The 130,457-nt window shown below is 61.0% G+C and overlaps 13 protein-coding genes and 1 long non-coding RNA gene across 23 annotated transcripts; 7 read left to right on the top strand and 7 right to left on the bottom strand.

The window, feature by feature from the left end:
- Positions 1–5,461: 5,461 nt before the first annotated feature.
- On the bottom strand, positions 5,462–7,207 carry LOC116270089. The gene is made up of 2 exons (XR_004178046.1): positions 6,946–7,207; positions 5,462–6,442 (listed from the first exon to the last, which is right to left on the bottom strand). It is a non-coding gene; the product is annotated as an uncharacterized LOC116270089 (long non-coding RNA).
- Positions 7,208–9,353: 2,146 nt separating this feature from the next.
- On the bottom strand, positions 9,354–13,694 carry FBXW5 (F-box and WD repeat domain containing 5). The gene is made up of 9 exons (XM_021927032.2): positions 13,551–13,694; positions 12,848–13,063; positions 12,313–12,470; positions 11,740–11,914; positions 11,490–11,638; positions 10,975–11,395; positions 10,459–10,606; positions 10,173–10,385; positions 9,354–10,094 (listed from the first exon to the last, which is right to left on the bottom strand). Exons 2-9 carry the CDS (start codon positions 13,038–13,040, stop codon positions 9,851–9,853), a joined length of 1,701 nt encoding a protein of 566 aa, XP_021782724.2. The 5' UTR covers positions 13,041–13,063; positions 13,551–13,694; the 3' UTR covers positions 9,354–9,850.
- A 148-nt stretch (positions 13,695–13,842) lies between these two features.
- Positions 13,843–17,480, top strand: C8G (complement C8 gamma chain). Of its 2 annotated transcripts, XR_004178045.1 has the most exons (8): positions 13,843–14,437; positions 14,704–14,840; positions 14,993–15,063; positions 15,149–15,256; positions 15,527–15,628; positions 15,713–15,751; positions 15,830–16,008; positions 16,857–17,480. XR_004178045.1 is itself a non-coding variant. In XM_003911055.5 (7 exons), exons 1-7 carry the CDS (start codon positions 14,300–14,302, stop codon positions 15,841–15,843), a joined length of 609 nt encoding a protein of 202 aa, XP_003911104.2. In that variant the 5' UTR covers positions 13,843–14,299; the 3' UTR covers positions 15,844–16,039. The 2 variants fall into 2 exon arrangements, 1 of the variants encoding a protein (XP_003911104.2); XM_003911055.5 differs by lacking the exon at positions 16,857–17,480 and having other exon boundaries at positions 15,830–16,039.
- A 3,317-nt stretch (positions 17,481–20,797) lies between these two features.
- On the top strand, positions 20,798–25,644 carry LCN12 (lipocalin 12). Of its 3 annotated transcripts, XM_031654734.1 has the most exons (9): positions 20,798–20,850; positions 21,419–21,580; positions 21,781–21,911; positions 22,364–22,500; positions 22,909–22,988; positions 23,057–23,173; positions 23,363–23,464; positions 23,787–23,889; positions 24,421–25,644. In XM_031654734.1, exons 3-9 carry the CDS (start codon positions 21,798–21,800, stop codon positions 24,617–24,619), a joined length of 852 nt encoding a protein of 283 aa, XP_031510594.1. In that variant the 5' UTR covers positions 20,798–20,850; positions 21,419–21,580; positions 21,781–21,797; the 3' UTR covers positions 24,620–25,644. The 3 variants fall into 3 exon arrangements, with proteins under 3 accessions (XP_031510594.1, XP_031510595.1, XP_031510596.1); XM_031654735.1 differs by lacking the exon at positions 23,787–23,889 and having other exon boundaries at positions 24,421–24,547; XM_031654736.1 differs by lacking the exons at positions 23,363–23,464; positions 23,787–23,889 and having other exon boundaries at positions 24,421–24,547.
- Positions 25,645–44,933: 19,289 nt separating this feature from the next.
- On the top strand, positions 44,934–49,045 carry PTGDS (prostaglandin D2 synthase). Of its 2 annotated transcripts, XM_009187800.2 has the most exons (7): positions 44,934–45,191; positions 46,257–46,396; positions 46,487–46,563; positions 47,225–47,341; positions 47,457–47,558; positions 48,107–48,129; positions 48,876–49,045. In XM_009187800.2, exons 1-6 carry the CDS (start codon positions 45,078–45,080, stop codon positions 48,127–48,129), a joined length of 573 nt encoding a protein of 190 aa, XP_009186064.1. In that variant the 5' UTR covers positions 44,934–45,077; the 3' UTR covers positions 48,876–49,045. The 2 variants fall into 2 exon arrangements, 1 of the variants encoding a protein (XP_009186064.1); XR_638036.2 differs by having other exon boundaries at positions 47,225–47,558.
- Positions 49,046–49,454: 409 nt separating this feature from the next.
- On the top strand, positions 49,455–53,698 carry LOC108580400 (lipocalin-like 1 protein). 2 transcript variants are annotated; one of them, XM_021927018.2, is made up of 4 exons: positions 49,455–50,344; positions 50,883–51,022; positions 51,827–51,899; positions 52,389–53,698. In XM_021927018.2, exons 1-3 carry the CDS (start codon positions 50,228–50,230, stop codon positions 51,897–51,899), a joined length of 330 nt encoding a protein of 109 aa, XP_021782710.1. In that variant the 5' UTR covers positions 49,455–50,227; the 3' UTR covers positions 52,389–53,698. The 2 variants fall into 2 exon arrangements, with proteins under 2 accessions (XP_021782710.1, XP_017804944.1); XM_017949455.3 differs by having other exon boundaries at positions 52,047–53,043.
- On the top strand, positions 51,959–53,043 carry LOC101014841 (lipocalin-like 1 protein). The gene is given in 2 exon segments (XM_017949454.2): positions 51,959–52,213; positions 52,215–53,043. Coding segments are annotated over 2 exon segments (381 nt in total). The 5' UTR covers positions 51,959–51,982; the 3' UTR covers positions 52,365–53,043.
- Positions 53,699–59,177: 5,479 nt separating the features above from the next.
- On the top strand, positions 59,178–61,411 carry PAXX (PAXX non-homologous end joining factor). 3 transcript variants are annotated; one of them, XM_017949453.3, is made up of 7 exons: positions 59,178–59,360; positions 59,439–59,499; positions 59,735–59,784; positions 59,862–60,052; positions 60,152–60,220; positions 60,387–60,471; positions 60,577–61,411. In XM_017949453.3, the coding sequence occupies exons 1-7, from the start codon at positions 59,242–59,244 to the stop codon at positions 60,881–60,883; spliced, it is 882 nt and encodes a 293-aa protein (XP_017804942.2). In that variant the 5' UTR covers positions 59,178–59,241; the 3' UTR covers positions 60,884–61,411. The 3 variants fall into 3 exon arrangements, 2 of the variants coding, with proteins under 2 accessions (XP_017804942.2, XP_003911097.1); XM_003911048.5 differs by having other exon boundaries at positions 59,189–59,360; positions 60,573–60,791; XR_638035.4 differs by having other exon boundaries at positions 59,220–59,360; positions 59,439–59,503; positions 60,573–60,792.
- A 33-nt stretch (positions 61,412–61,444) lies between these two features.
- On the bottom strand, positions 61,445–63,612 carry CLIC3 (chloride intracellular channel 3). Its single transcript, XM_003911047.4, has 6 exons — positions 63,326–63,612; positions 62,452–62,561; positions 62,246–62,371; positions 61,990–62,096; positions 61,735–61,910; positions 61,445–61,649 (listed from the first exon to the last, which is right to left on the bottom strand). The coding sequence occupies exons 1-6, from the start codon at positions 63,356–63,358 to the stop codon at positions 61,491–61,493; spliced, it is 711 nt and encodes a 236-aa protein (XP_003911096.1). The 5' UTR covers positions 63,359–63,612; the 3' UTR covers positions 61,445–61,490.
- Positions 63,613–75,342: 11,730 nt separating this feature from the next.
- Positions 75,343–97,827, bottom strand: ABCA2 (ATP binding cassette subfamily A member 2). Its single transcript, XM_031654733.1, has 49 exons — positions 96,837–97,827; positions 92,226–92,329; positions 91,906–91,908; positions 90,887–90,998; positions 90,648–90,811; positions 90,298–90,425; positions 89,916–90,026; positions 89,445–89,663; positions 88,752–89,119; positions 88,394–88,553; positions 87,245–87,373; positions 86,968–87,135; positions 86,788–86,884; positions 86,251–86,424; positions 86,046–86,148; positions 85,861–85,975; positions 85,575–85,765; positions 85,269–85,419; positions 84,993–85,197; positions 84,648–84,812; positions 84,365–84,545; positions 84,034–84,246; positions 83,747–83,943; positions 83,486–83,668; positions 82,985–83,178; positions 82,745–82,865; positions 82,234–82,470; positions 81,898–82,104; positions 81,529–81,631; positions 81,122–81,438; positions 80,833–81,046; positions 80,606–80,711; positions 80,392–80,503; positions 80,235–80,295; positions 79,979–80,153; positions 79,768–79,883; positions 79,541–79,688; positions 79,344–79,467; positions 79,138–79,264; positions 78,835–78,929; positions 78,336–78,525; positions 78,126–78,267; positions 77,912–78,046; positions 77,683–77,786; positions 77,512–77,604; positions 77,081–77,183; positions 76,861–76,998; positions 76,523–76,729; positions 75,343–76,072 (listed from the first exon to the last, which is right to left on the bottom strand). The coding sequence occupies exons 1-49, from the start codon at positions 96,968–96,970 to the stop codon at positions 76,037–76,039; spliced, it is 7,380 nt and encodes a 2,459-aa protein (XP_031510593.1). The 5' UTR covers positions 96,971–97,827; the 3' UTR covers positions 75,343–76,036.
- A 100-nt stretch (positions 97,828–97,927) lies between these two features.
- On the bottom strand, positions 97,928–100,807 carry FUT7 (fucosyltransferase 7). Of its 2 annotated transcripts, none has more exons than XM_017949452.3 (2): positions 99,951–100,068; positions 97,928–99,645 (listed from the first exon to the last, which is right to left on the bottom strand). In XM_017949452.3, exons 1-2 carry the CDS (start codon positions 99,954–99,956, stop codon positions 98,794–98,796), a joined length of 858 nt encoding a protein of 285 aa, XP_017804941.1. In that variant the 5' UTR covers positions 99,957–100,068; the 3' UTR covers positions 97,928–98,793. The 2 variants fall into 2 exon arrangements, with proteins under 2 accessions (XP_017804941.1, XP_003911094.1); XM_003911045.4 differs by having other exon boundaries at positions 98,259–99,809; positions 99,951–100,807.
- A 164-nt stretch (positions 100,808–100,971) lies between these two features.
- On the top strand, positions 100,972–104,603 carry C13H9orf139 (chromosome 13 C9orf139 homolog). The gene is given in 5 exon segments (XM_003911044.5): positions 100,972–101,167; positions 102,646–102,729; positions 102,731–102,804; positions 102,806–103,022; positions 103,025–104,603. Coding segments are annotated over 5 exon segments (591 nt in total). The 5' UTR covers positions 100,972–100,999; the 3' UTR covers positions 103,073–104,603.
- A 3,395-nt stretch (positions 104,604–107,998) lies between these two features.
- NPDC1 (neural proliferation, differentiation and control 1) lies at positions 107,999–114,771 on the bottom strand. Of its 2 annotated transcripts, XM_003911043.4 has the most exons (9): positions 113,987–114,771; positions 111,102–111,248; positions 109,540–109,665; positions 109,292–109,462; positions 109,150–109,216; positions 108,993–109,077; positions 108,828–108,907; positions 108,506–108,602; positions 107,999–108,399 (listed from the first exon to the last, which is right to left on the bottom strand). In XM_003911043.4, exons 1-9 carry the CDS (start codon positions 114,096–114,098, stop codon positions 108,307–108,309), a joined length of 978 nt encoding a protein of 325 aa, XP_003911092.1. In that variant the 5' UTR covers positions 114,099–114,771; the 3' UTR covers positions 107,999–108,306. The 2 variants fall into 2 exon arrangements, with proteins under 2 accessions (XP_003911092.1, XP_009186057.1); XM_009187793.4 differs by lacking the exon at positions 113,987–114,771 and having other exon boundaries at positions 111,102–113,939.
- Positions 114,772–116,502: 1,731 nt separating this feature from the next.
- On the bottom strand, positions 116,503–122,187 carry ENTPD2 (ectonucleoside triphosphate diphosphohydrolase 2). Its single transcript, XM_003911041.3, has 9 exons — positions 121,998–122,187; positions 120,379–120,496; positions 119,645–119,795; positions 119,346–119,505; positions 119,037–119,264; positions 118,419–118,673; positions 118,220–118,339; positions 117,314–117,448; positions 116,503–117,231 (listed from the first exon to the last, which is right to left on the bottom strand). Exons 1-9 carry the CDS (start codon positions 122,112–122,114, stop codon positions 117,028–117,030), a joined length of 1,488 nt encoding a protein of 495 aa, XP_003911090.1. The 5' UTR covers positions 122,115–122,187; the 3' UTR covers positions 116,503–117,027.
- Positions 122,188–130,457: the final 8,270 nt, after the last annotated feature.

Here is a 130,457-nt window from a genome sequence, read left to right as displayed (position 1 = left end):
GCAGAGAGCCCACACTAGGGCAATATGTGGTAGGGCCTTGGGGATAAGGCCACCCCTGAGACCCCAGAACTGGAGAGCCAGCCTGAGAGAGCTGTAGGCACGAGACGCCAACCTGAGAGCTGTGTGCGGGCTGAGCCCAGCAATGCTATAGGGATGAGGTTCCCAAGAGCCTGAGGACCCAGCCGCACCCTATGGCGTGCAGAAGGCAGGATTTGGAGTCAAATTTAAGATGGTTCTCAAGCCTTAGGATTTAGTAGTATTCTCCCTGTTGGATTTTGGACATGCTGGAGGCCTGTTATTCCTTTCCTCTTTACAGTGTATCCCTTTGGAATGGAAATGTCTGTTCTACGCTTGCCCTACCATTGTATTTTGGAAGCATGTAACTTGTTTAATTTCACAGGCTCACGGTAGAGGGAAAGTTGCCTCGGGATGAATCATGCCTTGAGTCTCACCCATGTTTGATTTAGATGAGACTCTGGGCTTTGGACTTTTGAATGGGGCCATTGGGATGGAATGAGTATATTTTGTATATGAAAGGAACGTGAATTGGTGTGAGGCAGGGATGGAATGCTATGGTTTGAATGTTTGTATCTCCCAAACTCATGTTAATATTTAATTGTCATTGTAACAGTGGTAAGAGGTGGGATCCTTTTTTTTTTTTGAGGCGGGTCACCGGCTCTATCATGAGCTGGAGTGCAGTGGCCAGATCTCAGCTCTGCAAGCTCACTCCCAGGTTCACGCCATTCTCCTGCCTCAGCCTCCCGCGGTAGCTGGGACTACAGGCCCGCCACCTCACCCGGCTAGATTTTGTATTTTTTAGTAGAGGCCGGGGTTTCACCGTGTTAGCCAGGATGGTCTCGATCTCCTGACCTAAGTGATCTGCCACGTCGGCCTCCCAAAGTGCTGGGATTACAGGTTTGAGCCACCGCGCCCGGCCAAGGTGGGATCCTTAAAGGGTGATTAGGTCAAAGGGAGGATAGGCTGGAATTGGTGCTGGTTTAATAAGGTGAGCTTGGCCCTCTCTTGCCCTTCCACTTTCCACAGTGACACAGAAGGATAAGCACCAGGCGCTGTCTGCCTCTGGAACTGGCCAATAAATTTCTGTTCCTTATAAATTATCTGGTCTCAGGTATTCTGTTATAGCAGCAAAAACAGACTAAGAGAACACGATTTGTGCCCACCCTCCAATTTCCTGTGTTGAAACATAATCCCCAATGTGATGGTACTTGGAGGCGGGACTTTGGGAGTTGATTAGGTCATGAGGGTGCCGCACTTGGGGATGGGATTAGTGCCCTTAAAAAGAGGCTCCAGCCCGGCACGGTGGCTGACGCCTGTAATCCCAGCACTTAAGGAGGCTGAGGCAGGCGGATCACTTCAGCCTAGGAGTTTAAAACCAGCCTGGACAACATGGCAAATCCCATCTCTACAAAAAATTTAAGAATGGCCAGGCAGTCAGCTCAAGCCTGTAATCCCAGCACTTTGGGAAAGGCAGGCATGGCCGGATCACAAAGGTCAGGAGGTCGAGACCATCCTGGCTAGCTGGTGAAACCCGTCTCTACTAAAAAGTAATACAAAAACCTAGCTGGTAGTGTGACCTGCCAGTCCCAGCTACTTGGGAGCTGAGGTGGGAGAATGGCGTAAGCCGGGGAGGCAGGCTTGCAGTGAGCTGAGATCCGGCCACTGGCTCAGTCTGGGCTGTTCTTCGAACTCTGTCTCAAACAAAATAAAGTATCTGGGTGTGGTGATGCATGCTTGTGATCCCAGCTACTTGAGAGGCTGAGGTGGGAGGATCACTTGAGCCTGAAGGTCGAGGCTGCAGTAAGTTATGACGGTATCAGTGACTCAAGCCTGGACAACAGAGTGAGAACCTGTCTTTAAAAAAAATAAAAAAGGTCCAGTGGTGAAATACACACCTGTAATCCCAGCACTTTGGGAGGCTGAGGTGGGTGTCAGGATCCACCTGAAAGGGTCAGAGTTGAGAGACCAGTCTGGCCAGCATGGTGGCTCCCGTCTCTACTAAAATACAAAAATTAGCTGGGCGTGGTGGTGCCTGTAGTCCCAGCCTTTCGGGGAGAACTGAGGCAAAGGTGCTGGTACCTGGGGGCTGAGGAGGTTGCAGTGAGCCCAGATCCAAGCCATTTACTCCAGCCTGGGCATCAGAGCTAAATTTGGTCTCAAAAAAACAAAACAGCCCTGGAGAATTCCCTTGCCCCTTCCACCATGTTAGGTGACAGCAAAAAGGTGGCCATTTATGAACCAGAAGACAAGCCCTCACCAGACACCCAATCTGTAGCACCTTGATGTTGGACTTCCCAGCCTGTGGAACAGTGAGAAGTGTCTGTTGTTTATCAGCCACACGGCTAATGGAGTTCTGTCACAGCAGCCTGCACGGCCTGAGAAGCAGGGCTGTACTGGCCTCACGCAGGAGGAAATTGGAAGTGTTGAGATTTGTTTTATGATCCACGCTGTGATCTATTTTGGTGGATTTTTCATGTGCACTTGAAAATAATGTGTATTTTGCTGCTGTTGAGTGGAATGTTCTGTACATACTGATTCAATTCAAGTTTGCTGATTAGTTTCGCAGGTCGAATTGTATTCCTCCAAAAATATGTTGCAATCCTAACCCTTATTTAGGGTTATGCAGAATGTGGCCTTATTTGGAAATGGGATCTTTACAAAGGTAATAAAGTTAAAATGTGTCATTAAGGCGGACCCCAATTCAGTATAACTGGTGTTATAGAAGGGCAATTTTGGCCGGGCACCGTGGCTCACATCTGTAATCCCAGCACTTTGGGAAACCGAGGTGGGAGGATCACTTGAGCCCAGGAGTTTGAAACCTGCCTGGGTCACACAGTGGGACCCTGTCTTGAAAAAAAACACAAAAATTCACAAAAGGGGGAAATTGGGACAGACACGCATAGAGGGAAGAGGATGTGAGGATCAGAGAAGACACCATGTGAATCCAGGAGGCTGGAGGGATATGTCCACAAGCCAGGGAGCACCGAGAGAGGCTAGGGTCACGGGAGGACCTTCCCTAGAGGGAGCATGGCCTGCCCACACCTTGATCCCTGACTTCCGGCCTCCAGAACCATGTGTGAAAGCATCATTTTCTATTGCCACTCGTTCGTGGGACTGTGTTACAGCAACCTTGGGAAGCCAACACAATGGTGGCCTTCAGTTCTACATTTTTGCTGAGTTTCTTTTCCCCTTCCCTCTTCCCTAGGCCTTTTTTTTTTTTTTTTTTTTTTTTTGAGACAGAGTCTCCCTCAGTCGCCCAGGCTGGAGGGCAGTGGCGGGATCTTGGCTCACTGCAAGCTCCGCCTCCTGGGGTTCACGCCATTCTCCTGCCTCAGCCTCCTGAGTAGCTGGGACTACAGGCGCCTGCCACTACACCCAACCAAATTTTTTCTGTATTTAGTAGAGACAGGGTTTCACCGTGTTAACCAGGATGGTCTCGATCTCCTGACCTGGTGATCCGCCCGTCTCAGCCTTCCAAAGTGCTGGGATTACAGGCGTGAGCCACCGCGCCTGGCCTTTTTTGTATTTTTAGTAGAAACCAGATTTCACCATGTTGGCCAGACTGGTCTCGAACTCCTGACCTCGGGTGATCTGCCCACCTCAGCCTCCCAAAATGTTAGGATTACAGGCGTGAGCCACCGCACCCGGCCTTTTTCCTTCTCTTTTTATAGATACCTAATCTTGGTATGAATGGTCCTTTTAACATCTTCTATTTTTTTGCTGAGGCTTTCATATTTTTACATCCACTGCAAACTGTGATTGCTTGCTCTAGCATATTTACAGTCGCTACTTTAAAGTTCTTGTCAGATAATTTCAACGTCTGTGTCTGTGTGACTTCCTCCCAAGCCTGGCGCTTGGTCGGTGGGGACCATGCGGGTTCCACTTGCATGTCGAGAAGTGTTCGTTTTTGTTTGGGGCCCACCTACCCGGGGCCGTGGTGTGATGTTCATCTGCAATGATTGTAAGGTGTTCAGATTTTGTAAAATCCAAAATGTCATGAAAACTTTTTTAAAGAGCGCAATCCTCAGCCAGGCACGGTGGCTCAGCCTGGAATCCCAGCACTTTGGGAGGCCGAGGCGGGTGGATCACGAGGTCAGGAAGTTGAGACCATCCTGGCTAACACAGTGAAATCCAGTCTCTACTAGAAATATAAAAAATTGGCCGGGCGCGGTGGCTCACGCCTGTAATCCCAGCACTTTGGGAGGCCGAGATGGGTGGATCACGAGGTCAGGAGATCGAGACCATCCTGGCTAACACAGTGAAACCCCGTCTCTACTAAAAATATAAAAATTAGCCAGGCGCGGTGGCGGGCACCTGTAGTCCCAGCCACACGGAAGGCTGAGGCAGGAGAATGGTGTAAACCCGGGAGGCGGAGCTTGCAGTGAGCTGAGATCCGGCCACTGCACTCCAGCCTGGGCAATAGAGCGAGACTCTGTCTCAAAAAAAAAAAAAAAAAAAAAAAAAAAGCACAATCCTCAAAAGTCAGGTGGACTAAAGCATTCTGGAAAGCAGCTGGTAAAGTGCTCACAGCAGATCATTTGAGTTTGAAAAATGTAGAAATGAACCTGTCAAATGCCAGCGAGAACCGTGGAATAAAACCACTGATATAACGAAGAGCATTGAAGATCAAACAGAAACACCAAAGCCAAATTTATAATGAACAGATTCAAGAAAAAGAGCTACAGAAATTTCAGGACATCAGAGAAGTCAAGCAAAGGGGCACATGTTATCCGAGCCCCTCCTGCAGGCAGAGGAAATCGTCAGGAGGAGGAAACCCACAGCAGCATCAGCAGGATGCGTACACGGAACGTGCTTCCTACAGATCTCACCGGAGCCATTCAGACTTAGAACTGCTCAATTATTGGTTTATGTATTATATAAGGTCAAATGACAGGCGATTAAAAGTATCTCTGTCAGCCAGGTGCGGCGGCTCACGCCTGTAATCCCAGCACTTTGGGAGGCTGAGGCGGGCAGATCACAAGGTCAGGAGATGGAGACCATCCTGGCTAACACAGTGAAACCACGTCTCTACTAAAAATACAAAAAATTAGCCGGGCGTGGTGGCAGGTGCCTGTAGTCCCAGCCTCGGGAGGCTGGGCAGAATGGCGTGAACCGGGAGGTGAGCTTGCAGTGAGCAAGATCGAACCACTGCACTCCCAGCCTGGAAGCGTGAAACAAGACTCAAATCTCAAAACCCAAAACAACAACAACAAAACTGTCTCTACATTTGCTGTCTGCAAAACACAGGAGGTTATGGATATTAGATTGCATCTCGATGTTAAACCTTCACTAATGTACTTGAGGAAATCACAAAGATTCTGTAAATACAGAAGTGAATTGCAGACATAGTATGGTTGTGTCATGTGGATAATGGCAGGCACTAGGCGGCATTTATGTAGTAACTAATGACAAAAAGTCATGGCTAGTGGCATATAAAATACTCTGCGGTAAAATATTTCCTTTATTAATGTTATAGAAGGGGGACATAACAAGGAACGAACACTCGGAGTGACAACTAGCCTCAAAGACTCTCTTTCATGTTGGTTTCCGCATCTCCTGTTTGGGGTTATTAGCATCTTAGAAGAACACAATGGCTTCGTCTGATGAAGCCTAATTGGCTGGTCTGTTCTGAGCTGGTCTGACGGTTCTGATAGGCAGGTGTGGATGTTGGGTTCAGAGCTGAATCATCTTTGTCTGAACTGGCACTAGACTCTACAATTTCTGCCTTAGCGAACACTCAGTTCTAACTTGTGATTTCTGGTGGAACAAGCTTTATTTTTCTAGCCTAGCAATGATCTTGAAGCAGAGGAACCCCAGTGCCTTTTAACAATTGTGTTGGCCGGGTGTGGTGGCTCACGCCTGTAATCCCAGCGCTTTGGGAGGCCGAGGCTGGAAGACCGCTTGAACCCAGGAGTTTGAGACCAGCCTGGGCAACATAGTGAGACCTCATTTCTACAAAAATTAAAAAGTAATAAAAATTTGTTGTGTGATTTTTTTTAAAAAAGCTACTAATTGTTTTTGGGAAATAGAATTTATGGGTCTTTTCCTTTGCACATTGAATTTTTTATTTTTATTTTTTTTAGAGAGAGGGTCTCCATCACCCAGGCTGGAGTGCAGTGGCCTCCCAGGGGACTAGGGTTACAGGTGTGAGCTGCTGCGCCCAGCTGCAAGGTGAAATGTTACGGTTCTTCGTGTGTCAGGTGGTTTTGGGTTATATTCTAGACATTTTGAATATGACTTTATGAGATCTGGGTTGTGTTTGACTCCCGTGGGAAATGTCGAAGTCTTTGGTTAGCACGCACTTGGTCCTGTGAGGGTGGGACGCACACTGCTCCTGCTCACCTGGACTCCTGTCTTCAGAGCTGCTGGTCTTTGGTCTGGGGCCCGAGGCTGGTCCACAGTTCCCCAAGTCCGTGGTGTGACCCTTAGACCCACGTGTCTGCGTGTGAGTAAGCCCGGCACCCACAGCCGCCCCATGCGTGAGCCTGGCACCCACAGCCACCCCACGCGTGAGCCTGGCACCCACAGCCACCTCATGTGGGTGCTTCCCAAGCTCCCCACGCTGGATCTGGCTGCTGGGCTCCCTCACTGTCCATTCAGACAGTTGTGGCTCTAGTCACCCCCATGTGACGTGCCCTTGACTGGGCCAAGTTGGCGTCTATATGGCAGGAGCGCAGGGGAGGAAAAAGCTAACGGGGCTGGTCCCACCCTCAATGCAGCAGCACCGAGCCATGAGGGACTTTCTGGCCCCCGAGTTTGGCTCTGATGGGTTCCTGTTGCCACCACTCCCACTGCCATCAGGGTCACAAAAGAACAGAGAAGAGAGTAAACCCAGGGCATTGCCTCACTGACCCTGCCCATCAGCGTCGGTTCCTTTCCCTGGCCCTTAGGGCTGCTCTGGGCTTTCTGCCTGGCCCCAGCACTCACCTGCAGTGTTCCGGCTGCGTGGAGTTCAGGTCATGGACATAATAAGGTCAAGCACCAGTTCTGCGAAACTTGGGATCGTGCTGCTGCTCCCTGACCCGGCTCTCCGGCTCTCCGGCAGCTGCTCCAGGCCACGTGTACGAGTTTCATCACTGCAGTTTCACAGGGCTCACTCTGTCGCCCAGGCTGGGGTGCAGTGGCGCAATCTCAGCTCATTCCCGGGTTCAATCAATTCTCTTGCCTCAGTCCTCTGAGTAGCTGGGATTAGAGGCGTGTGCCACCACGCTCGGCTAATTGTTTTTTTTATTTTAGTACAGAAGGGGTTTCACCATGTTGGCCAGTCTGGTCTTAAACTCCTGACCTCAAGTGATCCGCCCACCTCGGCCTCCCAAAGTGCTGGGATTACAGGCGTGAGCCACCAGGCCCGGCCTGACCTCAGCATGTATTTTCTGAGGACTTCTGTTCTTTTGGCAATTCAGTCACTTTCTCTTTAAACACTGGGTCTTCACCCCCACCCTGTAGATGGGGTGGGGGCATGCATGCCGCTCAATTCCCCTCCCAGGGCGCTGTTTCTTTCATCTCTGTGTCATCTTCTGCTGCCTGGTCCTCACAAGTCTGTCCGGTCCAGTGCTTTCCACATATCAAGCCTTTTATTTTTATTTATTTTTATTTTTTGAGACAGAGTCTCTCTCTGTCCCCAGGCTGGAGTACAGTGGCCATCTTGGCTCACCGCAGCTCCACCTCCTGGGTTCAAACCATTCTCCTGCACCGGCCTCACAGGTTGCTGGGACTTCTGAAGCCGCCACCACGCCTGGCCAATTTTTTTAAAAATTTTTTTTTAATAGCGGTGGCGATTGGCTCAACCTGTAATCCCAACGCTTTGGGAGGCCGAGATGAAGCGGATCATGAGGTCAGGAGGGTCGAGACCAGCCTGGCTAACGGTGAAACCCGTCTCTACTAAAATACATAAAAACTAGCGGTACGTGGCCTGTAGTCTAGCTACTGGGAGGCAGAGGCAGGAGAATGGCAAACCGAGGCCGAGGCTTGCAGTGAGCTGAGATCCGGCCACTGCACTCCAGCCTGGAGCAGCAGAGCCAGACTCCGTCTCAAAAAAAAAAAATTTAATAGAGGCGGGGTTTCACCATGTTAAGCCAGGATGGTCTCGATCTCGACCCCGGCTGATCCACCGCCTCGGCCTCCCAAAGTGCTGGGATTACAGGCGTGAGCCACCGCGCCCAGCCTCACATATCAAGCTTTTGGTGCAGTCACTCACCGTGTCATTTCCAGTGTCTAACTGGCTCCCTTTTTATTTTGAAATGTCCACGTCCTCTTGATTTCTGTCCCTGCTTTTGTTGTATGGTGCATAGAGGTGTTTTTGTCAGTCTCCCTGAATGTGAACATAGCTAAATCCTTTTCGGGAAATTGCTCCATTCTCTGGAGCCTGCCCGTGGAGCGTTTCCATTTGCAGAATCTGTCGGCTCTTTTCTGAGGGTCTCAGTCTCAGCGCAGCTCATCTTGTCAGGGGGTCTTTGGTGTGTCTTCCTTCCTGTCCTTGTTCTCGCCCACATTGGGGGTCTTATTATGAACTGCAGAGGTCCCCAGGGCTTCCCAGCTGGAGACCAGGAGTTAGCGGGACAGAGGCCCCATCCCTCTGGGTGGCGCGGCCTGCGTTGGTGGTGCCATCCCTGACCCCGTCGGTGCTGGGGCTTGGCCCCAGGGTCTCTACCAACCCCTGCAGCCCATGTGGCTCCGGGAATCATCACCTCGATACTCACTCGTCTCCTCTGCGTCCTTTCTCTGTACGGGGTTGCCTGCTGCCATGTGTGGAGCCACAGGCTCCGTGTGCTTCCTGTAACGGGCAGCGGACCCGAATGCCAGGCTCTCCTCCTGCCGTCTTGTCACCACCATCACCCTGGGCCCCCTGAGCTCCGGTGCAGCTCTGACAAAGCCTGCAACGTCCAGCTGGAGCTGCACCTCTGCTGCCACTTGTGGGCCCCTGGTCCCTTCTTCCCCGGCATGAACTCTGAGGAGCTCTGCCCAATACCCTCCCTGCCCCCAGCAGCCGAGGCACTCCCTCAAGGACAGGACTGACTGTGGAGGCCGCCCTGGCACTGGGAGCGACGCGGCCTACTGACCCTGGAATCAGACAGCAGGCCCTGCATGCTGCCAGCCCCGGCAGATGTGCCAGGCATCTCCCTGGATGTCACAGAGGGGGGACAGGGCAGTGTGACAAAGTCTGGCACCAGCACATGACCTCAGACGCACGTCACCTGTCAGCAGTGACTGCAACAACCACTCCACTGGGGCCACTATGCCAGCGGTGACGTCACCCGTCAGCAGTGACGAGATCCACTCCACTGTGCCAGCGGTACCCAGCCTCCCTCCCTGCAGACAGAGACTGGACAACAACGTGCTGTTGCCAACTGTTTATTCAGGGCCCTGAACGGGTGGTGCGTGGACATGCAGCACACTCGGGCCCACAGCAGCGTGACCGGCCGCTCCCAAGCCCCGGGCGCACAACCACAGCCAGGCTGCCAGAGCCAGCAGCCCCTACCACCGCCACTGTCCAGGGCCCTGCAGGACCAGCCGAGGGTGCCCCAGGCTGAGGCCAGCTGGGGCGGGTGAACCCCTAGCCTGGAGATGAGCGAGGAGTGGCACCCCCAGTATCCTGTGCACCCCAAGCTGGCCAGGAGGCCAAGGGGACCTTGGGTTCCAACCTCACTGGCCACCCTGTGCCAAGCATCACAGCTGCGTGAGCAGGTTTGCGTGTGAGAGCGTGGCAGGGCCTGGCTGTCCCCTTCCTAAGGCGTAACTGCTACAAGCGTCTCCACCTCTCCCGCTCGGGAAAGAACCACAGAGCCTGGGTGGCGTCGAGGGGTCCCAGCGGCTCCAGTGCACCCAGCACCCCTCAGCGCCTCTGGCTGGCAAGCCAGGAAAAGAAGGCGCGAGGCCGCGGACGACGTGCCTGGAAGACGCGCACGGTGCGTGGGGAGCGCCAGGCTTTGATGGTGGCATCGTCGCTGGCCGTGAGCAGCAGCTCCTGCTCCTGGGGACTGAAGGCCACTGAGTTGACCACGTCCTCGTGCCGCAGCTTGGCCAGGCAGATGTTGTAGTGGCGGTCCCAGATGTAGCCGTGCCGGTCCTCGGCCCCGCTGCAGAACAGCGCCTGGATGAGCCGGTCGCCCGCCTGCTGCGCCCACGCCCGCCCTGCACCACGCTGCGCCCTGCACCTGGCCACGAAGTCCCTGCTGACGTCCAGGAAGATGAAAAAGCACTCGTCGTTGGGCGTGTAGGCGCGGTGCGCACGCAGAGCCCGCCTCACCTCCCGCATGGTCTTGAGGTCGAACACCAGCAGGTCAATCTCCTCCGCGATGGGTGGTGGCTGCATGGGGTCAGCCACCACCGCACCACTGGGCCAGGCGCGGCTGTTCACATACAGGTACCTGGGCGAGGGGCACTGTGCTAGGTATGGGCCGCCTGCGGGCACCCCGCCTGGGACACTGGCAAGAGGCCCACCTGTTGTCGGGCGACAGGCCCATGCCAATGATGTGCCCATGCACGTCTATGACGTGGTCCAGCGCGTCGAAGAAGGCGTCAGAGCCCCGGCCCTCGCCCAGCACGGGCCCCGCCGTTGTCATCTGGTGTGGCAGGATCTGCTTGATGCCTGCAGGGAGGGCTGCAGTGAGGGTCCCTGCCCAGTGCCCCAGGGACGTCACTCCAGGGCAGCCCCCTACCCCAACGGTATCTCTGGGGCTGTGGGCACCGCAGAAGTCCGCAGGCACTGCCTGCTCCGGGGGCCCCAGACCTGAATCAGGCCCCTCAGCTGCTCGCTGGCAGGCGGGCCTGCCTGTTTGTTTTCACCGCTCATCCCGCAGGCCCCAGACAAGGCCAGGTCTGGGCTTGTGACCTCGAAGTGAGTGAATGATCCCAGCTGTGCCTGCGGACTTGCTTGCCATCTGCCCCCCAGGACCCCTGCCCGGCCTCCCCCAAGCTGCTAGGACCGAGGCGGGCAGCATGGCGGCAGGGGTGTACCGATCTGGTGTGGGGAGTAGGTGAGGCAGCCAGTGGTGAAGATGAGGTACTTGCTCATGGCGCCTGTGGCACTGCGCTCAGGGGGCTTGGTGTGGCCCTGGGCCAGCAGCTCCGCCACCTTGGTCTCTAGCACGCGCTCCGACGGCTGTGGCTGCGCCCGCCCCTCCAGCACGCGGTCCAGAAAGTGCCGCAAGCCCTCCTTGGCATGGGCGGGGGCCGGGCCAGCCACCTCCTCCTCGTTGTCTCCGCCCAGGTCAAAGATGCGGCAGGGGGACGTGGCCGGGTCGCCGGCTTCCAGCAGGAGGTCAGGGCTGTCGAAGCGGCTGCAGTCGGCCACCATCACCGTGCGGATGGTGCTGGCGTTGAGGTTCTGGATCTTGAACAGCCGCTTCACCACATTGACGTTCTCTGACTCCACGTCCTGAGGGCGGGGGCACACGCCAGGTGGGCGCCAGGCCCTGGGGATGGCAACCCTGCCCCCAGCCCAGCCCTGTCCCGCCCCGCCCCACCCGCACCTGGAAGGCGTTGTTGAGCCACAGCACCGAGCAGGAGGTGATGTCTCCGATGCGGTGCAGGTTCCCCGAGATGAGGCTGGTCTCGGTAAGCCAACAGCCAAACACGTCGTAGGGCTTGTTCCGCACGCGGGACAGCAGCGCGAAGGAGTCTGTGGGGAGGCCAGGGCTGGACAGGCTGTCGGCGTGGGGCGGGGGCGGGGGGCGGGGGGCGCGGGGCAGGACCCACCCGGTACCCGGCACCTGTGCTCACCTAGGCTGATGACAGCGATCTCACCGGATGAGGAGTTGTGCGGCCCCAGGAACACCCCCGAGGCCAGCAGCAGCGAGTCGTCCTTGTTGAACTGGGAGAACTGGGTGTAGCTCCAGTTGTAGGGCCGCATGTCCGCGCTGTGCAGCAGCGAGATGGTCAGGTCGTTGCTCCAGATCTGCATGGCGGGGGTGGCCATGGTGATCGCCTGGCCAGGTCGCGGGGCAGGGGCCTGCTACCACAGCGCCATGAGGCCCCAGCTCTGCCAGCCCTGCTCAGAGGCCACCAGGGGGCAGGGACCCCTTGAAGCCACTGTCATCCACTCTGGGGGCGTCGGTATAGAGCGTAGGAGCCTGACCCTGGAGCAGGCGGCTTTGTGTGGGACTCTCTCCTCAGCACTCCGGGCCACCCTGCACCGCTCCTGATCCTCTGTGGTCCCTCTGCTGGATGCAGGGAGGCTGCTGTGTCACCTCTGGCCTGACCCTTCCTTCCCGCCTGGTTGGAACACCTGGGTCCTGGGACCCCCGTGCTTCGGGGCAGCTGGGTGGGATGTGCAGGACACCTGGCCATCCTCACCTTCACAGTGCAGTCCTTGGAGCAGGACGCGAACTGGTACCCCGAATGGGAGAAGCTGAGGTGCAGGACCTGGTCCGTGTGTTCCCGCAGCGTCTGCACCTCCACGCAGGGCACCGTGTCATACAGCCGCTGGAACTCCTCGTACCAGGACGTGGCCGCTGCGGGTGGGCAGTGTCAGTCCTGGGCCCAGGCCTTCCTCCTCGAAGTCAAGGTCAGAGTGTGGCCCCAGCAGTCCTGGCAGGCCCCGTGGTGCCCCTGGAACCCACTACCCATGGCATAGGCCTTGGCTGGGGGATACAACCCTGCAGTTCACAGAGACACCTGTACCCCCCACCCCCCAAGTGACCCAATGAACCCTCTGGCCCCCATGCTCTGAGGGGGGCCTGGGCTGTGTCCGACAGACCTCGATCAGGGTGAGGGTGTGAGGATGGACACTCGGGGCCGTGGGACAGGCCCCCAGCCAGGCTGACCCCCAAACGCAGGAACCCGGGGCCCTGGCTGCAGAACGTGGGCAGGGGCCCCGCACGCCACTGACCTGGGTGTCGGGGCACATCGCGGGCCACCTGGTAGTAGCGGTAGAACTGCTCCCTCCACAGGAACTCGTCCCGCGACACGGCCTGCCATTGGCGGCACACCAGCCCCGCGGCCAGCACGTCGGCCGGGCCCAGGCTCAGGAAGATCTGGTAGACGAGGCTGTCGGGGAGCAGGGGCGTGCCGCCCTCGTCCATCGTGACATTCTGCCCAGGCGGCCCTGAAACCCACCAACGGCTGCCCTCAGCCCAGGCCCGAGAAGGGAGGCCGAGAGCGGGCGCCCGGTTCCTCCCGCCCCAACCGTCCCGCCGGGAGTTCCACGGGGCTGGGTGTCTGCAGGGGACGCCCGGGCACCGCCGTCCAACCAAGGACCCGGCAGCTCCGGGCGGGCCGGGCCGTCCCCGCTCCGCCGCGCCATCCCCCGGCCTCCTGCGGCCGGCAGCGGGCGCCCCTCAGCCCGCCGGGGCCCGGACCGCCGCTCGCGAGGCACGGGGACACCGGGCGCCGTCCGGGGACGGGCTTCCGCCGAGGGGAGGCTCGGGGCGGCCGGGCAGTGGCCTCCGCCCTGCGGCCCTGGAGAAGCCCTGCCCGGCGGGCTCGGGGCGGCCGGCGGGGACGCGCGCACGGGCGGCCTCGGGGCTTCTGCAGTCGCCCAGGGCGGGCGGGGCCGACGAGGCGGGACCCCCGAGGGCCGCAGGCGCACTCACCACGGCCGCCTCCGCCCGCTGCGCCGCCCCCGCCCCGCGCGGCCCGGACCCGCTTCCGCCGCCGCAGCCGCTCGGACGACCGCCCCCGCCCACCGGGGAACCCGCCAGGCCCGACGCCACGAGCCCCGAGGCATCGATGGCCGAGGAAGGCAGAGAGCGCGGCAGCCCGCGTCCGCCCCTCGTGCGCCTGCGCCTCGGGCCTCGGCGGCCCGGCCGGCTTTTCTTCGTGCGCCTGCGCGCACTCGGGCGCGCTGGGAACAGCGCCCCTTGTGGCCAACGAGCGGCGGTCGTGGGCGGGGCTGCGGGCGACACTGAAAGACCCCTGGTTCGGGACCCGCCTCCGGCGCTCCCTGTTTCCGGGCCCTGAGCAAGTGGCTTCATGAACCCCGTGACGTTGGTCATGGAGCTAAAACCACTGGGTGATGGTTTAAGGAAGATAATGTGCAAAGGGCTAAGGACTGTCAGTGGAAATCAAGGGTGCAGGGGAAATGGATAAACAACCAGAGGTCAACTCGGACTTTGTACATAGGACATGGTGCCAGGGCCCTGCCGGGAAGTGCAGATCGAAGCTGGGCTCACGAGAAAGCTGGGGGTGGGATGTGGGGCTGGCCCAGGGCTGGGGTTAGGGAGGCAAGGGATGGACATGGACTTCCTGGGCCGGGCTCTGTGACTGCACAGTAGACTCTGTCCTGGGACTTGGTGGTGCTACCCTTGGCCTCCCACAGTCCTGCCACCCTGCCGCCGCCACCATGCTGCCCCCTGGGACTGCGATCCTCTTGATTCTGCTTCTGACAGCTGGCTCGCTGGGCCAGAGGCCTCAGAGGCCACCCCGGCCCCCATCCGCCATCAGCACAATCCAGCCCAAGGCCAATTTTGATGCTCAGCAGGTAGAAGTTGTGTGTGGTAGAGGGAGGAACGTGAAGTTGTAGGAGGCGGTAGAGGGAAGTCAGGTAGAAGTTGTGTGTGCGTGGGGGGAGAGGGTGAAGTTGTAGGGGGCAGAGGGAGGCAGGTAGAAGTTGTTGGTGGGGAGAGGGAAGCAGGGGAAGTTATGGGGGGTGTAGAGGGAGGCAGGTGAAGTTGTTTTGGGGGTAGAGGGAGGCAGGTGAGGGGCCCTCCCACAGTGCCCTCGAGTCCTCCCATGGCCTGCCCCCAGTTTGCAGGGACCTGGCTCCTTGTGGCTGTGGGCTCTGCCTGCCGTTTCCTGCAGGAGCAGGGCCACCGGGCCGAGGCCACCACACTGCACGTGGCTCCCCAGGGCACAGCCATGGCTGTCAGCACCTTCCGAAAGCTGTGAGTCCCAGAGCAGCCCTGCACCCCAACCCTCCTCTCAGCCCCCGGACTTCAGCCCTGCCCTGGCCCCTGACCCCACCCCGACTGTGGCCTGGACTAGGGTTCCTGGTTGGGGTCCCCCAGCCTGCGGTGCCTCCTCCCTGCCCCCCCAGGGATGGGATCTGCTGGCAGGTGCGCCAGCTGTATGGAGACACAGGGGTCCTCGGCCGCTTCCTGCTTCAAGGTGAGGCAGGGACCGCAGGGCATGTGGGTGGGTGGTGACGCAGCCGCCGTGGCTCTCTGACGTGGCTGCCGTGGCTCTGCCCCAGCCCGAGGCGCCCGAGGGGCTGTGCATGTGGTTGTCGCCGAGACTGACTACCAAAATTTCGCTGTCCTGTACCTGGAGCGGGCGGGGCAGCTGTCAGTGAAGCTCTACGGTATGTGGGGGCCGGCCTCTTTGACCAGGCAGGCAGGCGCTCACGCTCTGCACACTCACTGGGCCATCCGGGGGGGCTGGTTGAGCCCAGGGGGACACACGCTTCCTCTCTCCCATCCTGACCCTCCTGCTAAGCAGGGGCCCAGGGAGGAGTAGTGACAGACAGGCCTGGTGTGGGAGGAGGGAGAGGGCCCCGAGGGGGCAGGGGACACACAGACCCCATTCCACACCGCCTGGTGCCGGGACCCCAGGAGCCCTGTCTGCCCCGCAGCCCGCTCACTCCCTGTGAGCGACTCGGTCCTGAGTGGGTTTGAGCAGCGGGTCCGGGAGGCCCACCTGACTGAGGACCAGATCTTCTACTTCCCGAAGTATGGTGAGTGTCCCCAGCAGGTCCCCGGCTCAGCCACCCCTACTCTCTGGGCTGATGTCCAGCCTGACCCCTGCCTTGGGCCCCCAGGCTTCTGCGAGGCTGCAGACCAGTTCCACGTCCTGGATGGTGAGTGCACAGCAGGGCAAGCATGGCGGCACAGTGAGGGGGGCCACTGCCACCGGCTGAGTCTTGTCTCTGCTGCAGAAGTGAGGCGGTGAGGCTGGCGCGCAGCTCCAGTGCTGAGAAGTCAGTGCCCTGAGAGATGCCCCTCCGGTGGGATGCCTGCCGCCCATCCTCCGTGAGCCCCCAGCCTCAGATCAGGGCCCTGCCACCTGGGGCGGGGGATATTCTGCCGGCTGCCCCAGAGGACAGTGGGTGGAGAGGTACCTTCTTATTAAATGTCTCAGACCCCTCCCTGACTCTTTTCTGTCCACTCTGGACCAGTGCCAGTACCACCAAGGCCCTCTCCACCCCCGCCCCACCTCTTTAAAAGCCTGGGGCTCCCTGTTGGCTGGAGCCCACACAGTGGGCACTGGGCCGATTTCAGAGGCTCTTGGGATTTGGGGAGGCGAGATCCTCTCTGGCACACGCCCACCTTGTGCCCTGCTGGGATCTGGGGGCGTCCAACCTCACTCCAAGGCTGCTCTTGGCTGGGCCCTTGTCCTGCAGCCCCCGGGCTGCTCCTCCGCCCCCGTGGGAGGCCAGCTGTCTCCCATCACTGCCCATTTTGACCTCTTCTGAGCCGAGCTGGCACCAGCTGGCCCGTGTCGGTGGCAGCAGTTGGTGCTGTCCACCCACAGCCACTGCAATCTCTGCACACCTCATCCACTCCCATGTCCCCCCTGAAAGCAGGAAGCAGAGCAGAATGTGGAGGTGGGCAAACTCTGCCCTCAGGGCAGCCCCTGGGCTAGGGCCAGAGTCAGGAACCAAGCAAGGCTTGGCCACACTGGGCCTGGACCTGGCCGCTGAGCTGCTCCTCTCAGGCCCTGCCTGCGGCCCCTGGCATTTGTTTGATAAACATTTCTGAAGGCCCACTGTGTGCCAGGCCCTGGGGCCACCAGGTGGGCTGGTCCCTCCCCCTAGGAACTCAAAGTCCAGGGGTCAGCCACCAATCGGCCACAGTGGGCAGGGGTGGGAGGAGAAGGCACCTTGGAGTTGGTCCCAACGCACATGGCCTGGGTGGGGGCAGGGAGGAGCCAGCAGCTGCTCCAACGGGGTCTCCATCCCACAGGCGGGGCTCAACCTGTTTACTCAGCTGCTTGACCCCAGGAGGGCAGGCAAGTCAGGTGGTGGGAAGGGGAGGCAGGGGCCCTGACTGCTGGGACCTGGGAAGGAGAAGGGCCCAGGAGGTCACACCCTTGCATTGCCTGCCCCTACTCCAGCCCCATGTCCCAGGGACCCACGAGATAGAGAGCAGGGCACAGCAGAAGGGCTCACGGTTCAGAGCTGGCAATGCTGGGAAGACTCTAGGCCTGAGCCCCAGGATTGCCTCCTCCATGCCTGGCCCCACATCCCCCAAACAGAAAGTGAGGGTCTCATCTGGGGGCAGGAAGAGTCGGGTAGCTGGCTGCGGTCACGAGCTTCAGGGAGGGCTGAATGTCCGAGGGGTGGCGCCAGAGAGCTACCCGATGACCTCGGTGCTGTGGTTGGTGGCAGAGTGGCCCAGCCTGACCCTTCAGGTTTCTGACTGCAGGGCTGGGTGGGTTCCCGCACTGAGTGAAGGGCGTGGCCACTTGGCTGTGTATCCTGGGACCAGCGTATGAGGAGCGCAAGGATTACAAGGCATTTCATTTTCACAGAAGTGTTTAATGAGCTCTAGTTGAATTTCAAACACTACATAAAATCAAAATCACGATAGTTCTGTGAAAATCATTGTTCTTTAAAATAGTTTGCATAATTTGGCTGGGCAGCTCATGCCTATAATCCCAACATTTTGGGAGGCTGAGGCGGGTGGATCACTTGAGGCCAGGAGTTCAAGACCAGCCTGGCCAACATGGTGAAACCTCATCTCTACTAAAAATACAAAAATTAGCTGGTCATGGTGGCAGGCACCTGTAATCCCAGCTACTCCGGAGGCCGAAGCAGGAGAATTGCTTGAACCTGGGAGGCAGAGGTTGTGGTGACCCGGGATCATGCCACTGCCTCCAGCCTGGGTGACAGCAAGACTCCGTCTCCAAAAAGCTAACTAACTAACTAAATAATAATAAATAATATGGAAAGGGCCAAGCGTGGTGGCTCACGCCTGTAATTCTAGCACTTTGGGAGGCCGAGGCGGGCAGATCACTTGAGGTCAGGAATTTGAAACCAGCCTGGCCAACATGGTGAAATCCTCTCTCTACTAAAAATACAAAATTAGCCACAGTCATGGTGTCAAAGCCTGTAATCCCAGCTACTCAGGAGGCTCCAGGCAGGAGAATCACTCTTGAACTGGGGAGACAGAGGCTGCAGTACTCCAAGATCGGACCATTGCACTCCAGCCTGCGGATACAGCGCATCCGTCTCAATTCTATTTAAACAACAAATTTAAATAAACAAACAGCAAAAAAACTATGTGATACTGGCTGGGCACAGTGGCTCACACTTTTTCTTTTCTTTCTTTTTAAGACAGAGTCTTGCTCTGTCGCCCCAGGCTGGAGTGCAGTGGTGTGGATCTCCTACCACTGCAAGCTCTGCCTCCCAGGTTCACGCCATTCTGCTGCTTCACTCCGAGTAGCTGGGACTACAGGTGCTCACACCATGCCCGCTACACATTTTGTACTTTTATTAGAGACAGGGTTTCACCCGCAGGCCAGATGGTCTCGACCTCCTGACCTTGTGATCCACCCGCTCTGGCCTCCTCCCAAAGTTCTGGGATTACAGGCTGGAGCCACTGCACTGGCCAAAAAAAACTACATATGCAAAGTGGCTAGCACAGTGGCTCACACCTTTAATCTCAGCACTTTGAGAGGCTGAGGCAGGAGGATCGCTTGAGGCCAGGAGTTCAAGATCTGACTGGGCAACATAGTGAGACCTCATCTCTATTTTTTAAAAAAGCTTTTTAATCTGTAGAAACTAACATTTAATTGTTAGCAGTCTTGCCCAAGACCTGCAGGGTCAGTAGTCCAGGACTGTCCTGGGTGCCCCCCGCCTTGCCTGGATGTGAAAGTGCTGTGTAGGGCCCCGGGCGCCCCTGGTCCCACAGGCAGGGCCGACAGTCGGGTGCCATGCCCGTCCTCCCTGCCCACGCAGGTGCTCAAGAGGGACAGGTGGCCAGGACTCCTCCATGTGGGGACGAGGCACCCTCTTCCCTTCCCTGCCATGCGCCAACCACCCCTGCCTCCCCACCCCCACCCCCAAGGGGCCTCCCAGCGCCCAGGACCATGTCTGGGAAAAGGTCTCTTTGCCTGGGGAGTGGGAAGAGAGAGGGGAGGGTGAGCAGAGGATAGGCCGGGAGTTTTCCGGGAACGGAGGAACACGCAGTGGAGGGGACGTCTGTCCTTGTTGCTGTGGGGGGAGGCAGAGATGAAGGCGATGGGTTGCGGGGAGTGCCGGGGAGAGAAGCAGAGAGAAGAGAGGACCTGATGGGAGGGCTTAGTGGGAGAGGCCCCAGGGACCGGTCCCCACGGTGGGCTGGGGGTCCAGGGTGCTGAGTGGAAGCAGCGGTTTGCCTCCCGCCTCTCAAGGACGCCCTGCAGAAGGTGCGGCTGCTCCTCCCCGTGGCACGCAAGCTCCCGGGCACCGCCTCCCGCCTCGGCCTCCCAAAGCGCTAGGCTCACTGGCGTGTGCCGCCGCGCCCGGCCCTCCCACCCCAGGCGGTGTGGAAGGCCGAGGTCAGAGCCAGGACTCCCCCGGGCGCCCGGCAGGTTCCCGAAGGCCCGCGTCCTGCAGGGCCTGTTCCGGCGCCGCCGGCCCAGCCGGGCAAAGGCACCTGCAGGGCCCTGATTGGGCGGCGAAGGTCACCTGCCCACCATCCACCAATCACGTTAGACGGGAGGAGCGGCACCTGTGACTGCCCCGCGGTGGGAGAGGGGAGGCACCCCGAACCCATTGTCGTGGTCTGGAGGCTCCTGCTGGGGACGTGGGGGGCACCGAGGTTAACGGCAGCAGCCAGTGACTACCTGGAGGCACACACAGACCCCCAGGGTGGCAGGAGTGGGTCTGGGAGAGGGGGCATGGGGCCTGAGGCGCTGCTTGGAGCCCAGGGACGCCCCTCTGTGTCGAGGACTGCGCCCACCCGACCTCTGCTGCTCAGTCTCCGTGGGGCTCGGGCCCAGTTTTCCTCCCGCAGGGCCCTGCATGGGCGGGGTCAGTGGCGGGGGCTGTGATCCCAGATCTCCCCAGTGCCCTGCGATAAGACGGCTCCGGGAGGGGTGCCTGCTGAGCATCTCCCCAGTGCCCTGCGATAAGACGGTTCCGGGAGGGGTGCCTGCTGAGCTAAGAGCAGGACCCTGGGGCGGCTGGCAGCTGCTCCTAGGCTGGCTTGGGTCAGGGGGATGGTGGAGAGTCGAAGGCTCCTCTCGGGAGCTCAGGGGAATGAACAGATTATTTCCAACTTTTCTTTTCCTGGGCCAGCCTCCTGAAACGCTAGCATTGTGCTGGTAAGACAAGGCACAGCAAGCTGCCCTTCTATGTGGGCAGTGAGGCCTGGGACGGAGCCCAGTCCTGGAGTCCTGAAGTCCTGGAGGCCGGGTTCTGTGAGTGGCCAGGCTAGGGCTGCCACCCAGGGCAGGTTGTCGAGGCCCAGTACATCTCCTGGGATGAGCCCAAGTCCCTTGTAAGCAAGGCTGGGTGAGGGGAAGAGGTGGCCAGGACAGGGAATCTGGGGTGGGAGGGGGCGGCCAGGACAGGGACCTGGGGGGAGGAGGTGGCCCGGGCAGGGGCTCACAGGCCAGGCACACTGTGAGTGGGAGGCCCTTGGCTCACCCTTGTTGACCCCGTAACATGGAGCCCAGCACCCAGAGCCTTCAGCTACCTGTGTGGATGGGAGGAGAGTCAGGAAGGGGACTCCACTCCCTAGCCCCGTCGTCCAAGGAGTGCCAGGGCAGCTAGAAGCCCCAAACCTGTCAATGCCCTCCCTGCCAGCCCTCTTTTTACATTTTATGTTTACATTTTTAGAGATGAGATCTCACTCTGTTGCCCAGGCTGGAGTCCGGTGGCACATCATAGCTCACTAGCTTACTGCAGGCTCAAACTCCTGGGCTCAAGCAATCCTCCCACCTCAGCCTCTCAAGTAGCTGGGAGCACAGGTGTGCACCACCACCCCCCGCTAATTTTTAAATTTTTTTGTAGAGATGGAGTCTCGCTGTGTTGCGCAGGGTGATGTCAAACTCCTGGGCTCCAGCAATCCTCCCACCTTGGCCTCCCAAAGTGCTGGGATTATAGGCATGAGCCTCTGCGCCTGGCCTACCAACCCTTTCTTTCATGCAGGGCCAGCATGGGTTGCCCACTCCCGTTAGTGGGGCTTCCCAGCCCTGCCCCTCTCTCTGGGCAGAGACTGCCTTTGAAATGCCCCCAGCCATCCTCACCAGGGTGCCTGGGTGCTCTGCAGGCCCCAGCCTCCCTACTTGCCTGCTCGGGGCACCTCCACCCCGACCTCATGGCCACAGGGCCCCTCGCTGGTCCTGTTCTTGCGCCAGGGCCACGGCCCACGCTGTGGTTCAGGCATGTGCAGAGCCAGGCGGGGTGGGGCGGGGGGGGCGGCTGGCAGGCCCGGGCCCTGCAGGGGGAATGCCCAGGTTTGGCCACAGCTGGGCCCTGTCCCTTATGGCTGCGGCAGGTCATGCTCTCTGCCTGAGATGAAACATTCTGTGACAGGGTGGAAAGCTGAGGAAGGCTGCGTGAGGCCTCTGAACGCCCAGCATGGAGCACTCGGAAGGGGGCTGAAGGGGTGCAGGGCCTCAGGAATGAGAAGATGAGGTGGAAGGTGGACCTGGGGGCCCCTCCTACCCCGCCTGGCTGGAACCCAAGAGACCGTAGGTGGGTGGGTGGTACCTGAGGAAAGCCCGCACCACACAGCCCACCCCAAGCCTGCCCTGGGCACCACCTCTCCTGCCAGTCCTGATGAGGGAGGCAGAGAGGCACACCCCCTTGGGAGGGGCACCTGCTGGGTACTTGCATGAAGAGGGGGGTCTCTGGGTCACCTGCCCATGGCCACTTCCTTCTTGCTGTCCCCGTAGGCCCAACAGCTGCCAGGATGAGGCTGCCATGTGGCTTGTGGCTATGGCTTTCCTTGCTGAAAGTCCTGCAGGGCCAGACCCCAAGACCCCCGACACTCCCGCCCCCGATGCAGAGCTTCCAAGGAAACCAGGTACAGGGGTTTTGAGGGAAGGAGAAGCAGCCGGCTGGGTCTGAGTGCAGGGAGAGACTGGTGGCTGAGCGGGCCTGGGGATGCTGCCCAGAGAGTCAGGACCAGCCCTGCTTCCTGGAGGGCCCGGGCAGGCCCCCGACCTCCAGCAGAGGAGGGCCCAGCGCAGACCTTCCTGGCACCAATTCCCTACCGTCACCCCCGCCCATTGCTCCCTCTGTGCGTGAGGGGAAACTGAGGCTTAGGAAGGCCGCACAGCCACTAGCCAGGGTCACCATGTCCCTGCCAGACCCAGGGTAGGCTCCGGTTCTTGCCAGTGTCCCTGGCGCCAGCCCAGCCGGGAGCACTGCTCTGTGAGGGGTCCAGAAGCTGCCAGAGAAGGCAGGAGGGGGCTCCTGACCTTGCCCACCGCCACCCCTGCCTCCCACTGCCCCTGCCCAACGCCACCCCTGCAGTTCCAGGGGGAATGGTTTGTCCTGGGCCTGGCGGGCAACAGCTTCAGGCCGGAGCACAGGGCGCTGCTGAACCCTTTCACCGCAACTTTCGAGCTAAGTGACGATGGCCGCTTTGAGGTGTGGAATGCCATGACTCGGTGAGTGGCTCCCTGATGTTCCAAGCAGGTGAGGAGGATCCTGGGCCTGGGTCTCAGTCGCCAGAGGCTCAGTGCGCCATGGGCCCTGTCCCAGCACGGGCAGCGTCATGACTCTGGCTGCCAATGACCAAATCCAGCTGGGAAGTATACAAAGAAGTGTGGGCACTGGGTGCGCTGGCTCACGCCTGTAATCCCAGCACTTCGGGAGGCAGAGGCAGAAGGATCACTTAACTCAGGAGTTTGAGACCAGCCTGAGCAACATAGTGGGACACTATCTCCACTCATGAGGCTTGGCCACTCCCACCATGGGTCCCTCTGAATGAGCGGCTGAAATCTCCTGGGGGGCCCACCTTGGCATGGAACTGCCAGCTTCCGGAGTCTTCCGCCTCCACCCGTCCCCTCCCACAGAGGCCAGCACTGTGACACGTGGTCTTATGTGCTGATACCGGCAGCCCAGCCTGGGCAGTTCACGGTGGACCACGGTGTGGGTAAGCCGGTCACAGGAGGGAGGGACGGGGTGCTGACCCACAGGGATGTGACGTCTGTGCCCCCTCAGGGCCTGGGGCAGACAGAGAGGAGACCCGGGTGGTGAACAGTGACTACACCCAGTTCGCCCTGATGCTGTCCCGGAGACACACGAGCAAGCTGGCCATCCTCAGGATCAGCCTGCTGAGTGAGCCCCCCACCCCGCCCTGGGCCCGTGTGTGGCCCTGGAGGCACCTCCTTCTGGGCTTCGGGTCAGACCCTGCCTCCCCACCCCGCCTGGAGTGACTTGGGGGCACAGATAGTTCAATCTCCCACCTACCCAGCCCCCAACCCCCTGCCAAGTGCCCAGACCCACGCTGGGCTCCCTGGGCTGCAGGCAGGAACTGGTTGCTGCCTCCCGGGACACTGGACCAGTTTTTCTGCCTGAGCAGAGCTCAGGGCCTCTCGGATGACAACATTGTCTTCCCAGATGTGACCGGTAACGTGGCTCGCCTGCGGGCATGCTGGGCATTAGGCATGGGGCCTGCAGGAGTGAGTTTGGTTGACCCTAGAGGGGCTGGACTCAGTGTCTGCCCAGGGAGCTCAGTCCCAGCCTGCACTCAGGGGTCTCAAGGCTCCTGGGTCCCTGCCCTCAACCCAGCAGGCTCTGGAGCCACCTCTTCCTACCCTGGCCCCTGTCCCGGGCCAGCCCTGCCCCGATCTCCCTGTCCTGGGCCGCCTCCTCCCGCCCCGGATCCCTGTCCTGGGCCACCTTCTCCCTTCACCCATCCCTGCTCACAAGGAGCTTGGACTCATCCCAGGAGGCGCCCTGGACCTCAGCAGCCTGCCCTGGGTGGCAGCCCCAGCCTGGCCACTCAGAGAACCCCAGCCCTCAAGGCCTGACTCTTCCTGTGGGAGGGCGAGGTCAGCCTGAGCCCCTCCTCTTCCTGGAGGGGTGCCCACCATGCCCTTCTGATTCCTGCCTCTGCTCCTTTACATGTACATAACTACATGCACACATACTCACGAGCACACATGTACACACTAGCACATGCTTCCACGTGTGAACACCTTCTTATGCACATGCCACTCACACTTGCACACATGCTGCCTACCCATGCACAGTCACACGTGCTGGTCTGCACACACCTGTACGCACCTGCACGCTCGTTATGCCAGGCCTTCTGGGTCTGCAGTGAGTCTGGGCATGGGGACAGACAGGGCCAGGTGAGGGGCTTCCTGAGGACCTGGGACTGTTGGCAGGGCAGCCGCTGTGGGTCACATCTTCTGCCCCTTCTCAGCCTCCCTCACCACCCCCTTCCCCTAGACCTGATGCTGGTCCCCTTTCTCCCTCCTGCTCCTCACCCAAAGCCACTTGCCCCTCCTTTGTGCCCTCCCTTGCTTCCTCCTGGGCTCTGTCCCCTGCTCCCATCCCGACTCCATCTCCCCCACCAGACTGGTCACCCCATGCCAGCGTCTGTTGAAGGATGAAGTAGCTTCTGCCCAGCCCGGACCTGCCTCACAGCTGCGCGAGCTCTGCCCTCCTCCACTCTCAGACCTGAATAAATGCACCATGCCCAGAGTCCCAGAGTGTGACCACTGTGACCTTGGGGTGGGCAAGGAGACAGAAGCAAGGAGACAGCTGACCCTGTAGGGCTGCAACAGCTCCTTCTCTGGGCACACTACAGCCCCCCAGCTGGCTCTCTGGCCAGTGTGTGTGCGTGTGTCAGTGAGGGCGTGCACATGTGTGTTCATGCGTGAGTCTTTGCCCATGGTTGCAGGTTGTACAAGGTCGTTTCCAGGCCAAGGCCCCTCCATCCCTGCCCCTTGGCCCTCGGCTATGGGAGTTCATAGGTGCTTCTCCACCTGCACCCTGGTCAGCACTCGGGGCTGCCGTGCCAGATGCAGCCCCGGGAATGCTCAGACCCCGAGCTGTCCTAGGCAGCAGCCACTCTGTCAGGGAAGCTGGCCTGGAGCTACCAGGGCCCAAGAACAGGAGGAGGCCCTGGTGCAGATGCCCCAGACCTGGGAGAGAGGATGCAGCAACAAGCAGCCTCAGGCTGGAGCCTGCTGGGCACAGAGACACAAAGGATTTGAGGCCTCAACCCAGACGCCCACTCCCAGCCTGAGCCCCCCAACCCTGACTGTACACCCCTACAAGATGGCTACATTCGGATGCCCACCCCCACCGGCCAGCCAGAGCAACCCACTTCTCAGCCCTCTGATGTCTGTGTCCATCTCAGCCCCCACTGTCCTCTGGGCAGGGAGAGCAGGACACTGCCCAGGGCAGCTATGGACCCTAGTGGTCTCTGGCCTTGCTAGAGAGCAAAGAGCATCCAGAGACCCTCAACTTGGAGCCTAACCTTCACCCACCAGGAGCACCCGCTGCCCAGGAGCATGGCCCTGCTTAGAATCCTTCTACCATCATGCGCACCTCCTGCTGGGCAAGCTGTACAGGATCCAGGCAGATTCTGGAATTGGAAGATGGACAGAGATAGCAGACAGACTGGACTCCCTCCCTGCCCTGATGACCCCAACAAGATGGACCCCCATAATCAACTCAAACGACACCAGCTGTGGTGCTTACTGCAGCCACAATTCAACCTTTTCTTTGTGTCTGACTCCCCAACACACAACCCTCACAAGGGCAGGGACAGGCCTGCTTTGTCCATCACTTCTACATGCCACATCCAACATGTATGCCTGAAAGATGGTGCCGGCCGAACGAATTTTGACGGACGGATGGCTGACGACAAAGCAAGTGGACGGACGACAGGACGAGCCTAACAAACGGACAAACTGGAATGACGGGTGACGGGCGTGAACGGACCTGACGGCAGACGGTCGGGACGACGGACGGGCGGACAGACGGGCAGACAGACGGACGGACGGCTGGGATACAGGGGGTGACGGGATGGTCGGATGATGGGTGGATGGGATGGACGGGATGCTCAGGGATGACGGGTGGGTGAATGGATGGATGGTTGAATGATGGGTGGGTGGATGGATGGATGGCTGGATGATAGTTGGGTGGATGGATGGTAGATTAGTGGATAAATAAGGAATGGGGTGGTGGATGGATGGATGGATGGTGGACAAATGGATGATGGATGGTTGGATGATGGGTGGACGGACGGACGGACGGTCAGATTACCGCAGGCGGGCGGACGGACGGTCAGAACGGCGGGCAGGCGGACGGACGGACGTGCCTGAGACGACGGGCAGACGGACGGGACGGATGGTCAGACGGCCGGATACCGGGGCGGGCGGGCGGACGGATGGTCAATGGCGGGAACAGAAAGGTGAAACGGACGGATGCTCAGGACGACGCGGTGACGGACGGTGGACGCATTGGATGATGGGTGGGTGAATGGATGGGTAGATTAGTGGATAAATGGATGGATGAGGGGTGGGTGGATGGATGGGTCGATGGTTGGGTGATGGATAGGTGGATAGATGGCTAGATGGATGGATAGATGGTTGGATAATGGTTGCTGGATGGATGGATGGGTAGGTGGTGGATGGATGGAAGGATGGATGGTGGATGGATGGACTCGGGACTCTGACGCAAGCAGGCGGGCGGACTCTGGACGGTCGGGCGACGGGCGGACGGACGGACGGATCGGTCAGATCAAGTGGGCGGGGCGGACGGACGGTCGGACGACGGACGGACGACTTGGTCAGCATACCGCGGGCGGGCGGACGGGATTGGCCGGACGACGGGCAGGCGGGCGGACGGACGGTCAAGACGCTGACGGACGGACGGACGGTCGGATTACCGGGCGGGTGGGCGGACGGACGCAATGGACGGACGCAATGGACGGACGGTCAGGCCACTGGGCGGGTGGAATGGATGGACGGATGGGCAGGTGGACGGATGGCCGGATGGGTGGTGGATAAATGGACACGGTGGTGGTGGATGGATGGAAGGGGTGGATGGACGATGGTGGATGGACGAATGGACGGATGGGTGGATGGAATGGATGGATGGGATTTGACGGTCGGGACCACGCAAGGCAGACGGACGGGATTAGGTCAGACACGGCGGCAGGCGGCGGACGGACGGTCAGTGACGGGCGGCGGACGGACGGACGGCTGGACGACGGGCAGGCAGACGGACGGATTAAAGCCGGGCGGATGGGCAGGTGGTGGACGGATGGACGGACGGGTGGATGGATGGATAGCTGGACGGATGGTGGTGGATGGACGTGGTGGATGGATGGATGAATGGATGGTGGACGGATGGATAGCCAGTGGATGGTGGTGGATGGACGTGGCCGGATGGATGGATGGTGGTGGATGGATGGATGGATGGATGGAATGGAATGGATGGTGGAAATGGATGGATGGATGGATGGGTGGGTGGATAAATGGATGGATGGAGGGGTGGGTGGATGGATGGGTTGATGGTTGCGTGATGGATAGGTGGATAGAAGGGTAGATGGATGGATGGATGGTTGGATAATGGGTGGGTGGATGGATGGATGGATGGATGATGGGTAGGTGGGTGGATGGATGGTAGATTAGTGGATAAATGGATGGGGGGTGGATGGATGGATAGTTGGATGGACGATGATTTTTTGCTCTTTTTTTCTTGTGCTCTGGATGAGGAGGCTGAGGTTGAAAGCAGCAGTTTGGTTGTGTCTGGATTGGGAGACATTCTATACTGTGTGGTCATGAGGACACAAGCCTGGGTGTCAGAAATCCTGGACCATGGCCTGGCATGTATTAGATTTAACCCTGGGAAGGTTGAGAGTGAAGGTGGCTGTCTTTTGGCAGAAAGGGCTTGTTGGGTGTTCCTTCCTGAATATGTCAAGGAAGGGTCCCTCCACCCTGGAGTGGGGGTCAGACACAAGGTCCCCCAGAGCAATGGCCTCACTCTCTACTCTCTTACTCCTTCTCCTCATCACTCCTCCTGCTGGGCCACGGTGTCCCCATGGGTGAGACTCACTCTGCAGGACCAGGACCTGTGCCTTCACCAGCCCAGGGCCTGGGCCATGCCCTCACCCGATGCCTGGCTGCAGTAGGGGATGGCTCCTCTGTGGGGTCCAGGCACAGGACCCAGGTCAAAAGGGAGGAGTGGCCTAGAGAGGCTCAGCTTGAGAAGAGAGCCCTACCCTGCCCCTGACAACCTAAGACAGACTCTGGAGGCCACCTTCTCCCTCTTGGCCTGGCACAGCCTTTGCCGGTGGGAATCCTTTTCAGTCCCTCTGCACAGATGGGGAAACTGTGAGGTTCAGGAAGGCTGGCTGGTCTCTTGGCAGGGTCACCCTGCCCCTGCCAGCTTCCCTTCCCCAAGGCAGGGAACATAACCCCGGCTGCAAGATCATGACCACCATATGCAGGTGGGAGCCACTGCCTTCCTGGCACCCAGCTACACCCTCCGGTGGTGGCCAGCTCCCTGGACAAAGGCATAAGCAGAGAATAAGACTCCTCAACAGTACCCTCCTCCTCCCTGGTGGTGTCTCTGCAAAGCCCAACACACTCCCCTTCCCTCCACATCAACTCCTGGCTGGGGAGACAGGAGATGCTGCCTAGGCCTGTGTTCCTTCCCAGCTTCTATGGGGAGGGTGGACTTCAGGCCTGGCTGGATCCAGGGCCCCAGCCACCCCCTTCTGCTTCACTGGCCCTGGCCGGAGTAGCTGTGTAGTCCCACTGGCCACTTGTCTCCCACCTGGGTTGCAGGATGGTCTCTCTCCCAGAAGTCTTCAATCCTGGATGGAGGCTGTGTCCCCCCATCAGTAGTCAGGGAGCCCCTCCACACAGCCCTCCCTCTGTCTTGGACTCCAGCTACCACAACCCCCCTCATCCCATCATTCCTGGGGTGACACAACTCTCTCTGGCCCTGGTGGTAGCCCCTGTGTGAACCTCCTCCCCTCAAGTCCCCCAGGGGCACCAGCACTTCCTGGCTGAAAGCCCTTTCCCGATGTCTGCATGAGGGGACGGGGCTGGGAGCAGGTGGTGTGGAGCCGAGGCCAGGCAGGTGATCCAGGAATGTCTGCCGGCATGTGAGCCCAGAGGCCTGGGGCTGGACACAGACCAGAGAGGGAGTCTGCCTGCCCACCTGTCTGCTTGCTGGAGTCAAGTCAGGCTGACCCAGTGGAGTGGGGTGTCCTGCTGGCCCCTACCCCCATGTCCCAAGCACAGCAGCCCAGGCCCCTGTGGGTGGCCAGATTGAATCTCTTTATCCTGGCCTGAGTGGAGCCGCTCCCAGGTCACCATCTGGGCCGGCTGGGCCTGGGAACAGCCTGTGCCTGCCCCTCCCACAGAACAGGGTCAGTGGGGTTGGGAGCAGGTAAGTTCTGGTGGGTGAAGGGGCTGGACCCAGGGCTGGCTTCCGTCCCTCCAGTGGTCACCACCACCTCCCAGATCAGGCCCTGCGGTGGCAGAGGGGGCCTTTCCCTGAAGGCCAACTGTGGTCCCTCTCAGCCTTGTCCAGGGCCCGCCACAGCCACTCAGAGCCTGTGCCTGCAATGGTGACTACAGGAGCCTGTGATGGTGACAGTGACCACAGACAGGCCACCCAGGGCTCGGGCTGGGTATGGTGGGCTCTGGTGGGAAGCAGCTCCCGTACGGCTCATGGTGGGGAGGGTCCCCTCTGGTCCTCACTCCGTGATACCCCTTCCCAGAGCTCATGTCCCCTTGGGGCACTCTACCCATGGGACACCTGCCCTGGGCTGCCCCACGGGACAAGCGCTCCACCCATGCCCACTCAGACACTGAGAGGCGGCCCAGGAGGGGCTGCGCGGGTGGGAATTGAACTTTCGGGTCTGGGCCAGGCTGTCCACAGGCCCAGGAGGGGAACCGGGCCCAGCTCCTCTTCACACTGTTCAGACCTGGGGCGACCAGGGGCTCCTGGGTATCCACCCCAGCGCCCCAGACCAGGAAAGTGAGGCAAAGGTGGTGGAAGACCTGCCAGAGCCACCCAGCACCTGGGCCTATGCTGCTTTCCTGGGGTCAGGCTACAGAGCCCCTGGGCAGAGAGGGAAGCACAGGGTCCCCTTAGTGCTGCTCTGTCTTTTTGGGTCCCGGGCCCGCTCCTGTGCAGACCTTCATCTGAGGGCTGTGGCGTGTGGTGGGGAGGCGGACACAGCTGTGCCCTGACCTCAAGAGTGGCCTGACCTGGGTGCAGGGCTGGGTCTGCCTCAGAAAACAGACACAAAGGCCACACACTATGTGATTCCATTTACAAAGTTCTAGAACAGGCCAAGCTCCTCGCCAGTGACAGAAATCAGGTCTGCAGCTGCTGCGTCCGGGGTGGGGACGCTGTGGGGTGGGGTAGAATGTTCTGTGGCCGGGGTGAGGATGCTGCCGGCAGCTGTGGGAGTGGAATGTTGGAATGTTCCGTGTTGGGGATCACAGCGCTGCCTGCAGCTGGCAGGAGGTGGAGGGGGTCTGGAATGTTCCACGTCGGGATCAGGTTTTGGTCACGTGGGTGTTCATCGAGGTGTGCGACTCAGGTGCCCATGTTGCTGTGAGACGGCTCCCACGGTGGGACGTGGTGATGGTATGCTGGATGCCTCCACGTGCACCTCTTGCTGTGTGTGGGTGAAACTCCTCCTGTTGAGTGCTGGGCTCCCGGGTCAGGGTCTGGGGGTGCAGCACACATTCATGTTCGCATTCTCAGAACATTCACTGACCCCCTCCCACCAGGCAGAACCCACCCTCCCTGCCTTCATGTCTGCAGGGCCTGGCACAGAGCAGGAGGCCGCTGGGCACTGACTGTGGAGCTCAGAGCTGTGTTGGTGGACCAGGCATCGCGTGAGGCCACAGATGGTGGATGTGGGTCTGCCCTGCCTGGCCCACTCCTCCTCCACACTGCCCTTCACAGCGCATGACTACACAGCCAGGGCCCTGAGCCCTGCAGGAGGAGTTGAGGGGTATACACCAGGACTGGAAGACCTGGCGCTGCTGCACAGAGATGAGGGGGGAGGCCAGGCTCCTCAGGAACTCGAGTAGAAGCCCCACCCACCAGGGCCTGCAGGAACAGGGCTGCGAGGGGACCTTCGTGCAGGCGCTGCTGGGAATGGGACCTGGAGCCTTGACTGAAAGGGGCGGGGGCTCCTGCTGGCCCCCTGAGCCCAGGGCCGCCCAGCTCAGCCGGGCCCAGCACTCCCTGTCCTTCAGGCCCTGCCCGATCCAGTCTCTTTATCTTGGCCGAGAGCAGCGCCCTCGCGGCCACCATCTGGGCCTGCTGGGCCGGGACCAGCTGCCTGCGGGTTTCCAGCACTGCCTCTGCTTGTTTTCTGTAGGAGGAAGAAGGAGGGTTGGGGGCAGAGTCATCCAGGGACTGAGTGGGCGGCATGGGGGGCCAGACCTGTGGTGCAGGGCTGAGCTGGAGACACCCTCAGACCGTAGGCCCTGCTAGCTTTCTCGCGATCCCCAGGAAGCACGATTTCCCAGTAACCCCCTGGCGTGAGAAACTTGGCCCCGGCTCGCCGATTCCCCGATACCCACCCCACGCGTCCCATACATACAAGGGGGGGGACTCAGGGCTCCCGGCAGGACGGCCCACAGGGTCAGGGCAGACACCAGGGCCCCCACACAGGGGGACCGGTGGGCCGAGGGACCCCTCTCTAATCCTGGAGTGTGGGGAGGATCCAGCCTCCCAGTCCCCAGGGCTTCGTGTGTGTTGGAGGCCCCGCTGCCGGAAAGAGGGTGCTATGTGAACGTGTCCTCAGATTTCATGTGCTGACGCTTCATCCCCAAATCCACTTTTTTTTTGTTTGTAAGACAAGGTCTTGCTCTGTTGCCCAGGCTGGAGTGCAGTGGCACAACCTCTGCTCACTGCAGCCTCGACCTCCCTGGCTCAAGCAGTCCTCCCACTTCAGCCTCTCAAGTAGCTGGGATCAAAGGTCCGCCACCACGTCTGGCTAATTTTTAAGTTTTTTGTAGGGACGGGGTTTCTCCATGTTGGCCAGGTTGGTCTCGAACTCCTGGGCTCAAGCGATCCTCCTGCCTCTGCCTCCCAAAGTGCTAGGATTACAGGCGTGAACCACCTTGCTCGGGTCTCAGATCCACATGTTGGTTGGAGGTGGGGCCTCTGGGAGGTGATTAGGGTTAGATGAGGTCCTCAGGGTTGGGCCCATGGTGGACTTGATGGCTTTATGAGAAGACAGAGACCTCAGCTGGCAGCTCTCGCCCTCCGCTACACTGCAACTCGGCCCCTCAACCTTGGACTTCTCAGCCTCCTGAACTGTAAGAAATAAATTTATTTTCTTTGTACATTTCCAATGTCAGGTATTCAGTTATAGCCACAGAAAACTGACTAAGATGAACGGGGTGAAGTTTAGGGGGGGCCTTGTGCAGGGGCAGCCCAGGATCCTCAGAGCCAACCCCAGGCAGCTCAGCCCACCCCAGGGGCTCTCCTGAGGTGGGCCATCGGGGGTCCACCTCCCAACCTCCCAGTGTCCTCTTGGCAAACCAGAAATAGGAGTGGGCTGGGGCCGTGGGATCTCAAACAGGGAGTGGCTGTGGGTACAGTCACCATGGTGAGGGAGCAGCTGCTGCCCAGGATGTATCAGGGAGGCTGAAACATGGTCTCCATCTCCGTGTGCAGGGCTTGCCTAGGCGTACACATGCCAGGCAGGCACCCACACACAGACACATGTGAACTCACAGAGGCACACACGTGTGCACACAGGCATACACAGGCACACGTGTGTACACATACAGTTAAAGGCACACACATGCACACATGTACACACATGCACAGGCATGCACACACACACAGGCACACCCATGCACGCACACACGTGCACAGGTACACACATGCACACAGGCACACGTGCACAGGCACGCACAGGCACATACGTGCACGCACACACGCATGCACACAGGGCCTTCGCTCTGTGACACAGTCTCCCTTGTTTCTTCTGAGACATCTCCCCAGGGATGTGGACGTGGGCTCTGTTGGACAGGAATGCTGCTAGAAAGCTATTTTGTTTTGCAGGAAATTGTCTTATTTCTTACGTTTGTGTGGATTAACTGGGATTGGGTTTTTTTCCACCCAGCCAGCAATTGTGCACTTCAGTGGTGATCAGAGCGAGTCCCTGGCCCTGTCCCCACGGGGACTCTGCCCTGGGAGGGGATTCAGGGTTGTAGGGATCCTCAGGCCGGACCTCGAGTTGGCTGGGAGGGTGCCGATGAGCATCTTGCCCCGTCCCTGCCTGACTCAGGGCACAGAGCCCAGGGCCTGGGAGTGCTCAGGGCAGGAGACGCAGCAGATGCCAGCATGAGGACGGCCCAGTCTGGCAGACAGATGTCAGACAGAGGAAGAGGAGGCAGTCCACACGCCAGTGGGGCCAGAGGCCTGCACAGAGCACCGTTCCCACAGGGTCTGAGTCCTTGTGGGATGAGAGAACCCCACAGTGGATGGTGAAGCTGGTGGGCCTTCCGCATCCAAGGCAGGCGTCCCCTTGCTGTCAGCGGGGCCCCAGACCTGCCCTGGAGGCATCCCTGACCTCCAAAACCAGGATAAGGCCATGAGCCCAGGAGATGGGGCTGGTTGGGGGCAGGGAGGAGGAGAGGGGTGGACCCTAAGGCCAGGCTGAGGATGTGGCCCGGGGTCTGGGGGTTCTTGTTCTGGAGCCAGCAGAAGCCCCTGTATGAGGGGAGAACCGACTGCACCGCTTGGCTGCAAGGCGAGGCACGGGGTTGGTGGGCTGTGGGGCTGGGGCTGGGGGTCAGCTCAGGGAGCAGCACGCAGGCTCAGGGAACCCCTCCGGAGGTGCCTGGGAGTTGGGGGAGGGGGCCCACCTCATACCCACACTGTCCTGTGACCCACCCGGGGGGACCACCCCAGGCCTGGCAGAGAGCACCGTGCCCACCCTGGCCCTGGAGGTGGTTCTGGGGTTTGGGGTAGTTTCTCTTCTGCTCTCTCCTTCCCCTCAGGCTGGAGAGTGCTGGGGTTCAGCCTCCTGTGACCGTGGGGCGCCCTGGGCAGAAGCTTGCTGACGAGGGGCCCTGCAGGCCTGGCACTGACCTCAGACGGGCAGGGAGTCCGTGAACCCATCAATTGCTGCCTTGGGCAGCGGTGGGCGTGGCAGTGCCCCAGGGTTCAGCACCTGCCTGACCGCCTGGCATCAAAGCGGCCAGTCCTCCACAGTCCCCGCACTACCTGCCACACCCTGCTTGGCAGAGGAAGGAGACTCGGGCCACACCCACGGAGGGACCTGCTCTGGCTCAGCATGGAATCCTAGGTTGTAGCTGTCTGCTTCCCCGGCTGTCTTTGCTTAGCAAGGTGGCTGAATCTGCACAGAGAGCAGGACGCCAGCCAGGTGTGCGCCTCCCGGGAAACCGTCCTAGAGAGGGGCCAGGCCGCACACCTGGGGCTGGAAGGCTCCATGACCGGATGTTTGCAAGAAACAGAAAGAAGCTTCCGTCCCGTCTCAGCCACAGGCACGCCGGATCTTCTGCTGCTTTGCCACAAGCTCGGGGGTTTCAGTGAGACCCTCTCCCACTCCCACAGCCTCAAGTGGACCAGGCAGCCCTGGTGTTGCTCCCTGGGTGCTCTCGACTGCCCAAGGCGGCTAAGGAGAAAGGCCTATCTTGAAAGGACTGGAAAACAGTGCGTCAGTATTTTAAAAATTAAGCTACACCATCATAGGACCTGGTTATTGCCTTCCTGGGTATTTACCCAAAAGAGATACAGCACACACCCACGCACGATGCGTGTGCCCACAACGGCTTTATCTGTAATGGCCCCAAACTAGAAACACCCCCAGGTCCACCCACAGGTGAAGGAGAATAAATCGTGATGTGTCTGCACAATGTGACACTGCCCAGCAGTGAACGAAGGAGCACAGGCCCCAAAATAACCGCGCGGGGCGGAGGGCGTCCAGCAACCAGAACGGTGCATGCGGACTGGCTCCACGCAGGCGAAGCCCCAGAAACGCAGGCTCATCTCCAGCGAGGAAAACACAGCAGTGGCCTGGGGGCAGGGGAGGTGGCAGAAAGAGGAGGGAGGGAGGGATTCCAGGGGGGCTCAGGGAATCTTTAGGGCGACCAACACAGTTGCCCCCTGATCGCAATGATAGTTTCGTGGGTGTGTGCATCAAAACATATCACAGAGTTTGGGTGTGGTGATTCACGCCTATAATCCCAGCACTTTGGGAGGCTGAGGCGGGCGGATCACCTGAGGTTGGGAGTTCGAGACCAGCCTGACCTATATGGAGAAACCCATCTCTACTAAAAAATACAAAAATTAGCCAGGTGTGGTGGCGGGCATCTGTAGTCCCAGCTATTCGGGAGGTTCAGGGAGGAGAATCGTTTGAACCCGGAAGGTGGAGGTTGAGGTGAGCTGAGGTCACACCACTGCACTCCAGCCTGGGCGACAAGAGCGAAACTCCGTCTCAAAAACAACAACAACAACAACAACAAAAAATGTTTTGCAGAGAAGGACTCAGAAGCCAATGGAAAAGCTGCCAGTAACTGAAGCTGGCCCAATATGAGCCACGAAACAGGATGTGACACTAGGGTGTGAGCCAAAGCGTAAAATACCTGATGTCCACATGGATGTCAGTGAAAGGCTGTGCCTACCCGTGGGAGAGCAGAGACAAATCTCAGTGCAGCAAAGTTGCAAATGTGTGTGAAATCCCCTTCCGGGGAAGGTAGGGGTCGCACACAGGGACTTCATCCAGAGAGGACAGTTCAAAAAGAAAAAGACGGGCCGGGCGCGGTGGCTCAAGCCTGTAATCCCAGGACTTTGGGAGGCCAAGACGGGCGGATCACGAGGTCAGGAAATTGAGACCATCCTGGCTAACACGGTGAAACCCCGTTTCTACTAAAAAATACAAAAAACTAGCCGGGCGAGGTGGTGGGCGCCTGTAGTCCCAGCTACTCGGGAGGCTGAGGCAGGAGAATGGCGTGAACCCGGGAGGCGGAGCTTGCAGTGAGCTGAGATCTGGCCACTGCACTCCAGCCTGGGCGACACAGCAAGACTCCGCCTCAAAAAAAAAAAAAAAAAGACAGAGAGGCGCAGGGTGAGGGTGAGGGAACCCCAGCCAGGTACCAAGGTCAACGTGGGCAGTGAAGGTCGCACTGATGGTGTCCCCCGTGTGACATGGTGGAAGCCCCGCCCCCATTCTCTTCCTCCCCGACCATCACCGGATTCAGCGTGAGAAACTCAGCAGACAGAGCCCAACTGAGGGGTGCCCCACAGACACCTGAGCAGCACCCCTCAAGGCCGCTGAGGTCATCAAGGACCAGGAAAGGCTGAGAAACGTCACTCAGGAGGAGCCCACGGATGAGAGACACAAGGTCACGTGGTGACCTGGAAAGGGAGCTTCAGTAACTAAGGGAATCTGGAGAAAGCCTGGACGTCAGCTGACTGGACGTCCCAACACTGGCTCACTGATTGTGACAAAGGGATCACGCGAATTAGGACGCCAGCGAGTGGGAAACTGGGGGAGGGGCACGCAGGAACTCCCTCATCTGTCTTCACATTTTTTTTCTGTAAATATAAAACATTCTATGCTGGGTGCAGCGGCTCACGCCTGTAATCCCAGCACTTTGGGAGGCTGAGGAGGGCGGATCACCTGAGGTCAGGCGTTCGAGACCAGCCTGGCCAACATGGAGAAACCACATCTCTACTAAAAATACAAAAATCAGCTGGGCGTGGTGGCGCATGCCTGTAATCCTAGCTACTCGGGAGGTTCAGGCAGGAGAATCACTTGAATCCGTGAGGCAGAGGTTGCAGTGAGCTGAGATCGCGTCACTGCACTCTAGCCTGGGCAACAGAGTGAGACTCCGCCTCAAAAAAAAAAAAAAAAACGAAAACATATATATCTATATCTCTATCTATCTATCTATAAATAAAATATATATCTGAAGTAACCATTTTTTTAATGTATTTATTTATGTTTGAGATAGAATCTGGGCAACAAGAGCGAAACTCCGTCTCAAAAAAACTCTGCCTTACCTGCGGTAAGGTAGAGACCAAGGACCCACAAGATGCTCCCCAACCCAGGCTGAGCTCCAGGGAGCTGCTTGGACCCTGGAAGAGGACAGAGGCCCCCCAAGGCCTTAGGGGAACCCGGAGACTGCTGGGCCCAGAGGGAGGTGTCTGGACCCTCCAGCCTGTGCCCATATCCTCTGGCCCACCTGCCCATCATGCCTCTGCCAACGGGGCCCAGAGTTGATGCACCCCCACAGCCAAGTGTCTGAGTCACCAAGCCCTGAATTCAGAAACGCACATGTTCCCTGGGACCCCTGAGAACTGGGCTGTGGCCAGGCCAAGGCCAAGGCCAAGTTCCTCTGGGGAAGCCCCAGCCTAGGTCAGCAGTGGCCTCCCAGGGTCAGCCATCCCCAGGGGCCTCATTACAGGACCAGGGTGGTAAGAAGTCCACAGCTGCCCCACACAGCAGCAGTCGAGGGGAAGCAGGTGGGCTGGGGGCCCTGGGGGAGTGGGGCCAAGACCTGCTGTGCCTGTGAGAGAGGAGGCTTGGAGGACGGGGGTGGGGCTGCATCAGGGAGGTCCTGGCCCAGACTAGACCTGTGGGCAGAGCAGGGTGGGTGCCAGCAGCCTCAGCACAGACACATTCCGTCCCACCCACCACCAGCGCTCCCCTCTGCAGCCTGTCCCAGGTCAGGGAACAGCTTGGCCTGATCCTGCTGATGCCTCAGGGCAGGACAAGGCGGGGAGGCTCCAGGGAGGCCACCCATGCTGGGCACACAGTGGACCCTCGCACGGTGTCTTCCGCCATCACACCCAGACCCAGGGCTGGCCAGGAGCCTTTGGGGCAACAGCTCTGAGGATGGATGTAGGCGTACGAGGGCAGGGACCTGGGCTTTGGGAATCAGAGGTGAGGCCTGGGACCTCCCTGGGAGCTGGTGGTCTCTGCGGGTGCCCACCCCCAGCCCATATTTCCACCCTCGATCCCCTCCGAAGGTTGAGACCAGGGAACGGTGGGCGCCAGTGGAACGCATGCTCCTCAACCTTTGCTGGGCCGAGTCCAAGGAGGGCCCCCTACCTCCCCAGCCCAACCTCCCTCTGCCCCGCCTCTCCCCTTAGCCCCCCTGCTGAGGAGGGAGAGGAGCACCCTTCCTGCACTTGGAGAAAAAGAGGTTGCTTATCCTGGGGTGCGGGCCAGCAGGGGACCTCATTACTAGGGGGTCCCAGCCCAGACCCTCACCCACCCCCTTCCCTACTCCCTTCCTCCCCCCTTGCCAGGCCTGCTGCAGCCCAGGAGTCCTGCCCCCTGCAGCCCCGTGGGGAGCCCTAGGACCCCTGTGGGTGGGCCTCACCGTGCTGGGGACACTCCAGCCACAGCAAGGGCCCCCAGAGGGGCCTGAACGTGCCTTTCCACAAGATCTGTCTCCAGCCTCAGGAAGGAGCAGGTGAGTGGCCTCCAGGATGGGGAAGGAGGAAGGAGGGTGCAGCTGGGCCAATGGGCCTGACTGCCACAGTGCGCATGGCCCCCACGGCCCTGGAGAACCCTGCCAGGTGGGAAGAGCTCACGCCCTCTGTGCAAGTGGAGAAACTGAGGCTCCAGAAGGCTGCCCACCCCCTGGCCAGGGTCACCCATCCCTGTCAGATCCAGGCTCCTGCCAGAGTCACAGGTACCAGCCCAGCCTGGGACCCTTGCCTGGGGAGGGGGTCCTGGCCCTGCCCACCGCCAGTCCCTGCAGTTCTGGGGGAGTGGTGCGTCCTGGGGCTGGCAGTCAACACCTTCAGGCCGGAGCGCAGGTCCCAATTCAGGATGTTGGTGGCAGCCGTGGTCACGTCCAGCCTGCTCAGCTGAAGCTCGGTGCCAACAGCCCCTGCCAGGTGATGGGACTGCCCGGGGAGGGGAGATGGAGGGCTGGGGGTGGAGACCCCTCATACAGACAGGCAGGTGGGCAGACCCCGTGGGCGGTCCCCGTGGGCAGAAAGAGGCAGCGCCTGCCTTGAGGGAGCTCACCCACACCCTCAGCACAGCTGTAGGGCCCCTGCTCCTCTCCCAGGGCCTGCAGTTTGGAGGAGGAGCCTGTCCTGAGACCCAGGGGCAGGGGAAGATCAGGGCAGGGTGCAGGGCCAAGGGACACAGTGACTGTGGCTTGGACGCCCCAATTCCACGCATACAGTGAGAACTGCCACGGGCAGGGACATGGTCAGGGGTGGGGACAGGCAGGCTGCCAGGAAGAGCAGCCTCAGGAAGAGTGGGGAGCAGGACCCTCCAGGAGGCCAGGAAGCCTCCCCCCCAGCTCACCCAACCTGCCCCTCCCCAAAGCCTTCGCCCCAGCCTCTCCCCACCACAACCTCCTCCTCCCACAGGGACCCACTCTGCAAATGCTGGGCCAGGACCCCTGTCCCTGAGAAGCAGCCAGATCAGAACTCCCTTAGAGGCCAGGAGGCTGAGTCTTCCCTGCCTGACACCCCAAGAAAGGCCCAGAACTGCCCCCAAGTTAAGGACACTCCACATCTGTAATCCCAGCACTTAGGGAGGCCGAGGCAGGAGGATCAACTGGGGTCAAGAGTTCGAGACCAGCCTGGGCAACAGAGTGAGACCCTGTCTCTACAAAATAAAATAGAAAAATGAGCTGGGTGTGGCGGTGCATGCCTGTAGTCCCAGCTACTTGGGAGGCTGAGGAGGAAGGATCGCTTGGGCCCAGGAGGCTGCATTGAGCTGTGATCGTGCCATTGCACTCCAGCCTGGGTGACAGAGCAAGACCCTGACCCTAAAAACATAAATAAATTAAAAAGGACACTCCAGGGAAGGTCTTGGTGTGGCTCCAGAGGGGGCACGGTCAGCAGCCTGTCCCCAGCAGTAGGATCCTGACCCTCGCCTGCTCCCTGCAGAGGTGGGGCTGGAAAATGACAAGATGGAGGCTACGCCGAGACCAGGCGCCAGGAGAAGGGACCCAGGCCCAGCTGCTTGGTGAGGCCCTGAGCACGGTGGGAAGGGGCCACCCAGGACCCCCTGAGGGCTGGGCTGGGGAGGGAGGGTTCTCCCCAGGGCTCACCCCCCTTCTTGGCACAGGGTAGGGGAAGGAGCTGGATTTCGACCTGAGGGAGAAATTTATCAAATTTGACCAGATCCTGGGCATAAGCCTTGACCACATTCCCTTCCTGCCCCAGACTGGGCTTGGAACCTGGGCTGCTCCTGGCGGCCCTGCCCACCCACAGTCACCCCGTGCTCAAGGACAGTTGGATCCGGCTCCTCCTGGCACAGACAGTTTATTTCTGATGGGGTGGTAGGGGCAGGTGTGGTTGAGCCTCCCACGGGAAGGGGGCACCAGCAAGGCTGGGACTGGCGGTGAGGGTGGGGTCGCCAAGGGCCGGGCCAGGCTCCACTGTCCTCAGGACAGAGTGTGGCAGGCCCAGGCAGAGAATCGCGGAGGGGCTGCAGTGAGAGAATGGAGACGAAGAGACCTGCGGGGGAGAGAGGGGCAGAGCGGGTGCCAGGGCCGGGAGGAAGGAGGGCCTCGTGGATCCCAGCAGCTGCCTCCCTCCCAGCTGGGTGCTCTCCTGGCCTGTCCCACACTCTCAGGTGAACAGAGCCAGATTCATCCTCAAACACAGGCCACCCTCCATGGTGCCCAGCAGAAACTGCCCTAGGCTGGGGGGCTGGGACCATGGGGTGACCAGAGGCCATGGAGGCCTGTGACTGAGGGGCCCTGCCAAGCTCCACAGCACCTGGCACCCCCTGCCCCTGCTAGGAGCACTTCCCTCACCGCTCGCTCTTCTCAGAGCTGTGGCTCTGTCCTCCTGGGTTGCCTCGAAGGAACCCCAGAGTGAGAGGCAGGAGCCCCCATCTCAGGGGTATGGGCCCAGGCTCCCTGTGGCCACCCCACGTTCCCCAGATGGGAGCTAGGAGACCCTGAAGATCCAGGCCCAGCCCTGACCGGGGGTAGGCACGGAGGTGGGGAGCAGCCTCTGGAACCGGGTCTCCACTTGTGCCCTGCAGGAGCCAGCCCCTTGTGCTGAATGGTCCTTCTGGCTTCTGGCCTCTGTGGGGAGCGGTGCCCAGCCTGGTGCTACAGTGACCCAGGGGTCCTTAGGCAAGGCCCTCCCAGGCTTGGCCCCTGCCCAGACCCCGCTGGCCTGGGGAGCTCCCGCCCAGCCCCTAAATGGGCAAGGTGGGGACACTTTAGCCCTGACCTTCCATGACCTAGCTGGGCGCTCCTGAAGTCAGACGGGGCCTCAGAGGTCCACAGCACCGCTCACAGCACCGGGATCCTGGAGCCGAGCGTCTCGAGGCTGGGGGTGTGGGTGTGGTGTCGGGGGTTAGGCCACCCCCTCCTCACGGCCCTGCTGCCTTTGGGATGCAGCAGCCTCTGCCAAGCCTGCTGGAGCCCCACATTGGACAGATCGCTGCAGCACCCCCAAATTGCCCTTTGTCCCCCAGAGACAGCCAACCCAGCCCTGGCTCCAAAGTAGCAAAATTGGCTGCAGCTTGGCCATAACTGTCTTTGGACCTCATGGCCAGCAACGCACATACGAGTCTCAAGTCCCAGGGACACACCTGCTCCCCTGTCCTCTGGCTTGTCCCCGGCTCCCTTGTCCTCTGCCCCATCCCCGGCTGCTGGGGAAGCCTGACCTCCAGGATGGTGCTGGGAGAGGCGGCCAGAAAGGGTGAGTGAAGAGGTGGCCGTTCCCAATGTCAGTAAACAACCTAACAGCCAAGAACACAGAGGCGGGCTGGGTGAAGAGTGGTCTCCATGCTTTGAGCAGCTCAGAGATGCCCTGAGGAGGGGCGGTCCCACGTGGCCCGTCCACTCAGGCCCCCTTCAGTCACAGAGCAGCTCCCTTGACACAGGGAGGCCTGGGGGAGAATTTCTTGCCCCTAGAGGAGCTCTGAGCTGGGCTGCCCTCACTGCACCCGGCCCTGGTCTCCCCGGCTACAATGCACCAGGCTGGGCACCGCTCCCCACAGAGACCAGAAGCCAGAAGGACCATTCAGCACAAAGGGCTGGCTCCTGCAGGGCACAAGTGGAGACCCGATTCCAGAGGCTGCTCCCCACCTCCATGCCTACCCCCGGTCAGGGCTGGGCCTGGATCTTCTGCCCGACTTGTTCAGAACACTCCACACAGAGTCTCAGTGACCCTGGGCACTGCCCTCCCCTACAGAAGATCCTTAGTGGGGCAGCTCTGGCAGGAGTGAGCCTCTGGGGCCGGGAGGCTTGGGTACCTCTGAGAGGTGGAGTGTAGAGGCTGCCCTTCCCCAATCCCAGGCTGGGGGAGCTGATCCCCGGCCACAGGTGGGCGGGGCTCACGAGGTTCCCATGAGTTTATTTGAGGCTGGTGGACACCCAGTCGAGCTCAGGTCCCACCAGTCACTGGGTCAGCCTCGGCCCTCGAGGGCAAACCATTGGTGGGGACGCTGGATAGGGGCACCACTGCCCCCAGAGGATGCTGGCCAGGGCCCCAGGGCAGACATAGCTTCCCTCCAGGAGAAGGTTGGGGTCAGTTCTGGGAGCCCAGGCCCAGGCCACCAGTCTTGTCTCTGACCTGCCCGGGCCGCAGGCAGGGGGATGGACTTCGTGACTTCTTAGGGTGGAGGCCAAGTCCCTGCATTCTGTGACTCAAAGCAACTGGTTCCCAGAGCAGCGGGGTGGGGCGGCCAGCCTCCTTCCTGCCCAGCCCTCCCCCAGGCTCCACCAAGGTCCTGCCTGGCAGCCAAGCTCAGAGCAAAGGGAAGGACACAGAGAGTGTGCAGCGGGGGGGTCCTTGTCCCTGCCCAAGCTGCAAGAAGCTCCGTGAAGGCCCCTTCTGCCCCTGTCCACCTCGCACAATCCTAGTGGGGGGAGGAGGGAGAAACCCGGCGTGTGTTCACCAGGAGCTGGCAACTGCCCTGCCCTTCCTGGATGTGGTGAGAGACGAATCTCCAGCCCTCGGGTGAGCCCAGGTGCGCCCATGAATCAGGGCTCGTGGGCGGCTTCCACTCACTGGTCCTCACTCAACCGTGTCTGGGGAGTGTCCCTGACCTCCCGCTGGCCATCTTGACCACAGGGACTGAGGAGTCGGTTCCTGAACCGAAGCATGAGTTTGTCAGCTCTTCCAGCTCCCCAGGCGCCAATGACCACATGGTCTCAGTAACAACTGGTCAGGGAGAAGGGACATGGGACCTGCCGGGCCTTCTGCTGCCCACTAGAAAATGAGGAAGAGGAGGGGCTTGGTCCTTGTTCTAGGCACCGGGTTTGAGGGCTGGACACCCGAGATCCCTGGGAACCCCTTTGGCTATGGGAAGACCTTGCCCCATTAGGCTTCAGAGTCCCTCCCTGGCAGGTGACCCAGGCCTGCCCTGACGGAAGCCATTCAGACCCAGAGCCACGTGTCCCGGGTCTCCCTGCCCTGGGCCACCTGCCACCACGCCCCAGGGCTTGCTTACCACTGGGAGGCGCTCTTGTCGTGGACTGGCCTGGTCCGGGTTGGGACCTCCAGCCAGGCCAGTGGGTGAGCCACCAGCCCCACCAGGGTGGAATGACAGTCTGGACTCAGCTGGCAGCGGGCAGGAGGCCAGTCTTGTGACGATGTCACAGCCACAACTCTCTTCCTGCCCCTCCCTTGTCCTGATGGGAGCCCCCAGCTCTGTAGCTGAGTCAGGCCTGGGGGCCATGCAGGGTCCCGGGTTTAGGCACCCCACCCCTATCTGTTCCAACAGACCCTCCCTCTCAACCTAGGGTACAGATGGCATCTGAGCCAGCAGCACACCGCTGCTCCAGGCAGGGGCTGATGGGAGGCCTGGGTGGAGGAGTGGGTTCTCAGGGCTACCTTGGCCCCCCTGCACTTTTGCCCTCTTTCCCCCGCCTCTCCGGTGCCTCCCGGCTCCCTGGGACTCACTCCCTCACCTTGGCCTCTCCCTGGGACGCTGCCCGGCCACCCCCACCAGCCCTGACACCAGTGCTGCCCACTAGCCGCTGCTGCTACATAGGCATGCGCCTCCCCCAGTCTGGGCTCCTTGACCCCCAGGCATTGGGAAGGGGGAACAAGGAAGCAGTCCATGCCAGCCCACTCCCAGGGCTCATGAGCCCCCAGCAAGGGATGGGCCACAGAATCCAGGAAGAAGACAGGCTCCAGCCCCTAGTGGTCGCCAGCGGCCCCCTAGAAGCTCACCACCCCACCTCATCCCACTCACTCCTGCTCTCACGTACATTTCCCAGCTCCCCACCCCGGCCCACCTTCAGACCAGCGGCAGTGCTCACCCACCACGCCTGCCAGGGAAGCTCAGTCCCAACAGAATCCAGACAGGGCCCACCGCATGTGCCTGCCTGTGACGGCCTGTGACAGGGCCCGAGCCAGGGTCGACGAGTTGGAGGGGCCCGAGGAGCTGGGTGCAGCACTGGGGTAACAGGACAGCCCCATGGGGTGCTCCCGAGTCTGGATCAGACTCGGAGTGGGGAGGACCAGAGTCGGTGGGGGTCAGACTCGGGGTGGGGAGGTTGCTGGGAGAAGGTGGAGCCTCTGGCAAGTGGATAGGGCCCGTGCGCAAGCCCAAAGGTGCCCCAGGCTGAAATGGGTGCCCAGGGGTCACTATCAGAGCCCCAACAGCCGGCCATGGGGGAAGCCGTGCCCAGCACACCTGGCCCTCAGGACCCTGCAGGGCAGATCAAGTTTCTCTACCTTGGCCTGAGCTTCTCATCAGCGCTTCACTTGCTGGGCTTCTCAGGGTGGAAGTGGGGCTTTGTGTCCCCTTCTGGGGTGGCAGGGCTCGGAAAGGGAATGATGGTAGGGGCTGCGAGATGTGGGTCCTGGCCCCCAGTGGGAAGAGACCAGAGGCCTCGGAGGCGGGCATGGCTGAGAAACACAGCCTCTGCCCTATCAGGGCCATTGGGTTGGTGCGCCCTGCCAGCAGGAGGAGGGTGGGCAAGGTCCCTGCCAGCTCAGTCTCTGGGACCAGTGGGCAGGGGCCTCTGCCTCACCCCACACTGCCTCAGCCGGGGCAGCAGGCCCAGGTCTCTTGCATAAGCGCCCTGTGGGGGACGAGGCTGCAGCTGTGCCCGGCCACCCCATCCCCCAGCATCACGAGTCTTCAGTGGGCTGTCCTCGGGCCCTGGGTGGAGGCCAAGCCTGGCCCATAAATAGGGGTCTCCTCAGTGCCCTCCGCTCCTCCTGCACACCTTCCGCACACCTCCCTCGCTCTCCCACACCACTGGCACCAGGCCCCGGACACCTGCTCTGCGGCAGGAGAATGGCTACTCATCACACGCTGTGGATGGGACTGGTCCTGCTCGGGCTGCTGGGCGGCGTACAGGCAGCACCCGAGGCCCAGGTCTCCGTGCAGCCCGACTTCCAGCCGGACAAGGTGAGGGGCTTCCCTGAGCCATCCCCAAGGGGAAGGGCAGGGGAAGGGCACTTTCCGGCTGGGTCTTCTCCCCGGGAGGAGCGAGCGACGTCCCGCAGTGCCAGGCAGTGCCGGCCAAGGACTGAACGGGCGTGCAGGAAGGAGGCTGGGTAGCTGCCCCAGGAGACTGACCGCGAGAGGCCCTCCCTGGGCACCACGTCCCGTCTCCCCTGATGGGCCACGCAGACACCGGGCCACACACGCTCCCACGCCATCCAAACACGGCCACTCCTACGGGCACGCGACCCCCAGAGGACACACGAGCGCACGTTCCACACCTGGGTGCCAGGACACGGGCGGGTGGGGCACGGGGATGGCGCCAAAAACGCCGTGCGCGGTGGGGGGTCGGGGGGACGCGCACCGCACAGCCAGCCAGCGACGCGCGCTCTCGCCCGGGAGTTGCGCGGGGACGCGCCAGAGCTCGGGTTCCCCGGCCGCGCGCCCCTCCTCGGCGTCGAGGAGACTCCCAGCGGTCCGCGGAGCGGAGCGGAAGACCCGCCCCGACCCCCGTCAGGAATGCGACGTCCTCAGCCGCCCGCTGTATGGGCCGGGCGCTCCGCCAGGGGCACAGAATCGGGACTGGGGGCGGAGGGGCCCGAGCTGGCTGGTGGGCGGTGTGTGAGGGTGAGGGACAGTCCTCGGGAGGGGCGTGGCCAGACGGCGTGCTCGGTGCCAGGGGCGTGGCCAGCTTCTGGGGCGGAGGCGTGAGGGGCGGGGCCACCTCATGGGGCGGTACAAGGGGCGTGAGGGGCGTGGTCAGCTCCCGGGGCGGGGACGTGAAGGGTGGGGCCAGCCTCTGAGGCGGGGTCGTGAGGGGCGCGAGGGGCGAGGTCAGCCCCTGGGGCGGGGGCGTGAGGGGCGGGGTCAGCTCCTGGGGCGGGGCCAGTTCCTGGGGCGGGGCGTGATTGAGCGTGGGGGCGGGGCGGGGTTGGAGACTGGAGCGGGAGGGGCAGAGGCGCCTCCAGGGGTCGGCACCAGCGGGTCCGGAGGGTCCTGGCCGACGCGGTTGGGGGTCGCTCGCCGCAGTTCCTGGGGCGCTGGTTCAGCGCGGGCCTCGCCTCCAACTCGAGCTGGCTCCAGGAGAAGAAGGCGGCGCTGTCCATGTGCAAGTCGGTGGTGGCCCCTGCCGCGGATGGTGGCTTCAACCTGACCTCCACCTTCCTCAGGTGGGACAGCGGGCAGGTGGGCTGCTGGGACGGAGAGGTCCAGGAGCACCCTCGGGCCTAACCCCTGACCCCGAGGTCACCCACCTACAGGAAAAACCAGTGTGAGACCCGAACCATGCTGCTGCAGCCCGCGGGGTCCCTTGGCTCCTACAGCTACCGGAGTCCCCGTGAGTGGGGCCTCCACCAGCTCCTGAGCCCAGCCTGGGGGCGACACATGCGGGCGACTCTCGGCCAGCCCCCTGCCTCAGAGATCCATGGGGTGGGGGGTGATGGCTGCCCCACCAGCGTCAGAGGCCAAGGCCAGGCATGGGCATGACTGCCCATACACAAGTGTTGGGGACAGAGAGACCGTTCCTCCAGGGGTTTGGATCCTCTCTGGAGCCCACCAGTGTCTTGCCAGGCCCCTCCCCTGCCCTCTGGAGCTTTCCCCACATAAGCAGCCCCCCAAGGCCCCTCCACATGCCTCCTCCCAGTTCTCCTCCCCAGGACCCAGGGGCTTCCTCACTCCCACCTGGGGAATGACTCCCACCTGGGGAATGGCTCCCACAGGGAAAGCTCTTCACTTCCGGTTCTGGCAGCGGGTTCTGCCGCTGCACCAGGCATCCTGGTTTTCTGAGCCTGGCTGCCCCAGATTCTGGTTTAGGGACAGAGTTCACAGGCTGTGCAGGTGGGAGCAGGGCACTGACTGGAGAGCAGCCTGGTGGGGGAGCATCCCGGGCTAGCTGAGGGCCTGAGTGCCCCCACAGCCCACAAGTGCACCCCTTCCCTGAAGCAGAGGTGAGGCTTGTGGGGCTGAGTCCCCAACAGGGTCGTTTCTTGGGTTCCCAGACTGGGGCAGCACCTACTCTGTGTCAGTGGTGGAGACCGACTATGACCACTACGCCCTGCTGTACAGCCAGGGCAGCAAGGGCCCCGGCGAGGACTTCCGCATGGCCACCCTCTACAGTATGTGCCCACCGCTGCCTGCACACAGGCATGACCAGAGGGGGCTCCCCAAGACCCAGGGCAGGGCACACACCATCCCGCCGCTGAGGCCAGCTCCGTCTCCACCCTGTCCCAGGCCGAACCCAGACCCCCAGGGCTGAGTTAAAGGAGAAATTTACCGCCTTCTGCAAGGCCCAGGGCTTCACAGAGGATACCATTGTCTTCCTGCCCCAAACCGGTAAGGGGTCCTAATCTGATGTGTAGAGGATTAGGGTCAGATTAGAGGCAGGCAGGCAGTCTCCGGACAGGGAGAGGCAGAGGGGAGGAGGTGGCCCCGCCCTGCTCGAGGCCTGGGCCAGGGACAGAGGGGGTGAGTGTTTGAGTCAGAACCTCCCTCCTGCAGCCCCTTCATGAGGAGCCCCCTCCATGGGGGACATGGAGACCAGGCGCCCACTCTGTGCCAGGCCCCAGCAGCTCCCAGGATGTGGGGCTCCAGCCTGGTGGGGAGCATAGGGTAGAGGGTGCCTATGGGGGATACAGGAGGACCAACCATACTGCGCTCAGGCACAGCCTTCTGGGGCGGACAGCCTGCTCTCGGCAGAGGTGAAGAAAGACCCTTTCTTTGTTTTGAGGGGCCAGGGGAGAGGTGGGAGGTGATAGGGGGGTCTGTGCAGTTTGGGGGCTCAGTCAAGATGAGCTCTGTATTAGGAGAGGGACAGGAAGCCCAGTGGGAAAATTGGCCTAAGTCTGGGATTCTGACGACAGCCCCGGCTTTTTTCTTGGCAGATAAGTGCATGATGGAACAATAGGTGAGCCACTCCATTCATTCATTCATTCATTCATTCATTCAACACACATCCACCCAACCCACTCTGCGATGGATCAGGGCCCCAGGACAGCCTGGTGCTGCAGACCCATCCTTCCTGATGGCTGCCGTCGTCCAGGGCTGGGCAGGAGACACAGGGGCTGCCCACATTGACGAGTGCACAGGTGTAAGGCTCAGAAGGAAAACCTGTCCCAGCGGCTGGAATAGGGCTGACCCCTGAAGGCTCATGATTGGGGGGTGCAGGTGTGAGGCCCCAGGCAGAAAAGGCCAAGGGGCTATACCACAGGGGCCATCTGGCAGTGAGGGCATCTGGCACCTGGGATAGGGGTAAACCAGGGTAGGGGAGATGGGATGGGAGGGAACAGGGGATGGAAGGGGAAGTCCGAGGACGCTGCATGGATGCCGTGGGAGAGCTCAGGGGAGCAAGCTCGGGGCGGATTCACCCACCACCCCCAGGAGGGAGGCCTAGGCTGGAGCTGGAGTCCGTGGATCCTGGGGCTGGGAAGGGTGGAGTCCGTGGATCCTGGGGCTAGGAGGGGTGGAGTCTGTAGACCCTGGGGCAGCGGGGATCCGAGCCCCAGCGGTGGATCTTGCTCTCTCAGCGAGGCTCAGCGGGGCTGGGGACAGAGAAAAGTCCCCCTATCCTGCACCTGCTCCATCTGACTGGAGTGGGGGTGGGCTGGGGAAGACTGCAGTCCTCCATCCTCGGCTTTCGGTTGCACCCCCCAGGACTCCCCAGGGCTGAAGCTGGGACCGCAGCCAGCCAGGTGACCCCTGCGATCTGGATGTCTCCGCTCTGTTCCTTCCCCGAGCCCCTGCCCTGGCTCCCCGCCAAAGCACCCCTGCCCCCTCGGGCTTCATCCTGGCTCTGCGGAATAAACTCCGGAAGCAAGTCTGTAGGTTGGCTCCTGGCTGTCTGCGCCGTCGTCACCAGTCCCGGGCCTGGCCCTGGCCACCTGGACCTCCTGCTCTATAAAACCTCAGCCTGAGGTCAACAGAGGAACAGACCCTCTAGTGTTTGCTCCCAGTGGCGTCTTGAGTCAGAACAGCTAGGAGGGGGTGTCCCTCACTGTCTCCCACCCAGCCCAGTCGTGTGACCCTGCCCCACAGCCCCACACGTCCAGCCATACCCCCTCAGCTGCCACTGCCACCAGGCCGGTGCTGAGCTGGAGGGGGGGTCAGTGACTCATCTAAATCCCTTAGGCAGGTACCCTGCACCCCCAACCCCACCCTGTCACCCCCTCAGCAGGAAAGGCCTGAGGCTTAAGGCCCCAGAGGAGCTTTGGACCTGTTGGGTGTCTTGAGGTGTGGGATTAACACACTGAGATTGGGCAGAGATAAGGGTTTCAGGGGACAAAAAAGGAACATTTGTTGGAAACATGCCAGAGTGTCTCCACCCTCCATCAGGACAGACTGACAGAGTGGGCTGGGGACAGGACACCCCACATCCCTTCTGGTTCCCTGGGCACCCCCTGCCCTTTGACCTGGGCCACCAGATCACAGCCTTGTCCACTCGCCAGAGCCCTGGCACCACGGGCACACCATGCCCCACCGGTGCCCTGCCCAACCCTGCTCCCTCCCAGATTCCCACCCAGGCAGCCTTTCTCAGGTACACAATGTGCAAGACTCACTGTGACCTGCCCACCAGGCCCCCCTGAGCAGGCCCTGCAGAGGCATCAACCTTTCTGAGGGTCAGAGGTGAGGGTGAGCTTCTGGGTGGCCTTCCCGGAGAAGGGAGCTTAGGGCTGTGCCTGAGCTCAAGGTAGTGGGGATCCAACATCCCAGAGGGGCTGCAGAAGGCTGGAGAGGCAGGATGGGGTGAGCTGCAGGCCCCCTAGCCCAGAGGCCCATCAGAACTACCCTCAGCTGCCAGGCATCCGGCCCCACCCCGGAGGAAAGGCAAGGCATGGCTGGGGTTGGGTGGAGGGAGCCAGGCCAGAGCGCTGCAGCGTGCAACTCGATCAGAAGCCTGTCACAGTGGGTGCAGTCCCAGGCCAGCTGCCCCCGGGCACCTTGGGGGCATAAAGCCTACAGAGGAGCCACCTCAGCTCTATCCTGCTCTTGTGTCCCAAGGAGACGCCATGCCACCTTGCTGCATGATGCTTTGGGCTCTGCTGATCAATTCCCTCCTTGCCCTGCTCTGGGTGTCCCCAGGCCAGGCCCAGGTCCCCATCCAGGCCAACTATGATGCTAGCCAGGTGCGCCCAGCCCTGTTTCCTCCTCCTCTGCAATGAGTCCTCCCAGCTTTGGCACTGCACCCCAGGTCCCTGTCCACACTCTCTTTGATCCAGGCTCAGCAGGGCTGGGGGCATGGGAAACCACCCACCACACCTGTTCCATCTGACTGGCGTAGGCGTTGGCTGGGGAAGACTGCAGGCCTCCGTCCTAGCTTTTCGGTTGCATCCCCCATCACTCCCCAGGGCCCAAAATTGGGACAAGTTACAGCTGCCTGCCCCTCACTGTCCCCACCCACCCCACATAGACCTGTGACCTTGCCACAGCCCCACCCATCCAGCCGTACCCCCTGGGTGCCAGCTGCAGACAGGCCGGTGCTGGGCTGGTGGAGGCCAGTTGCTCATCTGCTGAGGCCCCCCTCCCTCAGTTCTGCATCAGGGTGGAGGTGTGTACAGCAGCCCCTGTCCTGGCCAGGAAGCAGCTGTGTCAGGACAGAACGTGGTGGGCTCAGGCCCAGGGCACAGGGGCGGCCTTCTAGCCTTCCCTGCACTTGCCCTGCAGTTCCAGGGCACCTGGTACATGGTCGGGGTGGTGTCAGATGACCAGGACTTCCTGGACTCCAAGGACACCATGAAGATGCCTGTGGTCTTAGTGACCCTCTTGGAGAACAGTGACCTGGCCCTCAAGTTTGGATATCCCATGTAAGTGACCCCACAAGCCCATCAGACTCAGCAGATGAGGCCAGATGAAAGTCCAGAGGGACCACGGTGTCCCCAGCACATCGAGGTCAGACCATGGGTCCTCAAGGGCTCCGTGCTGCAGAGCTCCAGATGGCAGCCACACGGTGTCCAGAGGGACCCAGGCCCTGGAGGAAGCACCGCCTGAGGCCCGGTGTTGAGAAAAGTGTCTGCATGTCTGTGTGTGTGTGTATTACTGTATGTGGCTGTGTCTCTGTGTGTGTCTATTTCTGCATGTGTGTGTGTGTCTGTGTGTGTGTCTTCTGTGTAGCTGTGTACCTCTGTACGTGTGTCTCTGTGTGTGTATCGCTGTATGCGTCCGTGTGTCTGCGTATCTGTTTCTGAGTGTCTGTGTCTATCTCTGCGTGTGTCTTTTATGTGAGTGTGTGTGTATATATGTGTGTGTCTGTCAGTGTATCTGTGTCTGTGTCTGTCTGTGTGTGTGCATGTGTGTATGTGTGCGTCTTCTGTGTGTGTCTGTGTATCTCTGTGTGTGTGCATGTGTGTATGTGTGCATCTTCTGTATGTGTGTGTCTGGAAGGGGGACCTGGAGACCCTGCATTCCAGACTGTGTGCCCATGAGCAGGTGCTTAATCCCCCACCCCCAGCAGGAGTGTCCCCACCTCTAAAGTCATCCTAAAGTCCCATGTTCTCTAAGGATTGTGAGGGTGAACAAGGGACCCTGGACTCAGAGACAGCAAGGTAGGCTCTGGGCCTGGGCGCTGGGCAGGGGTGGCCACTCAGGGGATTGGGGCTCCTCCTCCCCAGGTCCGATGGCAGGTGCCAGAAAATGGACATGACTTTCACCAAGGATGCTGTAGGGGGCAGTTCAGCAACCTAGGTAAGGTGGGGTGGCAGGCAGGGCTGTGGGGTGGGGGTCCTGGGGGCTGTGCGGGCTGCTGGGTTGGCACCTGGGGCCAGGGCATGAAGGGTGCCACGCTGGGGGGACGTGCCCTGGGCCTGGGGTCACCGGCTCTCGCTTCTCCAGCCGTGGCCCTGACTGACATCCGAGTGGCGTTCTCCGACTACCAGCACTTTGCTTTGCTGTACTTGGAGACGCAGAAAGGGGGCCTGCAGAACCAGTGACTGCAGCTCTACAGTGGGCGGGCTGCGGGGCGGAGGCCCAGACACCCCCCAGCTTCGGGTCTGGAATGTCCCCCTGTGCCTGCACCAGTGCCTTCTGCACCGGGAAGGCGGAACCGCTGGCTCCTGGTGTCTGTGGCCGCGGTCCCGGCCCCTCCCCACCCCTTTCACCCCTCCCTGCCCCTCTCACCCTCTCTTCGCCCCTCCAACCCCTTCCCTTTAGCTCACCCGCCCTCCCCACCTTCAGCTCGAGCCCCGGAGCTGTTTCCCGAAGGTGCCCAGAAGATGCAGCTACTCGCGCCCCAAGTGGGTTTGAGCCCCAGCCAGGACGTCCTGCTGCCCAGTTGGGTGAGCGGTGCCCACAGGCCTGCTGGGAGGGCCAGGCCCCAGGTCACACCCCTGCTGGGAGAGCCAGGCCCTAGTCACTCCACTGATCTCAGATTCGGGACAGAAGTGCCAGGGGCAGACCCAGCCTGTCCGGCTCGGGGGAGGGTGAGACGTTGCCCAGGGCAGTGTTCCCAGGAGGAGATCGCGTTGGGGCAGGTCAGGGGCCTCGGTCCCAAGGAAGGGGGCACCAGGGGGGCGCCTCGGGCCTACTCTCTCTGCAGACCAGTGTGCGGGCCCGCTCTCCTGGATGGGTAGACCACGGCCACGTGGAGCTGCGGACCATGGGCCCTCCTAGGGCCGTGGGCTGCACCGTGGGGCCCTCTACCTTCGGGACAGCTGGGGGCTAGAGCGGGGGTGATGGGGCATCCGGGCGGATCCAAGCTGCAGCAGCCTGAGGAACCGCGGGTCCAGCCCCCGAGTGCCTGCAGGGGTCAGCTGCTCCATGCGCCCAGCCCTCCCCAAAGAGCCCCTCTCTCCACACCCTGGCCCCAAGCGCAATAAACGCCCTGAGTGCCTGTGGCGCAGTGCGTTTCTTGGAGGGAGGGAGGGGTGGCGGGGGCGACCGGGTACATGGGCGCCCTGGGAAAGGGGCCGGGTCACCCCCTGTTGCCTGTCTGGGCAGGCGTTGGCCAAGGAGGGACGGAGCCTCGGCTCCACGTCAGGGAGGTTCCTCAGGGCGGGCCCCAGTCCCAGCTCTGGGACTTTTCTACCTCTGCACGGACCCACACCCCCAGACTGGGGGCGCCGGGCGGGTGGGACACGGACACCACGCAGCGCGCGCCCCAGGCTCCAGCGGACACCGCCGTGGGAGGTGGCCTTCAGGGTCGTCCCAAGTGGCCGCCCCAGTCAGTGTCAGGATCCCCAGGCGCCCCTCCGGGTCCCCCAGTTCTCCAGTCCCTTACTCCGGGCTCCAGGCCCCGCCCCAGAGGCCTGGCTGTTCCGGAGACCAACGAAGCACCCCCAGCCCTGACCCAGGGCCTGCCCACGGAGAGTGGAGGGCGAGGAGGACAGGAGGCGCTGCATAAAACTCTGCCCTGCCTTGCGTCTATGTAGGACACTGTTGTCTTTTACAGACAAGTCTAGAAGAATTTGAAGGAAAATAGCCTACTCGCTGTAATGTACCTAGTTCAGCAAAATAATAATAAAAATAGTAATAATACTGGTTGCAAATTTGTCAACATTTTGATAGTTGTTTAATCTGGGTGATGGGTCTACGGGGCGCAGTATGCTGTGATTTCTGCTTCTCAGTTGGTCAGAATTTTTTTTTTTTTTTTTGAGATGGAGTCTTGCTCTGTCTCCCAAGCTGGAGTGCAGTGGTGCGATCTCGGCTCACTGCAACCTCCACCTCCCAGGTTCAAGTGATTCTCCTGTCTCAGCCTCCCAAGTAGCTGGGATTACAGGTGACCACCACCATGCCCAGCTATAATTTTTGTATTCTTAGTAGAGACAGGGTTTTGCCATGTTGGCCAGGCTGGTCTCAAACTCCTGACCTCAAGTGATCCACTCACCTTGGCCTCCCAAAGTGCTGGGATTACAGGCGTGAGCCACCAGGCCCAGCTCAGAAAATTTTTTATTAAAAAACACCACTTGGGCTGGGCGCAGCGGCTCACGCCTGTAATCCCAGCACTTTGGGAGACCGAGGCAGGAAGATCATGAAGTCAGGAGATCAAGACCATCCTGACTAACACGATGAAACCCCGTCTCTGCTAAAAATACAAAAAACTAGCCGGGCGCGGTGGCGAGCGCCTGTAGTCCCAGCTACTCAGGAGGCTGAGGCAGGAGAATGGCGTGAACCCGGGAGGTAGAGCTTGCAGTGAGCTGAGGTCACGCCACTGCACTGCAGCCCGGGCGACAGAGCGAGACTCCGTCTCAAAAACAAAAACAAACACAAACAAACAAACAAACAAAAAAAAACAGAAAACACCATTCGGCCGAACACAGTGGCTCTGCATCCCCCCTGCATCCCCAGGAAGATTCCGAGCGGGGCAATGCAGGTTGCTCTCCACAGCCTCAGGGATGCCCTTTCCTTCCTTCCACGGTGGGGCAGCCTCTGGGGGTGGCTGTGGGTCCAGTTGTGGTCAGCCCCCAATGCCTTGCAGTTCAGCCCTGGATGCATCGAGTCCCTCGCCTCCCACGCTCAGCCCGTTCTCCACCCAGAAGCCCAGGGGATGGATTCACAAGATGGGTCAGATCAGGCCCCGCTGCTCGACACCCCACAGTGGGTCCCATCGCACTGAGTAAAGGCCTAAGTCTTGATGGTGGCCAGCGAGGTCTTCTCTTTTAGGCTTTCCTCTGACCCACCATCCACACCTCTCCCTCCACCCTGCTGCCAGCACCTTACGTGTCTCAGGGCCTTTGCCCAGGTCACCCCTGCCCAGACTGCCCTTCTCCCGGAGCCACTCAGCCCACTCACTTCCGTCTCTGAAGTCTTGCTCAAATACCTCCCTTGGTTCTTGACCTCTGCTACCCCAAACCTTGACTGGCCCCCACTCCCCTAGTCGTTCTCTGTACCTTTTGCTCCTCTTTTCGGCCCAGCTTCCAGGTGCTCTATGCCTTAGGTGCTAGGTCAGCTCTTTCCCTCCGCTGTTCTGCTTCCGTCACCAACTCCAAGTGTGTGTGTGCGGACTTCGTAGTCCCTCCCCTTCTGTTTGCAAAGCTCCACTAACCTTGTATCTCATACACTGTATTAATGTATCCTGCGTTAAAGAAAATTGCTCCCACGGCCGGGTGCAGTGGCTCACGCCTGTAATCCCAGCACTTTGGGAGACCAAGGCGGGCGGATCACCTCAGGTCGGGAGTTCGAGACCAGCCTGCCCAATATGGAGAAACCACGTCTCTACTACAAAATACAAAAATTAGGCCGGGCGCGGTGGCTCAAGCCTGTAATCCCAGCACTTTGGGGGAGGCCGAGATGGAAGTGAGATCCGCGAGGTCAGGGTCGAGACCATCCTATCTACTCCGGTGAAACCAGAGTCTCTACTAAAAAGAAATACAAAAAAAACTAGCCGGAGGCGGTGGTGAGGCCCTTGATCCCAACTACTCAGGAGGCTGAAGCAGGGAAGAATAAGTAAACCAGGAGAAGCCGGAGCTGCAGTGAGCTGAGATCAAACCGCTCTGCCTCCAGCCTGGGCGTGAGGCAGACTCTGCGTCTCAAAAAAACAAAAAATACAAAAATTAGGCCAGGTGTGGTGGTGGGCATCCTGTAGTCCCAGATACTCCAGGGAGGCTGAGGCAGGAAATCGTTGAACCCAGGAGACACAGAGGTTTGTGGTAGGCTGGAGATAGCACCACACACTCCTAGCCTGGGAGCAGCAAGAGCAAACTCAATCTCAAAAAAAAAAAAAAAGTGATGTGCAGAGGGGCGTGGGAAGCCAATGCAAAAAGCTACCAGTAGCTGAAGCTACAGTGTGAAACAAGGACAGGAAACACTAGGGTGCAGCAGACCAAAAGCGTAAAACCAGCACCTGAGTCCCACACACAGACCCGGCCTGAGGCTAGTGAAATGAAGGTTTTGCAGTGTTCTTGTCATGTTTTGTAACTAATCTTTGTTTCTGGTCTTGTGTTAGTTCCCTCACGGCTGCCACAGTTAACCTGGCTTGGCAGAGGCCAGGTTGGAATCAGTTTACTAGGGTCAAGGTATCAACGGTTTAGTGCTCCCTCTGGAGGGCTCCAAGGGAGAATCCTGTACCTCTTCTAGCTTCTTTGTCTTCTCTTTTGTTGTTGTTGTGGTTGTTGTTGAGACAGAGGCTTGCTCTGATGTCCAGGCCAGAGTACTATGGCACAATCAGCTCACTGAAGCCTTGAACTCCTGGGCTCAAGCAGTCCTCCTGCCTCAGCCTCCTAAGTAGCTGGGACTACAGGCATGCATTACTATGCCTGGCTAATGTTTTCTTTTTAGAGATGGGTCTTGCTGTCTTGCCCAGGCTGGCCTTGAACTCCTGGCCTTAAGCAATCCTCTCACTCCAACCTCCCAAAGCACTGGGATTACAGGCATGAGCCACCGGGCCTGGCCTCTTCTGGCTTCTGATAGCAGCCTGTAATCCTTGGCTTGTGGCTGCATTGCTCCAGTTCCTCCCTCCATGCCACACTGCCTTCTTTTCTGTCTCAAGGCTTCCTCTGCCTCAATTTTATAAGGCCCTTGAGATGGCACTGAGGGCCTCCCTGGGTAATCCAGGATAATCGCCCCATCTCAAGGGCACATCTGCAAAGACCCCTTTCTTTTCTTTCCTTTTTTTTTGGGGGGGAGGGGGGACAGGATCTCACTCCGTTGCCCAGGCTGGAATGCAGTGCCCAGCCTTTTCCATAAATAATAGTATTCACAGGCCCCAAGGATTAGGGCCTGATACCTGGGGCCTACTACAGCCAGCATCTCAGAGTTTACACGACAAAGTAGAGGCCCCCCAATCTTCTCTGAATCTGCCCCACCCCAGTCATCTTGGGGATGAATCTCCCCGTTCCTCTCTTCCCAAATGCCGGGGCCATCCTTGATCGTTCTTTGCCTCTTCCTCTCTCCACCTCCACTCCGAGCTCATGGTCCACCCCTCTCCCCCACCTCTGCAGCCTCCCGTCCTCTCTCCTCACAGCACAGAATACGGACTTCACACATGTAAGTCAGTCGTGCCACTTCCCATCCACCCCTGCTTAAACCTCCAACAGCCGCCACTCCCCCTTCATTCATTCATTCACAATGTTTATTCAGTGTCTGTACATGCCAGGCATTATGTAAGTGCTGAAAAGACAGATACACTGGCAGTAAAACAGACAGAAATCCCTGTCCTCATGGACCTCCTGGGGTGATGGACAATAGGCAGGATAAATAAGTGTACTGGTCACTTACTGCAGAGTGACAAGTTACCCCAAATGCAGCAGCTTAACCCAGCAGAAGTGCATTATCTCCCAGTGTCAGCAGGGCAGGACTCTGGGCTTCTGGCACAAAGTTTCAGGAGGCTGTGGTCAAGCCGCCAGCCGATGATGTGGTCTCATAGTAAGGCTCAGCTGGGGCGTCAGCTTCCCAGCTCCCTTGCTGGCCATCGGCATCCACTTAGGGCTGCCTCTTGTCACACCCAGCAATTCAAGAGCAATTTTGTCCTATTCTGGTTGCCAGAAGCAAGTTGTTAATTAAGTCCAGCCCAAGGCGAGGGGAGTACAGAAAGGTCTAAACCCAGGAGGGTATAACAGGGGGCTAACTGCCAGAATAAAGCAAGCCAAAGTGTACTTTCTACAATGAGAAGGGTGAAAAATAAGAAAACGGCAGGAGAGCGGGACGTGAGAGCTGGGCAGCGTGCTGAAATGTCAGAACAACACCAGGGAAGGGCTCGCTGAAGTGACTTTTGAGTAAAGACCCGAAGGAAGCATGTGAATCTGGGGAAAGGGTGTGCCAGGCAGAAACAGCAGCATGTGCAGAGACCCAGGGTGCAGGAGCCAGGACTGGGAGTGAACTGGGAGGCAGGAGGAGGTGAGGCAGGCTTGCTGTGGGAGCACTCCCATACAGAAGCATAGCCTACAACCCCACTGACCCTCCCCACAGCACCATGCTGCCAACCTGGCCTTCTTGCCAAGCCTTGAACAGAACTGTTGTTTATGTGGCCAGGCCTCTGCGTGGGATCTCCCTGTCCCTGGTGGGAGCCATCCTCTTCCTCCTGTCCTCATAGCACCCGCTGCAGTTTCTCCTGGCGCTTGGCCCTGCCTGAGAGTGTGGTGTCTCTCCTATTGGATCCTACAAGCTCCAGGGAGTCAGAGACCTTGTCTGTTGATTGATGTCCAGGCCTAGGACAACAGGCACGTAGGAGGAGCTGGAGTAATACCATGGGCAGGACAGAGAGCACAGAAGTCTTCTTCCCTGGGGATCGCTCTGTACTGTGACTTCTTTTTTCGTTTGTTTTAGACAGAGTCTCACTCTGTTACCCAGGCTGGAGTGCAGTGGCACGATCTCGGCTCACTGCAACCTCCACTTCCCTGGTTCAAGCAATTCCTCTGCCTCACAGGCGTGCACCACCACACCCGGCTAATTTTTATGGGTTTTTAGTAGAGAGCGGGTTTCACCATGTTGGCCAGACTGGTCTCGAACTCCTGAACTCTGGCAATCTGCTCGCCTTGGCCTCCCAAAGTGCTGGGATTACAGGCGTCAGTCACCTTGCCGGGCCAACCATAACTTCTCACAATGAGGGTTAGGAAGCTTCCCGTTGGTGTGTGAAGACGATGGGAGGGCGGGGCTCCAGGATGTGCCCGCAGCGCCACGGAGGGAACCCGGACTCGGGTGGACGTGGAGCCAGGGCGGGGGCGGGAGGGGGCGAGGTTCGAGTGGGGCTGCTCGCGGGCGCGAGGGCCAGAGCCCAGGATCCCGCCGCGAAGCCCACGCCCGGCGAGGTCAGCGCTAGGGGCAGGGCCTCTGGATCCCTGACCGAGGACGCCCTGCTCCGGCCCACCCCGCGCACTAAACCCGGCCTCTAGTCGCCTGAAGCCTGCGTGGGTACCGGGTCCTCCGGGCCCGGCCTGTGCCTTTAGCTCCGCCCCTAACCCAACCCCCTAACCCCGCCTCCACCTAAAGACCCCGCCCCCAGTCAGACTCCGCCCCGCGCAAGCTCCCTAAGCCCGCGACTGGCCTGCACCCGGCTCCGGAAGCCGTTCTTCCGCGCAGGAGCCCTGGGCCCGCAGAGCACCGCCCCTCCCGGCGCCCCAGCCCCGCCCCGCCGGGTTCCCGCTCACCGGGCGCCATGGATCCGCTGTCGCCGCCGCTCTGCACGCTGCCGCCGGGCCCCGAGCCGCCCCGCTTCGTGTGCTACTGCGAAGGGGAAGGAAGCGGGGAGGGGGACGGTGGCGGCTTCAACCTCTAGTGAGTGGGGGGTCCGCGGGGAGATAGGGGTGCGGGGAGCTGCGCGGGCGGCCCCGCCTGACAGGCCCTCTCCCCCAGCGTGACCGACGCCGCGGAGCTTTGGAGCACCTGCTTCACGCCGGACAGCCTGGCGGCCCTCGTGGGTAACTGGGCGGGTCTGGGAGCCGCCACACCCCTCCCTGCAGTCCAGATCGTGTTTGGGGTGACCGACATCTGGGATTCCCCAGAAGGCTCTCACACCCTCTGCCCGCCCTGTAGCTGTAGTCCTCACATTGGCTAGGGGTCCCAAGTGGCTCTGGGGTCGGGCAGGTTTCGGGTGCTCCCAGTGGATCTCGGGTTCCAGGCAGCTGGTGACAAGCACCTGTGCTCTCTAGAAAGCCCGTTTTGGTCTGAGTGCGGCTGAGGACATCACCCCCCGGTTCAGGTGAGACCCAAGCAGGGAGGAAGGTGGGTGGGGAGGAGGAGGGTCTGTCACAGCTCTCAGCACCTCTCCTCTTCCAGGGCAGCCTGTGAGCAGCAAGCTGTGGCTCTCACCCTGCAGGAGGACAGAGCATCCCTGACCCTTTCAGGGGGCCCCTCGGCACTGGCCTTTGACCTCTCCAAGGTACCAGGCCCAGAGGCAGCCTCCAGACTGCAGGCGCTGACACTGGGCCTGGCAAAACGCGTGTGGAGCCTGGAGCGGCGACTGGCAGGTAGGATTGGGGGTGGGCACCTCATACCTTCACTGGGGTCCCCTGCTCTTGCCCCCACTCCTGGCACTCAGTGGGGTTCCTATGGGCTTTCCTCCCCAGCTGCAGAAGAGACAGCTGCCAGCCCCAGGAAGAGTCCTCGGCCTGCAGGGCCTCAGCTCTTCTTACCAGGTAAGGCATGTACACCTGTGACTCAAGTAGGGATGTGCGCTTTAATCTGGAACTCAGTTTCCCCTGAATAAGCCTCATGCTCCAGAGAGAATGCCTGCCTATTCAGAGAAGGTTGTGGCTGGGATGCTGCCAGGTTCAGGAGCCTCCCCATCCTGTTTTCCCACAGACCCAGATCCCCAGAGAGGTGGCCCTGGACCTGGGGTCAGGAGGCGGTGTCCAGGAGAGTCGCTCATCAACCCTGGGTTCAAGAGGTACCCGCCCACCGGCCCCTTCCTGCACCCAGGGTCCAACCCTGGACCCCACCCCTTTCTCCACACCACAGTGCCATAGTAACACCCCTCTTCCTTCTCAGTAAGAAACCAGCTGGTGGCGTGGACTTTGATGAGACCTGAAGGTGCAGCACAAGTGTGGCCCCACGGGGAGTCTGCCTGTGAGGGGACAGGCAGTCTTCGAGGCCTTCATCAGAGACCCCCCCACACACCACCACCTCCACCTGCCTGTCCTGGGCCAGGACTAAGGCGTCTCCTCGAGTTCCTTCCCTGTCAAATAAACCGCTCCCTCTGTTGGAGGCTCTGGTGGGGTTCTGACTCCTGGCACTGGCCTGGGAAGGGATCAGGGAATGCCCCTGGGCCTGCACGCTGGGTGTGGGGCCACAGGATGTGAACAGATGCTGCAGCATCTCAGTTCCCTGGAGACTTCCTTGCTGGGCCGGAGGGAGGTGAGCACTCTCAGACCATCCAGCTATTCCAGCCCTGCCAGCCCAGGAGCTGAGAGGGGCCCAGCCAGGCAGGGCGAGGGCTCCCCAAGGCTTAGAACTTTGTTCCCACCCTCCCAGGCCGCACCCAGGCAGGGCACGGAGCCCCGTAGGAGGATGCGCACAGGAGAAGGCCTGTGCAGACCCTGAGATGCTGTGGAAGTGCCCTGCGGGGAGGGGAGTGCCTGCCCCCGGACAGGATTGAGGAATGTACCAGCCCCTATCCACCTGGGGCACCCCGCCCCACCCCGGCCTGACTGGTTTGGGAGCCCAATCCGGTCCTGGAGATCCCTGAGGCCACCGGTTGCAAGAGACCTGGAGTCTGCGCTTTCTTAACATGGAGGATGGGACCTGCCCGACCCCCGGCTCTCCTGCCCCTGTGGTTCTGGGCTCTCAGGCTGAGCGTCCCACCCTGGGGTTTGGGGATGGGAAGTGATCACGAGACTCCTCAGATGTCAGGACACCCTCACTGCCGACAAAGATGCCTTTATTGGGCGACAGACGCGGGGTGGGGCGCTAGCGGGGGTGCACGGCGGGCCGGTAGGCCGCCAGGATCTCGGCGCTGTGCGGACAAGTGTATTTGAACTCCTTCTCCTGCAGCGCGCTGTCCAGGTAGCGGCGGACGCCACGCAGCCCCGCCGGGATGGGCGCCTGGCGGAAGTGCGCGCACACCGTCTGCGGGCAGGATCGCGGGGCGCAGTCAGGACCTGCCGTCCCCCAGCGCGCCGGGCTTGCCCGCCCGCCCTCCCTCCGCGCTCACGTCGACGATGTGCAGCTTGGGCAGTAGGCTACAGTCGGCCAGCGTGAGCCGGTCGCCGTCCAGGAAGCGGCGGCGGGACTCGCGCAGCTGCGGCTCCAGCGCCAGCTCGTGCTCCAGGGGCGCGCGCAGGTAGCTGTCCAGCCTGGCGAGGGCGCGCAGCAGCTGCTGGTACAGGGCTAGGGGCGGGCGGCGAGGTGAGGACCTGGCCCAGGACGCCCTCCCGCCTGGGCATCCAACCCCCTGACCCCGCTTCACCTTCGTCCTGCGCGGGCACTGGGTTCTTGATGAACGCGGAGAACTTGTGGAAAACGTCGTTGCCAGCAGTGTTGGACTCCCTGTAACGAGGCGCCAGGCTGGGGAAGCTGCGGGATGAGGGGGTGAGAGACTCCATCAGAATGGGGGCAGCCCCGTCCCGGCCCCACAGTACCCCACAGCGCCTTCCTGGGCTCTGTCCTGTGCGCGTCCTTCCTGGGCGCCCCCTCTTCCCCTCCCACCCTGCTCAGGCTCTCACTCGGGCGGCCCCAGCGTCTCCTCCAGAAAGTCCTCGATCTGCAGCGTGTCTGTCTTGGCATCGCTGTCATAAAGCAGGATGGGCAGCTGCGAGCCGGGGGCGAAGTCCTTCAGCACGTCCGGGGACCTGTGGGCAGCAGCAGGGTGGGAGGAGGCCGGCCCACCAGTGTGTGAGGCCAGGCAGGGGTCCCCAGGGTGGCGCCTCACCTGCGCGTGTCCACTGTGGTAAGGGTGAAGGGTACACCCTTGAGGAGCAGGACCATGAAGAGCCGCTGGCAGGAGGGGCAGTGACCCACACTCTCCCCATCCTCACTCGCCTGGGTGGGTGGAGTGGCGGGCGGTGGTTGGGGGGAGGTCAGGGCTGGGAGCAGACCCAGGCATCCTGCCACCAGGCTGGGCGGGACCCGCCTCCCACTGCCAGCGGGACTGGAGGGACGCCAGAGCTCCAGCTTGGTCGACGCGACTTCCAAGTGCCCAGTAAGGGCCCTTGACTTGGTCCCCAGGACATGGGGAGGGACGCAGAGTTGCTGGGAGCCTTGAAGCCTGGAGCGGGCTTGGCCGCTGGAATCTTATCAGAGCCTGGACAGGCCAGGCCCCTGGGCTCAGTCCCCAAAAGCTGGTTGCAGGGGTGGGGTAGGCCCCACAAGCTGTTTTCTGAGTGATTCACACACGAGACTGGGCGCTGTGGCCAGCAGCACACCAGCCCCCACACGCCAGTCCCCGACCTGAGAGCTGATGGGGCTGCCTGGCCCAGCACCCCCAATCCTAGAACACTGACCTTAAGCTCCACCACTGGCAGCCGGGTTGGTACCTCCCCACCAAGGGGCTCTCCTCCGGAAGACTGGGCTGGGCCCAGGAGCCAAGGCTGGGAGCAGGACCAGGGCCACTGGACCCCTCTCTGGGTGACTTTCTGGGTCCCACTTTACTCAGCCTCTGTAGGGCTGCCCGAGTCCCCTTAGCCACCCACAGGAAGGGGCTCAGACATTATTGGGGAGGCCCACCCCACAACCTGCCCCAGAAAGCAAAGCCAGAAGAGCACCCCCTCCCAGACACCCTCCCTGCAGCTCAGTCTGCCCTGCACCTTGACAAACAGCTGGAGCTTGGTCTCCGCCATGGTGGGAGCTGCGTGGTCAGGCCGGGGTGGGGACCTGGGTCGCTCTTTAAGTCTCCCTGTGCGCCCCGCCCTCCCTGGCCAAGGGGCCCGCCCCGTGGAGCCACCTAGGCGGGCAGATGAAGCTGCCCAGCGCACAGAGCTGGCTGCCTGAGCAACACCAGCCTGGCCCTGGGGTATCTGAGCCTGAGGGTGTGACCTCAGGGTGGGGGAATGGTGTGGGGGGGCTGCCTTGGACTTGAGTCTGGTGCACACAGAGATCCACCCACCCAGTGCGGAGTGTGCTGGCAGCCAGCGTGGTGGGTGGAGACCGGGGGCGGGGCACAGGGAGAACCTACAGGCCAGAAGGGTGCAGGGAGTGTCACCTGGGGAGGGGGTGGCTCTGGGTCGGGACCACCTCCACCGTGAACCTAGCTCAGAACCTGCCCTATGGCTCTGCCTTCCGCAAATACCCCTTGTCAGGGCTCCCAGCCCAGAAAACCAGTGGGTGTGGGTGAGCAGGAGAAATGGTGCCCAGCCTAGCTTCAGTTCCCCATCTGCAGCACCGGAGCATTGCAAGGGTGGTAGGCCCACCTGGGGGAGCCGCCCCTTCCCAGCTACCGAGCAGTCAGGCAGGGCCCTCCCCGCTCAGGGCGGGGCTCAAATTCCAGACCTGCCCGCAACAGGGCGGGGAGGCCAGCCTGGCTTTGGTGTTTGGCCGGCAGTGCAGGTCTCCACCCCACCTCCCATCCCTCCCACTGGCTCTCAGTGCAGGTTTCTTACCCCCACCCCTTAACCTTTAAAAAGAAGCAGCAGGAGGGGTGTAGAAGCCACAGCCTTCGTGGCTGGGAGAAAGCGGCCAGGGGACGGTGCTGGTCCACAGGTGTGAGCCTGCTCTGAGCTTCCTGGTGTGATTGGAACCCACAGTTCAGTCTGGCCCTTTGGGGTTGCCAACTGCACCTCCATCCCACCTGGGCCCTGATGCTTTGGGGGGCAGCCCCAGGGAGGTACACCGAGGGGAGACTCCACCCAGAGACCCGGGGTGCCCACAAGATTGGCCTGGCCACACCTCCCCCAGGCGGTGTGGTGTCTCACCAGCCCGGACGGGGCAGCTGAGGTGGCACTGCTCGCCTGCTCACCTTCTCCCCAGGGCCTTGGTATAGGCCCCACGCCCGCCCCCGGCGGACCGCACTCCAGTGCTGCCCCAGCCAGCCCGGCCTGACACTTCTCTGGATACCACACCAGTCAGGGCTCCTGGACACACGGAGCCTTGGAAATACCACGTGGCTCCCCTATCCTTTGGTGTCCTGAGCCTCAGTTTCCCTCCATCCCGCCTCCACCTGGATTCCAAGACCTAATATTTTGGCTTTCTCGATACTGTGGTTATAGCTCTGTTCGCTGGTTTCCCACATCCCTGGCAGGCACATGGCCAACCACAGAGGAGCCCCAGGCCCCCAGCCCAGCTCTGCTGCCCGGGCGTCCCGTGTCTTCAACACTGACAGACGCACCCTCACAAACCCACAGGAGAAACGACGGCGCGGACAGAGGCTGTGAACCGGTGGCTCGGAAGGAAAAAGAAAACGCCAAGATACAGGAAGACCGTTCACCTCACGCCCGTCTCAAGAAACAAACCAAACAAGACTCGGTTCATCGCCGCAGCGGCCCCACTGCGTTCTGTGGGTGTGGGCTGTGGACTGTGGAGCGGTGGTGGCCGTCCTACACTCCCCTGTGCCCTTGCCCACCTGGGAATCAGCCCAGTGGCTTCTTTATTTTTTGGTTTAATCAATTCATTTATTTACTAGAAACAGGGTCCTGCCATGTTGCCCAGGCTGGTCTCTACCTCTTGGGCTCAAGAGACCCGCCTGCCTTGGCCTCCCACAGTGCTGAAGCTACAGGCACGAACCACCACACCTGGTCGGTTTCTCTGTGAAGGGCAAGTGAGTGCTGGCTGCCCCACTGTGTGGCATGGCTCTGTGTCACGGCCACCGCCGTCTATGGGAGACTGCAGTTGTGTCCAGGGAGAAGGACTGAAAAGGTGACTCCATGCGTGCCCACTGCAGGGAGGGCCTGAGATTAGGTAGATGGCCTGGCTTGGGTCCCCTTACATTTAAATTCTTAGGCTGGAGTCCTAACCCCTAGTGCCTCAGAATGTGACTTTATGTGGGCCGGGCACGGTGACTTATGCCTATAATCCCAGCACTTTGGGAGATCGAGGGCGGGAGTGGATCACCTGAGGTCAGGAGTTCGAGACCGGCCTGACCAACACGGTGAAACCCGTCTCTACTAAAAGTACAAAAATTAGCCTGGCATAGTGGCAGGCACCTGTAATCCCAGCTACTTGGAAGGCCGAGACAGGAGAATTGTTTGAACCTGGGAGACAGAGTTGCAGTGAGCAGAGATAGTGCCACCGCACTGCAGCCTGGGCACCAGAGCAAGACACCGTCTTGGAAAAATAAATAAATAAAGAATGTGACCTTATGTGGAAACAGGGTCTTTTAAAAAATTTTTTGAGACAGAGTCTCATTCTGTTGCCCAGGCTGAAGTGCAGTGGTGCAATCTCGGCTCACTGCAACTTCTGCCTCCTGGGTTCAAGCAATTCTCCTTCCTCAGACTCTGGAGTAGCTGGGATGAGAGGTGCACGTCACCACGCCTAGCTTCTTTTTTCCTTATATTTTTAGTAGAGACAGGATTTCGCCACGTTGGTCAGGTTGGTCTCGAACTCCTGACCTCAGGAGATCTGCCTGCCTCAGCCTCCCAAAGTGCTGGGATTACAGGTGTGAGCCACTGCACCCGGCTGAAATAGGGTCTTTGTAGAAGTTACCAAGTTAGGCCGGGCGCGGTGGCTCAAGCCGGTAATCCCAGCACTTTGGGAGGCCGAGACGGGCGGATCACGAGGTCAGGAGATCAAGACCATCCTGGCTAACCCGGTGAAACCCCGTCTCTAGTAAAAAATACAAAAAAATAGCCGGGCGAGGTGGCGAGCGTCTGTAGTCCCAGCTACTCGGGAGGCTGAGGCAGGAGAATGGCGTAAACCCGGGAGGTGGAGCTTGCAGTGAGCTGAGATCCGGCCACTGCACTCCAGTCTCGGCGACAGAGCGAGACTCCGTCTCAAAAACAAAAACAAAAACAAACAAAAAAAGAAGTTACCAAGTTAAAATGTGGTGAGTAGGATGTGCCCTAATCCAATATGACTGATGTCAGCATAGAAAGGTGAGTTTGGACACAGACACATAGGGAGGGCCATGTGAAGGTGCGGGTGGAAATCAGGGTGGCACATCTGGAAGCCCAAGAGCCACGCGCATGCTCCTCAAGACCCTGGGGAGGAAGCAGCCCTGCCCGAGCCTCGGTCTCCATGTCTGGCCTCCCGACTGCTAGGCAGTGAGCTTCTGTTGTTTTTGTTGTTGTTTTAAGATGGAGTCTCACTGTCACCCAGGCTGGAGTGCAGGTGGCGCAATCTCGGCTCACTGCAACCTGCGCCGCCCTGGCTCAAGTGACTCTCCTGCCCCAGCCTCCTGAGTACCTGGGATTACAGGCGCCCACCACCACGCCCAGCTAATTTTTGTATTTTTAGTAGAGACGGGGTTTCACCACGTTGGCCAGGCTGGTCTCAAACTCCTGACCTCAAGTGATCCGCCCGCCTCGGCCTCCCAAAGTCAGTTTCCGATGTTATGAACCCCTCACTTTGTGTTCCTTTGCATGGCAGCACTAGCAAGCTAATAAATAAACTGGGGGAAAAGCCAGGAAATTGAAGAAAATCAGCATTAGGATCTGCCATTCTGAGTCTCTGCTTGTACGGAGCTGAAAAAAGACGCGAGGAGCCATCTGTGGGATGACCCCTGACAGGCAGAAACAGACGTTCGATCTTCCTTCCTGTCCGTCCACACTGTTTGCATTTTGTACCACATTTTTGTAATACCACATTTTCTACCACAATTTCGTAATGTTTTGAAGTAAGAACAGCATCACAGCCACTAACCTTAACTAGACCGTGGTCCCCCAGGCCATGGGGTTATCCCTAAACCTCTCGTCCCCTGCAGCCCCTGCCCCTGGTTCATGGAGCCACCGTTAGAGGGGCCCAAGCTGAGGTCCCGGGGCTGCTGCTCTGGGACTGACTGGTGGGTTAGAACTCTGTCCTTCCCCAGCACCCCTCCCTGTAGGCCCCTTCCAAAAGGCTTTGTTGTTGTTGTTGTTGTTGTTGTTGTTTGAAACAGGGTTTCACTCTGTCATTCAGGCTGGAGTGCAATGGCACAGTCATAGCTCACTGCAGCCTCCACCTCCTGGGCTCCAGTGATCCTCCTCGGCCTGCACATGGCCACACCCCAGTGACGTTTGAGCAGCTCTGTTCTGAAGGGAGACACACACCTGTTCAGGGAGCCAGAGGGCTGGGGCCGTTGGGTATTGTGGAAACTTATGCCGAGATTTCTCTATTCTGTGCATGGAGAGGGCCTCAGGGGCAGTGTGACCTTGGGAGCAGTGTGCAGACCAGAACTCAGATTCTAGTTCCAAAGCCCATCTTCCCTAAAAGGAACCAGGGTTCTGCTATGGACTGAATGTGTTCTCCCCAAGATCTGTTTGTTGAAACCCCTGGCCCTGGCCGGCTGTGGCTCAAGCCTGTAATCCCAGCACCATGCTCAGGATCGGGCGGATCACAAGGTCAGGTGATCGACCATCCTGCCAACACCGCGAAACCCCGTCTCTACTAAAAAAATACAAAAACTAGCTGGGCAGGCAGCCAGTCCAGCTACTCGGGAGGCTGAGGCAGGAGAATGGCGTAAACCTGGGAGGCGGAGCTTGCAGTGAGCTGAGATCCGGCCACTGCACTCCAGCCCGGGTGACAGCAAGACTCCGTCTCAAAAAAAAAAAAAAAGAAACCCTGGCCCCTAGGCAGGTGCGGTGGCTCATGCTCAACATCTCAGCACTTTGGGATGGGATCACCTAAGTTGGAGTTCCAGACCAGCCCGACCAACATGGAGAAAACCTGTCTCTACTAAAAATACAAAATTAGCCGGGCCTGGTGGTGCAGGCCTGTAATCCCAGCTACTTGGGAGGCTAAGGCAGGACAGTCACTTAAATCTGGGAGGCCGAGATTGCAGTGAGCTTGAGATCACTCCATTGCCCTCCAGCCTGGGTGACAGAGCAAGACTCTGTCTCAGAAAGGAGAAAAGGAAAGGAGGGAGGGAGGGAGGAAAGGAAGGAACCCTGGCTCCTGCAAGGTGATGGTATTAAGAAGTGGGGTCGGCCAGGCATGGTGGCTCATGCCTGTAATCCCAGCACTTTGGGAGGCCGAGGTGGGCAGATCACAAGGTCAGGAGATCGAGACCATCCTGACTAACACGGTGAAACCCTATCTTTACTAAAAATACAAAAAATTAGCCGGGCGTAGTGGTGGGCACCTGCAGTCCCAGCTACTTGGGAGGCTGAGGCAGGAGAACGGCGTGAACCCAGGAGGCAGAGCTTGCAGTGAGCCGAGACTGTGCCACTGCACCCCAGCCTGGGCAACAGAGTGAGACTCCATCTCAAAAAAAAAAAAAAAGTGGGGTCTTTTGGAAGTGGGTAGGTCATGAAGGTGACACCCTCATGACCAGGATCAGCGCCCTCATCAAAGGGACGCTGGAGAGCTCCCTCGCTCTTTCTGCCACGTGAGGAGTCACGGGAGGTCCACAACCCACAAGAGCCCTCGCCAGAACCCAGCCATGCTGGCGTCCTGACCTCGAACTTTGAGCCTCCAGAACTGTGAGGCATGAATGCCACCCGTCCAAGGTCCTTTACACAGCATCTCTGGTGGGACCAAGACAGGCTCTGTAGCAGGAGTAGTAGTGGTCTCCTTCCTTATCCCCCCCTTTGAGAATTTTCACCACTAGTGGGAGTTCTCTCACTTCTATTTTCACTTTCTGAGTCTTTTGCAAGACAGAACGATAGTGTTTTATGGAATACACTTTGTGCTGGAAGTTTGCTGATGAATCGCTATGTTGGTAAAACCTTTATCATTTGGGAAGGAATAAGTGTAATACAGGGAGCAGCAAGCGACTTCTATTACCAGTAATATACCTCTATAATGATGGGTTTTAAATTTTAGCTGGAAACTATTTTCTTTTTCTTTTTGAGACGGAGTTCAATTTCGTCACCCAGGCTGGAGTGCAGTGGCTGGATCCTCAGCTCACCGTGCAAGTCTCACCCGGTTCCCCACTTATTCTGCCTTCAGCCTCCCGAGTAGGTTGAGACTACAGGCTACCACCACTTCATTGTTTTTTATTTATTTATTTATTTCTTATAGAGACGGCTTTTCACTATAGCATTGTGGGATGGTCTCGATCTCCTGACCTCGGATCCGTCTGCCTTCAGCCTCAAAGTGTTGTTACAGGCTGAAGCCACCATGCCTGGCCTACTTGCTTTTTTCTACCAACTCTTAGCCTCTGCAGAAGTGCTTCTCGGTACCTCTGCAAACGCGGAAGCTTAGTTGCATTCTCTGGGTGTTTTTTTCCTTTTTCCTAGAGTTTAACAGGCTCTTTTCTTCATATAATTCTCCATGCACTTGGAGGGTTAAACAGGCATACCGAGAGTCAGTGTAAATGTTGACAGTCTTACCTTTACTGAGTTCTAAGGCCGAAGTTAAAGCAATGAGCTCAGCTTAATGACATGTCCTGGGTTACCACTGCATACTCTGCACATCTCTCTCCTTGTGGGTTGATGAAGCTGTTCCCGTCCATGTATAGCTCCTAGTCTACTGATGCCCAAGGCTAGTCCCGGAGGTCAGGTCTGCTAGAGTAAACTTGAGTCCAACACCTCTACACAGTCATGCTCCACAGGGCTCTAGCTGCCGAGAGCAAGGTGGTGGGTTCAGGGTGTTTCCAGTTTAGTAGATCAGTGGTTGAAAAGGGCTGATAGATGAAAGTCTGTTGCCCCCACGGATGTAGGCCTGGTCATTATACCTTGCGTCTCCCTAAGAGGCATTTACATAGCTTGAGCAAGACCAGATCTGAGAAGGCCCACTTGACTATCTTGACTTCCTTCTTTGGCCTCTTGAGGCTCCGACCCTCCCCTTCGAGGTGAGACCTGGGGCATGTTAGCTCCTGAATCTTGTGTCTGAGGGGGCTGTTGGCCTCGGTAAAGCGGGGTAGGCTGGGACACATGGAGAAAGAATTTCTGTTATCTCTGACGGCTCCTGCAAAACTGGCTTCTCTTGCTGTTTCTGGGACTCCCTTTTTAACTCTGTGTCTGCTGGTGAAGCTGCTGTTACTTTTACTTTTGGCTTTTTTGCAAGAATCTGTTAAACAGGGCTAAATTTATGCTGGTTTTGTCTATATTATATTTAACCATGAGTCAATATAAAGGAACTTGATCTAGGTACACTGGCTGTCCTCCAACCCCTGTCACCACCATTAAATACATGGCCAATTGTTCCTTGTCTATAGTTCCTTCGGTGGGCCATCCGACACCAAAAGAGGGCAGTTCTAATTCACACAGAGATCTTAACCTCTAAGGGGTTAACTTAACTCTATAATCTCCTGCAAAACCTTTCTCAAGGTTCTGTAACATGCATTTTAATAGAGTAAGTTTTGATGATTTGATGACTTTCCTTTTATTTCTTTGAAACTTTTCTTTTTGAAATGTTTTTCTGTTTTTTTCTTTTTTTTTTTTTGAGACAGAGTCTCGCTCTGTTGCCCAGGCTGGAGTGCAGTGGCTGGATCTCAGCTCACTGCAAGCTCCGCCTCCCGGGTTTACGCCATTCTCCTGCCTCAGCCTCCGGAGTAGCTGGGACTACAGGCGTGAGCCACCGCGCCCGGCCTGAAATGTTTTAACACAGTTCCTAGCGGAGTGGGCTTACTTTGTGTCCGACCTATTTTTCTCTGGAGACAAAACAACATTCACACTACAAGAAGGAAAGGGCAAAAGGTCACTCACTCATCTAAGTCACACTAAATCAAAATAAAAACTAAACCCAAAGTGTTGTTAAAGGCACACCTGTTCATCAAACAATTTAAGCCAAGTCAAAATCAGAACCAAAACCAAAGTGCCAATAAAGGCACACCTGTTTGTCAAGCAATTTAATTCAAGATCAAAAACAAAAACCAAAGTATCAAGCAATTAATTCAAGTCGAGTCAAAAACAAAAACCAAAGTGCCGATACAGGCACGCCGTGGGTGATCAGGCCACGCTTCCACTCAAATGGAGTGGGCGAGTTCCAAAGATGAGTCTTACCAAGTTTCAGATGTCCGGACTTAAAGGGCCAGTTCCTTCCCGGTGTTTAGCCACTGCGTTGATCCTCCGCGGGAGCCTGCTGTGCACTGCTCCAGGAGTTCCACCAGGGCAAATGCCTACCCGGGAGTGCTCTCAGGATCCGCATGGCTCAAGCTGGCTGGAGTCCCCCGCAGGGATGGTCTACAGGGCAGGCATAAGCTGCTTAAGGGGCTGCCTCGACCGTCTGTTAATCACCTCGCTTCCCGGTCAGGGAACCAAGAAATGTAGCAGGAGTAGTAGTGGTCTCCTTCCTTAGCTCCTTGGAGAGAGGCTGATTCCAGGTGTGGGACAGGGAAGGCAGGGACGCGCTCAAAACACATCAAGGGCTGATTATGAGGACACAGAAGCCGCGCTGGAGGGGCACCGCTGGCCGGATCTCCAGCAATCTGAGCATAAGACGACAGTGGATTGTGCATTACGAATGCATAACATGATAAATGTTACATAGATTTTACTACCATCAAAAAATTTTAAAAGAGCCAGATGCAGTGGCTCATGCCTATAATCCCAATACTCTGGAAGGCCAAAGTGGGAGTATCCCTTGAGCTCAGCAGTTCAAGACCAGCCTGGGCAATACAGCGAGACCCCATCTATACGAAAATAAAAATAAAAATTAGTTGTGTGTGGTGGCACATGTCTGAAAGGAGGCTGAGGCAGGAGGATCACTTGAGCCCAGGAGTTGGAGGCTGCAGTGAGTTATGATTGCACCACCACACTCCAGCCTGGGTGACAGAGCAAGACCCTGTCTCAAAATAAGTAATTAAAAGATGACAGTAATGAATGTTAACACATTCATTTTTTAAACCTGCAAGTCTGTACTAGATAGATTTTTTTTTTATTTTTATTTTATTTTATTTATTTTTTTGAGACGGAGTCTCACTGTGTCTCCCAGGCTGGAGTGCAGTGGCTGTATCTCGCCTTTCACTGTGTTCACTGGTTCACGCCATTCTCCCTGCCTCAGCCTCCTAAGTAGTTGGACTACAGGCGCCCTCGGCCACCGCTACCGCTGTTTTGTATTTTAGTAGAGATCGGTTTCACTCCATGTTAGCTTAGGGATAGTCTCGACCTCCTGACCTTTGTGATCCACCACTGGCTCCCAAAGTGCTGGGATTGAGCAGGCTTGAGCCACCACCGTCATTTTTATTTTTATTTTATTTTTGAGACGGAGTCTCAGCTCTGTAGCCCAGGGCTGGAGTGCAGTGGCCGGGATCTCAGCTCTCACTGCCCTACCTCCTGGCCCACGCCTCCTGTGCCTCAGCCTCCTGAGTAGCTGGGACTACAGGCGGCCACCACCTCGCCCGGCTAGTTTTTTTTTTTTTTTTTTTTTTTTTGTATTTTTTAGTAGAGACGGGGTTTCACCATGTTAGCCAGGATGGTCTCGAGCTCCTGACCTCGTGATCCGCCCGTCTTGGCCTCCCGAAGTGCTGGGATTACAGGCTTGAGCCACCGCACCCGGCCACTGATAGATTTTTTAAAGTGGAGGGGGCCCTTGGTGAGAGAAGAATGCCAGCTGGTAGATGTCGAAATGGAATAGATGCAGGAAACGGCCATTTTGCAGCTGCTGGCCCTGGGTGATGGGGGTTGGGGGGCACGCAGTGGGGTGGCGCACAGGCTGGCCGCATGGCCACGCAGCACCCAGATGGCATTCCCACATCTAAGGGAGGGAGAACTGCGCCTCAACCAGGCGGCCACATTCAGCATCACCTGCTGAGGGACAGATGACACCTGGAGGTGACCGACACAGCATGTCCCAGTGCTGCTCTGGCCAAAAATGTCCAACCTGCCTCCGGCCAGGAGGAAATGATCAGACACATCCAGAGCTCAGCCTGGGCCTGTGGAGTCTGTCCCCGTGGAGGGGCAAGAATGCTAAGGCTGGGGACGGCTCAGAGGGGCCCCGGGGAAGGCAGCAAAACACAAGGAGTGCCTCCTGGTTGGATCCTGGGTTTTTCTTTTCTTTTCTTTTCTTTTTTTTTTTGAGATGGAGTCTCGCTCTGTCGCCCGGGCTGGAGTGCAGTGGCCGGATCTCAGCTCACTGCAAGCTCCGCCTCCCGGGTTCCCGCCATTCTCCTGCCTCAGCCTCCTGAGTAGCTGGGACTACAGGCGCCCGCCACCTCGCCCGGCTAGTTTTTTGTATTTTTAGTAGAGACGGGGTTTCACCGGGTTAGCCAGGATGGTCTCGATCTCTTGACCTCGTGATCCGCCCGTCTCGGCCTCCCAAAGTGCTGAGATTACAGGCTTGAGCTACCGCGCCTGGCCTCTTTTCTTTTCTTTTCTTTTCTTTTCTTATTTATTTATTTATTTTTTTAGAAAGAGTCTCGCTCTGTCGCCGAGGCTGGAGTGCAATTGTGCGATCTTGGCTCACTGCAGCCTCTACCTGCCGAGTTCAAGTGATTCTCCTGCCTCTCAGCCTCCAGAGCACCTGGAAATACAGGTGCCTGCTACCACAACCGGCTAATTTTTGTAGTTTTAGTAGAGATGGGGGTTTCACCATGTTGGCCAGACTGGTCTCGAACTCCTAACCTCAGGTGATCCACCCGCCTCAACCTCCCAAAGTGCTGGGATTACAGGTGTGAGCCACCGTGCCCGGCAGAAACTGTTCTGAGGAAGATGCTGGGGGGTGTGTTTGCTTTCAACACTGCATTACACATCATCACAAATGAAGCCTCTAGAGATGACGCCCCCGTGAACTGTGTCAGTCTGTGAGTGGCTGTCCAGGTCCAGCCTGGCCTCGTCCTGTGCGCTGGGTCTCCCTGGGCCTCGGCTGGGCCGTGTTCCTTTCTCGACTTCTTCCTGCCGTGATTCAGCCCCTACAGTTGTAGGACGGAGGCTGCTGCGACCTGAAGCCCTGAGGGACCTGCCTTCTGATGGCTCCCCCACACATTTCCCTTGGTTGACCACCAAACCTACACCAGCCCCTCCAGTAAGTGGGCGTTCCTCCCGGTTCTTCCAGAGTTAGCTGCCCCCAGGGCCCAGGACAGCTTCACCCCAGTGACCCAGCCTCTCGGGGATGCCAGCATGTCCATCCCACTGTCCCTCAGGTGGCCACGGCGAGCGTCTCATAGGAACCCAAGTGGATGCGTCAGCCTAGCCCACCCAGGCCTGCCAGTGCCCTCAAGCCCATGGGACCCTCCCCTGTTGTCCCCCATGTGGCACCATCCCTCACCTGAGTCCACCCTCCACCCTCCTGAGGAGCCTTGAAACAGCCTAAGGCAAGAGTCTGACCTTGGCCCAGATCACGGGGCATGAGCTCTGGGGGCCATTCATGCCCCTCCCCCGTCTCCTGCCCACGGTGCACCAGGCTCCACTGCCGATGAGCCTCAAAGTTTCCGGGTCCTGCCTCCCTGGGGCTTCGGCCTGTGCCCTGCCCTGTGGCTAGGATGCCCTTCCCTTAAGTAATCTTCACAGACTTCAGTCTCCTCCTGGAGGTCACCTCCTCCTGAAAGCCCTCCCTGTCCCTTCCATGACATGCAGACAGCCCAGCCCAGGCCACTGCAGGCCCCACATGGGCAGCAAGGGCTGAAGGAGGCTTAGAGGGGGCGGGTGGATGGGAAGATGAAGGCTAAGGGGAAGGGGGCCAGGAGCAATCCCTGAGGGTGGGATGGGGGGGACAGTGAACCATGGTGAACCACCCTGCCTCAGTTTCCCTCCTCCAGGCCGACCCGGCCACCCCCACCAGCACCTGTGCCTGAGGGGCAGGGCCTTCTGGAGCACTAACCCACCCGATGGGCCCATCTTCCCCGCCCCTCCCACCTCACACACACAGGCCCTCAGGCGTTTTGTTTATTTATTGAAAACAAACATCTGTGCGCTATGTACAGGCCCGGCTTCCAGGCAGGTGGGCGGGCAGGGGGCCAAGCTGGGTGGGAGAGCGACAGCAGCTGGGGGTAGGGGGGGTTCTGGCCCTCGCCTGGTCAGCAAGGCCAGCTTCTCCATTCCTGCTGCCTGCCAGCTGGCCCAAGCTGATGGCTTCCCGCGGGACAGCCACCTCCCTGCAGGAGAGCAGGGCCAGAGGAGCCTCTTCTCAAAGCAAAATAAATACGCGACTGACCCAGCCCCGTCCACAGTCCGCCCTCAGCGTCAGCCTTCATTGTAGGAATAAAAAGCTGGTTCCAAGGCTGGGCAGGAGAAAGGCTGGCAGTGCCTGGTCCAGCCGGTGTCGCCTTGGGCGGTGAGCAGAGCTAGGAAGGGGCGAGGGGCTGGGCAGATGATGAGGCTTTAAGGCAAAGCAGGGCGAGGGTGTGCGCAGCCCGGGCCGGGTCAGCCTTTGGCACAATTGGGGGCGGCAGCCTCAGTGACCACAGGGCATGGCCGAGTACGGGGGCTGGAGGGCCAGAAGCCCCTTGGTCCTCAATCTCCACTCCAGGGCCTGGCAGGCACTGGGGGACATCTGTCCCCACGGTCGAGTCCCTGGTACAGCTCTGAGTGGTCAGCGGAGCGTATCCTCCCTGGCCCAGCTCTGAGTGGTCAGCAGAGCGTGTCCGTGTTGAAGGACAGCTGGGCCTGTGCACAGGGGAGATCAGGCTTAGGGGGTGTCCTGTGCCACCCCCTTGTGGGGCTGAGGACACTTGTGCTGGCCTGCCCTGGTTCTCCTGCAGGCTGGGCCTGGACGCAGGGTCTCCCCACGAGCTCCCTCTGTGTCTGGGCTCTCCTGGGCCTCTGTCTGCCGAGTCTGGGGGTCACTGACTCTACATTGGTCCCCTGTTCCCGGGCTCTGGCCCCCCCTGCCCCATCCTGGCTCTGTGCCCCTCAAAGATTCCAGCACGTCTGGGCCCTGCGTTTGGTCTCTCCAGGCCTGTCTGCAAGTCTCCCTTGCCCGCTCTGCCCCCTTGACCTCCAGACAGCAAGCATCCTAGGGCCACTTCTCCCCCTACCCTACCCGGGGCTGGAGCCGCCAGGCGGCCTAGGTGCGGTGGGCAGAGCCCTGGGCAGCCGTGAGGGCAGGCTGCTCACCCGCTCCTCCTCAAAGCTGATGAGGCCCTCGTCCTCCGTGTCCAGGTCCTCAGGCTCATCTGCCACAAGTGCCCGGAGCTCCGTGGGGGCAGGCCGGGGCCGGAGCAGGCTGAGCAAGCAGCCAAGAGGGGACTGCAGTGCGGACGGCGGCTCCGTCTCCTGCTGCTCCAGGTTGTCGCTCTGCTTCTTGGCGAAGTTCACGAATACCTGGTGGGTGGGGCAGGCGTGTGGGGAGGGGGCGGGTCTGGGGTAGGGGGATGGGGAGGGGCTGGGCGGAGGGGGGCAGGGCAGGTGGGAGGAGGGGTAGGTGTGGTGCGCAGTGCCCTCAGGGCACTCACGTTGTCCAATGTGGTCTGGCTGACCGAGTAGTCCTCGATGCCCAGCACGCCAGACACCTGCTCCATCTTGCTGAACACCTGGGCCAGCGAGATGTGCTCCGACTTGAGCTGGTACTGCACCTTTGTGTGGTGCCGCTCCTGCAGGGGTGGAGGTCAGAGGCCGCTGGCAGCACCCCCACCCCGCAGCACCCGCTCCGCGACCTCGCCTGGGACCACCCACCTTGAGCATAGCTTCTGGGAAGCTGCGGTTGAAGAACCGCACCACGTCCTTCACGCTCTGGCTGCTCTTGGTCCGCACCGTGATCATGTAGCCATCTCCAAACCTGGCGGGACAGGCCCATGGGCCAGAGCCCTGCACCGCCCGGCCAGAGCCCCAGCCCCCCAGCCTCCCAGCCCCACAGTCCCCACAGGCACCCCAGGAAGCCCCATAGCCTCCCATAGCCCCCCAGTCCTACAGCCCCCACAGTCTTCCAGGCCCCTCCCCTGGCCCCACTGCCCCAGTCCCCACAACCCCAGTCCCCCCAGCTCCCATGGCCCCACAGCCCTGCAGCCGCCCCCACTCCGGGCCCCACTGCCTGGTCCCACCCCTGGGCCCGCCCCAGCCCGCCCCTGGCCCCGCCCCAGCCCACCCCTGGCCCCGCCCTGGCTCACCGGTTCTTCAGGTGCTGAATGCTGCCCAGGCACCGCAGGCGACCGTTCACCATGATGGCCAACCGCGTACACAACGCCTCACACTCCTCCATGCTGCGGGACACACACAGGCTGGCACCAGAAGGGGTGCTGCGGGGTGGGGGCACGGGGGGAGGGTGGGGGCACCCTCACCTGTGTGATGTCAGCACCACCGAACGTCCTGTCTTGATGAGGTCGAGGATGAGGTTCCAGAGGAAGCGCCGGGCCTTGGGGTCCATGCCTGTGGTGGGCTCGTCCTGGAGATGGGCGGCAGGCTCAGCCGCTGCCAGGCCCACACACCCCGGCCTGAACGCTGCCCCTGCCCGTGCTCACCAGGAAGTCAAAGGCCAGGCAGCCGCCCCCCACCCCACCCAGGGCTTACCAGGAAGATGAAGGCTGGGTACCCAATGAGGGCGATGGCCGTGGAGAGCTTCCGCTTGTTGCCGCCGCTGTAGGTGCCGGCCGGCTTGTCTGCGTACTTGGTCAGCTCCAGCTTCTCCAGAGCCCACTTCACCACCTGGCCGGGGAACGCAGATGTCAGCGCAGGCAGGGCCGCCCAGCGCGCTGGCTCCCTGCCCCACCCTGCAGATCCTCACCCGGGCCTCATCCTTCCAGGAGATCCCACGCAGCCGCGTGTACAGCTGCAGGTGCTCCCGGGCTGTGAGCTCGTCGAACAGCGCGTCGCACTGAGGGCAGTAGCCGAGGCTCTGTTGCACCTGGAGCAGCTCCTTCAGCACGCTGGGGACACGGCAGCTGTCAGCGCGTGGGGACGCGGCGGCCCCGCCCACCCAGGGCTCCCGCCGCACCTGTGTCCATTGACGAAGGCCTCGCCCCCCGTCGTGCTCTCGTCGCCGGTCAGCATCTTGAAGGTGCTGGTCTTGCCCGCACCGTTGACGCCCAGAAGCCCGAAGCACTCGCCAGGACGCACACCCAGGCACAGGCGGTCAACGGCCAGGATGCGGCCAATCTTCCGGGACTTGTAGACCTGGCCAGGAGCTTGCCCGCTCAGCGGGGCATGGGGGCATGGGGGCGTGGGGTGCAACGCCCTCAACCCCATCCTGCTCCCACCCTGCCCCTCTGGCCCCACCCCACCTAGGCCCTGCCCCACCTCCAGAGCCCAGGGACCTGCCCACATGCCCCATGGCCCCACCCCATGCAGGCCCCACCCCCAGAGCTCAGGGCCATGCCCACCCAGGCTTCACCTCCACTGCTGGGGCCCCACCCCCCTGGCCCTGGCCCTGGCCCACCCCACCCAGGCCCCACCCCAAACGCCAGAGCTCCACTCCTTTGTCGTGCTCAATTCACCATGTCGCTGTCGCATTCCCCTGAGGCACTTCCGCTGCCGCTCGCTAGCCACGTCCACATCATCCTCCACAGGCTTGGTAGACACAGGCATGCGCCTTGGGGGACAGGATGGACAGCGTCCAGCAGCTGGCCACTCAAGACTGCCCCTCACCACTCAGTCTCACGCCCTCTGCTCTCTTTCCCATCCCCTGTCTCTTACCTCTCTGCCCTATATCCCTGCCCCACCCTGCCTCCCACTCCCTGACCCTTATCCCTGCTCCCGCTCTGCCCCTGCCCCTACTCCCACGCTTATACTCTCACCACTGTGGGTCGGCCAGAGAATTACACATGATGGTCAGGAGGAAGCCCACGACGCCCTCGACCGCCATGGCCACCAGCCCGCGGGTGACAATGTCCCATTCGAATGGGGACTTCATCTTGTCAAACTGGCCTGTGGGGAGCCAGCTCAGGCCTGTGCTCTAGGCCTTGAGGGGCCCCAACCGCCTCCCCCACCCCACGGGCCCCCTCACCAATCTTGGCGTAGTACTCATTGATGTACTCGTTGTAGGCCATCTCCATGAGCCCGTGGCCCAGATTGTAGTTGGGGAAAATCAGGAAGCAGCTTTTCAGGTAACTGTTGACAACCTTCAGGTCCTGCGGGGTGGTCGGGGTCAGGCGCACAGCCTCTGCAGGGCCCGCCGCCCCCGCCATGTCGCCGCCACCCCACCTTGTCGTGCTCGAAGAGCTGTAGCAGGAAGGTGGCCACCGTGGCAGTGATGCCGATGAAGAGATTGATGACAATGAGGAACACGTAGGCCGAGCTGGGGACCTCAAACCAGAAGGAGGCCGGGTACATGATGGGCGTGATGGACCACCTGTGGGCCGGTGGCGGGCAGTGGTCACCAGGCAGCCCCGGCCCCACCTAAGGCCACTCCCTCATCCGCTCCCCCTTACCCATAGAGCAGGAAGAGGGAGAGGACAGCAGGGAAGTTGGTGGGCGATGTGTAGGCCGGCAAGTCGAACACAAACAGGATGATGACGCAGCAGGTAGCGGGGACCAGGTAGTTGAGCTGCAGGGGTGGGGGTGGCTGGTGAGAGACCCAGGGCAGGGCGGGGATGGGGGATGAGAAGGGCCGGGGCACCCCCGTGGCCACGCCGGGCGCACCATGTCCCACACGTAGTTCGCCAGCCAGTAGATGACGGGGTTGCAGCCGCTGACAAACTGCAAGTGCTTCGCCTTGGTGGACTTCTCGGCCACGAGGAAGACGACGAAGCTGGCCGGCACGAACGACATGGCCACGATGATGAAGATGGCGATGACGACATCTGTGCCCTGCAGCCTGGAGCAAGGAAGCCCTCAGTCCTCACGGCCGGGCTGCAGCGCCCACCTGCCCCGCCTCATCCGCACTGGCCACACTTACAGGTAGTCCAGGGAGAGGCTGGCACTGGTCTTGTTCATGGGATGGTTGGTGACGGTGATGCCTGCACACGGCGGGGTGGGGGTGGCAGCTTCAGGCCTCTGCGCCATCCGGCCCAGCCCCAGCTCCTCCCCGCCCGGCCCCGCCTGCACCAGCTCACCGTAAGCTGCCGGGTTGCCCTTGCTCTTGGGCAGGTTGGCACGCAGGATGGCGTTGTTGAGGCTGTTGAGGTAGGTGGGCATGCTGTGATAGCCCTTGTTGTTGTAGAAAACCTGCAGCACGAAGAGGACAAAGGCCCCAGGAGCCCCGTGGGTCTCTGCAGACCTCAGGCGGCGCTACACACCGCGAAGCCCCAGGGCCGCAGCCTTGCTCACCTGGGCAGCCCTGCGCACCGCGATCTTCCGCACCATGGGTGGGGCCCTGGTGCCAAATGAGGCTGGGATGGACTTGAGGACGTTGCCAAAGGTGATGGCCCCATACCTGGGCAGGCAGGTGGGAGGGGCGGTGAGGCTAGGCAGGCAGTGAGGCTAGAGGGACAGGAGTTGAGACCAGGTGGCTGGTGGCCGGCCGCCCTCGCCCACAGCCTCCCCACCCAGCTCACCGGTGCAGTCGGAAGCGGTCAGAGGTGAAGAGCAGGTACTCAGAGACGTTGTGGCCGGTGATGTCGGTCAGGATGTCGCCTGTGACCACCCGCATCTGGGGCGGGTGCCCGCCCACACTGCTGGGGCAGGAGAAGCCGGTGCCCTGCGCGGAGCAGGTGCAGCGGACGGGCTCCCGTACCAGGTGCGGCAGGGAGGGCGCCGACGTCCACATTTCTGTGGGCACAGCGTGGTGCGGTGAGAAGGACCCCTCGCTGCCCCTGCCCCCCAGCCGGCCCCCGGAACCGCTACCTGGCCCGGCAGTGGGTGGCAGCGAGACGTTCCAGGCCTGCGGGTCCTCGTCCAGGGACGCTGGGGAATCAGACGGGGCAGGCGAGGGTGGGGGCGGCACGAAGTTGGACAGCGGCAGCCCCTGCGTGAAGGACTCCAAGCACATGCTGTCGAAGAACCGAGCCGCCAGCAGGCGCGACTCCCCGCTGCTCAGGTTCAACGTGGGCCCCAGAGAGCCGTTGGCCGGAGACTTGAGCACGCAGGTGGCGCCCACCCCCGACGGCAGCCGGAATGTGCTCACGAGCTGCTGGGGGCTGGCGTCGGGTGACAGCCGCAGCCTGCGGGCACCCACAGTGTGAGGTGGGGCTGCCCGTCTCTGCTCCCTCGCCCACCCCACCCACCAAGGCTGCCCCCGCCAGCGGCCTCACCGGTACTCGCGGCGCTCCTCGTTGGCGTAGGGGATGAAGTTGCCACGGGGCTGGGTGTAGTTGTGGTACTGGGAAGGTGACAGGACCAGTGGAGGCAGGTCACCTGGCAGGGAGAGCACGGAGGCCTGAGCAGGTTCTGCCCACTGGCCAGCAGCCCCCAGGCCTCGGTCCCCTTCCACCAACCCCAAAGGATCCACGCCTGGGATCTGGGCCCCGAAGAGGCAGGACTCCCGGATGAACCCCGGCGTGTGCCCAGCCTCAGGTGCGGGGTGAGGCCCAGAGTCAGGAAGCCTGGGAGAGGGCATCCTCAGGGCTCCCGGTGGAAAGGGGGGACATAAGCCCGGCACGCCCGCCCAGCCGGTGGCCTACCAATCTCGGGGACGGACAGAGCCACGGTCATGGCCACGCAGACGAAGAAGGCCGGCAGCAGGATCTGGGAGAAGAGTGCCTTGGAGTTGCGGCGGGCACAGTGGAAGCGTTTGACCAGCAGCCCGTGGAACTGGCGCACCTTCAGCCACCCGCCGTCCAGCTTGCGGCTGCCCTGGCCAACCCTCGACAGGGCCTCCGCCTCAGCCTCTGTGCAGACAGGTAGGGGCTGAGCAGGTGGCTGCACGCTACCCTCTCCCCACTGGCTGCCCCCACGCTGCTCCCCTCTAACCCCGCTCCCCCTCCCCGGCTGCCCTGGCCTCACCCGGCCACCCCCACCTTGCAGGCTGACGTTGTCTGGGTCCTGTGGGTTATCAAACAGGGGGCGGTAGTCGCCATAGACGTCGGCGTAGCCAGCTCCCTCGTCACCACGGGCAGAGCCCACAGATGACGCCGACTGAAGCGATGCCTGTGACTGGGCCAGCTCCGAGCACCGGGCCAGGTTGCCGGCGTGACCCTCCCCAGACACCGTGCCCTCCGCCCCGGGGAGCACGTCCTTCCTGGACTCCTTCACATCTGCCGCAGCGGAAGGGCCGAGGGGATGCTCAGAGTTACTGGCCCCTAGGCCTGCCCAGGACCCCCATGCCCGATCTTTAACCAGTTCCCAGGGTCATACACCTGTCCGGGACCTCTGGCCACCATGACCACCCACCCAGGACCCCAGGCTAACCCTGGGGATGCCACCCAGGATCAAGGTGGCGCCCCCAGACACCAGGCAGGAGTGACAGCACAGGCCCGAGCTGGGACTTTGTGGGTGGGGTGGGCTGAGCAAGTAGCCCGGGCCCCTCACCGGCCTCACTGTTCTCCAGCGACTGATCCTCCTCCGACACCTTGAGGAACACCTCCTCCAGGGTGGTGTCCATCAGCCCAAAGCTACTGAGGTGCAGCGCGTCCAGGCTGCGCTCCAGGTGCTGTGGGGGCAGTGGAGGGGGAGGCTGCGGCAGGGACGCCCAGGCAGGGGTGCGTCCACCTCCACCGCCTGCAACTGCCCCCCAACCCTTAGGCCCTGGCCTGCTTTTGGCCCTCACACCTGGAAGAGGCGCTCGAAAGCCCCCTTCTTGGCAGCCTCACTGGGCAGGATGTAGGAGAGCTCCGTGCTTGTGTCTGAGACCAGCAGGCAGGAGGCCACGTGCTTGCGGATGAACTGGGACACCTGGAGCTCGGAGCAGCTGCTCAGCGGGGTGCGACCTGGGGGGCTGGATGCCAGCCCTGGCTCTGTGGGGGCTGTGGGAGCAGGGAGGAATTCACTCAGGGGCTAGGGGGAGGGACCCCCGATGGGAACCCAACTGAGTCAAGATATGGGCGTTGGAGAGGGCTGGCCAGGCCCCAGCAGGTATCCCGGGCCCAGTGGGTGACGGTGAGGACCCAGCCTCTCCAAGATATGGGCGTTGGAGAGGGTGGGCCAGGCCCCAGCAGGTATCCTGGGCCCAGTGGGTGATGCTGAGGACCCAGCCCCTCCATCGTGGATTCTCAGGTGGGGGTCCCAGGGACGGGGTGGCCCGAGGCCAGCTCAGGCAGCTTCAACACAGACCTTGGGGGCCCCCCGACTCGGCGGGCCGCTTGACCAGCGTGAGGCGGTACCCATCACCATAGGTGCCCTTGAGGAAGAGCGGGGAGCCGCAGCACTTGAGCTTCCCGTGAGAGATGATGGCAATGCGGTCCCCAAGCAGGTCAGCCTCGTCCATGTGGTGGGTGGACAGAAGGATGGTGCGGCCTAGGGCAAGGCCAGACCCAGGGTCAGGCGGCAGGGAAGGCACCGTCTGCACCCCTGCCTGCACGGCACCCCACTCACCCGGCTTGTACTTCAGGATGAGGTCCCAGATGGCGCGGCGCGCGTAAGGGTCCACGCCCGCCGTGGGCTCATCCAGGATGATGGCACGAGAGCCGCCCACAAAGGCGATGGCCACGGACAGCTTGCGCTTCATGCCACCCGACAGTGTCTGCACCAGCGAGTGCCGCTTGTTGGAGAGCTCCAAGTCCTCGATCATCCTGGGACAGGGAGGTGTGGCATGGGGCTGGGGCTATGCACAGCCCCAGGGCCTCTCCCCACCCGCTCCGCCCCACCCTGTGCCCACCCACTTGTCCATCTCTCTGCGGATCTCCTCCTGGGCCATGCTTTTGAGCCGTGAGTAGAACCAGAGGTGCTCCTCCACCGTGAGCCGGTCAAACAGCACGTTGTGCTGCGGGCACATGCCCAGGTTCTTGCGGATCTCATCCATCTCCGTGCGGATGTCGTGCCCATAGATGGTGGCGGAACCCGACGTCGGAGGGAACAGGCCGGTCAGGATGGACCTGGGTAGGTGGGCGGGGTCATGACCCCACGCCCTCTGCAGGGGCCCCACTCTGCCCCTGACTAGGACTCCTGCTCTGGTCAGCAGATGCCCACGGCCTCGCCCCTCTGAACACTCACATGGTGGTGGTCTTGCCCGCCCCGTTGTGGCCCAGGAAGGAGACCACTTGGTTCTCGTAGAGGTTCAGGCTCAGCTTGTTCAGGGCCAGCTTCTTGTCATCCTTGTAGACCTTGGTGAGTTTGTCCACGCAGACTACCAGAGGCAGGTGAGTGGGCTCCTCCTCCATGCCACGTGTCTCCTCTGCACCAGGGCTGTGGATCAGCAGGGTAGGGGCGGCACCAAGGCCACCCAGGACTCCAAACCCAGCGCCCACCCACGCCACCATTCTGGCGCCAGCCTCACCAAAGCGCCGGCTCTCCATGGCACAGGCCTGGTCCTCCTCCATGACACTGAGGCGGGGGGTGCGTGCCCACGGCCAGCTCCACTCCCAGGCTTCTGTCCGCCCACTGCCCAGCCAGTAGGACTTCTGCAGTGGGAAGTACCAGGGCCGGGGCAGCCCGTACATGCCTGGGGGTCGGGGAGGGGAGGGGAGGCTGACCTAGGGCCTGGGGTGACCATCCACCACGTGGGCCATGTGCCCACCCAGGGAGCCACCCGTGCTGCGTCCAGGAGTGGACCCAGAGCGCTGGTCCCCAACCCTGGCTGGGGACCCCGCCTCTCCCCTGCCCTCCAAGGGCTGGCCAGTACCTGGGTGCACAGCCTCGATGTACCATGTGAGGATGCCGTAGACCACGGCGTCCACCATCAGCATGGTGACAGCCAGGAGCAGGTTGAAGTCATCCCCCTCCACTGGGGACTGGCTGAAGGTGTGCCACTGGATGCCCACACCAGCCACCTCGTACAGCGCGAAGTACTTGGAGCCCAGGCCAAAGGCCGTCGTGGACATGAGGGACTGAGGAGGCAGTGGTGTCAGCGCATGGGGTGGCCAGGCAACCCAGCCGCCCGCCTGCCCGCGACTCTCACCGCGATGCACTTCTCGAAGGCCGTGATCTTATCATGCGCCACCTCCTCTCGGATTGCCACATACATATAGGGCACGTAGCTCAGGAAGTAGATGATGCCGCCGCAGGCAGAGGCCAGCTTGGCCTTGGAGTACAGCACGGACACCAGGAAACTGGGTGGGCAGGGGCCATGCGCGCCGTCAGCCACCCACACTCCCGGTCTCCTGGGCAAGCCTCTGCCAGGGTCCAGGGGGCTCCGAGAGGGTGTGGGGTGAGCTTGCTGGGCCAGTGCCTGCCCCAGGTCCCTGCCACCATGGCCCGTGCTCACCAGAACATGATGGTAGCCACGGCATAGACGGCCAGGAAGAGCCAGATGATGACCACGTGGCTGTGCATGAGCACCTGGCCGTACTTCAGGATGGCGGTGAGCGCTGTCACGGAGATGGACAGCTGCACAAAGCCGGTGATGAACCAGGCCACCCAGTGCACCGCGTTGTTCAGGCCCATGGTCTTCATCACCTGCGGGTGGGCCAGGGGCTTGGGGCAGGCCCCGGGGAGGACGCCGCCCCTCCCTGCCAGCCCGCGCCTCCAGGGAGGGTCCCGGCCCGCCGCACCTCCTTGAGCCGGTGCTCCTTCTCCGCCACGATGTGCTGGATGGTCATGGCCACGGAGTAGACCCAGGAGATCACCATGCACAGCGGCATCATGTGCTCGATGACGAACAGGAAGCTGTGGGGAGGCCACGCTCAGGCGCCACTCAGCCCCTGCCCCAGCCCAGCCCCGGGCGCCCGGCACTCACTCATCGCGCGTGTAGCAGGGGTAGGGGAACATCTGCACGTAGCTGCCCGGCTCCACCACGTCGTGCCCCACAAAGGTGTCGATGATGGCGCGTTCCATCATGTCTGTGGGTAGGGGCCGCCATCAGGTGCCGGGCAGGCCCTCCTGTCGTCCCACCCGTCCTCCCCCATGAATCCTGAGGCCGGTCTTCCGGGCCCGCCCCTCACCCTGGATCCAGACGAAGCCGTAGAGGAAGTAGAAGCGGCCGCCAGTATTGGGCCCAGGCCGCCAGTAGGCGCGGCGGATCTCGTTGGTTTTCTCGGTGAAGCTGGAGTTCTGGCGGATCTTATAGTGCACGTGCGGCGGGAGCGAGCCGTCCTTCCGGGTCTGGAAGATCACACCTGGGGCCGGGAGGTTGGGGCGGGGCCAAGATGTAGGGGCGGGGCCAAGAGGTGGGGGTGGGGGCAAGGCACGGGGGTGGGGCCAAGGCGTGGGGGCGGGGACAGGAGGGTCCAGGGAAAGGTGGGGCAGGGCTGGGGTGGGGGCCCCAGGGTAAAGGTGGGCAGAAGTGGGGAGGTGCAGGGAGGGGGAGGGTTGTGGGTGGGGCCGTTTGGAAGGGGCAGGGGTGGGGAAGGGTAGTGGCGGGTGAGGGGGCAAGGCCAGGGCGGGGCCACGGAGTGGGAGGGCACAGGGGGACAAGTGGGGCTGGGCTGGGGAGGAAGAGGTCTGTGGGGGGCTGCGGCGGAGCGGGGAAGGCAGCTCACTGGCAAACACAGTGACGTTGTCCTGGTAGGCCTGGTTGAGCGTGTAGTTGACAATGCTCTCCTCGTCTGGGAAGCCCTTGAAGATGTCCACGCTCACCTAGGGGGAGGGGCATCGCTGGAGCCCACTTGGGCATGCACGAGGCAGGGGGTATGGGGGTTGGCTTGGCGGCCCCACCTCACCTTGGACATGAACTGGATCCAGCCGCAGGCCGCGTTGTCAATGGTATCCAGCTGCTGCAGGAGGGCCATGCCACTGGGCAGCGAGAAGTTGTCCTGTCTCAGGGCCGGCGGCAGCTCATCCAGCGACAGGTTCAGTGCCTCGGGGTGCAGCCGCAGCTCCGCTACGTACTAGGGGTAGAGGAGCAGCTCAGAGGGGGGCCTGCAGGCCTACTGAGCCGGGCAGAGAGGGGCTCCCCGCGCCACCTGCGGCTGCCTCCCTCGCGGGCACCCTTGGCACCTGCTGTAGCCAGTGCAGGTGTTGCTGCAGCCTGCCCTGCTCCAGGAAGCTGCGAATCTCGGCCGAGATGTTGAGCCAGACCTGGGCATAGTGAGTCACGTTGCCCACAAAGGCAAAAGTCTCATTGGCCTGCAGAGGGTGAGGCAGGGGCATGGAGTTTCCTGACGGACGCCCGCCGGCTTGGGGGCTCTCACCCCACTCACCTCCCCAGTGGCTGACCTGTTGCGAACAACCAACCCTCCCCACGTTTTTTTTTTTTCCCCCTGAGACAGGATCTCAGTCACCCACGCTGGAGTGCAGTGGTGCAGTCCCGGCTCACTGCAGCCTCCACCTCCCAGGCTCAAGGGATCCTCCCGCCTCAGCCCTCCAAGTACCTAGGATTACAGGTGCCCACGACCACACCTGGCTAACTTTTTTATTTTTGGTAGAGATGGGGTTCCGCTATGTTGCTCAGGCTTGTCTCAAACTCCTGAGCTCAAGCGATCCTCCCACCATGGCCTCCCAAAGTGCTGGGATTTCAAGCATGAGTCCCACGCCCGGGCTCTCCACACCTTTCTGCAGCGCTCACGTGAAACTTGCTTTGCCCTCCACTCCCAGGGCAGCATGGCCTCTGGACCCCCAACTGCCCAGCTGTGCCCACCAGCTCCTTTGCTGGACCTCTCTCCATGTGTCCCTTAAGCACCCCATGCTCCACCCTCATTTTTCCCACCCTTATTCTAGGGACGCCCCTCTACACCCAGAATTGGCCTCGTCCACAGGCCCTCCTCTCCCAGGCCAATGTCCAGCCCTGGCCTCTGCTTGTTCCAGACAGGACCTCTCACCCAGAACGCAAACTACCCAGCTGCCCGCCCACGGAACACTCTGGAAGGTCTCTGGACACACCCGTCCTCCACCAGCACTGCCCTGGACCGGCCACACCCAGCCGGGGGACCCTGCCGGAACAGACTCTCCAGTGCCTTCCCACAGCAGCCCCTGGAGCTCCCTAAAGGAAAAGCGGCCCCCTGGTCCCCCACCTGCAGAGCCTGTGTACCCGAAGCTGCACCCCGGTACCCCTCCCATGTCAGTTCTGCCGACCCCCTCTGCCCAGGGGTCCCAAGCCTGCAGAGACCTCCTCCCACTCTGCCTGTCAAGTGTCCTAGACCCACGCACCTTGAGGATGACACGGTCGACCTCAGAGCCCGCAGGCGCGTACAGGATTTTGGGGTTGCTGGTCATGAGGTGCACGAGGAGGCCCAGGTTCCGCTGCTCCTTGCTCGTGAAGCCCAGGGAGCTCATGTTGCCCCGCCGCAGCGCCTCGGGCTCAATGGTGCTGGGGCAGGGGACAGGAGGCAGGGCCAGGCCATTAGGGGGCGGGGCCGTGAGAGTGGGAGGGGCATCGGGATGGGGCGGGACTTTGGCCCACAGGGCAGGGCGCCAAATGAGACCTCCAGAGCCAGGGCCTAGAGTCAGGGCTCAGGCCCTGCCCCTGGCTGTCCTCCTCACCCCCATTCCCCTGCCGCCCACCTACCGGTTGTTGCCACACAATATGGGCTGCAGGCCGGCCCAGAGCTGCACGAAGGCTGAGCACTGGCCCTGCAGCGTGTCCGGGGAGGCCGGTGCTGCAGCAGAGGGTGCGCCCTCCTCAGCGGTGGCGTTGGGGCCCACGACTGTCCCTGCCCCAGTGCCATTGGCCACCCCACCCGCACCGCTGGCTGGGGGTCCGGGGGTCCGGCCAGTGCAGGCACCCTGGGGCAGTAGCAGGGCCAGGGCCGACAAGACATCCACATCCTGCAGAACCTTCTGGGCATCCAGCAGGTCCCCCAGAAGCGCCTGCAGCCTCCGTGGGGATGGCGCCTGTGGCGGGGAGTCTGAGCCGTTGGGGGCATCCAGGCCCAGCTGAGAGGAAACAGGCATGTGGGCAGTGAGGAGTGAGATGGACTGCAGGTGGGTGATAGGTCAGGTGCGGAGCTGGGAGACAGCAGCTGGGAGGCACAAGCTGGGGATGCTGGGAGGGAGTCTGTAGCCTGGGTAACGGGAGCCCAGGACAGGAGCTGGGATGGTGAGCAGGGGTGGGGCACCAGCCATGGCGCCATTAGATACCCACCCACAGGCAGCATCCCACGCACAGCCTGGGCCCAGGAGCCCCGAGCTCTCCAAGCAGCCCCAGCCCCTCTTTCAACTCAGGCAGCAAGCAGCAGGCAGTGGGCAGGCATGGCCTCACCTGCTGGGAGACCTTGGCCATGTCCAGCTGGTTCCGGAGCTCATCGGCCAGCCCAGAGAAGCGCCTGGCACGTGCAGCAGCCTGCCCACTGCAGACAGCATCCTGGTAGCCCTGCAGGGCCCCCTTCTGACTCTCAGGCACAGTGAGGATTCGGCCCAGCTTCCCGGAGCCTGGCGTACAGGTGAGCTGTTCCAGGAGGGCAGGAGCCAGCAGCAGCTCCTGGGGTGGGCACAGGGATCAGTGGAGACACAGCAAGGACTTTGTCCCCAACCACCAGGGCCTCAGGCTTCAACCTGCCTGGGTCCTACGACATGCCTCTACCCCTTGTGCCTGCCATAGACCCCTGGGACCCTCCCCCTCTCCCAGGAGGAGCTCCAAGTCACTAAGGGGGCCCTTTCCTCACCCACGGAGCAGAAGCACCCCCAGAGGCAGGCAGCACTCCAGTCCCATCCCACACATGGATGCCCTAACCTCCATCCGGAACAGGGGATTGCTCCCTAGGTGGCTCCAGGGCTCCTGACCCTTGTGGAGGCCGGACTGTGAATCCAGGGCAGACGAGGGACCAAAGAGCAGGTGGTAGACCTGGGAGGTGTGGGGGCGTGGCTCAGATGGGGGTGTGGGGGCGTGGCTCAGATGGGGTGTGGGGGTGTGGCTCAGATGGGGTGTGGGGGCGTGGCTCAGATGGGGTGTGGGGCGTGGCTCAGATGGTGGGGGCGTGGCTCAGATGGGGTGTGGGGCGTGGCTCAGACGGTGGGGGCGTGGCTCAGACAGAGTCCTGAGGATGGCTCAGCAACCAGGGGGCATGGTGGGGGCAGAAGGGAGTGGCCAGGGCTGGGAGCTGTCCTTGCCTCACCTCGGGAGGGTCCACACGGGCGGCCAGGAGGGCTTGGGCTGTGCTATTGGGCAGCGACAGGTTTTGCGTCAGGAAACGCCAGAGCTCCTGCGGGTCTCTGGCCACCGAGTCCAGAGAGAAGGAAGACACTGGACAGGCAGGAAGGCGAGGCTGAGAGGCCGCTGCACCTTGGCAAGGTGTCCCACATGGGCTCGGAGCCGAGCCCAACACCACAGCTCTGCCACTGCAGCCTGCGCATGGCTGGGAGCTCAGGGCAGGTGGAGGGGCCCAGGGTGGATGTGGGTTTCAGTCCAGTGACAGCAGAGCTAGGCCCGCAGCCCTGTCCCCCAACTTCCCTGCACAGGGCACACCTGTGGATCTGTCCAGGTGGCTCCCCGAGGTGCCTGGGCCCGCACTGAGGGCCTCCAGATGCTGGCGCAGGGCCTCGAGCTCTGAGCCCAGGCTGGGCCGCGCTGGGTCGAACAGGTTGCCTTCCTCCACCACACGGTCCAGGCGCTCGAGCAGCTGCGTGACCCTGCACCAGGGCAGATGTCACTCACTGGATGGGCTGGGGAGGGGTGGGTACTCCGAGGGGCGGGTGGGCACTCACGTGGAGTTGGCGTACTGCAGGAAGCCGAACTCGTCCCGCTGGCCTTCCGGGCACAGCGACTGCATGACAGGCAGAATGCCGGCGGACGTCAGGGGCGCCGCTGTGTAGAAGGCTGGCGGACCCACAGGAGAGGGCAGGGTCGGGGTGAAAGGGGAGAGAGAGAGAGAGGAATCCAGAAGGGGAAGGAGACAGAGGCCGAGAGGAGAAATTTAGAGAAAGTCAGGAAGGAGAAGCAGCGTTAGGGAGGAGGCAGCACAGAGCCCTGGCCCCAGCTGGGCTACAGGCTAAGCATTCTGGGGCAAACGACTCCAGCAGGTCAGAGGTCAAAGAGCCACTCACCACCCCTTCTGCCATAACTCCCAGAGCATTCCTTTCCCTTTGGCCAGTGCAGGCCCACGTGCCCTGGCACTCTCCCCCCGAAAACATTTCAGCTGTGGCACTGCCTACAGAGACCAGGGGAGGACATAGGACCCCCTCTGGGCAGTGACCTCTGACCTCTGGCCAGCTGGTTAGCAGAGTGAGTGCAGGAGCCTGAAGGAGTATGAAGGGAGAGTAACCAGGCCGCTCCAGCCCCAGCCCAGGCCAGCCCATCCTCAGCCCAGGCCAGCCCAGCCCAGCCGAGCCTCCGCCCAGGCCAGCCCAGACCAGCCCAGACCAGCCGAGACCAGCCCAGCCCAGCCGAGCCTCCGCCCAGGCCAGCCCAGACCAGCCCAGCCTCAGCCCAGACTCCACCCAGAAGCCGAGACGCCCCACCCCTAGAAGGCAAGGCCAGGCAGAGAGATGCTGCCTCAGCTTGACCTAGGCAACAGTTGTGGCTTTAGGTGGCCCGGCCTCTCACTCCCTACCACAGCCCACTTCACTGCCCACCACCCCCCGTCTGGAGCCAGCTGTTCCTGAGGCCAGCAGGGGGCCTGGGAGGGCTGTTAATGAAAGCGGGGAGGGCGCTCAAGCCAGGACGGCCCGTGGGCCCCCCGTAGCTGCTGCCCAGGCCAGCCAGGAGGAGGCGGCCGCTCACTTACAGACTGCATGCCAGCCGAGGACAAGAGACCATGCGGGGGTGGGGGGGTCAAAACAGAACAGAGGAGACCAGTGAGTGCCCACATCACCAGGAACAGGCATTGGCATCATCATTCGTGGCCACAGGCCAGCCCCGACCTCCACAGCCCAGCCAGGAGGCGCGGCCCAGGACCGCACAGAGGAGCAGGCACCACACCTCAGGGACTCTGGGAACAGGACGCCCATGTGCAGATGTGCACACACAGTGCAGGCGTGCGAGGTGCCGGGAGGGCTCCCCCTCCGCGCTCCCCCAGCTGTGCCCGGGGCCTCCCGCCGCGCTCACCTTCCTTCACGGAGATGGTGGGTTTCTTCTGCCGCAGCCCCAGCAGGATGAAGAACAGCACCAGGGGGATGAAGATCTCGAAGGCCAGGACCCACTGGAAAGGGTGGGCCCAGTGAGGGACAGGACAGACCTGTGCTCGCCCAGGCCCTCCCCAGCCTCCCACAGGACCGGCCCAGCCCAGCCCAGCCAGGACCACATGCTCCCTGGGGCCAGGAAAGGTGAGCACAGGCCCTTCGGGACCACTGAAGGTCTGAGCCCCTTCCAGGGTACTGAGGGTAAGGATTGTCTGGCTCAGCAAATCAGGTTTCTGGTCCCCAGCCCACAGTGGGCCTACCTGCCCTCTGAGGAGCCTCAGGGCCTACCGTGACGAATTGGCCAGCTTGTGGTCTACTCTGACCCATGTATATCCCAGCTCATCTTCTTCCTCCCTACCTCCAGGGCTACCTGGGCAAAATCTTGAGGACCATCTGAGCCACTGGCCCCACCTACAGTTCTCACACTGCCCCAGGTTCACCTTCCTCCCCCTTCCTCCCCACCAGTACAGGGGCCTGGGGAGATGAGGAGGCCTGGCTCAGAGACACCTGGCCTGAGCCCAGGGCCCTGAGCCTCGGAGAAGACCCGGTAAGGGGTCTGACAGCCCCAGTCCCTGAGGCAAAGGCACCTTTTTTGTTTGTTTGTTTTGTTTTGAGATGGAGTCTTGCTCTGTTGCCCAGGCTGGAGTGCAGTGGTGCAATCTCAGCTCACTGCAAGCTCCGCCCCCCGAGTTCACACCATTCTCCTGCCTCAGCCTCCCAAGTAGCTGGGACTACAGGTGGCCGCCACCACACCCGGCTAATTTTTTCTATTTTTAGTAGAGATGGGGTTTCACCATGTTAGCCAGGATGGTCTCGATCTCCTGATCTCGTGATCCACCCGCCTCGGCCTCCCAAAGTGCTGGGATTACAGGCGTGAGTCACTGCGCCCGGCCCAAAGGCACCTCTTTCTGCCCTGTTCCCTCCCCTGACCCGGGGCAGCCAGTCTTGGGCCTTGGAGTTCAGTTTCCCAAGGTCATCTCCTGCTAGCCCAGGCTGGGCACCAAGGTGAGCCCTAGCGGGACCTGCGTGGAGTGAGAAAGAAGCACTTTGCTCACTTCACCTGAAAACCAAGGACTTCACTGGTTCTTGTATCCCAGCCCCCAGCTCAGGGAGGAGGAGGAGCTTGGGCCAGCTACTCTCCGGAGAGCCCTTGGCAGACCAGCCCTCTCTGAGACCCACAGGACAGAGGGGCCCTGCCCTCAAGGGCGAGCACCCAACTCGGAGGCATCCTTTGTCCTCATCCCCATCCCAAAACCCTTCAGAGCCCCCAGTGTGCTGTGTGGTCCGGGCCAAGCCCCCGGTCCCTGGGGTGGGGGCGGCTGCTGTGTTTACTGTGCTTGGACAATAGGGCTCTGTGGCCAGGAACATCATGCTGTGGGTGCCCCATGCCCGCCCCAGCCTGTGCCAGCCTCTACCCACTCCCTGAGCCAGGATAGAGCCCAGGGCTCGTCGAGGCACTGTGCGCACCAACAGGCACCAGGGCAAGGGTGGCTGCCGGACTGGGGCAATGTCAGAGGCAGGGGTCACAGCGCAGGGCGCTAGCCCTGCCCACACCCGGCCTGCTACGGGCGCTGTAACTGCAGCAACAGGCCCAGCTGCCTTCCCCATTGCTATAGCAACGGCCTCGCACGAGCTACTGGGAGGAGGAGGAGAGTCCTGGCTGGCGGGCGGCAGGCGCCACAGGAGCATCTGGTTACAGGCGGCAGCACAGGTCTGGCACGCCCTGGGTGCCCCACATGGGTGCCTCCAGGTGGTCCAACCTCCGTCCCTCAAGACCAGCCCAGTGCCTTCACGTCGCCTGGAGGCCTGGGTGCCCTCTCTGGGCATGACCCCTCCCTGTAGCTCCCGCGTACTGTGTCGGAGGCAGAACAGGTGAGATCCGAAGGTGGCACTGCCACCTGCCATCCCAGTGACTTCATGACAGTGAGCCTGTCCCTTCACCAAGAACAGCCTGTAGCCCAAGGGCAGACCCACGTCCAGCTAACTAAGAGGAGGTAGGTCACACAGACAGGGGAACTGAGGCAAAGAGCTTGGAGGAGTCTGCTAGCAGCACGGAGGTCCTTGGTACCCACCCACCAGACCCTGGGCTCTGCCCAGGGTGCACCCCTGCCCCAGCAGGGCGCATGGCACGCAGGGCCAACCTCTGTCATCCAAGCCTGGCCCCAAGAGTCCAGCTCTGATGTCTAAGATCCTTCCCAGGAAAGCAGGGACCTGGTAGGAGTGTGCCCAGTGTCCAGCCAGCCCCAGCCCCACATCACAAGCCTGGCAAGGACTCCGCCTCCCTGGGGGAAACAGTTCCCCACCTGCTCCAGCCACAGGCTAAGGACCTCCACTGTGGCCCAGTGGGCCCCTGGGAGCCCTGTAGGGTGGGGACCCAGAAAGGTCCTGGGGGGCAGTCCAAACTAGCAGCTGGGAGCCACTCTTGCGGTCAGGACAGTGCACACTTCCCATCTGCTTGCCAGGCGCCCTCATAGGCCACACCGCCTTCCCTAAGCATTGTCCCCACTGGAACAGGGGCCACCATTCCAGCCTCTGCTCCCAGGCCCAGTGGGGACCTTCCTGACAGCAACCTCCGGGGGCTAATAGTAATGCATGCCACACGTCACATCCCTGTTCCCTTGGCCCTGCTTTGCTGTCCCCAGTGACCCAATGCCAAGGACTGCAGGCCTGATCCATGGGACTCCACTCAGCCAGTTCCAGGTGCCTGGCCAGGGCGTGTACCTAACCCAGGCTCCCTGCCAAGGCCAGGTGCCCAGGGGAATCCTGCCAGCCATGGTTATGATGGCCACCCCACCTGACTGCAGCCTCGGTTTCCTGCAGTGCATGTTGAAAGATAAACAGGCAGGGACTGGTGCAGCCCAAGGGGTCCCGCCCGGGCGCTGACTGGGCAAGAGGATGTGTCCGCCTCAGGCCCCCACCTGCTCTGGGCCCTGGCCTGGACAATCCCAAGGGCTTTCAGAAACCCAAGCTGGCCCAGGCCTGGGGCCTGGGAGGTGTCCCTTCCCTTCCCAGGCTGGAGCCAAGCTGGCCAGCTGGGGGTACGGCAGGACACCCATACCCCCAAGCCCCTCGCTCCACACAGGACTTCTGTCCCTGACGGCTGTGTGTCCCGCACCCTCAGGTCCACTGGCTGCCCAGGCAGTGCTGGGAACCTGGTGGTCACAGCTCCAAACTGTAGACCCAGCCCCCAGAGGAGGTGGGGGACCAGGAGGGAATAGCGTGGATCAGGCTCAGGGAGAACTGACCCCAAAGGACAAAGGGGTGCAGAGATTCAGGCTGGCCGAGGCTAGCACAAGGACATTCCCAGTGGCAGGAGGCATGAGGCAGGTCATGGATGTACTTGGGGAGAGGAGTCGCAGGGGAGGGCTGGGAGAGATGCCTGGGACCAACCTCTATGGCAGGCCTCGGCCCAAGGGCAGGGGAGGGGCGGAGAGAGGGAAGGACAGGGTCTCCGCTGGGGCCCCAGAGAGGCTGGGCCCAAGGACCATGGAGACCTCAGGAGTTGGATTAGAGCCCCCGGGGCCTGCCCACTCTGTCCTGGCAGCCAAGGGCCTCCCGCCGGAAGGCCAAGTCCTGGGGCGCCCTTGACCCCGCCCACAGCGGCCCCAGAGAGCGCGCTGCAGAGGGCACGGGTGCCGTGACTCAGCCGAGCACCGCGATGTCAGCTGGACTGAGACCAGGCTGGCGGCCAGGCCACCTCCCCGGAGGCCACTGGCGCCGGCCGGCGGGAGGGCAGGGGAGGCCCGGCGGGGAGAGCTCAGGCCCGCGCCGCCGCCCAGCGCCCGCCGGGAATCCGCGCGCGCCAACCAAATCCGCACGTGGCATGAGGGCGCGGCAGCTGGCCGCAGTGCGCGGCCTCCGGAGCTCGGGCAGGCGCGTAGAATGCGACTCGCCGGGCTCCAGCGCCCAGGCATCACGTTCTTCAGGAGCAACCCAGCTGCGCAGCCTGGTGCAGGAAGCCATGGCGGGGCGCGCTCCGCCATATATTGCCGCGGCCCAGCATCTCTGCGCTTGCCAAAACCGCCGCCCGCCGCGCCGCTGGGCATCGCCGCTTTGCCAGGCAGGGCGCTCAGGCATCGCAGGACGATCCGCTGGCTCCGCCCGGCGGCCGCGGCGACAGCAGCGGCTCTGCCCGCCCGCCCCGCCCCGCCAAAGGCGCCGCGCTCCGTCCGCGCCCGCCAGGAGGCGCCCGCTACCGCCGCGCTGCGCCAGGACCGACCAGGACCGGACCCGCCGTGCGCCGCCGCCGGGAAGCCTCCGGGCCGCCCCTCGCCGGGCGTCACGCGGCAGCGCCCGATCCAGTCAGGACCCGGCTCAGCCCTCGTAGGCCAGGGGACCCTCGGGCGCTGCGCTCTTCTCCCAGAGGCATCTGGCTGCGCCCACCGTGCTGGCGACTCTGCAGAGGCGCCCCAAGCCTTCACTGTCCCCGGGGCGCGCCGAGCGGACGCTGGTGAGGCGCCAGCTCACCCCCATAAAGGTCTCCTGTGTGCCTTGTAAACCAGCACTTGGAGTCCAGGTGGCGCCCAGCTGGAGGGGAGGCAGGGCGGCCCGGTGGGTCGGTCCCGCGGTTCCGAGCAGCCAGCGGAAGGGGGAAAACCCGAGGCCCCAGGAACTCTCGCCGTGGGCGGAGCAGGCAGGGGACCGAGACTGCCCCTGCTGCACGCGGCTCATTTTTCACCCCGTATCCGGGCAAGTCTGTTCTCTGCACGGAGAGTTCGGGGTCAGGCGGTTCTGTGGCTGTAGCTTGGCACCTGCCGGGGCGCCCCGGGGAGGTGGGGCAGTTCCTCCGCGTGGCCTGCAGAGGGCGAAAGAGGGCAGGCTGGCCCCATGGGTGGCTCTGACGGCGCCTCCCAGCCTCAGTTTCCCTACCTGTGAATGGAGTGAAGTAGGGCTGTGTGGTGTCCAGTGTCTGGGCGCACATAGAAGGCTCACCCTCAAGTGAAAGACCTCTGGGGCCACAGCTCCCCCCTTCCAGTTCCTTTGCAGCAGGAAGGTGACCCTGGGCTGGTGGATGAGGATCAGCCTCCCACCCCAGCCCGCAGCCTCAGGACACTTGCTTTTCCCTGCTTAGTCCACAGGGCTAGGTCAGGGCAGGAAGCTACTAGCAGGTGTTTCCCACAAGCCACAGCCATGGGTGAGGGGGGCTTCCTGCCCTCAACCTGCCCACCCCGACCTGGGGTAGGGACAAGCCCAGTGCCCCGGCCCCGGGGGCTTGGCCTGTTGAGTCCCTGGTCAGCACCACCCGTGGGTTGGCCTCCCTCCTCCTCGCCCCACTCCCCACCGGCCGCTCCAGGGGCTCCCTGGCTGCAGCCGCATCCCCAGTGCCTCCCCAGCACTTGCCACCAGAGGGAGCTCCAGGGCACAGGTCAGACCCTGTCACCCAAGACATTCTCCAGCCTGCGGACCTGGCAGATGGACGCTTTCAGCCTGGCCAGTCCTCTGAAGTCCGTTCCCTACCCTTCCCCAACCTTGGCCTGTTTCTGGTTTTTGTTCTGAGACAGGATCTCATTCTGTTGCCTAGGCTGGAGTGCCATGGTGTGATCACGATTCACTGAAGCTTCAACCTCCTGGGCTCAAGCCATCCTCTCACCTCAGTATCCCAAGTAGGTGGGACCACAGGCGTGACCCACCACGTCCTGCTAATTCTTGTATTTTGGGTAGAGATGAGGTTTCACTACACTGCCCAGGCTGGTCTTGAATTCTTGGGCTCATCGCCTTGGCATTCTGGGGGCCACGGAAGGCTCTCTGATAAGGGGCCGTTTGGTGGAGGCTATAGGAACTGGAGGAGCCAGCGGGCAGCCCGGCACAGGGAGAGCTCTCAGATGGAGGGTGAGCAAAAGCCCCGAGGTCAGGAGACAGGATCCCCGGTGGGGAACAAGCAGCCCCATGGCCGTGGGGGCGACATGTCAGGGAGGGCAGACACAGGTTCTGTGGCCCTGCACGGAGGTGACCCACGAGGCACTGGTCAGACCTTTATTGTCCACCGCCCTCCCTCCCTAAACCCAGAACAAGCTGGTTTGCTCCCCGTGGTCTCCTGGGCCCCGCCCCAGCCTACACACAGGGACCTCAGAACTGTGGATGTGCCAGGGACCCGTGCCTGTGTCCCAGGGACCACAGTGCCTCTGCTACAGAGGAAGTTTGGGGTCCCAGTTTTGGCCCCCACAAACTGCAGCCTGGGGTGTCCCCAGCCCCAAGGGCCCTGCCTTTTACCCTCTTCCAGCGAGGCCTTGACCCACCCAAGATTTGTTCAGGATGGAGAGGGTCCTCCTCAGCCTTTCCCCTCTCGTCTGCCGCAGTGGGCACCCGTTACCTCCCTCCTGCTCTCATCTTCTCTGCCTGCTCCAGTGCCTACCTGCACCCCCCACCCCTGCTTCCTGACCTCTGTCCCCAGCCTCCTGTTAGCCCGCTGCTTGCCAGTAAGGGCCGGATGCCTGGTGGTTTGATTTCGACACCCAGCCCTTCCACCCACACCCACCTCCCCCGGCCAGCAGAGCTCAGGCCTGAAACCAGCCCTCAAGGTCCTCATAGACCTGGTTGCGGGGCAGGTGCGGGTAGCGGTCACAGATGGCACAGAAGCGCTCCCGCCAGTCGGTGAAGAGTCGCACGCGCAGCCTGTCACGCCAGGCAAAGAAACGTCGGTATCGGCTCTCATTCATGCCGGTGAGGAAAGCCGCCAGCTCTTGGGCTGAGCCAAAGTCATCCACATGTACGAAGGCGTCGGCCGGCGCGAAGGCCTCGTAGGTGGCCCGTGGGGGCCCCAGCACCACCGGCACAGTGCCAGCCACAAGTGCGTTGCGCCAGAATTTCTCTGTAATGTAGTCACGGTGCTGAGAGTTCTCAAAGGACAGGTAGAAGCGGTACCGGGCCACGGTGGGCACCAGGCAGCTGGTGCACAGCGGCCGTCCATTGGCACGGCCAAAGACGTCCACCCGCAGGTGAGGCGCCAGCTGCCGGTACAGCCTGGCACGAAGCTGCCGCTCCTGGAAGTTGCTCACCACCCAGGCGGCCACCCTGCTCTTGGTTGGCAGTGGTGGCAAGGGCCCCGAGTGGGGCTCCAGGCGGCCATAGGGCACAAAGATGTCCGAGTCACGCCGGTAGCTCAGCACCCAGTTGAAGATGCCTCGGAGACGGCTGAGGCCGTGGGTGTGGCTAGGTGACTCCATGGAGGCCCACACCCAGGGCTGTCCTTGTGGCCGCTGGGCCAGGGGCAGGTGGGACCGCCGGGTCTGCAGCTCGCGGTGGTGGAAGACCACGGCGTCGGCGCTGGCCAGCAGGCTTCGGTTGGCACTCAGGTGGCAGCGGGTGATGCCGTAGCGGGTGCAGGTGTTGCCCGGCAGCTCTGGGGGCTGGTCAGTGAAGGGCCAGTGCCAGACAAGGATGGTGATTGTGGGCTGGGGTGCCGGGGTACCCCGAGGGGCTGACCCCAGCAGCCACAGGAGCCAGAAGGCAGCGAGCAGAGCCACCCCGGCCAGGCCCCCCAAGCCCCGCAGCCTCCGGGTGGGGCCGTGCCCTGCAGCAGCACAAGGGAGGGGAGGCTCTGTCACTTGGGCTCAGGGACACCCAACCGCCCCACTCAGCATCACCCCCATCCTCCCCTCCCAGACTGCCTAGCTCTCCCCAGCCCGGGCTTTCCCCAGGGCCAGACACTCACCAGCATTATTCATCCACGGTCTCCCAGAATCAGTCAGCTAAGACACCCGAGATTCTCAAATCACAGCAGCCGCCAGAGATGCCCTGAAATCACAGCTGCGCCCTGGCTCAGCCCCGCCTGGAACTGTGCTCCTTTTATCTCTGCCCAAGGTGAGGGAACTCAGGGGACCTTCCTGCTCCTGCCCCGCCCCTGCCCCCACAACCTTTGGCATCAACCACTGTCCCCACCCCCATCTCGGGGACTTGCTAGTCCTGGGGCTGCTGGGAGGGGTACAGCCACAAGAGGGGTGCCAAGCCAGGCCAATACAACGCCCCCCCAGCCCACCCCACTGGTCTCCAGAGAGGCCCAGAGATGTCCAGCTGGGCAGGCAGAGGATGGGGAGGCACAGGCAGGCTTGGCCTAGGGCAGGGAAGGCCCAGGTGCGGGCACCCTGAGCGGAGATGGCCCCCCAGCCCCCACCCAGCTACCCAGGCCTGGGCGCTGCAGACAGCGAGCACACTTCCCCAGAGGGCCAGATGGCTCCTCCCACCGCAGGATCACCCACTTCCCCCAGCTCACCACCAGCTGGGCCCTGGTCTCCCAGGAGAATCTTACACATTGTAGATGTGCTGTGCTCAGCTCTTCGCCAGAGGCTAAGGCTCCCAATTGGGCCACCCCACCCCACTCTGCCACCTCTGCCATCTAGGAACCCAGACGCCCGGAGAGGAGGTCTGTCCTGGGGCCCTTAGCCTTCCCACAGGAGCCCAGCGTGTGCCTGCAAGGGCCTGGTCCCAGAGTGAACTGTGGATGGAGGCTGCTTTCTCCTTTTCCCTGTCCAGATCCATGCCCATAGACGCCTCTGACTATAGGCTAGGCCCGGGGTCCCTTCCTCCAGGCTGCAGCAGAGGGGCTTTCCAGGCTGGAAAGGAAAGGAGTCCTTTTGTCCCTGACGCAAGCAGGCTGGGGGCTGGCACCCGCTCCAGGAAGAGGAGAGGACCCAGCCTGAAGAGTCCCTGCTTCCTCTAGCCAGGGCCTGGAGCCTCAGGGCCAGGTTCCTTCTACACCAGCCCATGTTGGGCGTCAGCCAGGCTGGGATGGCCCTGCAGGGTCACCCTGACCCCCAGCCAACACCCCACTCTCAGCCACAGTGGCAGGCTCCATCAGCTTCACCCCAACCAGATGGCCGCTCTGCTGCAAAGGACCTTGGGTGGTCCCAGGCATGGACAGACCCAGCCCTCATGCCCAGTGTGACGTCCTGGAGATCTCAGTGCAGGTCAGGCTTGGTTGGTTTGTTTGTTTGTCTGTTTGTTTTCTGAGAAGGAGTCTTGCACTATTGCCCAGGCTACAATCCCAGCCCTTTGGGAGTCAGGATCAAGTGGTGTGATCTCGGCTCACTGCAACCTCCACCTCCCGAGTCCAAGCGATTCTCCTGTCTCAGCCTCCCGAGTAGCTGAGATTACAGGCACCTGCCACCACGCCCAGCTAATTTTTGTATTTTTAGTAGAGATGGGGTTTTCCCATGTTGGCCAGGCTGGTCTTGAACTCCTGACTTCAGATGATCCACAAGCCTCGGCCTCCCAAAGTGCTTGGATTCCAGGCGTGAGCCACCGTGCCCAGCCAAGTTTGCTTTTTTGTGTGTGGGTTTTTGTTTCTTGGTTTTTGTTTTTTTTTGAGACAGGGTCTTGCTCTGTTGCCCAGACTGGAGTGCAGTGGTGCAGTCACGGTTCACTGCTGCCTCAATCTCCTGGGTTCAAGCAATGCTCCCACCTCAGCCTCCCAAGTAGCTGGGTCTATGGGTGTGCATCACCATGCCTGGTTAATTTTTTAAAATTTTTTGTAGAGACAGAGTCTTGCTATGTTGTCCAGGCTGGTTTCAAACTCCTGGGCTCAAGCAATCCTCCCACCTTGGCCTCCCAAAACGCTGGGATTCCGGGAATGAGGACGCGTCTGTCCTGTCAGGTCCTTTGAGGGCTCAGATCGTGTGTCCTGGGAGGAATGGCAACCATGAACTGTTGTCCAGGCCTTTACCCCAGCACCCTCTGAGGGGGCCTGCCTCCCACCACCCTGTCCCTGTCCTGTTGTACTCTAGGGCCCCAGGGGCTGCTGGCCTCTCCCCGGCCCCACAGTGAGTACGAGGCTGCCTTGGGAGGGGAACCAGGCAGCTGGAGACTGAAGTGGGAGGATCCCACTGTGGGGACAGAGGCAAGACTGGGACAGGGTGGTAGTCAGAGGCCCCCACCCCTGTGGCCCAGTGTAGCCTCCGAGTTGAGCTGTGCTGCGGAACTTGTGCAACGGCTAGAGGGAGGAAGGGTGGTGGAGGGGGGGCTGGAGGGAGGGGGGCTGGAGGAAGGGGGTTTGGAGGGAGGGGGGCTGGAGGGAGGGGGCTTGGACGGAGGGGGCTTGGAGAGAGGGGGACTTTCAGGGAGGGAGGTTGGGGGGGGCTGGAGGGAGGGGGGCTTGAAGGGAGGGGGCTGGAGGGAGGGGTCTTGGAGGGAGGGGTTCCTGTGGGTGTCATGGGAAACTGTCAGCACCTGAGCTGCTTGGTTTAGGGGCTGGCACCAGAGTGGGCAGCCGTCTCCCGCCCCTCCCTTCCAGCCCCCCATGTTTTGGGTGATGACCACAGTGGCACCTGGGCCTTTAATCCCACCCCAGCATACTTTTCTGGCAGGGAGCCCCCGGGGAGCCACACCTTGGCTTCAGCCTCACGCCACCCCACCTCTTCTCCCTGCAACGGGCACCCGGTGGCAGCTCCTGCAGGAAGGAGGCTCTCCTGCCACACCTGCGGGTGACCCGGCCTCTGGCTGCCAGAGCCCGCCATCCTTCCTGTTTGTGCTGCCAGGCTGGCAGGGTCCCTCACCACCGACCTCAGCCGCAGCCAGTCTGCTCCCTTCCTGGGTGGATTTGCAGGAGCCTCCCCCACCCTCTGCTCCTAGCTTGCTCCTCCTTGAGGACCCTGGGCAGGGTGGCTGCCATGGGGCCCAGCTGTGCGTGGGAACCTGCGAGCTGGCAAACGGGGCTCGGGGGTTTTGCCCAGAAATGGGTCAGAACGAAAGCCTCTCAGAGGAAAGAAAAGGGCATGAGTCAAAGAGAAAGTTGGAGGGGGTGGGGGCTCCTCCTCATCTCACCCCACCCAGGCCTCCTGACTCCCTGGGTTTGTGTGGACCCAGGCAGGCAGCCAACCCCAGCTCTGTGGTCTGTGGGCATCGTGATGATCAGGACACAAGCTCTTCCCAGCTGAGCCTTCACTGTGGGCCAGCTTCCCAGTGGATGACCACGGAAGAGGCCTCAACCCAGTGGGCCCCACTCCAGACCAAGAGCAGACCACTGGCCAGTGCCCCCCGCAGACAGCGGCACCTAGGGCAGCAGCAAGGTGAGGGGCACCCAGCCCCAGCCCGAGGGGCGCCTCAGAGAGCGGGCTGAGCCTGGCTGTCTCCCTGACTCCTCACCTGCTTCACCGGGTTGGCTTGAGCGAGGCAGTCCAGATGCGTGTCTCGAGCGCCCCCTGGTGGTGTGCTGCAAAGCTACATGGCCCCGGCGAGAAGGGAGCCGGCCCTTCATCCTCAGTAACAAGGTGGAACTGGGGGCTGGAGAGCCCCTCCGACCCCGCCTTTGGAAAGGTAGGTGGGTGCACGGAGCCTGGCAGGTGGCCAAGGGGACCCCCAAGTGGAGGGACTGGTCGAGGAGCAGCACGGGGTGCTGCAGCGGGTGAGCCCAGCACCTCCCCTCCCACTTTCGTCCCATCGAGCCCCAGGACATTGGGGGGATCACGTCTGTATCCTTGTTCTCCCCCAGGTGGAGCTGCTGGGTGGGGCTTTGGTCCTCCAGGGACCCACTCTGCACCCCAAGTTTTGCCCTGACCCGCTCCTCTGTGTTGCGTGGCTGTAGAGGAGGGCTGCAGCCAGGGACTCTGCACCTGGGGCCGGCCCACCCAGCCACCCAGAGCCAGAAGCTGGGGAGGTCCTCGCTTCCTAGGGTGTTGGCTCGGGGATCACATGCCCCACATTCTGGGCCAAGCATGGCCCTGCCCCAGCATCTTGCTGGGTTGGGGGCATCTCCTCACAGATGAGTGCCACCCCAGGGTCTCTGCCGGGGTCTGGGCATGTCACCCTTAGGCATCTGTGCTCAGGAGGTCACCAGGTGTGGGCAGGGCACCAAGTGGGGAGGTAGCTGAGGCTGGAAGACGCACATCAGTGCCCTGCTGGGCTTCCTCAAGTGGGAACTGGAGAGGGGGCTGGGCTGCCGGGCCAGGGTCAGTAGGCTCAGGCGGGCTCAGGGCTGAAACCACGGTGAAGTCTGCCTCTTGCTGCCACCAGGGCCCTGGGACAGGGATAGCAGCAGCAGAAGGTAAGTGGAAAGGAAGTAATGGGACCCCAGGCAAGGCTGAGCCAGGTCCCAAGCCCAGGATTGGGGTCTCCAGAGTCCCTGGGGGTCCCAGGGCAGCTCACCCACAGCCTGGGGCCTATGGGAGCAAGGGGGCTCCTGATGGCTGGGGGCAGGAGCTTGGACAAAGTTGAAGGCTGTCTGTCTGAATTGGCCGGGGGCCAATGAAAGCCAAAAAGCTGGTGTGGTGGCTTATGCCTGTAATCCCACTTTGGGAGGCCAAGGCAGGTGGATCACCTGAGGTCAGGAGTTCGAGACCAGCCTGGCCAACATAGTGAAACCCCGTCTCCACTAAAAATACAGCAATTAGCCAGGTGTGGTGGCGTGCACCTGTAATCCCAGCTACTCAGGAGGCTGAGGCAGGAGAATCGCTTGAACCTGGGAGATGGAGATTACAGATAGCCAAGATCGTATCACTGCACTCCAGCCTGGGTGACCCAGAGTGAGGATCTGTATCTCAAAAAACCAAACCGCAGTGGCTCAAGCCTGTAATCCCAGCACTTTGGGAGGCGAGGCAGGCGGATCATGAGTCACAAGATCAAGACCATCTGGCTAACACGGTGAAACCCGTCTCTATTAAAAATACAAAACTAGCGAGGCGGTGGCGGGGAAAAGCCTGTAGTCCCAGCTACTCGGGGAGGCTAGGGGCAAGGAGAATGGCGTGGGCTTGGGAGGCCAAGGCTTGTATTTGAGCTGAGATCCATTGCACTCCAGCCCTCACTGCGACAGAGAGAACTCCGTCTCAAAAAAAAAAAAATCCAAAAAGGCGAGTGGGCAGCAGGGTGCTGGGCTGCATGGGGGCCTGTGCCACAACCGGAGGACCCCAGCCCCCTGCCAATCCTTCCCCAGCTCAGGCCCACCGGTTCCCTTCTCATGCAGCTGCTCTGGGAGGAAGTCCCTCCTTGCCAATCCCTGAGAGAATGGGCAGCAGGGACCATGGGGACAGGTTGGGGACCCCAAGAAGAGGAACACACTAGGAGGCTGCTCTAGGGACCCTGGGTCAGGCCAGCAGGACAGGTGAGTGTTGTGACCTGAGGGACTGACTGTGGAGCTCCAGGGGAGCCTCTTAGCCAGTGACACATTGGCTTGGGCCAGACGCTGCCCTGTGCCCTTGAGTGACGCCCGGGCCTCTCTGCACCCGCCCGCTTTACCTGTGGCTAATGGTTTAGAGTGAAGGACGGTGGGCATGGGCGTGGGCGTGCCGCGTGGGCTCAGCGTCCACCCTGCCCCATGCACGCACCCATCACACCAGGGCCCACACACAGTCTCCCATCACACCCTGCCCATCACAGCAGTGCCCAGAGGGCCACGGAGGCTTCCAGCTGAGGGCCAGCCCAAGGTCACAGTCAAGGAGTGAGAGGTGAGGGTCAAGGGGGCTTCCTGGTCTGGGTGGGTTCTGGCCCCCAAAACACGTTGCTTAGGTCAAGCCAGTCTCCCCCAGCAGAGGTGAGCAATTCTCCCCCAGTCTGCCAGGCCCACCCTTTCTCCAGGGACTGTGCCCAGTGGGTCTTATCTTCGCCATGCCAGGTGTGATGGTTAATACTGTCAACTTGATTGGATTGAAGGACACAAAGTATTGATGCTGGGTGTGTCTGTGAGGGTGTTGCCAAAAGAGATTAACATTTGAGTCAGTGGCTGCAGAGGGCAGACCCACCCTTCATCTGGTGGGCACAACCCAATCAGCTCTGCCAGTGAATATAAAGGAGACAAATGTGAAAAGGAGACGATGGGCCTCGCCTCCCAGCCTGCATCTTTCTCCCATGCTGGACGCTTCCTGCCCTCAAACATCGGACTCCAAGTTCAGCTTTGAGACTCAGGCTGGCTCTCCTTGCTCTGCAGCTTGCAGACGGCCTACTGTGGGACCTTGTGATCATGTAAGTTAATACTTAATAAACTCCCCTTTATATATATACAGATAGATTTCTTTTTTCTTTTTTTTTTTTTTTTTTTTTTTGAGACGGAGTCTCGCTCTGTCGCCCAGGCTGGAGTGCAGTGGCCGGATCTCAGCTCACTGCAAGCTCCGCCTCCCGGGTTCACGCCATTCTCCGGCCTCAGCCTCCCGAGTAGCTGGGACTACAGGCGCCCGCCACCTCGCCCGGCTAGTTTTTTGTATTTCTTAATAGAGACGGGGTTTCACCGTGTTAGCCAGGATGGTCTCAATCTCCTGACCTCGTGATCCGCCCGTCTCGGCCTCCCAAAGTGCTGGGATTACAGGCTTGAGCCACCGCGCCCGGCCTTCTTTTTTTTTTTAACACAGAGTCTTGCTGTCTCCAGGCGGGAGCGCGGTGGTGCAATCTCAGCTCACTGCAACCTCCGCCTCTTGGGTTCAAGCAATTCTCTTGCCTTAGCCTCCAGATAGTTGGGACTACAGGCGCCCGCCGCCACGCCTGGCTAATTTTTTGTATTTTAGTAGAGACGGGGTTTTACTGTGTTGCCCAGGCTGGTCTCGAACTCCTGAGCTCAGGCAATCTGCCTGCCTCAGCCTCCCAAAGTGCTGGGATTACAGGCGTGAGCCACTTTGCCTGGCCCCCCTCCGTATATATATCTCCTATTAGTTCTGTTCCTCTAAGAGGACCCTGACTGGCCAGGTGTGGTGGCTCACACCTGTAATCCCAGCACTTTGGGAGGCCAAGGTGGGCAAATCACCTGAGGTTGAGAATTCGAGACCCGCCTGGCCAACATGGAGAAAACTTGTTTCTACTAAAAATACAAAATAAGTTGGGTGTGGTGGCGCATGCTTATATAATCCCAGCTACTTGGGAGGCTGAGGCAGGAGAATCCCTTGAACCTGGGAGGCAGAGGTTGCGGTGAGCCAAGATCGTGCCATTGCACTCCAGCTTGGGCAATAAGAGCGAACCTCCGTCTCAAAAATAAATAAATAAATAAGAGAACTCTGACTAATAATAACAACACACCAGGGCTGTCTAGGCGCCTGGATCTTCAGACTCCTAATAACCACTGAGGCGCTTCTGAACCCAGTCCTCCTACATCCCCAGCGTCAGTGGGACACAGAGTTTCAGCCCCTGCACCCTGACCTGGTACTGGCCTGATCTGGGCACCTTTGACCACATGGTCCCCCTCCCTCCCTTGGGGCCGCCTTGCTCCAAATTTAGGAGGGGCCAAGTCCCAGCTCCAGGTGTCCAGGCCTCTCCCATCACACCCCTCACCCGGCCCCATGAGTCCACCTGGCTGTGCATAGCTGGTGTCACACAAGTACCTCTGCCTGCCATCCCCTCTCCGCGTGCTGCAGGGCCTGACGTCCACGGTCCCCATGAGAAACCCAGACTCAATGTCTGCATCATTTTCCTTCTGCCTGGAGGTGATGGGCACCCACATCCAGGTGTGTGTGGACTGTCCCCTGCTCCAGCCCTCTTTATCACACACGATGGGGTCTTTCGGACCGTAGAACCAACTCTGGGCTGGCCCAGCCCTATGCTGCACCCTTCCCCTCTCCCACCTGAGTAGAAGGGTCTGCAGGAGTGAGGCCTGGCTGAGGAGGGTGGGGATGATCCTGTGGCCTCTCCTCCAGCTCCACGGGACAGGAAGGTCCTCCTAATGAGGGGACAGAAAGGCCTCCAAAGGTGCAAGAGCAGACCCCAGGGCCCCCACTCAAAGGTCCATCTACCAGGGCCCCACATGGTGGATGGAGACGGCGGAAGATTAACACAAGCCGGCAACACAGGCAGAAGCCGCAGGTCTGAAATGGACTTTAATTGGCTTTTGTCTCTAGAATTCCCCACCCATTCCTGCGCTCCACGGTTCTCCCTGCCCCTCCAGTTTGGGGGTCCAAACCGAACAGGAGAGGTGCAGGGGACCAGGAGGTCTCCTGGCACAAATGTTTGGGGGTCTCCCTGGCAAGGGATCCCAGGGCCTGAAGCCCAAGGCCCAGTCACAAGCACACAGCATCAAAACATGTTTTTAGTGGGAAGCTCCGGGCCCTGCCCCTCCCCGGGGGTCTCGAGGTCAGGGAGCAGGTGGGCGTCTGTCTGCCTCCAGGTCATGGCAGCGCGGGCGGTGAGCCAGGGGCCGGCAGGGGCGCGGACAGTGCGGCGTGGTCGAATAGAGGGTTGCGCACCTCCATTTCCCCGGTCTGCGAACGTGGGTGTCAGGCCGGGCAGTGGGTGGACTGGGGGCATGCTTGCTGGGAGGAAACCCCAGGAGATGGTATGCCCCTCCCTGCACCCTGAGGCACTCACTGGGGCCAGGCCCGGGCACTCGTACACCGTGAAGTCTCCGTCCTCATTCTCCTCATCCGAGGAGGCCGTGTCCAGCTCCTTGGGGGGCTCTTTATGCCTGGGTGGGGGGGGATCGCTGGGTCCTCCCCACACCCTTGAGATGCCAGTGGCCCAGTCTGGAAGTGGGCACTCAGCCCACCTCAGCCCTGGGGTGGCAGGGGAGCAGAGCCCAGGGTGAAGTTGGCCAGGGGAGGTGAGGGTGCAGGGCGGCAGGGGAGGTGAAGGTGAGGGTGCAGGTGAGGGGGGGAGGGGGGGGGGTGGTGGGGCCGGGGCAGCCACTCACCGCTCTAGGCACAGCATCTGCTGCCGCTGGTGCTGGTAGTGGTACATCTCCGCGCTGTGTGCCAGCCGCTGGTCCCCAGGCTGTGGGAAGGAGTAGGGGAGGGGGTGAGGGTCAGGTGGCGGTCAGAGTTGGACGGGAGCCTCAGGGCCGAAGAGGGCCACACACCGAGATCGGGGGCGCTGCAGGTGAGCCAGGGGACTTTGCAGTGGCGTAGTCAGTCTTCTGGGTCAGGCGGATCTCACGCTGCAGCCTGTGGGGAGTGGGGCCTGAGACCTCTGAGCGTGTGGTGCCCTCCCTGCCCTGCCCGCGGCCGCTGGCTCACCTGCACCAGCAGAGAGAGGCTACGGAGAGGGCAGCCACGCCGGCCACACAGAATGCCAGGATCAGCACTGCGGAAGGGGGCGTGTGAGGGCGGCCTCTGCGGGGGGCCCTGCCGCCCCTGCCCACCCCCGACCAAGACCTACCGAGGGCGAGGCCGTCGCCGTGCCCTCCCCGGGGCTCCAGGGGCGACATGTGCACCGGCTCGGATGACACAGGGGAGCCCAGGGAGGTGTGGGGCGTGGGCATGGGGGTTCCTGGAGTGGAGGGGAGGCCCAGCTCCAGTCCCTGTCCCCGTGCTGAGAAGCCCAGGGTGGCTGTAAGAGAGGACAGGTTAGAGCGAGAGCACTGGGCTCGGGACAGGGCCATGGGGCAGGGTAATCGGGGGTCTCACCAGGCTCTGGGAGCCGCTGTCGGGCCTTGGGCAGGGGCGGAGTTGAGTGTCCAGACTCCTTCCGGGCAAGCTCCTGGGCCAGGAAGTCAATCTCATCTTCCAGTCTGGGCTGGGGCCGGCCCCCACCTGGGGAGGGTGAGGGACCATCAGGTGGAGGGACCCCGTCCAGGAAGTAGCCCCAGGCCCGGCCTCCCTGTTCCTGGCAGGTTCCTCCCAGGCGCCTGAGGACTGGGAACACGCCTGGGGGCCCTCTCCCTCCCGGATTGCCATGGTGACAGTGTGGGCGCTTCCTGTGACGGGCAGTGCTTCCCGGAAAGTGGGGGCAGGGCAAGGGGGAGGAGGTGCTAGGGAAATGTCCAAAGACCGGGCAGGGGGAGGAAGGAGTGGGATCTCTCGCCCCAACCCATGTCCATAAAGGGCTGGCCAGCACAGCCCCTTCTGCTTCCCCACCTCCAAGCACCTTCTCAGGCAGACGGGCAGTGACTCCCCAAGGAGTGCGGGAAAGCCGAAGGAAGTCAAGCATCCAGGTCCCCTCCCCAGGTCATCAGGAGAATAGGGGCAGCCGTCAGGGGTGGGGCTGGTGGCAGGGCCCCAGTGGTGCCCACTGTGGGCTGCACAGCCCAGGCAGACGCTCCCCGGTAGGCAGGCGATGAGCCCACACAGACCCTTACAGCCACTTCTCGGTGCCCCTCTCAACATCCCCTCCGGGAAGCCGCTGCTGCTCCCACCCCCAGCACCTCTGAGCAAAGCCCTCACCACACCTACAGTCACTCAGTGACTGACCATCCCGACAGATGCGGCTCAGGCTGGCAGGTGGGGCACAGCCAGCACCCAGCCGTGCCAGCACGCATAAACATGTACCAACGGGTGGACAGGACAGTGAGTGGCGGAAAAGAGCAAGCTGCCTGCGGACGGGGAAGTGGGGGCCTGGAGGGCTTCTGGGCAGACCCTGCAGAGCCCAGGCCCAGGGAGAATGGACCCCTCCTCTCCCGTGGCCACTCCAGCATTTCCTATTGTACAGCCCTTCCCCTAGGAGGGCCTGAGTGCCCCAGGCCTGGGTCCAGCTCCATTTGGAAAGGATGGGAAGCTTTGTGGAGAGTGAAGGAGGATCTCCCAGGCCTTGGACCCAACACCCCACAAGGTCCAGGGGTGCTGGGACCACCTGGCACAGGCCTGGGCATCGAGGCTTCTTCTTCTTTTTTTTTTTTTTTTTGAGACACAGTCTCGCTCTGTCGCCCAGGCTGGAGTACAGTGGTGCAATCTCGGCTCACTGCAACCTCTGCCTCCCAGGTTAAAGCGATTCTCCTGCCTCAGCCTCCCGAGTAGCTGGGATTACAGGCGTGCGCCACCACACCCGGCTATTTTGTATTTTTGGTAGAGACAGGGTTTCACCTTGTTGGCCAAGCTGGTTTTGAACTCCTGACCTCAAGAAATCCACCTGCCTGGGCCTCCCACAGTGCTGGGATTACAGGCGTGAGCCACCGTGCCCGGCCGGCCACTTCTTACAGGGAGAGGTTCACGCAGGGACATCCCCCCATTGACTTCCCCCTTTGCCCTCGTACCCAGAGGCCGGCGCATCCTGGGCACACAGAGCCCTTGCTGGTCCTCCTGGAAGGGTTGAAGGCAGGGCCCACAGGCATGTGCACCAGGGGGACACCTTGCCCGCCTCTTCAGGGCACAGTCCAGGCTCCCGGGACAGGCGGCTGCATCTGGGAAGGAAGCAGAAGGCAGGGCCGGCTCACGGCCCCGCAGGGCTCGGCCCCTGCACATGGCAGCGATGACAGCCCCAGAGCTGGCCGGGAGCTGGCCAGGCTTGGTTCTGGCCATTGTTCTGGACAGGCCCTTCCTCCCTGCCGCAGGGGCTCAGAACCAGGAAGCAAACAGTCCTGGGACTTCTCAGAACTACCCTCCCCTCCCCCTCCCCGGGTCCACTTCCAGGCCTGATAGAGCCCTCAACTCAGAAGCTGAGCCTCACTGTCCAGGCAGTGCTGAGTTCTCTTGGGCAGGGCCGTGCAGCCCCACAAGCCCAGTCTCCAGCCTCAACATGCCCCACAGCGAGCCAGGAACCCCATCCAGATTGGGAGTCCCAGAGGGAGGGGCCCAGGTCTGTCTCTGGGGAGCAGCAAACGATGCTGCCAGAGGCCTCTCCTTCCCGTGCGGCTCTGCCCTGAACCCAGCACTGAACAAGTGCGCAGCCTAGAAGAAGGGACGCGGCTCCTCCAGCCTCTGGCTTGTCCCCCAGGCACCAAGGAGGCCTAAAATGGAGTCTGCTGGCCTCACTGACCTCAGACACAGAACCCAGGCAGGTCACTCCCAAAGCCACACCACCAGGGGCTGCAGTCAGGGGCCAGGTGGCACCCGAGGGCCTCAGGAGGCCAAGGCTGGCAGTGCTGGGGACGGCAGGCCAGACACTAGTTCCTAACCACACTTTCATCTCGCTGATGAGGGGCCCAGGCCACGGTACCAGCTGACACATGTGGCTAATCAGTCTTATCCTGGTGCTGGAGAACAGGGCGAGAGGGCAATAGCCCTCTGCTTCAGTTTCCCCTCTGGGATTGCCTCAAAGCTAAAGAATGTCCCCAGTCACGGCGAGCCAGTGGAGCCAGGGGAACCCCAGCAGGGCCATCAACCCTGCTTGGGGAGTCTGTGGTGGGACCTCGGGCTAACCAAGACTCTTCCTGTCTGCCCAGCCCCACACTGCACACTGCAGGCGGGCCACTGGGGCCACACGGGGCATCTGTCCTTCTCCAGACCTTGGCTGGCTGGCTTGGTTTCCTTGGTAACCTGACACTCAGGGCCCTCAGGCTGTCGGCTTCCCTTCGAGGCAGTTCCAGCAGCCTCAGCAGCTGCAGTGGCAGGTGGGCACAGGAGCCAATGCCAGGCACTGCCCACCCCCCATGACCTGGGGCAGCAGCCTCAGTATCAGTGGGCCGGGACTTGGGCATGTTAAACATTAAACCTGTGCCCTGGGCCCACCTGCCAGCTTGGCACCTGGCGAGTAAGGCAGTCCCTACCCCTGTGCTGATAACCCACAGTCCACCACGCCAAAGGCAGAGGCCTGAGGTACAAAGCTGGCTCTAGGGTCTGGGTTCCAGACCCTTATTCCCCAGCCCAGGAGCCTCCATCCCCCACTTCCTCCTCCAGAGAGGTCTCAGGAACAAGAGCAGCTGGAGAGTGGCTGGCACCCCCCACCACTCAACGTCTGGGCTGCCTGAGGGCCCTCCCTTCCAAGCACTGGGCACTGGGAGTGGGGGGGTTGCCTAGGGAGGGCCCTGCTAGGTCTCCTGGTGAGGCAGACATGAAGCTGCAGAGGCCCGTGAACTGAGGACTGGCACCCGCCACCCACCCGGGCTCAGCACAGCAGCTGCAGCCCCGTTTCCTGAATAGGTGGCCTCCGCCTTTCCTGGCTGACCACACTCTGACTCTTGGAAGCCTGTCCTGTTCATGCCCACCTCCCATCCAGGGGCACTGTGCCCAGGAGGAAGCCGGCCTCACTCTGGTCTCTTGAGACCACACATGCACAACCAGGCTGCCCAGGTCAGCGCCTCAGCTGTGCCACAATCCACTTAACTTCTCCATGCCTCAGTTTCCTTGCCTGTAAAATGGACTCGCAGTACCTCCTCTGCAGGGCTGCCAGGAGGATTGCACGAATGCAGTCACAGTCTCCCAGTTCAGTCCCCCCCAGAAAAAGGTCAGCTTTGCATCCTGGGTTCCTGCAGGGAGCTCTGCTCTCTGGAACCTCAGGATCCATCTGTGCAGCTGGACCCTGGGCTTATCACCCTCCTCCGGAGTCCACCTGCAGCCCTCAGTCCCAAAGAGAATGCCAGTGCCCTCGAGGGCAGGGGCTGCAGGAGGAGGCTCTGAGGCTACAACAGCCTCCCCACATTGAAGCTAGAACAGGACCCCGAGCCGGCGCCATCAAGTGTCCCCGGAACTTCAGCGCCCACCATGGCGCACAAAGCCGGTGCCCAGCGCCACCCAAGGAGTGAGGACAGGCAGAGTAGCACTAGGCCCCGACCCCGGGACGCGCACGGGCAGCGAAGCCGGCGGGCACTCAGGGCCAGCCCGCACCCGCAGGAGCCCCGAACACGGAGACACACAGAGACGCAGGCAGACTCCCAGCGGGCCCGCCCAGAGCCAGATGGCCGCGGCACGGAGGCCTGAGCCAGACGGGTTCCCTGCGGAAGAAGCCAGGAACCTCAGGTTCGCCTCCGGGAACCGGCAGAAACCCCATCCGGCGCGGCCTTTCGAGGCTCCGCGCTGCGCCCTCCAGCCGGACCTGTTTATTCCCTCCTGGGCGAGGCGGGGCCGCCGCCACTAGCGGACCAGGCCTGCAGGGCCTGCGGGCCTGGGAAGGACGAGGGCGGCGGCGCCCGGCAACCCGGTCCCCGCCCGGCGATCCCGGCCCCGGGGCGCCCCGCGGCCTGCGCCCAGCGCGCTCGCTCACCCGGGTGGCCGGCGGCGGCTCCACGCAGGGCCGCGCCTAGGACGAGGCCGGAGAGCAGCAGCCGCAGCAGCCGCAAGTGCCGCGGGGAGGGCGGAGGCAGCGGCGTCGCCATCCTTCAACGCCGCCGCCGGGGCAGCATGGCACCGCGAGGCCGGGGGCTCGGCGCGGGCTCCGGGCTCCGCGTCGGGAGCAGCGGAGGCAGCCGGGGAGGACGGAGGGGAAAGAGGAGGCGGAGGCCAAGGAGAAGGAGGAGGAAGAGGAAAGGCACGGGCGGCGGCGCTGACGCTGCAGCAAGGATCCGGGATGGAGGCGCCGGCGAGGCGCGCGCGCGGAGACTGCGCCTGCGCGCTCCACCTGCGGGGGAGGGAGGGCGGCTCCAGGCTGCACCCCCTCCGCCTGCTCCAGTTCTGGTCCCCTCTCCGGGCCGCTCTGTACCTCTCTCGGCCTCAGGGTGTCTCGGCACCTGCGGCCTCCGGGGCCGGTGCAGTTCCCAGAAGTCCGGCTGGGTTTGGGCCGCGGGTGGGTGTCTCCGGGATGCGCTCCCTTCTGGCCTCTTCCCGGTAGGACTCCCAGCCCCTCACCCGCACCCGCGATGGGGCAGAGGACCTGTATGGGCCTAGCCTCTCGAGCGCACAGGGACACAGGAGCGCCGGGCTTACGCAGACAGGTGCTCACAAGCTGAGCAGGTTCGCAGGGGCACCCCCACTCGCGGGAAAAGCAAATACAGGAACGCAGAACGGCCCCGGCCCCGACTGCAGCTTTGGCTGGAGCCGGCGGCCGCGCTCAGTGAGGCCACCAGGGGGCAAGAGTGACCCGGAGCCACTGAGGACTGCAGCTGGGAGCTGTCCAAGGTGTTCACGGTCCCCAGGTGAACCCTTTAGCTCCCCCAGGACAACGGGCATTTTTTTTTTTTTCCTTTGAGACAGAGTCTCTGTCGCCCAGGCTGGAGTGCAGTGGTGCCATTTCGGCCCACTGCAACCTCCACCTCCCGGGTTCAAGTGATTCTCGTGCCTCTGCCTCCCGAGTAGCTGGGATTACAGGTGCGTGCCACCACGCTGGGCTAATTTTTGTATTTTTAGTAGAGATGGGGTTTCACCATGTTGGCTCAGCTGGTCTTGAAATCCTGACCTCAGGTGATACGCCGGCCTCAGCCTCCCAAAGTGCTGGGATTATAGGCGTGAGCCACTGTGCCCAGCTGACAATGGGCATCTCTGATGCCCCCCTTGCACCTCATCTGTTGCCTCCCAAGAGCATGCCCATCCCATCCCACTAGAAACCTCCCTCGACTAGTCATTCAGAGAACAAGAGTGAGACCTCCAACCCGGGATGTCCCCTTGGTCCTTCCAGTCTCAGAACTCCAAAGCTGGGGCTGGCTGCCCTCAGGTTTATCAAATCACTAAAAAAAAAAAAAAAGGCCGGGCACGGTGGCTCAAGCCTGTAATCCCAGCACTTTGGGAGGCCAAGACGGGCGGATCACGAGGTCAGGAGATCGAGACCATCCTGGCTAACACGGTGAAACCCCGTCTCTACTAAAAAATACAAAAAAACTAGCCGGGCGAGGTGGCGGGCGCCTGTAGTCCCAGCTACTGGGGAGGCTGAGGCAGGAGAATGGCGCAAACCCAGGAGGCGGAGCTTGCAGTGAGCTGAGATCTGGCCACTGCACTCCAGCCTGGGCGACAGAGTGAGACTCCGTCTCAAAAAAAAAAAAAAAAAAAAAAGGTGTAGGGGGGAAGGAGGAGCAGGATAAGAACCACCATCCTCCCAGGACACTGAACAGAGAGACAGCGTCTAAGCTCACTTCCCAGAAAGTTGAGGAGACGAGTGGGCAAGACCAGGCCTTCCCATCCTGGAGAAGACTGGCTTGGGGAGGGGCTGCGGGGCCTGGCCGGGGCTGCAGGATGCCTCTTGGAAGTGTAGGACACTCAGTCCCAGGTGAGAAGGGCCCCAGGTGAGAAGGGCAAGATGCCCTGTGACAGTGCATGGCCTGGCTCCACAGCCAGGTTCTGTGCAAGATTCCTGCCTCTGGGTCCTGGTCCTGATCTCATCTCCCACCCCTGTGCCACCTCCTGATGAGGACCTGCCCTCCCTCCACTCTCTACCAGCACTGACTGCCCCCTAGGAAGCCGCCTGGCTGGCTGCCACCCGCTCTCCACCACCTCTCTGACCCTTACCCTCCAGTGAGTGGTACAGGCTCACTGTACTAGGACCCAACCTCCAGTCTGGCCTTGGTCACCAACGCAGATCTGGATGTGATGGTTTTGGGGAACTCTGCTGGCCAGAGAAGACTCAAGGTCCCAGGAATGCTCCCTCGGGCCAACCATTCCTGCAGCTACTCTAGGCTGCCACGGCACAGCAGGGCAGCAGCCAGTGCCCCAGGCCTGGCTCCAGAGCAGAAAGCAGTAGGGAGGGCTGGTGTCCACCCTCAGGACCAGGGGCAGGCCCGTGCTGCCAGAACAGCGGGAAGGTGGGGCACAGGCCACAGCAAGGATGCCCCACCCCACAGACACTCTCCTTTCATGTCTCTAGGAAAATCTTTTTATTACAAAATTTTTACAAGTAGGTGCTGGGCTGGCTGCCAGCCCGTGGGCTGTGACCCTCCCCAGTAAAGACGCAGACCCCACAGACGGAGCCTCTAAGGGCTGATTCTCCGAACCAAGGCCCCACTCCCTGGAGACCCAGCCCTGCGGAGGAGGAGGAGGAGCACGGGGCCTGCAGTGACGCCCAGGCTGAAGCGGCTCAGGGAGCTGGATTGATCGCTCTTTGCCCACTGGGGCCCCTGTGGGTACCAGAGTCTCAGTTCCCATTTCCTGGGCTGCCTTAGGGGCAGAGACGCTGAGAGTGGGGTGGAGGGATGGAGAATACAGTGCTGGAGTGGAGGGATGGAGCATACAGTGGGAGGGTGGAGGAGTGGGGGATAGAGGGTGGGTGGAGGAATGCAGGATACAGGGGCGGGGAGAGAGGTAGGTACAGGGGTGGGGGTGGGTGGAGGGGTGGGGATACAGCGGTGGGGGGAGTGATGGCACAGCTTCCCCCGCCGGCCCCTAAATGGTGCTTGGCAGCTTGGCGGAGTGCACCTGACGCAGCAGCAGGACAAGCGCAGCCAGCAGCGCGGAGGCGAAGAGCAGCAGGAGGACGACCCAGGAGCTGAAGTCCGTGCCCTTGCGCAGCCCCGGCGGGTCGGCGGGGATCAGGTTAGTCAGGTTCAGCATGTAGCCGAGCGCCCAGCCCACTGCAGTGTCCGCGGCCTGCGGCGAAGGGCGTGGCCTCAGCTCCCGAGAGGCCCCGCCCCCCCAAGGGCGGCCCCGCTCCGCTCCGGCCCCAGCCCACCTTCTTCTGGAAGATCACACCGCTGAAGGCGCGCTCGTCGAATCCGTAGCCGCGACTCAGCAGCTGCTGCACGAACATGGCCCCGGCGCAGTAGTCGGCCAGGTGGGCCTGTTGCCCCGGCACCCGAGCTTGCAGCTGGGATGCGGGCAGGACACAGTCAGGCAGGCGACCACCAGGAGGTCTCCGCCCCACGGGGAGAGGGGGCCGGCGGCGTGCTTCACCCCTCCCCAGACACACACGGGCGGTGCAAGGCCAGAGACCACCACACAGGCCCGGACACGAATGGCAAGACCGAGTCTAAGGGGCACCCCCGGCTGGGCACGCTTCCATCCCTCCCCAGCCAGCGCCCCCGTGCCTGGAAGGCCAGTGAGGAGGGACAGCAGGCATGGCCACCAGGGAGCGGGGGCAGCAACACGTTGGTGTGTGGCCAGGGGAACAGGAGGAGCTCCAGGCCTGAGTCCCAACCTGCCCCACCCCAGTCTGTCTGAGACTAGGCCCTGGGAGGACGAGATAGGGCCTCGCTCACCACCCCAGTCCTGGGACAGCTCGTACGTTTCTCTTGGAGTCTCCAGTGGGCACACTCCCTGTGCCCAGCCCTACTTCCATCTTCCCTTGCATGGCACCATGGAGGGACCAGTGGCAGAGCCAGAAACGTGGGCACCGGCCTCCCCTCTGCCCTCCAGATCTGGGATGAGGGTCGGGCCTGGCAAAGCTTCTCCAACCCGCCCGACTTGTTCACAGCCTCCCGGCCACATCCCCGCCACCTCTGGAGTCAGCCTGATGCCTGCCATCGCCCCCACTGCAGCGGGTACTCCGAGAGGCCCCTCCATGCAGGGCTGGGGAGGTATGCGGACATGAAGGCTGAGCCCTTCCACACAGCCCTGGAGGAGGGGGAGCGGGACTCACCTGAGCCCAGGTCTGGTTGCAGAGGTTCACTGCGGCTGCCTCCAGCTGCTGTAGGGTGGCCACGGGTAGCCCCATGGAAGTCCGCAAGAAGTCCACCGTGTAGAAGAAGGCAGAGAAGGCCTGTAAGGGGGCACAGGCACGCTGTGAGCAGACCCCAGCAGCTCAGGGCACCTGCCACCACCCGTCTGCCCCTACTCACGATAAAGTTCCCAGCCACTGGGGGCTGGAAGACCCCATTGAAAGAGCATCGGGAGAAGGGGCAGGAGGAGAAGCTGAAGAGCCCAGAAACCAGATCTCGGCAGAGGTGGGGGTCACTGCTTCCCGACAGGCTGACCCACGCGCTGCTGTTGAAGGTCTGGGGCCGCTGGGCCACGGTGCATGGTGACTGGTACACATCCCCGAGCAGCACGTGGGTGGAAAAGCCCCTTGGCCAGCAGGGGTGGAAGCTGTGGGTCTGGGGGAATCACCAGCATGACAGGGCGGCACCACTGCCGCTCCAGAGGGCCAGCCTGACGAACCTCCCCCAGGTCTCACTCTGGCAACCTCACTTTTGTGCTCAGGGGCAATCCATGGTTCCCCACTGCCTGCTTGACAGATCCCAACGCCCCTGACCGGGCTCCCTCTGACGGACGTCCCTGGCCCTCCCTTCTCCAGGCCCAGCCCAGCCACTGGCCCTTTGCTCACGCTCTGACCCTCCCACCTGTCTTTCCAGCCAATTAAAGCCCAGCCTGGAGAAGCTTTCCACAGCACAGTGGCTGTCCAGGCTCCGCTCCAGGAGGGGACGGTGCAGTGCAGGTCAGCCAGGGTGGAGGGGCACCTGGAGAGCGCTGGCCAGCAGCCTCTGGAGGACCTGGTCACGGCCGTAGCAGAGGAAGCTGTGGGTGTAGACTCGGTAATGCTGGCCGTAGAGACGCAGCTGGACCTCACTGGCTCTGTCCTCAGCCGGACTGGTCGTCTCAAAGGTGATCTGGGTGGAGGCACCCCCCAGGTCCATGGCCCCCAGCGTCCCCTTCCGTGGCCGGAACCACCGGCCCACCCAGCCGTACTGTGGAGAGGGAAGTGTGGGGTCAACCAGGGACTGAGGGCACCCACGCCCCCTGGCTCTTTGGCTAGCTGCTGGGCCCACCTTGATGAAGTTCTCGAGCAGGTAGTTGGCAGTCACCCAGCCAAACACCCCCTCTTCCTGGCCCGAGAGGATGCGTGCACCCCGGAAGTCAAAGGGGTACTGGGTCAGTGTGTGCGTCACTGCCGTGAGCACACTGGTTGAGGCCTCTGGATTGGTCAGGCTGCAAAACACAGAGAACTCCAAGAGGCCTCCTCCCCAGGTGGCTGTGAGCCTGCTGTGGCAGTACTCGGGGTCCACCCCACAAGGGGTCACAGCCAAAAGCTATCATGGGGACAGGGCTAGGGCACAGGCACACTCACTTGAGCAGGCGCATACCCGCTGTGGCTCCCAGGTAGAGGGGCGTGCCCGCGTGTCTCTCTTTGGGCACATCCCGAAGCGCCTGTTCAAGGCATCCAACAAGACTCTGGCCGGCCCCAGAAGGGTTGTCTGCATAGCTGGAGATGCCCCCGCCTAGAGGAAGGCAGAGAGATGAGCCTGTGCCTCACGGGCAGCCCCTAGGTGGGCCGTAGGCCAGGAGAGTGAGAGTGGGGGTAGGAGCCATGGGCTCCCCGACCAGGTGGCACACCTTCCCAGCTTAAGCCCCCAGAAATGCCCAGGTTAGAGCAAAGGGGCCCAGCCGCCACCTAGAGACCGAGGCTGCTGCTGCTGAGAGGGTGTGAGTGCAGGGGCTAGGACAAAGCCCTGGGCATGGTCGACCCAGGTTGGCCTCCTGGGGCCTGCCTGGGTGTGCCCGCCAGGCCCCCAGACCTCCTCCTGCTCCATCTGGGGCACAGAAGCCAATATTGGGCCCGGCAAGGCCCAAACCTCCTACCTGCTGCCTGGGCTTCCTTTCTAGAATTTGAACGACTCCTGGCCCCACCCAGGCGGAGGGGGCCCAGCCTCTCTTTCTTTCCAGGGCTTCTGCCTGGAGTGAGCCCCACCCAACAGTAAGCAGAAGGCCCTAAGTGCTTGGAAATGCACCAGCTAAGGCTGGAGAGGGCCCCAGAGACCCTGCAGTGAGTGGATGTCCTGGCTGGGCTGGGCTGGGTCTCACCTGGAACATCACAGGAGCTGTGCTGGCCCACGATGCCTGTGTCGTTCTCCTTGTCTGCCGGCCACTTGTAGATAAACATGGACGTGTGTGAAGAGCCAGCGTCCAGGACAATGCCGTACTGGGGGTAGGGGAAGGGAGTCAGCCTGGGGTGTCTGGGGGCCCTGACACCCTGACACCAAACGTGAAGTTGGGTGCCTCCAGTTTGCCACCCCCTTACACGCAGTCATGTGCCAAGCCTCATGCTAAAGCTCAGAGGAGGCCAGGACAACTGTGGTTGGAAGGAGAACGGCGGGGGGAGGTGACTCTTCCCTCCTGACTACCTGAAGCCAGCATGCCAGGGTCTGGGCAGCAGCCTTCCTGGCAAGGGCAGACTGAGGGACTGAGTCAGCGATAGAGGGACAGAGGGTCCCCAGGGACTTTTCCTTGGGGCACAAGGTCCCCAGGCTCAGGGAGAGGAAGCTCTGCTGCAGGAGGAGCCCCCTAGAGTCCCTCTTCCTTCTTCCCCTCTTCCTTCCTCCCCTCTCTCCTTCCAACTCCTCTGACCCAACCTGAGGATGCAGGAGGCGGGGCCCAGGTGAAGAAGGTCCGCCAAGGCTGGCCGTGGGCCTCAGAGCCAGGTCAGCTCTGAAGACACGTTGTCCCTAGGCCTCTAAGCCAGGGCCAGAGAGAGAAGCTGGCCCTGCCCTGCTGGGGGCGCTGGGTGGGCGTTCCTGCAGACCTGGGTGGCACAAGCTTCTAAATGCCCCTTTCCAGCTCCTGCCCAGCATCCTGGATCCACTGGGAAAGAAAGCCGGGGACCAGTCTCCCAGGCCCAGAGGCCAATTCCAGCCTGTGAGAGGGCTGCACCAGTCCATCCCCACCAAGGTCTCCCCAGAGCCCAGAGCATCAACAGGCCAGGGTGTGCACCGCCACCCAGCCATCCTGCAGAACCGCAGAGCTGCCCGCTTCTGACTCCCCATCGGGCTGGGGGGCTTGGCTCTCCACCCCACCCTCCACAAGCCCAATAAAGGGTTAAAGGGGCCGGTCAGGAGGTCCCTGGGCCTGCTGGAGTGGAGATCCGGGCTAGCCTGCTCCAACTTTTTGAGGACCCGCCAGGGCTGCTCCGGTCAAGCCCTCCTCTCTCTCTGGGCTACCCTTGTGTCCCAGAGGGGGTCATGGGCTTGTGGATCCCTATCTGGGCTGAATACCCAGTTGATGTGCCTCTAACCACACCCTCCGGGGCGGCAGCACAGGGCAGAAGTGGCCCAGAGTGCCCCTGGAGGCCCGCACAGGGCTGGGGGCGGGCGTCTGGCAGCACCCAGGGGGCATCGCGGGGGCTGCCAGCCTCCGGGAGCGGGGACACAGCCTCTGGGCTGCGTTGACGGGCTCGGCGGCGAGCGCGGAGTTCCCGGGACTTGTTCCTCTGGCACCGCGTCGTCCTGGAAGCGACACCGCCACCCCGCGTACCTGGTTGGGGAGCGCAGAGCGCGGAACCCGGGACCCCACCCAGACCTCCAGGAGCAGAGCGCGGTGGGGGTCTTGGGCTGACCCTGCCCGGGTTCCCAGCCGCGCACCCCCTCCCCGGCTCCCGGGCCCGGCCCGCTGCTCCCCGGACTTGCGCTGGGTGCCCGGGCGCGCACCTTGAGGGCGGGCGGCTCCCGGATGTCGCGGGTGGGGACGCACAGCAGTAGGAGCCCGGCGAGGCCCGCGGCGGCCAGCAGCAGCGGCGGCAGCAGTGACCGCACCTTCCCGGCCATGGGCGGGCGGGCGCGCGGGAGGACGACGCGTGAAGCCAGAGAGTGCGGGGAGCCGGAGGCGGAGGCGGGCTGGGCCGCGGGACCCTGGGGTAGGGACCCCGGGGCGGGACTAGGGGCGGGAGGCCGGGCGGGCCCGCCCCCGTCCCGCCCACCACCGGCCACGCCCACGGGCGGACGGGTTCCGCCTCTGCGCCCGACCTCCCGCGGTCCGGCCCGCGCAGGTGAGACGCGGGCGCGGCTGAGTCACCGGCGTTGCTCCCCCTCTCCCGGGTCTCAGCCCGGGCGCCCCGCGGCTACGGCCCACCTTCCCCTTCCCGCCCACTCAGCAAGGGGATCCCCCGGCCGTGGAGGCAGGAGACCTGGCGTGGGGGTGGGCGGGCGAGGCTGGCTCGGAGGGTCCGGCTCTGGAGAGCCGCGCTTTTCCCGTGCCCGGGAAAGGAGGCCAGACTCGCTTGCAGGAATGAGGCACTGTCGGCTGCGGAGCCACGCGGGCCCCGGGCTGGGGACTCAGATGGAAGCCGAGGGTTAGCACCTGCTTGTGGGGCAAGGCCGTGACGCCAACTTCCAGGACTGGTGAGGACCAGGCTGGCCTGCAGGATGCCCTCCCGGCCAGCGAGGATCCGCCAGCCTGCGGCGCTGAGCTAGTGCAGGGCAGCTCCAGAGACACTCATCTGACCCAGGCCGGACCTACCCTTGAGGCCCAGTCAGATCCACCTCACCTGGGCCCTGTACTGAGGTGAAGGTGAGGACGCAGGGGCGGGGAAGGGCAGAGACGGCCCAGGTCACACCGAGCCTAGAAACAGAAGAGAAGCAGCACAGACTGGGCCAAAGGTCCCTGCCTCCCAGCCCAAGGCCTCGGCCGCTCCTGCTGCCCCTCGGCCTGAGGGACCCAGAGGCTTGGGCTGCAGAGGCCAGAGGAGGCTTCCCCAGGACGGGAGCAGGCAGGGCCTCTACACGGCCTGAAAGACAAGGAAGAGGGTCCCCAGGCCAGGTTTGGGGTGCGGGTCAGCAACGGGGACGTCCCCAGGCTTCTGGGGAGAGCTGGGGCAGGCGAAGCGCAGCTGGCCCTAGACGCAAGCCCTGCCCCCTCCGCCCTACCACATGGCTGGCCTTTAGGCTCTGAGGCCTCACAGGCCCCGCATCCCAGCCCGGCCAGGGGCCGCCCCCTTCGCGCCTGCTGCAAAGTGGGAATTTTTGTCCCAATAATTCCAGCCTCACAGCGTCAGGGAGCCACGAGGCAAGGCCACCAGGGAGTGCGGGCTGCTGGGGACCAAAGGGCAGCCCCCCAGGGCAGGGTCCAGACCATGCCTGGCCTTCTGGAACCGGCAGTGACAATTGTGCCGGGATTGCCGCCTGGGCTGAGGGTCTGGCGCCACGGGCCCAGCAAAGGCATCTTTCTTCCAGCTCAGGACCCCAAAGGGAGGGGTGGGAACCCTGGGAAGCCTCTGTGCTGCCTCACAGCCTCACAGCCCAGCCTGGCCGGGCCCCAGCAGACAGTCTCTGGGTGTGGCCAGTGCTAAGCTCCAGGCCCCAGGCCCCAGTTTCCCCCACCGACACCAGGCCTTTCTTCCACCCCAGACAGCCCAGAGGAGGGAGAGGCACGCACAGTGCACATCACGCCTGAAAAGGAAGGAACAAAGGGAGCCCAGAGGCAGGGTGCTATGACCCCCAGTGGCCTGCAGTGCCCCCACGTCCTTCCAGGCCCAGCAGGGCTTTCTGGTGTTCTGGACTCTTTTCATGGACAAAAAGCCCAGGCCAGGGAGCAGGAGGCCTGCCAGGTCTGAGAGGATGGGGAGGGAGAGGGGATCTGGACTCTGCCCTGGGGAGACAGGCTCATGGCCGAGTGCCCAGCTTCGCCTGGGGAGGGAGAGGCAGGGAGCCGAGAGCGGCCAGGACAAAGGCTGAGGCTGAACTCTCTTTGAGACAGAGTGAGGGCGGGGGAACGCCCCTTCCTGGCATGGACTCGGGGGCCCTGGAAGGCGGACTTGAGAGAGCGTCAGAGGGAAACTGGCAGGAGCTGAAGGGGTGGAGGGGGGCTCTGGGTGGGGCAGCCCTCGGCCTTCAAGACCCTCTAGGGGACGGGGGCTCCAGATGTGCTGCACATGTCCTGGCCCAGGCTGAGCTGGAAACATGTGGATACAGAGAGGTTAGGGGAGAACCCCTGGGGGAGGAAACTCAGAGCCTCCCTCCCAAACAGGGCTTAGACCTCCCAGGGAGGGGGCTTTCCTGAGGCCTGCTGAGATCTTGGCTGCCCTGCCTCAGTCTCCCCATCAGAAACTGGTGCTGTGTGGCTCACATCTGTAATTCTAGCACTTTGGGAAGCTGAGGCAGGTGGATCACTTGAGGTCAGGAGTTCAAGACCAGCCTGGCCAACATGGTGAAACCCCGTCTCTACAAAATACAAAATACAAAAATTAGCCGGTGGTGGGCTGGGCGTGGTGGCTCACTCCTGTAATCCCAGCACTTTGGAAGGCTGAGGTGGTGGATCACGAGGTCAGGAGATCAAGACCATCCTGGCTAACAGGGTGAAACCCTGTCTCTACTAAAAATACTAAAAAATTAGCCGAGTGTGGTGGCAGGCACCTGTAGTCCCAGCTACTAGGGAGGCTGAGGCAGGAGAATGGTATAAACCCGGAAGGTGGAGCTTGCAGTGAGCCGAGATCACGCCACTGTACTCCAGCCTGGACGACAGAGCGAGACTCCATCTCAAAAGTAAAAGAGAAAAGAAACTTGTGCTGGGGCCGAAACACCGTAATTATTTAACTGGGAAAGGCCTTTCACTCACTGCTCCCTTTCTTCAGGTACTCATTAAGTCATTCAACAAACGCTTGCTGAGTACCTCCTGTGGGCTCAAAGCATGCCAGGCTGCATGCACGCACAGTGAGCTCCATGGGGAGGGCACCGACTGGCCTGGGGAGAGCAGAATTCGCAAAGGCCCCCGGGAGGCGGGGAAGCCCGTGCTGTCCTTTTCGAGGTTAGAGACACAACAGAATGGGAGGTGCCCGTATGCACAGTTGGTAAGAGCAATGCCAGAGCGGCGGCAGGACCCTATCAGTGGTCTCTGATATGCTGGACGTGCTGCTCTGGGACTTGCTTCTTTCACTCACGTTACACGTTTGGGATTCACCCTGTTGACAGTGAAAGGTGTGGCTTGTCTGTTCCTTGCTGTGTTCTGTCCTGTGAGTGAGAGCATGCAGATGGCGTGTCGCTGCAGCTGGTGAACACAGTGTCTGGCTTTAGGCTTTGCTGAGATTGCTGCTCTGCACATGTGCACTTTTTTTTTTTTTTTTTTTTGGAGGTGGAGTCTGGCCCTATCGCCCAGGTTGGAGTGTGGTGATGCAATCTCAGCTCGCTGCAACCTCCACCACCTCCCGGGTTCAAGTGATTCGCTTGCCTCAGCCTCCCGAGCAGCTCGTATTACAGGCACCCATAACCATGCCCGACTAATTTTGTATTTTTAGTAGAGATGGGGTTTCACCATATTGGCCAGGCTCATCTCAAACTCCTGACCATAGGTGACCCGCCCGCCTGGGCCTCCCAAAGTGCTCGGATGACAGGTGTAAGCCACTGCGCCTGGCCTCTCCGCCTGCCTCGGCCTCCTAAAGTACTGGGGTGACAGGTGTGAACCACCACGCCAGCCACACGTGCGCTCTTGTGAGCGCTTCTCTGGGGAGCATCCTGGAACCGAACTGCTGGTTGTCAGGCAAGTGTGTGTTCCGCTTCTCTAGCAAGCGCCAAATTCTTTTCTGAATGATGGCTCCAGCTGGCACCATGAGCATTTTGTCTTAATTTTATCTTATCTTATTTATTTACTTTGAGACAGACTCTTCCTCTGTTGCCCAGGCTGGAGTGCAGTGATGTCATCTCGGCTCACTGCAACCTCCGCCTCCTGGTTCAAGCAATTCTCCTGACTCAGCCTCCCAAATAGGTGGGATCACAGCTGTTCGCCACCAGGCTTTTGCATTCTAATAGAGATGGGGTTTCCCCACCGTATTTGCCTCTAGGCTGGTCTCGAACTCCCTGACATCGCCCGTCTGACCTCCCAAAATTTTGGGATTACCCCAGTGAGCCCATTTTAACTAATTTTTTGCATTTTAAAGTAGGGGCACCACCGGTTTTACACTTGCATGCTGGCCAGGCTGATCTCCGAACTTTCCTGACCTCAAGTGATCCACCTGCCTTGGCCTCTCAAAGTGCTGAGATATAGGCGTGAGCCACCAAACCCAGCCCCCTGTATCCTTTTATTCGAGACCGGGGCCTCACTATGTTGCCCAGGCTGGTCTTAAATTCCTGGCTTCAAGCAGTCCTCCTGCCTCAGCCTCCTGAGTAGCTGGGGACTAAAGGTGTGTGCCACCCGCCTGGCTTTGGCCCTCTTTGATTTTGAAACTGGCTCAATTGTCTCGTGGAACCGATGTTTATGGTTTCTTTGAATAAACACAGAGATTGATCCTCCTAATCTTAAAATTTGAGAAAGTGACGTTTGTCCTATTTGAGTTCCTTTCTCCAAGAAAATAACCATGAGGCTCCCAGATGGGAATGAAGGGCTAGGCCAACAGATCACGTTATCTTGTATTATTGAGATGCCAGACCCCCCACTGTCAAGATTGCCTGACCAACCACCAGCTTCCTGTTGACCAACTCCTCTCCTTTAGCTGCCCCTAATTCCTGTTTTCTCACACCTAGTTACATGGCTTCCCTGCTCTGCAAACCCCTCATTGTAGTCGGCCAGGGAGATGGATTTGAGACTGAGCGCCCATCTCCTTGGCTGCAGCCGGCTTAAAGCCTTCTCCCAGGCGGTACTCCTGGTCTCAGTGGGTCAGCACTGTACGAACAACTTGGGGCCTGGATTGAAGCCCTGGTATTTTGGTGACAGTCTCCCCTTCCCCTGCCACCCCCTGCCTCTTCCCTGTAAGTAGGTAACAGGTCTTTGATTTGTTTGTTTTAGCAACAGGGTCTGGCTGTGTTGCCCAGGCTGGACTGCAGTGGTGCAATCGTAGTTCATTGTAACCTCAAACTCTTGGCCTCAAGTGATCCTCCTGCCTCAGCCCTCTCAAGTAGCTAGGACCTGGAATCCCCTACATGGCTAGTCCCCCACCTTTGCCTTTTTAAAATTTTTTTATTTTTTTATTGTTTTTTTGACAGTCTAGGCTCTATCCACCAGGCTAATATCTAGTTTTTGTATTTTTCTTGTTTTTTTGGGGAATGATCTTGCTCATATCCTGCAAACTGGGAAGTGCAGTGGCCAGATCACCAGGCTCCTGCAGCCGCCTCCGGGTTCCACGACATTCTCCTGCCCCTCAGCCTCCCGGTAGCTGGGACTACGAAGCCACCTCATGACTAGTTTTTGTATTTTTAGTGAGGGAGGCAGGGGGTTTCCGCGGTGTTAGCCAGGATGGTCTTGATCTCCTGACAGCGTGATCCATGCGTCTTGGCCTCCCAAAGTGCCTGGGATTACAGGCTTGAGCCACAGCCTGGCCTTTTTTTTTTTTTTTTGAGACAAGGTCTTGCTGTGTCACCCAGGCTAGAGCACCATGGCTCAATCTCAGCTCACTGCAACCTCTACCTCCTGGGCTCAAGGGATTCTTTTGCCTCAGCCTCCCGAGTAGCTGGGACTACAGGCGTGTGCCACCACACCCAGCTCATTTTTGTAGTTTTAGTGGAGATGGGGTTTCCCCATGTTGGCCAGGCTGGTCTTAAACTCCTGGCCTCAGGTGATCCACCCTTCTCGGCCTCCCGAAGTGCTAGCATTACAGGCGTGAGCCACTGCGCCCGGTCTCCTGTATGTTTTTTTTTTTTTTTTTTTTTCTTGAGACGGAGTCTCGCTCTGTCGCCCAGGCTGGAGTGCAGTGGCCAGATCTCAGCTCACTGCAAGCTCTGCCTCCCGGGTTTACGCCATTCTTCTGCCTCAGCCTCCCGAGTAGCTGGGACTACAGGCGCCTGCCACCACGCCCAGCTAGTTTTTTGTATTTTTTTTTTTTTTTGAGACTGAGTCTGGCTCTGTCGCCCAGGCTGGAGTGCGGTGGCCGGATCTCAGCTCACTGCAAGCTCCGCCTCCCGGGTTCACGCCATTCTCCTGCCTCAGCCTCCCGAGTAGCTGGGACCACAGGCGCCCGCCACTTCGCCCGGCTAGTTTTTTGTATTTTTTAGTAGAGACGGGGTTTCACCGTGTTAGCCAGGATGGTCTCGATCTCCTGACCTTGTGATCCGCCCGTCTCGGCCTCCCAAAGTGCTGGGATTACAGGCTTGAGCCACCGCGCCCGGCCGGTTTTTTGTATTTTTTAGTAGAGACGGGGTTTCATCGAATTAGCCAGGATGGTCTCAATCTCCTGACTTTGTGATCCGCCCATCTCGGCCTCCCAAAGTGCTGGGATTACAGGCTTGAGCCACTGCGCCTGGCCTACTGTATGGTTTTGATATCATGATGGCCTGATCTGTAATCCCAGTACTTTGAGAGAGCGGCCTAGGCAACATAGTGAGACCTCGTCTCTACCAAAAACAAGCAAACAAAAAAATTGCTTTAATTTTTTTTAATTAGCTGGAAAAATTAGCATAATATTTGTATTATCCCCTTCCTGCAATTTATGGTAGAACTTGCCTGAAAAAAACACACCTAGACCCGATTTTTCGGTGGTACCTTGTTTGTTTGTTTTTAAGAGATGGGTTAGAGACCAGACTTACCATGTTGCCCAAGCTAGACTCAACCTTCTGAGCTTAAAAAATCCTCCCACCTTAGCCTCGGGAATAGCTGGGACTATAGGCGTACACCACCGTGCTGGCCTCTATGGCACTGTTTCAATTTCTTCGATAGTTATATGGCCAGATGGGTTCTCTATTTCTTCCTGAGCCAATTTAGTATTTTTTTCTTTTCTTTCTTTCTTTTCCTTTTTTTTTTTTTTTTTTGAGGCAGTCTCACTCTGTTATTGCCGGGCTGGAGTGCAGTGGCGGATCTCAGCTCACTGCAAGCTCCGCCTCTCAGGTTCCTGCCATTCTGCCTCAGCCACCAGTGGCTGGGACTACGAAGCCCGCCACCTGCATTTCGGCTAGTTTTGTATTTTTAGGTAGAGAACAGGGTTTCACCGTGTTAGCCAGGATGGTCTTGATCTCCTGACCTGCATTGATCCGCCCGTCGGCCTCCCAAGAGATGCTGGGATTACAGGCCAGGCCACCGGCGCCTGGCCTTGTTATTATTATTTTTAGAGACACGGACTTACTCTGTTGCCCAGGCTGGAGTGCCGTGGTGCAATCATGGGTCACTGCAACCTCCGTCTCCTGAGCTTAAGTGATCCTCCCACTTCAGCCTCCTGAGTAGGTGGGGCCACAGGTGCACATCGCCACACACAGCCAATTTTTTTATTTTTGTAGAGTTGGAGGGTCTCCCTGTGTTGCCCAGGCTGGTTCCAAACTCGGACTCAGGTGATCCTCCCGCTTCCCGCTTCAGCTTCCCAAAGTGCTGGGATTACAGGCCTGAGCCTGCCCGTGTGGCTGATTTTGTATTTTTCTAGGAAGTTACCCACTCCAAGTGAAGTGGCTTAATCTCATTTAAAATATCGTCTTACAATCAGCTGAACTTCTGCAGCATGTGTGACTATGTCGCTTTTTTATTCCTAATATCATTTATTTGTGCCTTATCTCTTTTTTGTTGATTAGCCAGATATTTTGTGTACTTTTCCTTTTTTTTTTTTTTTTTTTGAGAGGGAGTCTCACTCTGTCGCCCAGGCTGGAGTGCAGTGGCCAGATCTCAGCTCACTGCAAGCTCTGCCTCCGGGTTGATGCCATTTCTCCTGCCACACCCTCGGTAGCTGGGACCTGAAGCCGCCACCACCAGCCCAGCTAGTTTTTTCAGCAGTATTTTAGTAGAGGCGGGGTTTCACCATGTTAGCCAGGATGGTCTTAATCTCCTGACCCACGCCGTCTCCAGCCTCCCAAAGTGCTGGGATTACAGGCGTGAGCCACCGCGCCCGACTTGTGTACTTTTTCTCAAGCAAGTTTCTGTCATGTTTGTTTCCTATTTTACTATTTTTTTCATGAAAGAGGAAACCCTATTTATACCTTTATTTTTTATTTTTTTCGCGTGTGGTTTTGTTTTTGTTTTTTGTTTTTTTTTTTTGAGACAGAGTCTCGCTGTGTCTCAGGCTGGAAGTGCAGTGCGTGATCTCGGCTGGCTGCGAAACTCCGCCTCCCGGGTTCCATGTTCTCCGCCTCAGCCTCCCAAGTAGCTTTGAGACTACAGGCCGCCACCACGCTGACTGGTTTTGTATTTTTAGTAGAGCCCAGGGTTTCACCATGTTAGCCAGGATAGTCTCCATCTCCTGACCTGCGTGATCCACCGCCTCGGCCTCCCAA

The sequence above is a fragment of the Papio anubis genome, chromosome 13 (genome assembly GCF_008728515.1).
Source record: "Papio anubis isolate 15944 chromosome 13, Panubis1.0, whole genome shotgun sequence".
In the NCBI taxonomy this organism is placed as follows: Eukaryota; Metazoa; Chordata; class Mammalia; order Primates; family Cercopithecidae; genus Papio; species Papio anubis.
The sequence above is the reverse complement of the archived record's forward strand: the minus strand, read 5'-3'. Positions and strand labels throughout refer to the sequence as shown.

What these genes read in the sequence shown, in the direction of transcription:
- FBXW5 (XM_021927032.2), bottom strand. Translation starts at nt 13,040, where the DNA reads ATGGACGAGGGCGGCACGCCCCTGCTCCCCGACAGCCTCGTCTACCAG. An exon ending in CCAAGGACTGCACTGTGAAG is followed by an intron (nt 11,915 to 12,312) that starts GTGAGGATGGCC and finishes CCCGCCATGCAG; the next exon opens with ATCTGGAGCAACGACCTGAC. An exon ending in AGCAGGGACTTCGTGGCCAG is followed by an intron (nt 10,095 to 10,172) that starts GTGCAGGGCGCA and finishes GCTGTTCTGCAG; the next exon opens with CGGGGCCGAGGACCGGCACG.
- C8G (XM_003911055.5), top strand. Translation starts at nt 14,300, where the DNA reads ATGCTGCCCCCTGGGACTGCGATCCTCTTGATTCTGCTTCTGACAGCT. An exon ending in GTCAGCACCTTCCGAAAGCT is followed by an intron (nt 14,841 to 14,992) that starts GTGAGTCCCAGA and finishes CTGCCCCCCCAG; the next exon opens with GGATGGGATCTGCTGGCAGG. An exon ending in GCTGTCAGTGAAGCTCTACG is followed by an intron (nt 15,257 to 15,526) that starts GTATGTGGGGGC and finishes TCTGCCCCGCAG; the next exon opens with CCCGCTCACTCCCTGTGAGC.
- LCN12 (XM_031654734.1), top strand. Translation starts at nt 21,798, where the DNA reads ATGAGGCTGCCATGTGGCTTGTGGCTATGGCTTTCCTTGCTGAAAGTC. An exon ending in CCTCAGGATCAGCCTGCTGA is followed by an intron (nt 23,174 to 23,362) that starts GTGAGCCCCCCA and finishes CCTGGGCTGCAG; the next exon opens with GCAGGAACTGGTTGCTGCCT. An exon ending in TGTCTTCCCAGATGTGACCG is followed by an intron (nt 23,465 to 23,786) that starts GTAACGTGGCTC and finishes GACTCATCCCAG; the next exon opens with GAGGCGCCCTGGACCTCAGC.
- PTGDS (XM_009187800.2), top strand. Translation starts at nt 45,078, where the DNA reads ATGGCTACTCATCACACGCTGTGGATGGGACTGGTCCTGCTCGGGCTG. An exon ending in CTACAGCTACCGGAGTCCCC is followed by an intron (nt 46,564 to 47,224) that starts GTGAGTGGGGCC and finishes TTGGGTTCCCAG; the next exon opens with ACTGGGGCAGCACCTACTCT. An exon ending in TGTCTTCCTGCCCCAAACCG is followed by an intron (nt 47,559 to 48,106) that starts GTAAGGGGTCCT and finishes TTTTCTTGGCAG; the next exon opens with ATAAGTGCATGATGGAACAA.
- LOC108580400 (XM_021927018.2), top strand. Translation starts at nt 50,228, where the DNA reads ATGCCACCTTGCTGCATGATGCTTTGGGCTCTGCTGATCAATTCCCTC. An exon ending in CCAACTATGATGCTAGCCAG is followed by an intron (nt 50,345 to 50,882) that starts GTGCGCCCAGCC and finishes CTTGCCCTGCAG; the next exon opens with TTCCAGGGCACCTGGTACAT. An exon ending in CTCAAGTTTGGATATCCCAT is followed by an intron (nt 51,023 to 51,826) that starts GTAAGTGACCCC and finishes CCTCCTCCCCAG; the next exon opens with GTCCGATGGCAGGTGCCAGA.
- PAXX (XM_017949453.3), top strand. Translation starts at nt 59,242, where the DNA reads ATGGATCCGCTGTCGCCGCCGCTCTGCACGCTGCCGCCGGGCCCCGAG. An exon ending in GACATCACCCCCCGGTTCAG is followed by an intron (nt 59,785 to 59,861) that starts GTGAGACCCAAG and finishes CTCCTCTTCCAG; the next exon opens with GGCAGCCTGTGAGCAGCAAG. An exon ending in ATCAACCCTGGGTTCAAGAG is followed by an intron (nt 60,472 to 60,576) that starts GTACCCGCCCAC and finishes CTTCTCAGTAAG; the next exon opens with AAACCAGCTGGTGGCGTGGA.
- CLIC3 (XM_003911047.4), bottom strand. Translation starts at nt 63,358, where the DNA reads ATGGCGGAGACCAAGCTCCAGCTGTTTGTCAAG. An exon ending in ACCACAGTGGACACGCGCAG is followed by an intron (nt 62,372 to 62,451) that starts GTGAGGCGCCAC and finishes TGCTGCCCACAG; the next exon opens with GTCCCCGGACGTGCTGAAGG. An exon ending in AGTGCCCGCGCAGGACGAAG is followed by an intron (nt 61,911 to 61,989) that starts GTGAAGCGGGGT and finishes GCCCGCCCCTAG; the next exon opens with CCCTGTACCAGCAGCTGCTG.
- ABCA2 (XM_031654733.1), bottom strand. Translation starts at nt 96,970, where the DNA reads ATGAGCCGCGTGCAGCAGGGGCAGTCTCGGTCCCCTGCCTGCTCCGCC. An exon ending in ATATTGTGTGGCAACAACCG is followed by an intron (nt 88,554 to 88,751) that starts GTAGGTGGGCGG and finishes CCCCTGCCCCAG; the next exon opens with CACCATTGAGCCCGAGGCGC. An exon ending in TCCCAGAAGCTATGCTCAAG is followed by an intron (nt 76,999 to 77,080) that starts GTGGGTGGTCCC and finishes CCACCCCTGCAG; the next exon opens with GAGCGGCACCACACAAAGGT.
- NPDC1 (XM_009187793.4), bottom strand. Translation starts at nt 111,366, where the DNA reads ATGGCCAGAACCAAGCCTGGCCAGCTCCCGGCCAGCTCTGGGGCTGTC. An exon ending in CAGGATGCGCCGGCCTCTGG is followed by an intron (nt 109,666 to 111,101) that starts GTACGAGGGCAA and finishes CACCCTCCCCAG; the next exon opens with GTGGGGGCCGGCCCCAGCCC. An exon ending in CGGCGACGGCCTCGCCCTCG is followed by an intron (nt 109,217 to 109,291) that starts GTAGGTCTTGGT and finishes CCCCTTCCGCAG; the next exon opens with TGCTGATCCTGGCATTCTGT.
- ENTPD2 (XM_003911041.3), bottom strand. Translation starts at nt 122,114, where the DNA reads ATGGCCGGGAAGGTGCGGTCACTGCTGCCGCCGCTGCTGCTGGCCGCC. An exon ending in GCGGGTATGCGCCTGCTCAA is followed by an intron (nt 119,506 to 119,644) that starts GTGAGTGTGCCT and finishes TGTGTTTTGCAG; the next exon opens with CCTGACCAATCCAGAGGCCT. An exon ending in TGCTGGCCAGCGCTCTCCAG is followed by an intron (nt 118,674 to 119,036) that starts GTGCCCCTCCAC and finishes TGATTCCCCCAG; the next exon opens with ACCCACAGCTTCCACCCCTG.